Source organism: Cryptomeria japonica, chromosome 8 (genome assembly GCF_030272615.1).
Source record: "Cryptomeria japonica chromosome 8, Sugi_1.0, whole genome shotgun sequence".
Lineage (NCBI taxonomy): Eukaryota > Viridiplantae > Streptophyta > Pinopsida > Cupressales > Cupressaceae > Cryptomeria > Cryptomeria japonica.
In genome coordinates, this window is record NC_081412.1 from 405,822,414 (window position 1) to 405,966,592 (window position 144,179).

The 144,179-nt window shown below is 35.5% G+C and overlaps 1 protein-coding gene and 1 long non-coding RNA gene across 2 annotated transcripts; one reads left to right on the forward strand and one right to left on the reverse strand.

Annotated features, from left to right (window-relative positions):
• Nucleotides 1-16,700: 16,700 nt before the first annotated feature.
• LOC131079471 (high mobility group B protein 9) lies at nt 16,701-66,934 on the forward strand. Its single transcript, XM_058017437.2, has 6 exons — nt 16,701-17,404; nt 32,719-32,797; nt 65,222-65,384; nt 65,482-65,604; nt 65,762-66,168; nt 66,245-66,934. Exons 1-6 carry the CDS (start codon nt 17,154-17,156, stop codon nt 66,419-66,421), a joined length of 1,200 nt encoding a protein of 399 aa, XP_057873420.1. The 5' UTR covers nt 16,701-17,153; the 3' UTR covers nt 66,422-66,934.
• On the reverse strand, nt 63,859-117,229 carry LOC131079472 (uncharacterized). Its single transcript, XR_009113982.2, has 2 exons — nt 116,840-117,229; nt 63,859-64,259 (listed from the first exon to the last, which is right to left on the reverse strand). It is a non-coding gene; the product is annotated as an uncharacterized LOC131079472 (long non-coding RNA).
• Nucleotides 117,230-144,179: the final 26,950 nt, after the last annotated feature.

Here is a 144,179-nt window from a genome sequence, read left to right on the forward strand (position 1 = left end):
TATAGTTGACAGTTTACCAGTGAACTAGCAAATAGGCTCTTAATCGGTAAACAAAGAGAGTTGCATTCATGCAACCGATACAGATGATTTATGAAGAGTTGAATGATGTGGTTTATAGGAGTGATGGAGACAGGTATTTGGAGCTATGTTCATGACAACATTGGCAAATTCAACCGGACAAGCGAGATTTGATGTATAGAGCAGGTATTCTAATGAACACTTAACCGGTAGTGTTAAAGTCACTTAAATCGGTAAAATGACATAGGTTTTGATTTGTTATGTCTGTGGCCGACATAAGTTCGGCGTGCAAAGTTATTTTATTTAGATTCATTGAACCTAGGAAATTGTTCCAAGGTTGTAGCCGACTAAGTTGATGTCTATAAAAAGTGTGATGAGTTATGAGATAGACATAAGATTAAAGGCAAATATTGAGATTATGATTGTGTGGTGATTAGTGAGCTCTCTATTGATGTGTTATTGATGTTTTGAGGATCTGAAGCGGATCTTATCAAAGACAGAGGTGTTATATGAAGATCATTTGAGTTGTTGCTATCCTAACAGTTATAACAGTAAAATCCCCTAACCGGGTAGGTCCTAGCAGGCCTTACATTGTAAATCCCCTAATAGGGTAACTCTATATAAGAGTGTTAAATCCTCTTTCAAGGTTGATCCTAACAAGTCAAAGCTCCTAACAGGGCTCGTCATTTAAATCCCTTAAACGAGTGACTCCTAACCGGGTCTGCTCCTAACGGAGCATGTTTGCAAGACCTTAACTGGTCAAGATTTCTATTCAACAGATAGTGAATCTTGTGGGTATTAACTCCCACTGTGATTTTTCCCTTTTGGGTTTCCACGTATAAATCTCTTGTGTTATGTGGAATTTATTTTATTGGGCATTAGCTTATGTGGTGATATTACTCTTATGCTTGTTAAGTTTTAAGTTGTTTAAGTTGGTGATCAGATTCATATTGTTTTTTCTTGCACTAATTCACCCCCCCCTCTCAATGCCTTATAAGTTTATCACTTTTTATCCACAGACTGATGGATAGATAGAAGTAGTTAACTGAAGTTTGGGAAATTTGTTGAGATGTTTAGTTGGAAATAAAACTGGAAGTTGGAATTTGATCCTTGCACAAGCAGAGTTTGCCTACAACAATTCAGTGAATAGGAGTACCATAAGAACACCTTTTGAGATTATTACCAGAGTGCATCCTAGACGTATATCATAATTGAGAGATATTAGTAGTGAAGATAGAAGAAGTTCAGAAGTAGAAGACTTTGCAGATCACATGGCAACCTTGTATATTCAGGTTAAGCAACATTTGGAAGACATGAACAACAAGTATAAGGAGAAGGCAAATGAGAAGAGGAGACATAAGGAATTTAAAGTTGGCAATGAAGTGATGGTATATCTAAGAAAAGAGAGATTCCCGATTGGAACTTATAACAAATTACAAATGAAGAAGTTTGGACCTTGCAGGATTTTGAGGAATTTAGTTCTGGAAATGCAAATGAAGTGGAGTTACCGGATAGTCTGAGTATTTCACTTGTGTTTAACATTGCAGATCTTAATGAGTATCATGAACTAGACTTCAGTGAGGACAGTATTGCAGGCTTGGAGAAACAGTTGCCCCGGAAGGAACCGAATTAGATTGAAGAAATTTTGGACAATAGGATTGGGCGTAGTACCCGGAGCAATCAGTATAAAGAGTATCTTGTGAAGTGTAAGGACAAACCAGTCAAAGATTCATCTTGGATTTCTCAGGAAAAGGTAGACCGCCTTGGTTTTCCTTTCACCCCAGCAAAGTGAGAGGCTCATTTTTTCAATAACCCTAGATGTTTGATGCAGGAGCATCCCCAGTTCATAACAATCTTGCATCAACCAAAAACATTTTCTTTTTCTTTTTGTTTGTAGTTTCAACTTTTCTTTCGCTGTGTCCCAGTTTTGGCTCATCGGATTCTGTGGAGTTGGATTCTACTTGAAGACTTGATCATCTTTCTTATTTCAAGACAACACCGCATTTGGATCATTTTCTGGAAAGATATCGCTATCGGTTTCCTTAACAATTTCCTGTTACCGGTTGGTAGTTTCTTGTTATTGGTTGCCTGGACCTATTTTGGTGATCTACCAAAACCCCTTTTGAAGCTTGCAGAGCCTTGGGCATTGATTCCGGTGTTCCTTAGCATGTGGCTAACCTTTTCCCGTGATCTACACTTCATCCTTTAGATTTTTCGAAGGAATCTCTTGGCAGAGGTCGACCTTGTTAGTTTTTACATGTTAGGTCTTGTTCTTCATGTTTTGATCCCTTTTGGGTCAACCAGATCCTTTGGATCGTATATATAGTTGTAATTGCACATTAGAATGTAAGGAATCAAATAATCAAGTAGCGAGACTATGCATAGAAGATAGATCTTAAGATTCAAGGTCCCTATTGTGACCTATTAAGTATGTTCTACTAGGCCTATGAGTCGATTATGTTGTAACTCGGTTGTTACCGGTTGGTTGTAAACATGTTTCATGAAATAAATAAATATGTTCAGCATTGTCTCCATCATATCTTTGTGTTTCTATTTTGTTACTCTTGTTGACCGATCCAGATTGATCTCTTTGAGGTCCCTCCTAACCAATGACTGCTTCAACCTTCCAGACTTATGCCTCATGAACACCATGACTTCCGGTAAGTCAAATCTATGTACACCGGATGTGATATCTGAACTGGGTTGCTATCAATGACAACTCCTAAGCACCAATCTTCACCAGAATGATGTCTCTTGCCAACATATTCTATTCTTTCATTATATGAATAAGATATATAATTGCCTACATCTTTACAACTTGCTTCAATCCTATGCTCTTATACCATGTGGAACGAACTAGGAAGAATGAGACAATAGTAGAAAGAAATTTATAGGCAAATTAATTAGATATTAGATTGATCAAAGCACATCAATATATAAGAAACAAGACAATTTAAATTTCTTATATTTGGAGGGAAAAGTAGGTAGGGTAGGTAAAGTAGGTAAACCAAACAACCATTAACTAAGTTGAGATTAACTTTTAGTCAAATATAGTGTAATTAATAATTTACACCAACAAGTATGCAATAATTTTTTTTATAGAGTTTGATTAATGAACTAGTTGGGTTTGTAAGAGTAAGGGTCACCTTTTCATAGATCAATCCCTTGTTTAGATGAAGTTTATAGTCATGGAAATGATTGAAGACAACGCTCTTCAACCATATCAATGTCCTCAAATATTTTAATGTAGTGTGCAATGTTTTTATTCATCTAAAGTAGATTTTTCGTAGAATGCTCCTTGTATGCATATAATTTTTAATAATTTATGGACAACAAATGAATGCACATTGATCACCAAAAAATACCATTACATATCAATAAATTACGTGAAATATGTACCAAGCCCACACATGGCGAGAATGGAAGAGGTAGTAGTCAATGTTTAATTCATTTATTTTAAATAAAATTTTAGGGGTTAACTTAGCAAGGTGTTGGACCGATCTCACACTGTTAGATTGAATTAGATAATTATATGATAATATTGATGAACATATGAATGTTGAGACATGATGGGTAACAAATGCATAAAAAAATAAGCTATGTGAGAATATGTATAGAAATAAATTAAATAAGTTGAATATGTGAATGCATGAAGATGAGGATATGCAGATGATTGAGGACTTTGAGAACAATTTCATGCGATATTACATCATTTGTTGACCTGTGATTGTATTAAGATATTTCATATAAATAAGTTTAAAATAAAATGGGAAGTAGCACGAGTATGTAGATTATACTACATTACAATATTTATGGTTTATAATTATAAGGAAAAACATATAATAAATAAGCCCAAAATAAAATGGGAAGTAGCACGAGTATGCAGATTATACTAGATTGCAATATTTATGTTTTATAATTGTAAGGAAAAATAATTAACCTGCATAAATATCTATGTTAAATTAAGTATAATGAGTATTGAGAATAATGTGAACCTAGATATTAGGAGTTGAGATGGAAACACCACACACACATGTTTATAGACAAACACATGAAGATGATAAGGGTACTTAACTCTAGGTCTTGATGAAGAATATTATGCTTTAGATGATGCTATGTAATTCTTCACCATGATCGATAGTTAGATTTGTATTAGACAAATCACAATAGACTATAAAATTCACATTTGTTTGCTCTAGGTTTATCCTATGATTATGCAAATTATCCTTGAAGTTGTAGCCTTTAAGCTTTTGTATGGGTTCATAATTTTTATTGTAACTTTGAACATGTTACTTTATTTCTTCAGAAATATGTTTCTCACTAGTATTTGAACACGATAATGCCAATAAGCTTTAATACAACTTATTGAATTTTGGGAGGTAACTCACTCCCTTTTGTTTGTCTTATTCAAGCTTTTCATTTGAATAATTTACTATAGGTTGGAACATACGTCAAGTAGAATGCATTTGAATAATTTGCCCCTACCAATGAAAATGTTGATGTAGTTGAAATTGGGGATTTAGCATTCACTAGCCTAACACATGAAAACTAGGAATCATTTCCAAATCTCGCTCAAATTTCATTAGAGAACCAATCAATAGGCCCAACTTCAATCCCTTAAGAGAGTTGGGTGTTGTGGTTGATTGATTCTCTTTTGATTGTTGATTATGATTGATATGAAAAATATAAGGAATGATGCGAGAACTAGGTAAATAACTATGAAATTGACTAAAATTAGCATAAATAGTAGGCTACATACAAAAAATGCAAATTCTAAAGACAAATTTAGAAATGAGATTTAGAATGGAACATATGTCTGTAATTTGAGCCTAAGAATGTCAGTTTTATGTCAATAGGTGCCACTGACCTCAAGACGTCCCATGCAAATTTCGTGAGTAGATTCTAGATAAGTATGCTCTATAGTTCATCATCACAAAAATTTGGCAAAAAAACATCTATCACTAGAGTGGATTGCTAGTGACGGGGTTTTTCTCCTCTTCAAAGTTTGGAATTGTTTGCCTCGATTTGCCCTTTATGAATATATAATTATTTTCCATTAGATTTATCACCTACAAACATAAATGAGAGGAAATGTTTTGGATAGTATAGGGGCATGCCTATGTCAAACCCCAGGTAGGTGTCAACCACCACTACAATAATGATTGATTAGAAAAGAGAGCTTACCCTTGATAGGACAAAGATTAAATTTGAAGTGAAATTATTCAATGAAAATGTTGAATCAAAATTATTATACCTTTGTATTGGTGATACGAGGTCCTTTAGATAAGTCCCCCAAGTGTTGATGCAATAACATGATAAATCATAACAAAATCCACCATGAAAATATGCTCGAAGATAACTTGTTGTAACTTGTTGTTCCTTGTTCTTAAATTTTCTCTCAAGGAAGAATATTTTCTCTTGAATTAGAATGATAACTTATGTGGAGATGTTCAAATGAATTAGATATGATTCCCTTATGTAGGGATCTCAAGGTATTTTCACATTTAGGTCAACTTCCAACAATCATATTAATATTTTGGTACTGAATTACAAATGGCAAGAATCGACACATTGACATGTTTAAATTTGGTCCTGTTTTGGGGGGACTATGGTGTTGGGTGTCATAGTCCACCCAAAAAAAGGCAAACAAAGGTGGTTGAAGAGTGCATAGGCCCAAAACATTAGACTGGGTCACCAAATAAGCATATGATGACAATTTCGATGTGAAAAGGCCAAATTAGGCTCAAAAGATCCAAAGACAGACACACTAAAACAAAGGCCAAAAAGGGAGTGTGAAATTGTAAGGGGTTACAATTTACAACACTACATCAATGTTAAATCACAATGTAATGAGTTTATTCCTAAATAATTCTCTTGCAATCAAAATGAATTGGGATTTGTCCTTTTATACAACATTGAAAAAATTGAAAATTGTGCACTCAAGTTGATGACTAATAATTAGTTAATATTGAGTTAGCACAAGTCTATATTTAAATCTAATTTAAAAAATTTAGGTCTCACACCTTTGAATCAAGTTTAAATACACAACTATGCATTTTACCTTACATAGAGTATATTAATTATTTACCCAACATAGAGTATATTAATTATATATTTTATATCTAGATCCTTGGGATGTGTTGGGTTTAGGTTTAGTCAAGGCTTAGGTGGATTTGCCATCGTTCGTGTAGAAATATATTGTAAGGAAGTTAAGTAGAAGAATAACTTCCTATACTAACCTTGAGAGAGGGGTAATGCAAAACTTTTACAGATCTTTACAATAGTTACATAAACTTAACAAAAATAAACATAATGGCATGCATATCACAACACAATGATTACGTGGGGAAAACCCTTTTGGGAGAAAAACCCCACACTCTAAAAGCCACCCAATATATTACTTAGAAAATAACAATAGAGTACAATATACTTGCAGAGCAAGCTTCTCACAATAGTGTCACCAATGGAGATCCAAAGGTAACTCAACAACTATCAAACTTTGATAATACATCACACTAAATTGCCATAACATAATGCCCTTATAATATAGGTTTGTCTTTTAGGGAAACAAAGCACATAATATTTCCACCGTTATATCTATGACCTAACAATAAATGGTCAAGATTTGCAATGATTGATTATACATAAAATGTGGCCTTATCTACTATCGAGCATTCTAGAAACACTTTCGCAACACACAAAATGTACTAGTAGGAAATATCGAGCATTCCTTATCAAACACTCTGAATGCACTTCAACACCTATGTTTTATTTAGCCATCTAAACACACCAATACAATTTTCAACACTCTAAATGCACCAGTACAATTTTCATTATTAATGCAAGGTTGAGACACCATTTTCTAACAAATCTCCCACTTGTCGAACACCTTGCAGTAGCGACGAGAGGGCTTCCAACATCATTGTTTAATCTGATGGTATGATGAAAGAACAAGTATCCAGTAGATTATTGAGAAGGGGGGTGAATCAGTAAATAGAAAAACTGATACAAACTTCCAATCTCAATCTCAATCACACAAAGTAAACTTATCAGATGAAATACCACTGTAAATACTCATAATAAAATATGGTTGACTATTACAACAATTTAACAGTAAACAACATTAAACTTGTAAACATCCAAATGCTTTATCATATGTCAACATATTCCATTTCTCAATGCTTCTGGTTATCATGCCTTATCAAAATAGTTAAGTAGTTAATCAAATCAACCATAAGATCATAACCATAAAAAATATTAACCACATGACACAAGTATTTTTGATGTGGAAACCCAAATAGGTAAAAACCATGGTGAGATGGGACTCATGAGATACCATCTGAACTCTTCTGAAGTTCGCCCCGTTAGGAGCCAAGCCTGTTAAAGCTTTTATAAAAGTCCTGTTAAGAACTGATCCTGTTAGGAATCACTCGGTTAAGGGATTGACTACAAATGCCTTGTTAGAAGCAAATACCCTGTAAGGAGTAACCTCAGTAGAGGATTTGAAAATCCAATCTAATGGATCACCTTGTTAGAGGATTTAATAAGTAACCAAGCTTGTTAGAGCTTACCCGGTTAGGGGATTTCAATTTTGCTGTAATTGTTACAGAAAAGAAGGATTTTGCTTGATCAAATCCTTTTAAGCTTCTATCTGCCTTTACTCAAACTGCAGACTCATTATTCGGTTTGGCAACCACACACTCAACTGATTTCTGCCAACTCTCACCAACACTAAATAAAACAATTTCATCAACCTTAAATACAAATCAATTAGGTCGGTAACACAACAAAAACCTAATTCTCTCATTGAGATTACAAACAAGTCAGTACAAGTATGATCGTTGGATTTCATAACAATCTCTACACATCAATTAAGAAAACATCAACCGCTCCTTGATTACTATTTCATCGAGCTCAGTAACTCATCACATGCTTTGCATTAGATGCAATACATTTTGCTCATTCCCTAGACAAACAAACGTGCCAAAACATTTTGAACTTGTCCTCATATAATGACCATATGTGTCATCATCATTACTGCTCAACATCAGATCATAAACCAACATAACCAATTCAACAACCTTAATCGGTTAGGTTTTAACATAAACAATTGGTAGGGTTTACCGGTTACATTACATAGATAGGGTTTAACCTTTTACATTGGTTACCGATTCAACTGACAAACTTACATATCGGTTTACAATGTCCTTCACAAAGCTCTTCCTACCAGTTACAAGACAATATCAACAACATCAACAATATCATTACCAGATAATTGACATCAATGACAACATAACATATCATTAATGCAATCTTCATGCAAATGCCAACATAATCATTAGGGCCCAAGAGGCCCATAGAATTCGAACACCATCTAAACTTCTTTGTGCTCACAACCTTAGTTAAAGAATCTGCAACATTCATCAAAGTCTCTACCTTTACTAGCTTCACCTTGTCGTCCTCAACCATATCTCTAATGAAATGATCTTGAACATCAATGTGCTTGGTCTTGGCATGGAACATAGGGTTCTTAGCTAGGCAGATTGTACTCTGATTGTCACAATAAACTATCACTGCACCTTGTTTTATTCCAATATTTGAACACAGTCTCTTGAGCCAAATGGCTTCTTTACAAGTATGAGTAGTTGCCATATACTTTGCTTCGTAGTGAACAAAGCAACCACAACCTGTCACTTACTTATCCAACTAATTGCACTACCAATAAAGTAAATAGATAAGCACTAGTAGATCTTTTGCTATCAACATCACCTACTCAGTTTGAATCCACATAACCATGAATATCAAGGGAAATTTGGTCTCCTATCAATTTGCCATTATAACACAAAGAATACTCCAAGGTACTCTTCAAATGTCTGAAGACTCTTTTAGCTGCATCCTGATGAACTCTATCGGGATTAGACATATATCTGGAAAGAACTTCCATTGCTTGGGCAATGTATGCTCTAGTGCATACCATAGCATAGATCAAACTTCCAACTGCACTCTGGTAAGGCACTTTTCTCATGTCTTCCATCTTCGATGGGGGTGTACAACAATTTGAAATAGATAATTTAGTTCCAACTGTAAAATGAACACATAATAGTCTACAATCCTAAATGTTGAACCTTTGTAAAACTAAATTCACATACTTACTTTGGCCTAGCCTTAGCTTTCCGTTTACTCTATCTCTTCAAATCTTCATCCTAAGAATGTGTTTTGCTGCACCAAGATCTTTCATTTAAAATTTAGCAGCAAGCCGAGACTTTAGTTCTAGAATCATACATTTCCCTTTACCGATGAGTAACATATCATCAACATTTAATGCAATGTACATGAAATTATCACAATTGGATTTATAATAAACACAATGATATGATTTAAACTGCTCAAATCTCAAATTCAACACACATGTATCAAAATTATGGTACCACATCCTAGGACTCTATTTGAGGCCATACAAAGATTTATTCAATTTACAAACCAAAATACTTTTACCTTTTACCACGTAGTGCTCTAGCTATGTCATATGAATATCCTCCTCCAAATCACCATGAAAGAAAGTTGTTTTCACATCCATTTGCTCAACTTCTAAATCATGAGCAAGAACAATAGAAAGCAAAAATCTAATGGATGCCATTTTTGCAACAAGAGAAAACATCTCACCATAATCAATACCCTCAACCTGAGAGTAGCCTTTCACAACCAACCTTGTTTTATACTTCTCAACACCTTTATATGAACTAATTTTTTCTTAAAACCCATTTGCAACCAACATGTTTACACCCTTCACGAAATGGTACAAGATCCCATTTATCATTCTTTTTCAAAACTACCATTTCTTCTTCCATAGTAACATTCCAAGATTCTACATCATTCATATCTAATGCCTCTTCTACGAATCTAGGTTCATTCACATTAGTATTCAAAGAAAAAATACATCTCCAATCATCAGTTGAATACCTTTCAAGTGGTTGTCTATGTCTCGTAGACCTTCGAACAAGCTAAGTTGAAGGTTCTTCCTCCTCTCGTGAAGATTCAGAGCTAAATGAGCTCTTATCAACTTCTTGCCTATCTAGTGGTTTGGATTCAACTCTTTTAGTAGTAGAAGGAAATCGATACACATCTCCCTATTTAGTCAGTTTTGGCTGCAATGTAATAGAAGGAGGCTTAATTTATCTAAAATTAACTCTTCTACTATGTATTACCTTTTATAGAACGGGGTCTCAAAGCTTGTATCCTTTCACACCATAACTACATCTGATGAAAATACATTTTATAGCCTTTTTCTCCAACTTTGTTCACTTCTCCTTTAGCATATGTGCATATGCCTCGCAACTAAAAACCCTAAATTGTCTCAATGAAGGCTTATGACCCCACCATGCCTCCATAGGCATTTTATTAACAAGAGTTGATCTGTAGGAGACTTGTCAATCCGGTAGCAAGAAATTGCAACAACTTCAACCGAAAACTTTTGTTCTAGACCAACACCACTCAACATACTCCCCATCAATGTGATGTTCATGCTTTACGCGACTTCATTTTGCTATGGATAATACAAAGTTGTCTTTTGTCTATATATACCATAGTCTTTACAAAATCTATCAAAATCATTAGAGAAAAATTCATCGCCATTATTAGTCCTCAAACATTTTATTTTCTTTCTAGTCTACAATTCCATCATTGCTTTAAATTATTTAAATTGATTGAAAACTTTAGATTTACTCTTCATAAAATAAACCCATGTCCTTCTACTAAAATCATCAATAAGTGAAACATAATATGTAGATTTTCCAATGGAAGGAACACTTAGAGGATCGAACACATAAGAAAGAATAAGATCCAATACGCCACAAGATTTATGAGAACTTGAGTAAAATTGAACGAGGTTTTATTTTTCATAAATGCGCTCATAGAAATCAAAGTCAAGGTTACAATCATTAAAACCTTCAACAAAGTTCTTATTTTTCGAGGTCCTTAGGCTCTTTTCTCCAATGTGGCCAAGCCTCTAGTATCATAACATAGTCTTCTCTGTAGGTAACTTTGCTTTAGAAGAAAGAGCACTCTTAGGTTCCCAAAAACCATGTCCATTTGCTGAAGGTGAAACCCTTAAATTTTCCGACGAAGTATTTACATTTTTTTTTTCACATAAGTGCTATTACACTCAATAGTGTATGCATCCAGCTTATACAATGTGTCAAATTTGACACCTCTAGCAATCACCATAACACCTTTCACCATTTTACACCTTGCATAAGAAAAGACTACCTGCACACCAACATCTATTGATTTGCTCACAGATAAATTTTTTTGTACTAATCCTTGGATATGCAACATATCACCAATCCTTTTTACTCTACCAGATCAGGAAATTCGATTCTAAGTTTACCACGACCAATAATATGTAAATGAGAATTATCACCCAAGTACACCTTGCCTTTATTAAATTATCCATATTTAAAAAACCAATATCTTTTGGAAGTCATATGAAAAGATCCACTCTCAAGTTGATTAACCATGCATCATTACCTACATGAGTGGCCAAAGCTGCAATGAACGCATCACCGTCTTCCTTCTTGGACTCGAAATCAAAATCAAACTTCCTATTTTTCTTCTTCTTTTCTTCTTTGCAATCCTTACGAATGTGTCCTAATTTACAGCAATTCTGGCAAATGACTTTGGACTTTCTAAAGATTTCAATCTCCCTCTAAACTTGGATTTATCACACATCTCATTCTTCTTTCCTTTTTCTTTAAGTCTTCCACAAACAGTTAGGGCTTCCTTTGAAAAGATGGATACCTTCCTCCACATCTCTTCACTAAACAAGGCACCCACCACATCTTCAAACTTCAAAATAATAGAAGTAGTACCAATAGCCATGATAAAAGAATCACATGAACTAGGCAAAGACCAAGGCAAGATCTGATATTTTTCCTTCTCATCCATCTTGACAACAACAGATGCCAATTGAGCCATCAACATATTGAATGCTTCCAAGTGGTCTGTAATTCATTCACCCTCTTTCATTCTCAAGGAATATAATTTCTTCCTCGAGAAAATATGATTTAATAATGATTTTACTTGATACATCTCACCAAACTTAGTCCATATCTTATTTGTAGAGGTCTCTTCATGGAAATTGACTAGAACAAAGTCCGCTAAGCACAATCTAATTAGATCCTTGACTTTACATTCATAACATCATAATAAGCAACCATAGTAGGATCTGCATGTTTAGAGACATTCACATCAATAACATCCCACATATCTCAATGTATTAGAAGATCCTCCATCTTCAACTTCCACATCTCAAAATTACTTCTAGAGAATTTCTCTACCTCTATTCTCCTTGATGAACTTGCCATCTGAAAATTCCTGCGACAAGATCAAAAAGTATCTTTTGCACAAACTCCCACTTGAATATGGATTAATTCAAAAAACATAACAACCCACAATTGAAACGAAAGGTGATTAGGCTTTGATACCACTTTTAAGGAAGTTAAGTAGTAGAACAATTTCCTGCACTAACCTTGAGAGGAGGGTAATGCAATTTTTTTACAGATCTTTATAATAGTTACAAAAATTTAACAGAAATAAACATAATAGCATGCATACCACAACACAATGATTTATGTGCGAAAAACTCCACACTCCAAAAGCCGCCCAATATATTATTAAAAAATCAACAACAAATTACAATATACTTGCAGAACAAGCCTCTCACAAGAGTATCACCAATGGAGATGCATAGGTAACTCAACAACTATTAGACTCTAATAATACATCACAATACATAGCCGTAATACAATGCCTTTATAATATAGGGCTCACTTGCAGGGCAAACAAAGCACACAAGATTTTCATCATTAAATCTATGACCTAATGATAAATGATTAATATTTATAATGATAAGTTACACATAAAATGTGACCTTATCAACTATCGAGCATTCCACAATCACTTACATAGCACAGTAAATGCACTAGTGGGAAAAATGGAGCATTCCTTATCCAACATTGTAAACATACTTCAACACTTGTGTTTTATTTAGCTATCTAAACGCATCAGTGCAATTTTAAGCACTCTAAACACACCAATGCAATTTTCATTATTATTGCAAGGTTGAGACCACCATTTTCCTATTATATACTATATGCATAGTAGACCATTGTAATAGGTACAACCAACCAAAGTGAGTTAAGAACAAATAGGGAAAAATATTAAGCATGCACTTTCATGTGTAACATACAATATAAAAGCTCAATTTTATTTGAAGGAAGTTAAACAATTGATGAATTTAGAATATCATGAGTCACTTTTTTGTTAAGTAACAAACACATCACTTGCCATCATCACATAGTGAATTATGAAAACAAAATTGACAAAAACACATATTTTCTTTAAAAAGAAAATACAATTTCTTTATAAAAACGCCTCAATGATTACAAGACCACCAATTTTATGCAGAAATTATAAAACCTTTCCTTTATTTAAAACCAACAATTTCATCCAGAACCCATGAATACCACTTTTATCATGTTTTCACATTTGTCAAAATCTAGTTATAATGTCTCGTACCTCTTGCAAAACAACAAATTATAATATACTGTCCCTTTCTCCAAAAGCCGCCCAATATATTATAAAAAATTCAACAACAAATTACAATATACTTGCAGAACAAGCTTCTCACAAGAGTATCACCAATGGAGATGCATAGGTAACTCAACAACTATCAGACTCTAATAATACATCACAATACATAGCCGTTACAATGCCTTTATAATATAGGGTTCACTTGTAGGGCAAACAAAGCACACAAGATTTTTGTCGTTAGATCTATGACCTAATGATAAATGATTACGATTTACAATGATAAGTTACACATAAAATGTGGCCTTACCAACTTTCGAGCATTCCATAAGCACTTACATAGCACACTAAATGCACTAGTAGGAAAAATCGAGCATTCCTTATCCAACATTGTAAATGCACTTCAACACTTGTGTTTTATTTAGCTATCTAAACGCACCAGTGCAATATTAAGCACCAGTGCAATATTAAGCACTCTAAACACACCAATACAATTTTCATTATTATTGCAAGGTTGAGACCACCATTTTCCTATTATATACCATATGCATAGTAGACCATTGTAATAGGTACAACCAACCAAAGTGAGTTAAGAACAAATAGGGAAAAATATTAAGCATGCACTTTCATGTGTAACATACAATAGAAAAGCTAAATTTTATTTGAAAGAAGTTAAACAATTGATGAATTTAGAATATCACGAGTCACTTTTTTGTTAAGTAACAAACACATCACTTGTCATCATCAAATAGTGATTATGAAACCAAAATTGACTAAAACAAATATTTTCTTTAAAAAGAAAATACAAATTCTTTATAAAAGCACTTCAATGATTACAAAACCACCAATTTTATGCGAAAATTATAAAACCTTTCCTTTATGTAAAACCAACAGTTTCATGTAGAACATGTTTTCTCATTTGTCAAACCTAGTTATAGTGTCCCGTACCTCTTGGATATGCACCTTAATGTCCAACCATGTCCTAAAACCTCTTCTTTTGTTGACGGCCCATTGAAAAGGAATAAAGGAAAGGACTTCATAGGAATAGACTTTTGTAATTAAAAATGAAATAATAATAGGGAAAAGTATATTGTCACCATCTAGTAGCGTGGGGCCTTTTCGATAAATCCAATACGTTCATTTTCATAAACTATAATATTCATTTCTGTCATTGAATCACTAATATAAATATAATACTTATTTATTTCGTTGAATCACTGTGAAATATAATGGTGTCGTTGAATGACTATTAAATATTTATTCAAGCGATAAGGTTTGAGTTGGTAATAAATAGTGTGGTCCTAATAATAATGTCGTCCACGAAAAGTTAAAAATTGGTTGTTCAAGAGTAAAGTTTTTTTGGCGAGATGTCAGTACAAATGAAACGATGAGTTTTAAGTTTTTATTTATTTTTAAATAGTTAGGATTATACCTAGAGAAAATTTTAAATAGATGTCTTTTTTTTTTTAATAAATTTTGTAAAGAAAGTGTCGTTACTTTATTCATGTTAGTTTAAGTTTCATAGCCTAAATTAGAGTGTCTTTTCGATTCATTTGTTTTAGTTGTGCAATAGACACATACTTTCTCTTCCCATTCTTTTTTTGGTCTTTTTTATTTACTTGTTACATACTAACTATGATGTGAGTTAGTTGTCAATTGAATTATTAGCATCTTTGCTTGCAAGTGATGTTTACCCCTATAAATAGACTGTTAGGGATGATCATATACGAAGTTAATTTCATCAATATAATAATTTATCTATCTTACAATGTCTTTTCTTACATAAACTTGTATAATTTAAATGCAACAAATATCTATATTTGTGTTTTATTATCTAACATGTATACATGTTGATATCCCACTTGTTTATTCATTTGATTTTTGTTTCATCCAAGCCTTCTTTTTCTTGTTCAAAATTTCTTTGGAGACAACCCTAGGTTATAAATATAGACATCTCTACTTTTATAAGACAAATTAAAATGACACATCTAAGTAAAAAGACGTTCTTTAGAACTAAGTTGCCATAAGTAGGGGACCAAACTGTAAACTCATCTAAATGAAAAATCTTCATTTAACTAAGCTATCACAAGTAAGGCGTTCAACATGTCAAGCCATCTAAATAGAAATCGTCATTTAGCTAAGGTATTATGACCAAGTTATTTAAGTAGAAGTCATCATTTAACTAAGGTATCACTATTAAGTAATCCAACTGTCAAGTCATCTAAACCAAGAATCACTGTTTAACCAAACTACCATAAATAAGGGTTTACTTTTGTCATCTAAATCAAAGGTCACCCTTTAAGTAGGGTACCATGAATACAAAATCGAATCCATCAAGTCACTAAAAAGCTATATTGATCTAATCACACTTTTGAAAAGTCATTCTTTAGTCAACCTATCATGAGTAAGGGATCTAATCCATCAAATAATCTCATAGTTTAACTAAGTTATCACGAGTAAGAAATCAAACATACATAATCCAAAAATAATCATTCGAATAAAGATCCAATTCATCAAATCATCTAAATAAAAAATCATCTTTAAATGAAACTACCCTAAACACAACATAGAGTCTATTAACACCAAAAAAAAAAAACAAAAAAAAAACACCATATTTTTTTTAATTGATGAAAGCTGATCTACAAAATATAACCAAAAACTATGCTTGATTCACTCACACTCGAAGAAAAAATTAAATGAGAAAATTCAAATAAAATTAGGCAGTTTCAAAGTACATAGATGACATTCTAGAGGGCGCATGTAGTGATTTAAGCAAAAGTGCCATAGGTAGTGGGGGGAATATCATAATGGTGTAGTGTGTAGATTTAGAGTGGTCTTTTCACCCAATAAACAACTACACAATTTCCCAAAAATATCACCGCGCCGCGTGCTTAACAAATTTACTAACCAAAGTTAGCGGCGTTTTAGCGTAACTTGCACTGCTCTTTTCTAACCATTAATCTTTCGTTTCAAATAAAGCCAAATATTTGAGATTGCTAAAGATAGCCAATAACTTGTATAAAAAACCCACCTTATTTAGCGGACCAATAATTAGGTTGAGCTCACCTGCTCTGGTAAATTAATAAAATTTGAGTGTAAAGCCAGATACTCCGTCGGACCGGAGAAGAAAAAACCAAAAAAATCCCGGATCTTTTGAAATTACGGGAAAACCAAAGGAAGAGAGAGTTGGTTCATATTTTAGAAACAAAAAAAGAAATGGTTTTGTATGGGGAAGGGTTTGTTAAAGAAAGGGGTAAATCAAAAGCGACATCAATGGCCTGGTTTTTCGCAGATTTAAATGAGAAAGTGAGTTGATGGCTTGCTGATGTGAGTTTGGGTTTTTGCTTTTCCACCATTGCTGTGAGTCTTTTCAAAGGCCGTATGATTTGTAAGGTTTGGGCTTTGAACGGAGAAAATTTGAGTCCGTGAAACATATTCGGTTGGTATTGGACAAAAGGCAGGCTTATAAAATAACAAGAGGACCCACAGTGGGGGCGCCATTGACGACTACAGTGGTGTGCACACAGGCCTCTGATGTGACCGCGACAATGGAAACGATATGCTCCGCCACAGACACGGCAGGTACGTTCACTTTTGCGGAAGCGGCAGGAACAGGAGAAGCCGCTGCTGTCCATGTGACCGCAAACCCGAGTGAGGCGGAGGCGATGCAAATGCAGCTGTGTCGCCATCCCGCTGTTTATCCAGAGGCGCTTGCAAAGCACGCAGAGGTCATTGCAGACAGAGATTTGTTCATGTCCACTCTCAAGAGCTTTCATGCCGCTCTGGGGACCAAATTATCGTGAGTACATAAATATGTCTATCTGCTTTCGCAGAATGTTATTTTCCTTTTGACTTTGAGCCATATTGACTCTGACCATGGTTCTTTTCTTTCCATTCTTTGTGTGAGATTTTCTGGCACTTAATCGCTAATATTAGCAGCTAAATATGCGATGACTTGGATTAGAGACATGGCCGTTAAGGCTTTTGTAGAGGAGGCTCAACCGACCACCTCTATTAGAGAAGTAAGACTGGTGCAATGTGTTCGCAGCTCTCGTATTCTTTTTGAAATTTTCTCTCTCCCCTCATAGACCTTTACATTGAGCGTGGTTTTTGAAGATTAAAAATCACTTTGGCACAAGTGCGCCGTAAAATAGTGGTGCCTCTTAGTGTGGCCGACACTGGAAGTGCCTTTACCGTTGCCTATGGCACATAGGTTAAGTGCTTATTAGATTTTTTTCTCTTTTACCCCACAACGGGCGCCCATTTTTTTAGATCTAAGTAAATTTTAACTTATGCCGTGATTGCCTGTGCGTTGATCAAATATTTGGACTCTTGAGAATTTGTCATGCACTGATTCTACAACATGAATAAACTAGAAGCGAGGGTGACCTGATTTGTGACTGTTGGCTGTATTGAACTTTCGTTGGAGAGTACAGTTCTTGTTATTCATGGTGGTTTTATGAATTTAAATAAAGTCCTATGGACAAAACACACCTTTTCCCAAAGCCTTGCTGGAACGCCTGCTTATAAGGATGACTTTCAGATGATCCTAGTAGTGGAGGGTTTAAAGACTATGGAACTCGTGAGAGGAATTTTAGGATTTTGTTTACCAAATTGCAGATATTTGAACTTCCAATATATATATTTTACACATATCTTCTAGTAGTTATAGGTGCATATTCCAGAAACAGTGTAACGGAGCAGATATTTTAGTTTTCATTGGGGTCACTTTGCCGTGAAGCTTTCTGAAGCTCTTTATGGAGGATATGCAAATAAAATTCTAGTAGGCCACTATGTTACTTTGTAGAAATATAAGAAATTTAGTCAAGATGAAATCTTGACAATTTTAAAAGGTTGGAAATATTTTTGATGTGGTGAGGCACTTGAATGGTCTAAAATATTTTTCAAATATTGTACCATGTGCTGAATAATATGCTTATATAACTGAAAAGGTTTGAAGTAACATTTAACAATTAGCTATCTTCACTCGAGTGGTGAATAAATTAGTGCTTCCATTCAGAAAATGTTTTTTGGAAAAATGAAAAGGAAACACAATGTTCTTGTCTATTTAGAAACAATAATCTACTTGTTCTATACAATTAATGCACGTGATTAAACACACTCTAATCCGACTAAATACAGTTTGTAATTTTGAAAGGATCAAAGGTTATTTGTGGGTTTGATGATATGACATCGGCATCCATTTGGGTAAGCCCATTTTATACCAACATCAAATTCTGTTCATTAAACTTGAGTGGCATCTTGACCATGCTTTTTTTTTCTGCATACGCAGGTGTTATCTTATTTTTAACATGGGATCAGATATTTGAAGCATTCGTTACATGTTTTATGAGTCTATATGGGCCAGTGTTCAATGTGCCACTCATAAACTGGTGTGGGGAATGGTAAATTAGTGTTTTTCTAATTTTTAATGTGCACTGCTGAATTTGCATTTTCAGTTCTTTTTTATTATGTTAAACCATTGTGGGATGGTTAGATTAGTCAGTCTGTAATTTGTACATAGCCTCCATCAATATGTGCTTTCACCTATTTTAAACCAACAAAATCATGGGATGGTGGTGAATTATAACAACTGAAAAACTGATCCTTTTTAACCAGAACAATTGCAACATTGACACAGATTTGATTAGTGCTCATGCATATAGGAATTTTGTAAATTTACAGATTAAAACTGATGCAGAGGTGTCCAAGTTTTAAAATGCTTGAAGGCTTTTGACAGTGGTTCTGCAGTTGTGTCCTGCCCTATTACAAATGAGTGCATTAAAGGAAAATGGAAGATGTGTGGCTATCAGAAGCAATCCAGTTTAATCTCTCAAAATAAAATTGTAACCATATTAAGTAGCAACGTTTACCAATTGATTTGATGGAAACAGGTAGGCCTGTTCTTGGATTTGGCTTTTGATCTTCTGCCAAACTTTTTGAAATCTATGGTTCAACCCTGGAAAATTGGTTTTTAACTTTTTATTCTTATGTCCATTTCTCGCATACTAAAATTTTGAGAATAAAAAATTCTACATTTCTGGCTTGGGAAAGACAAAAATGTATTGACTGCATTTAGCCTACACCTTGTGACCTATAATTTTTATCCATATAAATTTTAGAGGCCTGAATAATTCTTATCTCTTGGAGTTACTTATTCCTTTGGTATACCACCTTCTTATGCTTATTTTATTTTTATTTTCTTTCCAGTTTCCCTTAGTCATATTATTAGAATGTGAACTCCATCTTCTTGGGGCTCATGGATCTTATTTAGTAATATTGTTTCTGGATGAATGCTTTTGACTTGAAGTTGTAAACCGGTGTGGTCACATGGGGGACCTCTTCCTTGTTAGAAACATTGAACAACACCCTAGTGGTGTTCGAATCTTGATGGCAAGGACAACTACACCACAACTTAACCATCACACAATTTTAACAATTAATAATTATGAATATATTTGAACTTCCAATATATATATTGTTTTTATTTATTGATTATGAATTAATAATTTTAACAATTGTTACGGTTTTGGAGTATTTTTATAATGTTGATAGCTTTGATTAACTGAATTATATTTTTGGATTTGTTGTACCCAATCTACAAGTTGATTGTGTTACATAATTGTTTTCAGTATTTAATAATTAATTCATACGCGTTTTGAAGTTGAAGTTAGGAGTACTCATTTCTAGTCTTGTGGCAAGGTCATCATGTCAAAGTCCAAAAATTTCGTATTGTCAAACCTTGTAGTTTGTCAATTTTAATTTTATTATTAATTAATAACTTTAGCAGTTTTTGACATCTTCTGTTCATAGTTTAGAGTTTGCTATTGTTAGGTTGTCTATCGAGTCTTGTGAAAGAGATGGGCACCGGAAGATAAATTGTAATATTTCAACCATTAGCTGAACTGTAGTCACATGTTAGAATTAGCGGATGTCATAATTTTATTAAAGCTTGCACATCACACAAGTAGCCATAGTTAGAGATGAAATCTAGTCAATTTATTCTGTTTATTTTCATGCATAGTCTTGTAAACATTGTAAATAAGCGCTGTTTGCACTTAGATTTATTAATGTTAGTTCACATGCTTGCATATTGTTGAAATTGCTACTGAATGTTATTTTCAATCTATAATTTGTTATTTATTCAATGGGATTTAGTACACCTTTGCTTCTAAATTACTATTGAATGTTTTATCTTACATGTTAATGTACCTTTGAGTTAAATATCACTTAATAGTTACTAAAAGCTTTGTATTGTATTAATTGTAGAGTTGGCCTCTTGTAGCTTTGAATGCAATGACTGTTTAGATTATGAAGTTTCGTATCGTTTAATCCCTATGTGTACATGCATTGTGTAGTCTTTGTTTTTAATTGAATAGAGTAAGCGTGTAGTCATAGTATTTGTTTTAAGCCAAAAAGCATGAAAATTCTTTGCATGGTGTTGAAAGAGAGTCTTAGACTTTTACCGTAGGCAAAACCAAAATGATATACATCTACATTTTATCTATCATGAACATGAGCTAGCCCAAAATTCATTGTGAAGATTGTAAATTGTAAGTACATATTGTCCAATTTTAGACTACTTTTTAATTTATAGGGAGCTTCCTTTCTAATTCAAAGAGTGGTTTTATCACACATCTATTTTGTTTTGTGTTGCATTGTGAAATAAAATGACAAGAAGGTTCAAAAGCTACTTTAACAAATGGTCATCATTCATTAGCTCTTGTGTTTGGGGAGCTGCTTATACTTTCTAGGGCATGGTTTACTAGTTCAAGATTCTTTTGAAGATGATTGTGATGCTTAGATTATGCACATTTAGTTAAAACTTCAGTTGATGAGTATACGTACAACTATGTGGCAAGAGGATTTGTTCTTTGATTGGCTAATTTGATGAGGAAATTCTTACCTCTTTGGGAAGGGGGGTTGGTAGTTTGGGTGAATTGGCCTTCTTTCATAGTGTTTCCTATGTGATGGTACCAACTTTTCTTTCTTGTGGGAGGTGTGTTCTTATGGTTGGTGTATTTGATGCAAAATTTGATGATTGTGAACTTTTATGGAAGGCTCAAGAGAGGCTTACCTTCAATTTTATGTAGAGAAGTGGACAATTTCCCAATCTTAATCTTGTTGGGTTGTATGGAGTTTCTTATTGTGGTATATTTTTGGAATAGGCCCTTCTTATTTGGGTTGATGTACCTTGTATATTTATGTTGAGACTAGTGCCTTATTGAGGTGGGCTATCCTCACGCCGTGTTTGAATTGTGTATATTTAGAGGCAATTCCCCTCATCATTTAATCTAATTAATTTCGACTTAGTTTCTCATATTATAATGTGGTTTACACCTTTTGGTGGCTTTCAACACCTCTACATGTTAACATTCACTCATTTTGTTTTTTGGAGTTTATGTTTTGTTTGATATGGTTTTGTGTGTATAATTTGACACGTGGCTTATGATCTTGTTGATCAACATTTTATAATCTTCGTTTTCGGTTTCTTTGGTAGTTGCAGTGGTTTTACAACATAAATGGGAGTAGGGAAATAGTTCGTTTTGTAGTTTTTGTAGTCATTGAGAAATTTTAGTTTGAGAATGTTATGTATCGTTCTTTATTAACATGTAATGATACCTCTTTACTAATTATATTTAAACGTACATGACATATCATGTGGCCCCCTTGGTAATGTATATTTTATCATTCCCTGTCATTCATTATCATATATATTATTACATTTATTATTATCTTTGTTTTGCTTGTCCTTTGTTTTTCTTTCAACCAGTTTAGAGGATGTCACCTAAAAATTATGAACATCCCCATCTTTATTGGAAACCCCAAATCAATCTTGGTCATGTTATAGTCACTTGCTTTGGCCTGACTAGGTTCCTTCGGACTTGAAGGATGTGCTATCTCCACAAATAGATTTCTTGTGGCACTGTCCTCCTTCAGCTTAGAGGTGATTTTTAATTTCTTGGGCTTTGGAGTTCTCTTCAACAACTATCCAACCATGTCTATGCTTGGCACGCTGACTTGTTTAGTTTCCCTCTTTTTAGAAAGAGCGTTCTCTAACCAAGAGGGAGAAAAGGAAGGATAAATTTCAGCTCTTGCATCTAATTGAGAGTTTGGAGAAAATTGTAGAGATCTTCTGAAAGGTGGAGTCTTGGTAACACTTGGCACAAAGGGAAAAGGAGAAACAGGGTTTACCTTTGACAAAGACTTCTCTAGAATCTTTGTTGTGTAGAACTAGGATGAATAGATTCATTTGGATTGATTCGCAACAATCATCAACAATTTCCTTATTTTCAACTTCTTGTCCCTTTCCCTTTGGTGGACTTGTTGTGACGTTTTCTCACATCGCCCCATTGCAAATGGGGACCCCCACTTTTTTCTGCTTTGTAGGATAGTGGTAGAGTCTTTAGCTATTAGCCTTTGTGTTGAGGAGGTGTAGTTTCTCAGGTGTCTAGGAGGAAATCAAGTCAGGTCTCTCTCTCTTGATTAAGTGAAGTTAGTTAGCTGTCAAAGCTTAGGAAATGAATGATTATATGATGATCATTCCATTTGATCATCATCATTGGCTTGTGAGATGTGAGATGAGGTGTCTTGGGCAAAATTTGATGAAGTATAGGAAAATTTCCTTTGCTAGTGGAAAAGTTCGAAGTCACTTCCTTTGCTCTTCAATGGCATTGATAGTGACTTCCTTTGCTCTTCCAAGGCATTGACATTGACTTCCTTTGCTCTTCAATGGCACCGAAGTCACTTCCTTTTCTCTTTCAAGGCATTGACAGTCACTTCTTTTGACCTCATTAAAGCCCCAATCAACATAGAAAACCTTTTGATCAAGGATGAGCATTTGATGTCTTGTAGCATCACTTCTCTTGCATTTGAGTGACTAGGGTTAATGTATAGCTATCAATCCAATTGATCAAAGCCTATGGTGGCAAAAGATTGAATGGAAGGTGTCAAGTAAGGTCAATTTGAACAAGATAGGCGAGGAGGTTTGAAAGGTGAATCCCTTGGATGAAATTTCACTAAGTATTAAAATTTTTCTTTGCCATCCAAGAGGTCTGATCGCACTTTATGGAGAAGCAAGTCGCATGGGCAAAATTTGGCTAAAGTATTGAAAATTTCCTTTGCCCTCTTGGAATAGCGACCTCACTTTCTTTGCCCTCTTAGAGGCCCGAAATGACTTACTTTGCCTTCCAAGAAGTCCGAAAATGTCTTTGCTCTTCATGAATTACGATTTAGTGCCTTTGTCAAGCAATGATTTTGATCTTTCAACCAACGACATGGCCTAGAAAACATTTTTCTCAAAATCCAAGAGGTCTGATATAGATGCAAGGACTTCGTTTGGAGGTGAGTTGATGAACTTAGACATATGGAGAACAAAAACTTTAAGAAATTTTTGTGCCTCACCTTGAATGCAACCTCACCTTTGCTCATTAACATGGCATAAATTAGTGAAAGGACTGAATTAATGAAGAAGTTGACGGGAACAAGCTGGAGATGGCGATTTTAAATGACTTCCATTGCTCCCTTAAAACTCCGACCACACTTCCTTTGCCACCCTAAAACCCCGACCCGACTTCCTTTGACCCTCCAAAAACCCGATCTCATTTCCTTTGCCCATGCAAAAGTCCGGCATCACTTCCTTTGCCCATGCGAAACCCCGACCTGCCTTCCTTTTCTCATCAAAAGGTCCAATTTCCACTCTATGATCTCACCAAGCAGCAGGAGGAATAAGTATTATTAGTGCCAATAGTTCAAATTTAATAGAAAGTGTTAAAATCACCAAGTCGGCCCTATAAGAAATAATTTTTTTTTGTGCAAAACTCTATCAAGTCGGCTTAAATGATGAAAGGACACACCCCATGCTTGATGTCTATACATATCAATTCAAAATATTCATTTGAATCACCATTTTAAAGCGAATTACTTCCCTAAAGGAGCAGAGCAATGATTTGAACTCCACAAGTGCAGCGAATTTGATCAAGAATAAGAGAGATTCATCCATTAATCTTCAGCATCAGCGAACCTTGTCTACAATCAGCATCAGCAAGGAAAGCTTTCCGGACAGCGAGTTCAACCTCAACATCAGCAATCAGGTCTTGGAGGATGATAGCACAATAAAATCAGGGGTGATGTGTAGGCGATCAGACCTAAAAGAGAGTAAACTCAGGCCTGAGGATGTGAATTGTAGCAAACATAACCAACATCATGCATTTTAGTCTTTAAGTGATCATTTCCAGATTTTAGGAGGATCTTGAGAAGTTAACCTCACAATTTAAATGGTGTAATTTCGAATGCCTTTCATTCCACAATCGTTAGAGATTGATTTTTGTTTTCTTCTCTCATAGGTGTGATTGCAAGGGAATACAAAGGAAGCATAAGGATGAAGGAGAAACAACAAAGACATGTTCTACACGCTCAAGGCAAGGAATTTTCTACATTCCAAGGCAAGTCAACACTATCACAACTTCAAGGAAGGCAAATTCAGGACATTCAAGAAGGAGGATGCAAGAAGTTTCAAAGGATAACAAGAGGAATCTAAGCTCAAAACAAAGGATTTCACAACCACTCCAAGGTATTCAAGTCAAAGACAAGGAATTTCAAGATCAAACATCATCAAAGAGGTGAAGAGGAACCAAGGATTCCACAACATGAGGTCGAAGATCATGAATAAGGAAAGATCAAATATCATCATCACATTGAGCTAATGGAATAATGTTGAGTATCAAGAGATATTGCTCAATACTCATTCATGATAATGAATTAAGTCTACAAGTGCAAGTTGAGGTGGCATCCTAGTCACCATTCCATCAATCAAAAGGTTCCACATCAGCATGTCCAGATGCGATGCACTTGATTCACCTATGGGGACACAAACTCCAATGTACCTACCCCCATTTTCTATTGGTTCATATTCAGTATTGAACCTAAATGTAAATTTCTCATTGGCTAGAGGGAGTTGTTGTAACAAACCCTAATTAGGGTTTCCATCTTGTAATCTCGGGCCTCGGCCATTGATTGTGAATCAATATGAGCCATTCATTGTAAAGGGAGCACTATAAAAGGCTTCTCTCCCATTTGTAAAGGTTAATAGGAGGTTAATAGTCTAGAAATTGTTAATAGTTCAACCATAGTGAATAGTTGATAGATGTTAGATAGCAAGTAGATAGAATAGATTAGGAGAAGACGAAATTGTTGCTAAGGCTTGTAAATGGATATACTCTTTTCATTGAAGATACGGTGAAATGTATTATTTCAACAAGCTACATGGTTTCTACTTCTCATTTGCTTTCATGTTGATTAGTTGAATGATAAAATGTTGTGTATGATCCATGGTGAAACTCATAATCCATATCACTAGCAGTTTGCTGATTGCCTTGTGTGGTCAACTGGAATACTTGAATGAGCTTAAGTTCAATTGTTATTCAATCATTGATTTGCATTCAATTAGTGGTGTCTATGCTTGATAATGATTTGAAAATCATCTAATTTCCGTAGAAGATCACATTAAGCTTTGTGGAGTTGTTGCTTTGCATGTCAAAGCAAGGCTTAGTAGAGTTTCACTAAAAGTCATCCATCATCCTTACATTCTTAGGAATAGCTTAGTACCTCTCAACCCTCAACTTTTGCATTTTCTTTATCAAACCATTGGAAGTAGTAATAAGAAGAAGAGTTTTTATTGCATATCATCCGAAAACATTCCTTGAAAGTCCATTTCTTAAGAAGTACGTAAGGCCCCTTGAATTAACAACAATCGCATCAACCATTGAGCTTATCCATGAGTCATGATTTGATAGTAGAAACCTTGGAGTTGTCTCATTTGATCGCGAAGCATAGCATTTGAGAGACTTTATTCAAGAGAGGATAAAATACTTTTGGCATTTTATTTTGTGTTTGATTGTGCCTAAAAAACACATCAACATGACCATCACCACAAGTTTTCTTTGGTTCTTTTCTCTTCTCGGAAGGCTTTTCATCATCTCCACCTCCTCTTGGTGCAACTACTTGTCGTGTAGAAGACAACACTGTACTTGACGAAGCCCCTGTTTGATTGGGATTACTCTGTTTTGCCACATTTTGCCCTCCTTTTGGCCATACCTTTGAAGTTTCAACATTCTTCTTGGCAAGCCATTCTCGAGTCCTTCTTAAGACTACAACAACCTTCATCTCAATATCAATCGGCTCTCTAAGATCCTAATCTATAGGAACAATAGGTTGCGTTTGGATGTGGTTGGTATAAATTGGATCTATCACATCTGACTCATCCTCAATAACAGAAATATCTCGATTCAATTTGAAATCAACAATTTGCGTAAGTGTGAGTCTCATCCAACTTATTCTTTTCACTTGATAATCATCCACACAGTCAGCCCAAAAATCTTCAAGTTGTGGGATGTGATGGAAGGTGGGGCCTAATTGCAAAATGTTCTTCACAAAATTCTTACTATCAAAAGGAAACCTCATCTCATAAGTTTGGATAGTAAATTTAACTACATCTCCCTCTCTAGGTTGAGGGCATTAGACTGGGACTTACATGAGTAGAATCCAAGACCAAATGGGAACTAGATACTTGCTTTTTTTTTTCTCTCCGCACACCTCTTGTTGACCTTTGGAGCAACAACACACTTAACTCCTATGGGCTAGGTGCTGTGAACCCTTTCTTTGTAATGGTCAAGGCTTGGTCAAGGCTGTGATCAAATTTTTTCAATATGGGCTTTTTGCCATGTTGAACAAAAGGTTGTTGTAGTACCAAGAATTCAAACAAGTTGTGTTTGCTTCATCATGTTTCTTCTTGTTCCAATCTGCACCTTCAAGTGGAGGCTGCAAATCTGGTGTATTTTGTGAAACAAAAATTGCTTGCGACTCCATTTGGTTGAAGTTTGGTGGAGTGGATGTGCTGCAAGTTTGTGGACCATGAAAAGAGTCAACAATTATGGTATTTGTTTTTAGTTCTAATTCTTGCACCATGCTGGAATTCATCATTTTTCTTGTGTTTGAGTGCCTTTATCTTTTCTAATTTGTTTTGGTTTGTCAAAGCAAGGGCCACATCTATTACCCATACAACCATCAATGCAACGATTAGACACAATTTGATGTCTTGACCAACAATCCATGTAGGGTGGTATTTGAGACAATTGATGCCTCTCATTTTCAACCACAATAGTTGCAAATGACTAATTCCATGGTCGGTCTTGGTATGCTATGCTTCCAAGCCGCATCATCGTTTCCAATGCTTCAGCTTTCACTTCCGATTCTTGATGCCATTGGATGCAAAGTGCAAACCTTGACATTAAAACCTAGGATACCAGGTACGCCCAGAAACGGTCTCGTACTTATAGTGGGTGCATCTCAATGTGGGTACACCCAAGGGTATTCTCACATACGACAAATTGCTAAGTTTTAAAATTTACAACGATCACCTTCTATGGATTGGCATGATTGGAATTTTTACATAGGAGATCAAGGGGGGTAGATATAGTTATAATATTGAAGGAGCTATCATGTTTGGAAGAAGCATATAGATGTCTTAATATCTTTGGTTTTGTATATATAGGACGCCCTGGGTTCCTAGCTTCATTTTAATAGCTTTGGTTGTGTATACACGCACCCACACCGTACCCAAACATATCACGCCCAAGGAAAAAAATTCCATACTGGTGTACTTGTACCCCGTACTCCTATCAGTATTGGCAACTTAGATAAAAAAAAATAAAAATACACAACATAGCCTTGAAAAAATTAATAAAACACAATTCAGAAATGCAAAACTAAGTTAGTGGAGGTTAATTTGAATGCAAGTAAAACATGAATGTACATGTAAAAGACAACATTTCCAAGTGCGTGGAAAAAATAAAAAAATGTAAAACAAGTTTGAAAAAACTCAAAAAAAGAAAAAATAGGGAAAAAATTATACTTGAAAAAAAAAATCATTGTAAATCTCTGAACTGTCATTTCCAGAACTGCCTAAAATAGCCATAGGAAGAACTCAACAGCAAGTGATTGTTGTGTGAGTGAGAATTGAGGGTATGGACAACTTAAAGAAAGAAAAGGATTTTTTTTTTTTTTTTTGTGCATTCCGACATGTAGGCTGCATTGTAGAGGTGGGGCAGAATTGCAGATTTGCAGTCAGCAAGAACTCATAGAGATATGCTGTGAGTAAGTGGACAAATTACTCCATCCACTCTATAGCTCATGAGTGTCACAGGTTAAGAATGTTTCTGGTCCATGCTGTGAATTATGTTGATCAATATGGTGCCCTAGTGTTATAATTTTTGCAGAACCAAGTGCAAGAGATGAATAATGTGATAATTTATAGATAGTTGATCCTGAAATTAATGACAAAGGCTTCTTGCAATTTTGTGGAAAAGCTTACTGAATTTGTTTAATAGTTTCGTTATAAATTCTTTTGACTTGGAGAGTTCTCGAGAAAAACTCAGCAAAATTCTACATCTTAGAACACACTTAAATTTTTGAAAAAAAACATAAATTTTATGCAAAAAATAGCTACAAAATGTATCAAATGAGTTTTGTGGGGGTTTGGAGGTGGGACCCCTCATGAGGGTCTAGGGGGAGTGCCCCCCATGGGGGTTTAGGGGCAGTGTCCCTCACCAAGGTCTAGTAGTAGTGCCGTGGGGTTGAGGGCTAGCGTCCCCTTGCAGGTTTTGAGGGCAGCATCCCTGGTTCGTTTCTTGTTGCGATATGAGGCAGGGTTAAGTTGTGGAGCCACTGCCACTAAGCCTAAATGAAGACCTTAAAAACCACACAAATCTTCATGGTGCACACAATTTTCATAATTTTTAGAAGGCAAAAAGCAATTCTTATAAAGTCAAAATAATAGAGTTTTTGTAGTGTCTAACCTACCTTTTTTCTCTAAATTTTGACATGTTGTTGATGCCGCAAGTTTAAAGGAAGAACTTGCCGATTTTTTGGCGAGTCTCGGTGAGTAGTAGCCAAAAACTCGGTCAGTGAATAAATCTCACCAAAACTTGCGGAGCATAAAAAAAGGCAAGTGCTGGACAACTGGCTGAGTATGTAAACTGTGTGTCATATGGCTGCTTATAATGGAAATAATAGTGGTGTAAAGGTGAAGATGAAGATGCATGCATGAAGCATTTGCAGGAGATAGAGAGGATGTGGTTGTGGTTGCAAATTTTAAATGTGGAAGAAATTACTCAGAAATTAGTAGAAGTAATTCGGAATTCAAATTTTACTAGATAATCCAATTGAAATTATATAGCTGCTGTGATGAAATTAACCATGTAGACGCAGAGTGTGGATTCAAAACACATTGAAGAAAGACAGAGGGAGGGACACACACAATGGAGAATAGTAGAGGACATGGCAGATTTCATCATCATGAAGGCGCTTTTATGCAGCAATGAAACCTAAGATAGCAGAGTGTCATTTTATGTCTGCACCTGAAGACTCAGCAGCTCCATGATTGATTTAAGTTCACAATTTCAGGAGCAGTACAGAATATGAATGTAGGAGAAGTTATTTTCTATGCTTGTGATCTATTTGTAATCTGTATCAAGCAATAGCTCTTGGAAACACTTGTATTCATGACAATTCAGAATGTTTGTATGTAGCTGGGTTAATAAATCAAAGTTTTCTATAGCCTACTTAGATAGCAAATGAGAAATGCTGCTTCTTCTGGTTTGTGCCTAAACTTTAGGGTCCCAGTGGCCTTAAAGGGCTGTAACGGCTGTTTAGTATATATATTTATCTCCAAATTTTGTTTCTTTTCTATAGGTCATCTTTCTATAAGTGATTTTTCATTAATATAATTTGTGAGACATGTTGTTTTGGTAGAGGTTTATTCTTTTGATTCTCATTTCAAGTTTTGTTATGGATTGCTCAATTTAAATTTGTTCTGTTTGTTAGTTTGGAGTGCGTCCCCTTTGGTAGACTCTAGTAGATGTCTTTTTGTTGTACTTTTTGTTCTATTGAGTTGTATGTTGTTTATGGGTTGATTTAATTAAGAATTCTTTTGCATGCCTGATGGTAGAGTGTGTGGAGGAGGATTGTATATTTGTCGTTTCTGATTGTGGTTGATTTTAGGAGGGATGGGAAAAAGGGGTCACCTTTTCATGATAAGGTGTTTTGCTGATTAGTAGTGCCTTTATTTTGTTGGCTGTGACAGTTCTAGTTTGTAGTGCCATACGATCCTTACTTTTTTTTTGAAGTGTTGCTTTTTGATGCTAATCGTGTTTGCTAAGTTAGATAAAGGCTTTATATATGGATACAATACTTTTCACATGCTTGTGAAGGGACTGAGATATATGATATCAAATTGACAAAATAGAAAAGATTTACCAAAATGGCCAATCTGGTATTTTTAAAATTTAAATATCAATATGTCAGATTTTGGGATGGAGGGATTTTAATGTACTTCACAATTTTAGATTATTACTTATGAAAAATTACTTTTCACCTTTGCTGATGTTTTCGCATTTGTTAAGGAAGGGTTGACACAAGTCACGCAACTTTTCTATTAATTCCTCAAGGAATTGCAGATATCTAGGAGAGGATTCCTTTGATAAATGATTATGAAAATACTGTCTTATTAAATACTCGTGGTCATGATTTTCCTAAATTTCCATATGTCAAGTAGACATCTTAATGGTATTTTGAAAATTGGACAATTTGCAATGGCACTTTGTTTTTTAGATACAGTAAAATTACTTTAATCTTTTCATAGTTTAATTGAACGTGGCTGTAGCATATATATCCACAAAGCTTTCAGGATGTCCTTTCTAATTGTTTAACTTACATTACTGTATATTGCCTTGAGTGCCATATTATTATATCATTTTGTATATCATATGTAGTTTCATGCTAATTTATGCTGGAAGGAGATTCAGTTTTCACTCTAGGTGAATTATTTTTCTCTCATCAGCCTCCTAATCCAATTTTTAGTTTTGTCGTGATATTAAGATTATTTTGTTTATCTTTGTCTGCAATTGAGAATCCTAAGTCACAAGTTATTGGCAAGCCTGCATTTTTGTGCAAGTAGATTAAGTGGAAGAGTTTCTAGCTGATCTAGCTTTTGACAATTGTCAAACCCAAAGAGTCGTTCAAGCTGATCTAGCTCAACGATTCTGAAATTTCAAGAGAAGTATTAGTTAATCAGGGACTCTCTATCAGGCTAGCTGATCTTGAGGGGATTAGTTAGGAATATGACAGCTGATTAATCTTGTGATGATATAATGTGCATAATCTCAGTTACTTATTTCTATAGTGTGAGGATAGAAATTCTGTGATATAATGTCAATGATATTAATAATACAAGCTGCTGGTTCATCTCATGGCCATATATTATCAACTATTGCCCTCGCTTGTTGATATTGATACCAGTGACACAATGGCTCAAAAAGAGAAAATGACGAGGAATGGAAAGTATATTCTCCTTTGATTATGTTATTTGATCAGTTTAAAGCAATCGATACAGACAATTACATTATACAACTGTCCCAATTGATCGAATCCATTCTCATTTCATATATAATGACTCAATTTATGTTTAGAAAAATGGGACAAGGCTTAATGTCCACCTTGAGTAACAGGGCACATTTATGATTTAACATCTCAACATAAGATATCGTTACCATCTTACTGAGATGATACTGGTAATTTAATACTAACCTATGGAAGCCGGCTGTGTATGGTTCACATTTGTATGGAGGGTTTTATGACTGTTTTTTTTGACTTAGATTGTTGATTGATTGATCTAAATTCATGGGTTATTGGTGTGATGATTTCTAAATTGTCACGTTATAAGGTTATAAACTACTGCACAAAGCTAGCAACTGGTTCCTTTAATCCAAAATTTTAATTTTATTTGTAGAAAATAGCATATGAATGCAAAATCATCTGCTTTTATAAGTTCAAATATCAGGTAACAGGTTGCTGATGTGGTGCTTACAGATCTCATTTGTGTTATAAACACCCTATAACTTTGATTGCCATTTCTTTCAAAATGTTGAAACTTGTTAGTCTATTGTTTTTGTCTATCATTGTCAGCTCTCTAGTTCACACATTTTTTTTCATTACACTATTTATTAGTTGATTCTTGGGTTTGGCATGGTAAAATAGATTTTGTTTCTGAATATGTAGAATTCCAAAGATTGGAGGCAAGGATTTGGATCTTCATTTTTTGTACAAAGAAGTAACTTCTCGTGGGGGCCTGCAAATTGTAAGTTTGATATTTTCTTCATTCAAATTCGAAATATTTTCTTTTCTATTATTGGATTTTGAATATTGCCATGCAACATTGATTTAATCTTTTTTGAAAAGCTTCTTAGAAAACTGAATTTTCTTTTTTTTTGATTTTTTATGTTCTCATTGCTTTGATGTGGACATTTAATATATCAATTGTCAATTTCAAGATTTTACATTGTTATATTTAGGAAGGAACACTTGGTTTGGAAAATCTACTATATGTTTGTTGGTAGTTTAGCTATTTTACTTTGATTCATTACATGTTTGTATTTATCCAGGACATTAATGTTGTAGGCACTCATACTTTTTGAATTGATGAGTCTGGGATGCATATTAGAGGGAGAGAGAGAGTAACAGTCTTTTCATAATAATGTGGCTTGGTGACAACCTACAATACAGCATGTCCATGACAATCTTTTTGAGCTAACATTTTATCATCATAACTTGCACACGATAAAAATAGGGGTGAAACTTATTCAATAACATGCTAAAGCTATACACTCAGTCAATTTACTTGGATTACCTAGTTGCTAATACAAGTTGTTTTTTCATTCATGTCAAAATCATCCCATACAAAACATTTGTACCAAGGAACAACCAACAAAATTTTGGGAAACACATTAATACGATTTACTTGATTCATTATTTCTAAGGAAAGTGCCCCCAACATTTTTTGAGGTGTCCTTGTTTCAGGAATGTTTTGGGGATAGGTGATGCCTAGTGGATGTCCTTGGGCCACCCTAATAAAGAAAACTGATCTCACATACCAACAAACCCCACATCCCAACTCGTCTAAATGAGGAGGAAATAAAATGAAACTTAGTTTGTTTTTGTATCATCATATTGTAGTTGAAAATGAATGCAGCCTTTGAGAATTTTGTTGTAACTTGTATACCATTTTTAAGATTACATGCGCATTGACAATGAATTATGAAAGCAATTAAGTTTTTACATTTGCTAATTTATTATACTGTAATTTATATGAATGCTTTATCAATGTTATCATATGAATATTTGAAATCCCCCTATATATTTTAAATTTTTCCTTTTTTAATATTTAGCGCCCCCCTTTGCTGTTTCATGCCATCCCAAAAAATGGCCTGAAAAAAACACATCCTTGTCTTGGAAACTTGGGATAACATGGATGCAAATTTATTTGAAAATTGATTTTATTGGAGTAACTATTTTTTGATATCTTATTTGGAAATGAAGTCATGGTGGAAGGTGCTCAAGTAAGTGTTAAACTGCATGTAATTTTGACTTTCATCATTCATGTCATGTGATCAAGTCCAAGTCCACTTTGAATAATGTGTTATATTATTTGATAATTTGTTATGGATTCAATTGTGAAGTTTTGAGTCAATTGTCTTTCACCCATATTTCATGAGTGGTAGTTACCAACAAACCATCACTCATTACCATGAATGCTCTAGTCATCGCTTCTCATATGGGTGAGCACATGCATTTTCTACTATCTTCCATTCTTTATTAGGTCTGATCATGAGTAGGACAAATGTCTTGACTTGAGCAATTATTCATCAACACTTCTTCATGTTGATTAGTGGCAACTTTGTGGGAGCCACTTTGGTGTCAAGTACATTTTGTTGTCTAGTTTGACGATGACACTCTAAGGTCTAGCCCCACAGATGTCATGCTGCTTGTACATATAGAGTTGCTCTTTTAGAACGTTACAAACATCAAGTGGTGCCATGTCACAAGGCACCTCATTTTTGAAGGGTTTGATAGAAGAGGACAAATGATATTTTTGACCAACACAAATGTGACCATCTTGATTCACCCAATTGATGGTATATGGATGTAATTGAGGCACCTCATTTTGAAGGGTTTGATAGTAAAGGACAAATGGTGTTTTCAATTAACACAAACGTGTCTCTTGACTCACACATTCGATGGTATAAGGATGCAGGTAAGGTGTTGTTTTGCAAGTTCAATCTCTTGATTGTCTTGACAATGATTGAGAGTTCTTTTGACTTCTACCATCCATCATGAAATGTAAATTTCCTCCTCATTTTTCCACATTTGAATGAAATAGGTGTTTTTTATCTATATCCTTTGGTAGCAAGGCCTTTATAAATGTGATGGTGATATTTGGTTCCACATCAATGATGTACTCTACTTAACTTTGCTTGAGCAGACTTATAGGTAACGATATATAATCTAATTCTTGCTCTTGTGATTCTACCAAGAGGGACTTGTTGGTGTGATAGTGCTTCTAATCATGCTATATGTTCCTACAAGTTTTGCACCATGTGTGTGTCTCTTGGAGGCATCTTTGCTTTGTTTCTTGACTACCAACTTGTTATTGTCTCCCTTTGGTTTGGTAGTTGTGAAAGAGCCTTTTTTATTGCTAAGCTTGAATCTCATTGACCTTTACTGCATAAAGGTATGCAGTGCCCAAGGTTTTAATGTTTTGAAATGCCATTTATGTTTCTAATGAAGGCCATTGTTTTACTTGAGGACCTGATGCTTCTTAGATACTTTCTTGTCGAGTTTTTTGGACAACACATAAAACGTGCTGGTTGAATCTTGTAGTGATTGTTCCTTCATTTGGTGCAATAGTCACCACTAGATATATTTTCCTTAACAAAATTTGAAGGAATTTTTTTTTTTAATGTTTTTCACTAAATCACCCTAAGTAGGATTAACTTTCATCATTTCATCAAAGTGGAGTTTCCTTGATTCCTCCTTGGTTAGTGTGCTAGCCTCCTAATGCTTTTAATTATGAGGTTTGGCTTTGAGGTGGGCAATTGTGATTTGCCTTAAATTTAAAGAATTATTTAAAGAGAATTTTTGAATTGGGTAATCCATTCATCATTAATATGTCTATCATGGCTTGTGAGGTGCTTGAGGGTTTTTATAACACTCGTGTAGATTGACTCATCATCTTTGCCCATTGTCTTTTTAGCACACCTTGATTATCTTTGCCAATTGTCTTTTTAGATTCAACAACTTGTTCTTTTTGTATATATATGCAATCACTTGGCCTTTTGGGGAGGTTGGCTGGTGGATCTCGTCTTAAAACTAAGCTCTTGATTTTTGACCACTTTTGATGGTACATATATGAGTGGATAGGCTTTGATATCATAGCTTTGAATTAAGATGTTAATATGGGGGACAATACACTAGTTGCTTAACTATATATAATTTAGATAGCAATTTGACAATCACTAGATAAAACAAATTGACAGTTTGAATACTTGAACAAACACGAGTTTTACTGTCTAGTTAAGTTGTGAGTATATACAAAATGGGCAAACAATGTAGGAGAAATGTATGCTTTCTACTTTGCTTATATGGTACAAATCTATCTATTATATGACTTTTTGTTTAAAAAGCTAATAAAAAATAGTTAATTAGGGTTCTTAGTGAAAACAAAAGAGTCACCAAACTTGGTTGTGAATTGTGTCCCTATAAGTTAAAAACAATAAGAGAAGAGAGCTTATAAAAAAGCTCAAAATGTTTGTTGGAGATACTTATTTTGGTATCCACATTTGTTGGGGGCATAACACAATTTCAAAACTGTCATTTACGTGAGATTTATGTGAATCAATTTTTTGGAATGGTTATAACTTCTAGTGGATGGTGAATTACATTTAAACAACATTATCATAGGCCAGTTAACCCAATAGTTCTTACCAAGAGCTTAAATAGGGCAGTGTATATTGGTGCAAAAAGTGTATTCAATTCAATGTTTTCTTGGGGTAAGATGATGTGGAACAAGCTTTCTTAGGAAATAGAAACATGCAAAGCTTCATTTGTGAAAGGTGGACCAAGAAGTTTTCAAATCAGACTTGATACATTAAGGTGCAAATGTATCATTATGAAGAATAAAGTTCAGTTCCTTGATGAGTTGGTGAAGAGCAAAACTACTTCACCATTTTTGTTCAATAGAGTTGAGAAGTAAAGATGTGATTATAAACAATTGGAAGAATAGCATTTAATTACTTGAATAGGAAACACTGAATTTTGATTAATAAAGAAGGAAAATGTTGAAGGGCTCTTTTATAGCTAGAGAAGATTCAATTGTACATGTTGATGGATGTCATTCCCCGCCTGGGTCTAGGGACGACCTAGGGTTCAAGGGGATCTTTAATTAATTTAAATTAAAACATTTTCTGGCCAACCCTCCTGCTTCTAGTGCCCATGTGGGCAAGGAAAAACAAAATAACTAATAAAAATGATAATAATAATAAGTTGGCCGATCTAGTTGGAAGGGTTGCCTCTTTTGGTGAAAAGGCACTCTTGAAGAGTATAAAAGAAAGGCTATTATAATTCATTTGGGCATGAATTCAATGGAAAAACAACTCCTATTTAAGAGCAGATTCGCAGCAGACTTATAAGCAGATTTGAAAGAAGATATATGAGCAGATCATGGGAATTGAGATACAGCAGTCCATTCAAAAGAAACACCATCGGTCAGACTCAGAAGAACAGACCTTAGTCAGAATTATGTTAGCATCACAGGCAGATTGTTCAATAAGCAACCACAGTAAGCTTAGGCAATCAGAAATCTGGATTCTGATTCTTATATCAGAAGCATAGTTAATCACATGTTATAAAAGAGCCAATTCAGGCACAGCGCTTTTATATTTGGAAGTTCAAAAACATATAATTGTATCGATCGTTAAGGTAGTGAAACACTGTAATCACAGTAAATTTTGCATACATACATATATCAACAGACCACATGTTCATTGGACTTAATATTTGATTTCTCTTGGAAACAATACAGTGAAGTTTACAACAGATTCAAAGATTATATTTTTGCCTAGTAAAGAATCCAACATTCATATAAGACCCACTGATTAAATCTTGGCTGAAGTCATTATACACTTCCAATCAAGTCCATATGAAGCATAAGCGTAATTGTCTCATCAAACTGTAAAGATAGGGGAAATCTTACAAGGGACATTACAATGGATGTATTCAAAATGAGGTCATTGTCTCTATAAATGTTGGAAATAGCTATAACTAAATTAGTTGACTTGGTTAAGCAAGAGTAGGTTCAAGCAAGGAATCTTATGGAGATAGGGGGAGATGGTTAGAAGGTTCAATTGTTTGATGATTTGAAGCTCACAATGGGCCAATACATTTTGCACTGATATTTTTTCACTATTCCTATGGATGGATTGCATATGGTGCTTGTTTAGGCTCAGCTAGAAGTTTGGGAATTATTAGGATTAATGTGTAAAATGGGCTCATCAATGTTTTGGTAAAAGAAGAATAATTTAAAGAAGTATTTAACATTGTAAGGTATTAGTTATTACTCATCAAATTAATCATTAGCATAAGAAGCATGAAGAAGAGGAAACTTAAAAAGAACACAAGAAAGAATAGGATGATGAATTTGAAGATCATCAAACAGTGCAATAATAAGAAGAGAGTGTTAAAATAGATCTGAACAAGCACAAAGAAGAATTCAAATAAAAATAACAAGGAAGCATCAAAAGATGAAAATGCGGAAGAAAAACAAGAGTACAAGGACTTGGGACATTGTAAATGAAGATCACATCATTCTCTTAATAAGAGCTAGAAGAGTCAAAGGTGAAAGGAACGACAAAGAAAAAGTGAAGAAGGTTACAATATAGACACTTAATTCACTATGAGAAGCAACAATTGTGGAGGCATACCCTAGAGTATTAGAAGAGCAATGTCCATGGCTATACATGTACACAATGAAAAATAATATCAATGTGGTCAACATACTAAGAGAAATAATAACTAAAACTATTTCTATCATGAATGGGATAGCAACCATATTCAAGTTTGTAATTTAGAGAAGTACATTACTGGCATGGGTTCATAAGTTCTATAACCTATCAATATTTTATATGGATGGATAGATTATAGAGCACAACTTCAAGTGAATAGAAAATTAGGGATGGCTTTTTAATTGGTCTATACCTACGTTTCAATGGGGAAACATGTTGAGCTGGGTGGATGTCTTACATCTAGGGCTATGGTAATCTGATGCAAATGGGGTTATGGAATTGCAAGTGTATGGCATGCATAATTCATTTTCAGATAGGATAAAGCCTATATAATTGCTTATCAATTGCCCCAAGTGTAAAAGGTCTACCCTACCACTCTACTAGTGAATAAGTAGTTATATATATAGAGAGAAAGTATATCTATCTTTGTTAACCATAATGGGTCTTGAACTACGATTCACTTCTTTTTAGAAGAAATTAAAATAAAATAATGATTGGAGATATCTTTTAGTGATCCTATGTTAAGGAATTATTAATGTATAAAGTTGAAACCTATCTTACAACTATATCTACTTTTACTTTTAGTATATTGAAAATTGGAACAAATTAGCTCACCATAAATGATGCTGCATTTCTGATTATAACTGTAACAAATATCTGTAATAGTTTGATTTTTAACATAATATTTAGTAGCGTTTATATCTTGCTTAAAATTCAAACAATTGGGATGTAAAATTTTTGTCTAACCATCAGAACTATCCATATGTGCTCTTCAAGGATCTCTAACAACCACCCTTCATGAGAAGGCATGGTCTGTACCATCTGAATATTAGGTTAAAATTAATTTTTTTAAACAATGCAAATTTAGCTTGTTTGACATTTTTGATATATTTTAGATTACTAGCCCTGACCATCTACACAAGAAATTATCTTGTTGGATCATATTTCAAAATAAATACTATTTAATTTTGCTTTTTAATTGAAAAATTAAAGTATATTACTTGTTTAAAAATATGGATTCTTTATTTGTGAAATATGTGAGAACATGTTACCGAAAACTCATAAAAGGGTTGAAATTAAATATTATTAATAATGACAATGATGACTTTAAACATCCTTTAAACATTAATGGTCTATATCTCCATTGAATATGAATGATCCAAATATATGTTGTGTTCTATGTTTAACTTCCCACACTGATAATTTCACTATTTGGTAGATTATATGCTATTTTGTTGTTAGCTCCTTTCACGTTCCTTTAAATTATTGCTGTTTTAGTAGCCCTTCTCATTCTGCGTATTTATCACCTAATCCTTTTCTTGTCTACGAATATCTAACTTAAGAGGGCAACACGAATTAAGAAATGGGGCCATTCTTATTCTCCATATATCATCCGATACTTCTTGTGTATGGAATATCTAAAATAAAAACACAATGGAGGAAATAAGATAATATCATACATAATATAAGAGTGAAATTAGATAATTCTTTATAGCATCATTTTTATAAATAAATTTGACTGATTCTTGAAGTCAGTGGAAAAACATATCTAAAACTTGACAAATGAAAAAGTAATTAAAAGTAGTGAATTTTAGTATAAGTTAGTCTATTGCTTTTTGTATCAAATCAACTTCTAATATATACAAAACTAATCAATTAGATGTACCATACACAATGCACATGCATACACCAAGAAGTACAAGAGTGATACCATATGGTGAAAATGCAAGAAAGATAATTAGAGTACAATGGCCTGATTAATTGTTTAGAGTTATGGTGTTACCAGCTAAAACCAATTGTATAGTGTTGTTAATTGGACTTTTTAGTATATTGGACTTTTTAGTATAATGCTCTAGATTGATTGCAATAATGTAATATGTATAAGATCTTGATTCTACAAGGTGAAAGGGATAAAGTATGAGAGTAATGGCCATTTGCAGAGGGAGAAGCAAGTTTTGCTTTGAAGAATTGAAGTTTAAGAAGAATTGAAGTTTAATACTTGGAAGTTGGAATTATAGATGCTTTCCCATATTGAAATTGGAAAAGCCATTGCAATCTTGTGTGAATGGTTGTAATTTGTGCAATACTTTCAAAGATGCCAACAATTTGAAATTGTCAAAGTATTTTTATTGTAGGAGTATGCAATTAAAACTTGAAGTATTAAGTAAGAATTAAAAGAACATTAAATTTAATTTTCCAAACTTAACCACAAACCTTGTGGAGTTAATTTGGTACTAATGAAATTTATTCATTTATATAATACATTTTATTGGTGAGGAAGTTGCTAATTTGATGAATGAGTTAGTTAATGGAAAAGATATGAGAGGGTAATTATGGATTTTTAAAATTTAAAATGGATAATTTGTTCACATTAATTAATTTATAAAATAAGTCTTTACGTAAACTATTAATAATAAAGGATAATGATAATAATTAATAATGAATAATTAATATTAATGGATAATTAATGATATTGGATAATTAATGTGATAATAATGATAATATTTGAAGTAACATTGTTTCAAAGAAAAAGAAAGTAGCTAAGAAAAGAAGAATAAAATGAGATGAAGAAAGTGATGATAAGCCTTACTTGGGTAGAAGAAGCAGTTGGGAAATTAGTTAGTGGAATGATTGGTGCCTCCTTAAGAGGTATCTATGTATAAATTTCATGGGTGAACTCTTGAAAGAAGAGATGTGAGGAAAATGTCAGATGGAATTTGGAAATTGATGGACGAAAAAGTAGAAGATAAAGATGGAGGAAAATTAAAAAATGGATGCAAGAAACATGATTATGGATGACATAATGATGGATTTAGGATGGTTAATTATGCTGACTTTGAGTTTAACAACTTTATTTGATAGAGCAATGGATATTATGCACCAAAGTATTTAAGACCAAGGTGGTGCTATATTCAATGCATGGACTGTCTCAAAAATCAAAGGTCACTTTGCAAGCATATGCCATTGGACATCATGTTATGGAAGACCATGATGATGTTGTGGTGATATTCTGCAAGGACTAGGACAAATGTAGATTGATAAAAAATACACAAGCAAGCATGCACGACAATACAAAGACAGACATGATCTTGCCCCTAGTCAAGCTGAAAACTGATTGGTTGATTGATAGATGATGATGATGATGATAATGACGACGACGACGATGTGAGAAGGATACATTTTGAAAACAATTTGAGGATTGTGTTGTTAACTATGAGATCATGAGGATTGGGAATGACACATCCTGATAACAATAATGTGGCTCAAATGGATCAAGGTTTGTTTAAGGCTGGGAACTAAATCAAGGGATGTTTTAGATGATGCAATATATTGCATAGCAAGATTGTATATATTGGTATTATTGCATTGGATAGATTTCTTTTGAGATTGGTTGGCTTGTGGAGGGGTGTTTGGATAAGTGGATTTTTTTAGGTACAGGCCAGGTTTTAATAGCCCTTGCCTTGGCAGGTACTTACTACTTCTGCACTCTCTTTGGAAGAAGTTTTCTAATATTTCCTGTATTCATCCAATCAAATCATTTTGCTTTTTGTTTTCTCTGAAATTTAAATTTTCTTGATATTTAAAGTTTGATTAAAACATAACAATAAGATGATTTTTCTGGATTATAATAAAGTTTTTAAATTTCAACTACTAACTAGGACGAGATTTGTGGTGATAGTAGGTGTAGTACAAATGGAGGGATATTTAAATAAATTTAAAAAATTTCAAATTTCAAACTCCTCACAAAGTCGATCATTACAAGGAGAGTAGGTGTCATACCAAGGGAGGATATCTGGATAACCTATGTGATTGTGTAATGTCTATATTGAATAAAACCGATATCTTCTTGTGGAAATATCTCATTTTTCGATGGAAGATGTCAAATCTAACGTCGGTCTTGCAGTGCTAGCCACCCATACAGTAACATTTAGCTTGATTGGTATGCTAGCCACATCTGTGCATATACTAAGAACTCCATCTAACTAGCGGGGTAAGCTGACAAAGCCACCTCTCAATCCATTCCAGAGTAAGCTGATCCGTATTATATGAACTCCATTTACCTAAATTAATGCTTATTTTACAAATTTTTGAACATAATTTAAAGAAAACTACCAATGAAAATAAATATAGGACATAGCTGAGCCACCTTTGCAAATATTGAAGTGACTGACTACAATTTACTGCAATTTGCACATAGATCTTTATTTACAATTTCTTATGAATGATCACTTATACCATCTCTAATTTTTCATTATGTTTGACAATTTTAAGCAACATTTGCAAGAAATTACCCTCTAAAATAGGCCTTCGACAATGTAGAGCCCATTTTCTTACCAGCTTAACATATAAGACCATATTCAAAAATCGTCAACAAAGATGTTACATGTTTCTACTAAATTGACAAATGCTATGCACATATGATCTCAATGTCTTATGATCTCTATGCTCAATGAAGTTTTTACTCGAACTTTGCACAAGAATTACAATCTTTAACCATAAACTTAGAAAATGAGGTTATAGTTTTGTTGACATCTAAAAATGACTGCATTTCTCATCATGACATCCCTAGCATTATTCTTCTATCCATATTAATTAAATAATTTTTAATCATTTAATTCAGCTATTTTAAATTTGTGATGTCTCCATTTAGGATTTACCTCCATGTAGTCCCGAGGCAACAATTTTAATTTAAAATGAGAGTTTTTATATATTAATAAACATAATTTTATCAGAAGGGAATACATTTCATTATAATATTGACTTAATATTTAAAGAATAGTTAAGAGGATAGGACTTATCTTAATAGATTCCTCCAGCTTGCGCTGATCATAAATATGGTAATATCTCTCGTCAAAATCTGATCATACATGTGGCTGTCTTCACCAACCTTTGCTCTATAGTATTGTATCGTATATTCTTCCCTTCACAACATTAACATTCTTCATATATTCTGATATAAATCTGAATTACATTTCATATCTGCAAAATCTTCACTGATATAAAATTTCCTTTCTATATCTGCAAGATCTTCTTAATATATACATATCTTCTACATTAACATCCTCCTTTTTATCTGTACGAACTTCTTGTTTTATAAGTAAATCCGATATAGCATTATTTTTCATGCAGCATCTACTTCTCTTCTATTATATTATATATTTAATTCTTTGCATACTTCCTGCTTTTCTTCCCCTTCATAAACAATAATTTAATTCCCCCCTTATATATCCTTCATATAAACTTTCATAGAAAGGTCGTGACATTTCAATGTAACGTGCCTTTTCCTTAATACTTTTAATTAATCTTATATATCTCTATTCAACTCACGTATGTGTATTTCTTTTCCTTAATAAACCGTAAGTGATTACTTTGGTTCTTTGTCCTCCTTATAATCACTGCATCTACATTAATCCTTCTAGTCGTTGATCTAAAGTTAGTTGTTGTGTATCATCACATCAGAGTACGTGTTACTTGTAAACTTGGCTTCTTAGGCAATTTTGCCTCTCTTGAATATAACCTTGTAAGTATGCACTAGCTTAATGCCTTTCTTGAATATAACCTTGTAAGTATGCACTAGCTTAATGCCTTTCCTGATTCATGCATTATATGGTGGGTAATAGACCACCTTATTTGGCTGGTCGAGAGCTTCACAGAGCACCTTCTGATCTGTGTCCAATATTAGATTAATAAATTATATATGCCAATCCGATTCTGAATGATACTTAATGATTTGATGGTCTGATGTGTCCAATACTAGCTTAATGCCTTTCTTGAATATAACCTTGTAAGTATGCACTAGCTTAATGCCTTTCCTGATTCATGCATTATATGGTGGGTAATAGACCACCTTATTTGGCTGGTCGAGAGCTTCACAGAGCACCTTCTGATCTGTGTCCAATATTAGATTAATAAATTATATATGCCAATCCGATTCTGAATGATACTTAATGATTTGATGGTCTGATGTGTTTAAGGGCCCCCCCCTCTTAATCATTTGCGCACAAGGGTCAACCTTACATTAGCATCAAATATGATAAATAGGTAAGGAGTAAGATATCATTCCCGTCGGAGTGTCTCTTCAATGTGTTTGATATAGATTAATGAATATAGCGGCTTCTTCACGAATGACTGATCAGATCAAGGCGTTTGGATTGATATTTATGATATGGTGTGGGTCATCGTTATTGTCTTACGTGGAGGCTTATGATCTCTTTGTTTCTGTTATTCATATAATCTTTCGATGGTCAATCTCCTCCGATGATCGATTACATGCTTTTTATGTCTGATGACTATCGGTGAAACCTCCTTTGTCAGCTATTGCTTGTAGATAGAATAACAGTGATAGTTATCATCTTTCATTAAACCGATGCTCTTCATACTGCCATTGGATGATAAATCGTTGTCAAACATAATCTTCTTGAATTTGGCGCTCATTAGCGGAATTGGTTCCAATAACCGATGGCTACTTGGTATTTACGATGGTATGAACAAAGCATTTCATGTTTTTTATTATGTGAATTTGGACCCGCTATAGACACGTATATTTCATCATCGAGTGATTATATCAGACTCGTCCTTATAGGGATCACTTGAAATATGTTCTTTTCGATCAACCTATAGAATAAAGTGTCCCTTAAGCCATCGTATAGCATCCAGACATAGGAAATAATATTTCCCATGCGATCTTCGTTTAGCTTGCCCCTTTGAATAGTCGATGTCTTGTAGATTATAATCACCACTCACGCGATGATTTTCGTAGACATGAAAATAGGACAACTTCAGAAAATATAAAGTTTATCATTGACCAATATAATTTCGAGCATAAGTCTTAGCCGCTTCCTAAATCTCTTCCTTCGGGTAATGAATATATCTCAGTCCCCTTAATAACTGCTGCTCATTCAGTCACAACTAAATTGTATTTCTCCCCTCGTCACTTCTGCTTTATATTCATCATTAATAGTCTTTGTATTTCTGCCCTCTTCTTTTCTGCTTTATATTCATCATTAATAGTCTTGATCATTTTTATTACATTTTCATCACATCATTTGGTTTCAATTGCACCAACTTCATTATAAAGACAATGCAAGGAGCTTTCTCAATATCAACAATATTTGATGAGTTTCAATTTGGGGACATTACAAAATTCATTATCCTTTTCCTCTTTTAATTAAATAATTTTAATTCATTATTCTTTTCTTTCTATTATTTTAATTATTGAATTTATTTATCATTTTGCCTCCAATATGAATTAAATACTTTTATTATTTAATTACTTCATATTTTGGTCTTCTATAATTAAATATTTTTCAAAATTATTTAATTATCTAACACTTGCCTTTCAAAATAAAATAAATTCAAATAATTTATTTAATTTTCCCATTTCAATAAATAATTTATATTTTATTTATTTTATCTTATGCATTTACCCCTCATCTTATCCTTCCACCTAATCAATCTTTCTACATTATAGGTCACCCTCGCTTAATTTTTCTCAACCATTGATCTTGCCATTTAATATCTACCATTGATCAAATGTTATGTGAGGCATATGAATAAGGCCTTCACTCATTAATTTCTTCCTAGATAGCATGATTATCAAGAGCACATATAGCTCTTTTGAGTACCTACACTTGTCAATTATCAAGCATCCATTATTACTATCAAGAGCTAGCACCATCATTTTTTAGTATCAAGCCTTCATACTAGCATGAAGATATCAAAGTTTTTGGAACCGTTTGCTATTGTGCCAAAAGCTCGAACTATTAATGCTCGATAGAAACACTAGTTTAACTTGACCTATGGGAGTCGGTTAAGCCATGTCATGAGTCCCCAAGGAGGTGTTGACCACCAAGTCGACAATCTACCCCTCAACATTGACTGAGCTTTTAGCATCCACTGAACGAAGACTCGAACCCGTGACTCAAGGCTCTGACACCAATTGTTGGAATTGTTTGCCGTTGCACCTAAAGCTCGAACTATCAACGCTCGATACGAACACCAGATTTAACCCGACCCACGGGAGGGGTTAAGCCATGTCACAAGTCCCCAAGGAGGTGCTGACCACCGAGTCAACAAAAGTTATGCATCAAAATCTGAGAGCAAATCTACATCAAACAAAAAAGTCTTAAGTAACAATGGAGTCTCCTAAGGACTTTGTGATGGTATTATTGTTTATCATTTGATTTTATGCATAGATCTTATATTTCATTTCGTGTTTGTGTGGATTATGAGTTTGGATCTTGAATTGCATTGTTTCCATTATTTTGGTTCACATTTTTACATCATTCACATATTACATATTTCAGCTTACTTTATTAGCAATATGAACATTTAAACAAAGATTCTTCATATCTTACTAGCAACAAAGATCAAACATTGCATAAGGTTTTAATGCAAAAAAAATTGAGTGGTGTCGCAATAAAAAAAACCAAAATGCCAAGTTATTTTCAATGCAGATGTATGCACAGTTGTGCCCCTAGTCTTGTGCAAACCAACAACTACCCAACATAAGGGAGACACCACACTAGCTTGTCACAAATGCTCTAGGAGGACCGAAAGATCTCTTGAAGCATAACAACTTTTCGGGACTAACCAACTTCAAAGCTGCCTTGCACACATATGTCGCATTTGTGCCAATCTATAGCGTAGTCAGAGGCAATCATTGTTAATGGCATATTAGAACAGTCAATTGCCCTAAGAATATTGATGAGTGGATGATGTCCAATGTTTGTTCATTCACATTCCATTCACATATGATAATATCACAACCATGTGAGACCCACGATGCCTTCATTTCCTTCATTAGTTTTGTCTTCTTTGGTGCCACATATGAAGGCCCTACTTATGCAACCTTTGACACAACCTCCTTAACATAAGGAGAGAGTGAGCAAGATGGAATAGAATGCCATTGGCAAAGAAATTTTGCCAAGGGCATCTTTATTTAATCTTAGATTGTGCATTGAACATATTTTCCAATAGATTTTTTAGTTGTGTTGACGACCTTATGTTTACCCTTGGGCTATATTGCACTTATTGCAAATTTGGTAATGTGCGTATGTTGAATGCTAGTAATTCTAGAAGAAGGTGTCACCATCAAATAGTTTTATTATGTGAGTGTTATGTTGAAGTGAGTCCTTATTGCATATACCTGCCCTTTTATTAGTGATGTGTAGGAGGTGATTCACTTGTGTATTGCTGCCTTCGTATTCTAGGCTGCAAAAAATGCTATTTCCATAGGTCAAGTCGCCTTTGATCTAACCCACTTAAATTGCCACTTTTTGAATCCTCCAACACTTACCTCGTCATTGTTGCTTAAGCTAAAAAGAATTGTATTGGCATTGCTAAAACAAAGTAAAACTAACTGGCAGCTACATTAAATAATGATTTGAGATACAAGGATTTTTCTTTTTGCTTTTCTTACTTAATGTAACTTTTGATTAGCTTGTTGCAACTAAATTTAAAGACCATCACTAGGTATACAAACACAAGTATTTATCTTGATTTAGGCTGCGTGAGGTGCATATTAAGAGGATATATTATAGTTGCTATCCTTCTTTGAGTTATCAAAGACTCTGAGTACATTATTATATTAGACCAAGTTAGGTAAAATTTAAAAAGAATTGCTAATTGTGCACACAAGGATTTTCGTCCACATTTTTTATTTCAAGAATGTAAGACACAAAAGTGGAGGAAATATTGAAGTTGCAATCTTTCTGTCTTAACTAAGACGTCAAAAATGTTAATTGACTAGCCCAATGCAACTAAAAATGGCAATCAAATTCAGTATTAATGGAAATTTAAGAAAATACTTACATGAATGATTTTCATTTAGTTTAAACTTTGTAGTAGCCACTTGAAAATGGGAATATGAATGATCAAAGGGAATTGGGAAATGCAACACACCTAAAGGAGTTGGTGGTGGACCTCTTTCTTTCCTCTTCTTCTATTCCATCTGTCTTTGTTTTCATGTTTTTTTTTCTCTTTTTCTTTTCTTCTCTATTTATCTTCTCTTTCGGTGTTTGCAAAAGAGTATGGGAGAGGGTTCTTATAGATTTTTAAGGCTGGGGGGAATTGGTGGACACCCCTTTTAGGTTGAGGTCTAGGGCTTTGACAGTTTTTTAAAAGTTTGTTTAAATTGTTTTTCACAATTGCAAGCGTTTTCTTGTGGTCTTTCAAATGGTTGAGGGATGTCTCAATGTTTCTCAATGTTTTGTGATGACAAGATGCCCCCTCCAAAGGGGAATATTTGTGCTATCATCCCAAGTATTGCTCGCTGCGGTGGCTTGGGCATTGAGGACAGAGGATGTTTTTGTCCCTATCGTATTGGAGCCTGGATGTCTCTATTCTAGAGAACACTCTAAAAACCTTGGGATGTGTGTTGGAGCCTAGGGGTACTTTTGCTAGACTATCCGTAGACTCATTGCTTTTTTACCCTAATCTGCTAGGAAAAACAACTATATCATTGTAAAGATAAGAGTAGTTAAATTGGTCATAATCACACTATCAAATGACATATAAATCATCATATTTATTGCCATAGTTGGACTACTCGCGACTCGGCTTGACTTGCCAAGCCCCTCGGGAAAAAAACTCGGCAAAAACTCGGCAACTTAAAAACACGCTTAAATTTAATAAAAAGGTGCATTTTTTTTGCAAAATTTAATGAGAAGATGCATCCAATGAGTCAATAAATGATAACACAAAAGAAACAAGCTGATTCTAGATATATTTAAATGCAAAGTGTCTACAAAATCGCATCCTCATGAGGAATGCTGATGGCTGGAATCCTGGAAGCAAAATAGTAAATAGTTTTTGTAAAACCAAAAGTAAATACATCAATACAAATTACAATTACAACTTCCTCTTCCTAGCTCTAGCAAAAACTAGGGGAGAGGTAGAACTAGAGGGTCTAGTCCTAGAAGTTTGCAGTGGGCGTGACTATGCCTCCTCGCTCAGTATGGCTGACTCATCCTCTATCCTGGATGAAGCTATGTGGCACTGGCAATGACTCCTCATCCTCATCCTCTTCCTCCTCAATGTCATCCAGCTTGAGACCAAATCCACCCCCCTCCTCCTCCATAGCCTACCTCTCCAAATCAATGATGTCATCCTCGGAAAACAATGGAGGCTGCTCTTGTGATGTCCAATCACTGTAAGGATCTATATCATCCAAGTCAAGTGGACCACCTGCTACTTCCTCTACCTTCCTTAGGCGCAATCGAAGATTATATTGGACAAAGACAAGGTCATTGAGGCATTTTTGAGCTAACTTGTTCCTCTTCTTCGTGTCGATGGCTTCAAACAAGCTCTAATTGCGCTCACAGCTGGATGAACTACAAGGTTGACATAAGATTCTGAGGGCAATTTTATTGAGATTTGGGGTATTTCCACCCCAACTATGCCACCAAGCATCTGCAAATTAAAATTAGGTTGAGAGTAGCACCCCTCGTCGGGGTCTGAGGGTGAGAAAAAGAGGGGTAGAGGGATAGGTCTAGATCTTGGGGGAGAGAGGAGAGTGAGATGGAGTGTGGTAGAGAGGGGGATAGAGGAAGAGTGATAGGGAGATAGATAGGTCTAAAATTCGAGGTAGATAAAGTGAGTGAGATAGGGAGAGTGAGAGAATGTTGATAGGAGCATAATGATTACTGAAATTTGACACTGTCTGAAAAATTAAAAGATCTTCTAAAACCTAGAATTTGCATTATAACTCCTAGAGATCTGAAACCACTCTCAAACATCCTGCCAATATATACATGAAATATAACATTTAAGTATAAGTGGATGAAATATAACTTAAAGTATAAGAAAGGAAAAAGACATAGTGAAATGCCACTTATACTTAAATGTTATATTTCATGTATATATTTTGATGAAGAGAATGAAACTGACCTGAAAAAACAAAAATAGAAATTTTTTTTGACATGTTTGCGCCTCTTTTTTTAGTCTAGCTGAGTTTTTAATAGAAACTCGTCGAGTTTTTGCTGCGAGTTAAAGTGGTAAAAACTCGCAGAGCTCAAAAACTTGGTGAGTACTCTGCGAGTTTTCCATCTATGTTTATTGCTAGTATTATGAACTGATATGTACGATTTAATATTAAGTTTGGGATGGGCTTAAACTTTAGAGGAAACTTTTGATACCTTTTAGTATGAACGCAATCAAATATTAGTGGTTGGAATCACTCATAATCAGAGGACAAAGAGGACAAACTGGTTTAATCTTGTTGTAAACCAAATGTTAATATAAATGTTTATGAACTACACAAAGTGTTTGGAAAGAAAAATTGGCTTTCATAGAAGTTGTCTATAATAATAGTTAATAATCAAGGATAAACTTAAACCTAGATGATTCAATGCATTGAATAAATATATAAGATCTTCAGACATCCTTGAGAAAATGTAGCGAAATGCATGAACAATTGAGAAAATGGGGAGAGTTTAGAAAATGCTCAAAAAATTTCAAGGCTACATGATGTTTAGTATAGGGGTACTGTAGGGTTCTTCTCGTGGTCTGTTGGTTAAGTGGTGGTGTTGTTGTTGTGATTACTAAGGTTCAAACCTCAGCTGGGCCATTGTGATAGTAGACTTTTACCTTTGCTGATCCAATGTGCTTGTAGGTTTGAGCCTCAACTTTGTTTAATGGGGATGAGGTCCCTTGTTTGTGACTTCATTGGTTCATAGCTCTAGGTGAAAAGTGTTTCATTTGGTATCAGAGGGCATGTCGTGCCAGCATCACTGTTCACGTTAAAATGTTTGCCTCACACAAGTATAGGGGCACTATAGTTGAAAGAATTCTAATGTGTATACTTGGGACACAACCTTCTGAATAGCTGGTTGGATAGATAAAGAAGTGCAAAGATAATGTGGGTGTTTGCAAGGCTAGACATGATGTTGAAGATTAGAAACTGTGGGAAAGATCTACTGATGTCCAGGTTGGTTAGGCAAGTGTAAGAGTGAAAGAACAAAACTAAGGAAATCATACCGAGGAATGAGCTGGATCAGTAAGCCAACAAGTGAGTTGAATATGCAACGAAACACACTTGCAGATGACATGCCACAATATTGCAGAGTGCAACGTAGATGGTATGCAAACTATTGAACGCTTTGAAATAGCTTTTTCAAGACTGAATCAAAGTTAAATTAGTTGAGCAGAAAATTTATCCTTAGACATTTTTTTCGAGAACATAAATGCTAAATTGACGAATTGCAGACCATTGTTACAAAAATCATAAATTTTGTTTTTGAACTAGATTAGAAATTGGCAAGAAAAATAAATTTTTAAATTAAAAAACCATAATTTTTTTTTGTCGAACTTGTGGTCGAGCTTTTGAGTTGAGAAACCATGATTAAATTGGCAGTCACAAATTGCATTTTCTGGCAATTATTGGCAATTTATTAACTGCATATTGCAGGTTTTTCAAAAACCCTAATCATAGTCCCATTTTTTTTCTTTTTATGAAAATTCTATTCTTTACTCTAACCTGGTTTTGTCACAATCAAATCAATTTTTAGGAAAAAAAAATTATCTTTTGGTTTGTCAATTTATTCTTGAGGTCAAATTTTGCTAATATGTTACAGTCAAACAAACTAAATGAAAACTTAAACAAGCTTCACAAGACTGAAAATTGACTTAGAAGATGAGCAATTTGATTTTGGGGTAAACCAAACTGCAACATTTATCAATATACCTTTTGAAAAAACATTTCAGGACTGATCAAGAATGAAATCGTCTTCAAATTTCTGAAAATATTTAGTTAAACTCGAAGATGGTTTTTTTTGTGTTTGCCACACAAAAACTTTTTTATTTGCATAATATTATAAAATAGAAACATACATAACAGATTTGATAGAGTAAAACACTGAGCTGAAAATAGAAATTATAAAATTAATGTTAAGCGACAACGAAAGACTGAGATTAAGGGGTAGAAAAGTATATCTGAAATGTAGGAGCTGAAAATAGAAATTATAAAATTAATATTAAGCGGTAACTCCTCAACAGCCCTAGGATCAGCTGCTAGACCAAAATATCTTCCACGAGAGAAATTGGAGAATAGCTTCCTTCATTATGCAAAATTGATTGATTGAATGTAAAATATACAATGAGAGGCCTTGCCAATAAGGGCAAAGGGTAGAAAAGTATGTCTGAAATGTAGGAGTTATCGGCAACTCCTCAACAGCCATAGGATCAGCTGCTAGACCAAAATATCTTCCACGAGAGAAATTGGAGAATAGCTTCCTTCATTATGCAAAATTGATTGATTGAATGTAAAATATACAATGAGAGAGGTTGAGACATAGGATTAGACAAGATTATGACATGTGTCTTAATCCTATGTTATGAGACAACTAAAGTGCCAAATATTAAATGACCTAGGCAACTAGAATTAAATAAAGGTCATAAAAATAAGATATGATAAGATCGTATTTAGACAACTAAGAATTCTAAAATGACACTTAGCACCTAAGTAAACTTAAGTCATGTGAATAGCTCCTGTACTAGGAGCTAGCCAGGTACAACACCATACTAGATACTAAACCTTATTCACTCCAACACCCCCCTTAAGTGTAACTTATTGAGTAGATTATTATCCAAAGATGCAAGATTATTATGAGTCTTAGCTATTAAACCATGTTAGGCACCCATTTACATGCAAATCTCACAAATAGAGAAAAAGAGAAAACTCAATGCGACAAAACTACTCTCCAAAAGAGAGAAAACAAATAGAAAAGAATGATGTATGAAGGACTCAATGACATACCCCAAGGACTACATCCATCATGAAAATACAATCAATGAACCTCCCCACAAGAGGGAAAGAGAGAGACTATATAGTTCCCCCACAATGTATAATATCTAAGTTATTGGCTTGGGTTTAGGTTTATATTTGGGTTTAAGAACTCGGTTCACTGGTTTGACAAAATTTTGAAAAAAGGTTTGGGTTCGTTAGTTAAAAAACAATATAACAATCATATATATAATTTAGTATATATATATTAAATATAAATGTACATATATTATATATAAATGTACATAATACTGTATTAATAATAATATGTATATTTGTATTTAATAGTGTATAAATAAATAATAAATATACATTTTATGTTAAATATACTTTTTTCTTTTGATAAATCACAGCAGAAGTGGTATTTTTAGCTTTTCCTTGGAGTAAGAGCCAGTCAAGTAGACTTGAACCCAAGACCTCCCATGTAGGAGGCTCGCAACTAACTGTTGCGTTGTGGGGTCATTCCCAAATGTACCTTTTATAATAAATATACATTCATTGAACATTTCATAATATTGAATTAATATAAAGAAATATTTGTTGAGTTTCAATCTCCTTGCATGTTTGATGTTGAAGACCTGAAGACAAGAACCACCGATGCTGAAGACATGCCAGTCAAGTAGACTTGAACCCAAGACCTCCCATGTAGGAGGCTCGCAACTAACTGTTGCGTTGTGGGGTCATTCCCAAATGTACCTTTTATAATAAATATACATTCATTGAACATTTCATAATATTGAATTAATATAAAGAAATATTTGTTGAGTTTCAATCTCCTTGCATGTTTGATGTTGAAGACCCGAAGACAAGAACCACCGATGCTGAAGACATGAAATGTCATGTAGCAGAAGCAGGCAATGGAGCTAGAGTTGGAGGCAGACCTTGAGCGAACCTAAAGCTGTACTGAATATGAACTTTTACTTGAATCGTATTTACGCAATATGAGGGCCTATATAGTCGAGCTCGGTAACTTAGTATAATGTCTTGTAGAAATGGTGAATGCTTGAAGACAAACAAAATTCGGTGACTACAAACAACATTTCTCCCCTTGGGAAGAAGATAAACCAAGTACAAATGTAGGAATTCTTACCATTCTATATAGGAATTTGTAGGAAATAGAATCCAAATGTATGAAGACGTCTTCAAAATTTTCTCATGTGTTTCCAAGTCCTTAGAAGATAATGATGCCACAAACCAATCAGGTACGTGCCCAATTACAACAAAATGTGACAAACAATGAACAAATGGAAATTGATTTTTAACTAGGTCCAAAGACAAATTTGAAGTGACAACAGTTGTGCCATGGCTATCATCAAATAAGAAATATAATTCCTCGAATTGGTCCTCTAGATCTGAAATGTGAGACTCCACAAACAAAGAAGCAATGTCTGATGAATAGGAATCCCAATTTCGAAATTTTCTCATGTGTTTCCAAGTCCTTGGAAGATAGTGATGCCACAAACCAATTGGGTACGTGCCCAATTACAACAAAATGTGACAAACAATGAACAAATGGAAACTGATTTTGAACTAGGTCCAAAGACAAATGTGAAGTGACAATAGTTGTACCATGGCTATTATCAAATAAGAAATATAATTCCTCGAATTGGTCCTCTAGATCTGAAATGTGAGATTCCACAAACAAAGAAGCAATGTCTGATGAGTAGGAATCCCAATTCGAAATTTTCTCATGTGTTTCCAAGTCCTTGGAAGATAATGATGCCACAAACCAATCAGGTACGTGCCCAATTACAACAAAATGTGACAAACAACGAACAAATGGAAACTGATTTTGAACTAGGTCCAAAGACAAATTTGAAGTGACAACAATTGTGCCATGGCTATCACCAAATAAGAAATCTAATTGCTCGAATTGGTCCTCTAGATCTGAAATGTGAGACTCTACAAACAAAGAAGCAATGTTTGATGAATAGGAATCCCAATTAGGAAGACAATGTGATACTTGTTCTAATGACTCGCTAGAATTAATCAACGAATCAACAACAAAAGATGGATATCCTACTTAATAGGAATGATGAGTCTCAATCAAAGAAGGTACAACAACTGTCTCTACAAGTGGAGGAGCAACTTGAGATTTTGAAGTGGAATCATATGGTGGATCAAATGCACTTTCAAGCAAGAGTTGAATTGGCATAATGTGAGACATGAGGACACCATTCATGCCCACGTTGACCTTTATACATGATTAACAACTCAAAATTTCCAAAATATTGCAAAAATAGGAATGCTCAACTCAAATAGAAACCATCAATATGATGTATGCTGAAAATGAAGTGATTAGATCAAAGTAACACCTCCCCAAACGTTAAAATGTTTGAGTAATCCTTCGGGATGCAAATATAGCAAAAATTGAATAACAAATACTTGGGATAGAATATGGAAAAAGTGCATGGATGATCAAGGTCATTATTGATTGGTGGGCCTAAAAAATGTCATAGACTTTAGGAGTTTCTTGGGTCTACCCAAAATCTATTGGACGTTTGTGCTTATGATCTCTCACATTTTGTGTTGTTTGAATCAGGCAATAAAGGAGGAATCGATGTGAATCTTACATGGACATAGGAACAAAAATGGACATTTGTACAACTAAATTAGAGGCATTGTTTCGCATTAATCCTTTGCCATATAGTACTTTGAAACTGTGACAAATGTCTTAGAGTAAGCACCTAGTCTTGTCCCCATTTGCATGACCACACAATTGCCTATAACAATGAAACTTTGTTTGACTCAATGCACATGTATATTGCATAGAACATCTATGTGGTGGTGTGGGTCTATAAGTGATCAATGCATTATATATTGGGTGAGGAGACAATAACTGATATAGATCATAAGCCTTGGTAGTTCATGTGGACCCAAGGTAAGTTGCAAAACAATCATCAACAAAAATTGGCCATATGCCTCCAATTGTTCCATCTCAACATCCTACAAGAAAGGGAGTATGAATTGGTTTGTGGATTGCTTTAGTAGACCTTCAATTGTAGCTCTAACAACTATGCATTTAATCCTTGAAAACATGTGACACAAAATAGTGTTAGTTGTACATTAGAGCTTCTTATGTCTTTATCATGTACAAGAAATTGATAATTGGGTGATAGGTTCTTGATTATTACTTAGAGAATGGGCTTTTGTGCACCTTGGGGCATGTGTGTTCCTATTGAGGAGCAACTGTGCAAAAGTACTAATGACCAAAACTATCTCATGATGATGCAATGTACATTAGGCTTTCTATTACTAATGACATCACAATGTCGATAGATTGAAAGCAAGGGTTGTATACATCTTTTTTGTTTTGTGACAAGCCTTGCAATTTGTTTCATTGAATTTAATGTCAAATTTTCTCATTTGTAGGCATATTCATGACAGTGTATGTTGTTGTTGACATATTCTTGACCATGCTAGTTTTGATGTCTTGCAAGAAAGGGATCTCTAAAAAAGATACTACCAAGCTCTTCTTAAGAATGTGTGGATCCATTTTGGCTTAACACATACCATTTTGTGTTACCATAGAACATATTTTGGGCTACTTATGGTTCATGATGGGCACACAGTCAACAAAGTCCACAAGGTTCTATCCTCAATTAAATGGACATATGGAGGCGATCAATCACATGATATTCCTAGGATGAATCACTTGAAGCATCCTCATACATAGGATGGGAGGTTATGCTATGTACAATGCAAGTACAACCATTATTTTTTATTGCTCCACTTGCCACAACTCATTTTGGGTTTGCCTTAGGTTTCAACCATTGGCACCCGTTTGGTGTAGCACAACCTTTCGTGTTGTAAGAGGCATCATTCCATACATAAATGAATTGGATAAGGCAATTAAATTTGTTGAGGGGATTTGACATATTTGATTGTAGGTTCATGAGATCTTTTAGCAAACCATAAAAAAGTACAAGCAACAACATGATTAGCACTTTGTCCCATATTAGTTTTATGTGGGACACAAAGTTTGGTTGCATCTCTAGAAAGATAGTTTTCAAGGCTTAAGCTTACATTTTTGCAATATGGGCGATATTCTGTGCCACTCTTGTGAGTGATAATGCACTTGAGCTCAACTTGGCACACTACCTTAGATTGTATCATGTTTAGTGCAAAATTGGTTAACCCATATTTTCTATCAATCTTGGATATGTAAGACATTTAAAATCTGTTAATGAGCACAATATTGAACTTTGACATCATTGCTTCAGTGACTACTAATCAAATCATTGATTTGTGTCATACAAAGCTTATGCATTAAGCAAACTTGGAGCTAAAATGTAGGCAGTGTTGGAAATCACCAATCACTAGGTACCCTTTTATAGTCAAGTTTCACATGGGTCTGTCCTTATTATTCATTTGCTTCTAATTTCAAATTTGCTTGATACTAAAATTTTGTATTAGACAAATGAGAATGTACACGATGGTTTGCATATTTTGTCAAGTCTCCCTCATCTCTTTCAATCCTAATCTTGAGCCCTAGCCCAATTATGCTAGATTGTGTACATGGGGCAAACATGTAATGGTGGTACTAGATTGTGTACATGGGGCAAACATGTAATAGTGGTGCTGACTTAGTAGATATTGTGGACAAATTGGCTGGGGTTTGGTTAGTAGATGATAACCAAAATGTCATAGTTTATACCGTTGACCTCAGTATATATTTTTTGAATATTATATACAAACCCTGCACTTGAATACAATGTATTGCAGCTTGAGATGAATGTAATTTAGTCTGTATCTATTGTTGGATAACCTGAGCAGGTTAGAATCACCATTGAGTGTTAAGAACTATATAACTTGTTTCCAAATCCAGTATGGTATATAGTGGAAACATAATAACTGTGTCTAGTTCAACCATTAGATTAGTTATCTGAAGTCTGTGCAGATGAAGAAGCGTGAAGAGCTCATGGTTCAAGAGGGATTCACAATGGTCCATAGGAGGAAAAACATGTTTCCTTGTATCACATCATGTAATGATTTTGAGGGGAGACATATAACAGCTACTACATGTTGATACATACAAAAAAGCTTGGTTGTAAATCCAATATGGTGCCTAGTTGTAATATAGCCGTTGACTACAGGTTTGTGTTTTAATGTTTCTTCTGAGAAAACTCAAACCTCACCAATATGTGAGGTGAAAGCTTTGTGTGAATTGTAAGGTGAAGCTCCTTGAGATCTGAACTGACCTTAGACACAACATAATAGACAAATTATACAGTTATTCACATTATACAATGTTTCTTTAGGTGTTTTTGGCATAAATGAAATAATTACTTGCCTAACCCTTTGCCTTAGGTACAAGCAAAAGATTGGTAACAACTCTTGTCTCAGAAGTGAGACTTTATGGATTTTGAATGAAAAATTAACAAATGACACATTCCTACTAGTGAAAACAAAGATCAGCAATATGATACAAGGTTTCAAAGGATTAATAACTTCAACATAGGATAACACATGATTATAATAACTAAATAACTATGTTGCATGCTAAATTACAACTTAGATGAACGAATAACCTCAATATAAAACTTGATGCAATTACCTATTTTCAACTTAGTTCTGTCACTTATTGCTGCCACTTGGAAGTCTAATCTGTCTCCTATGCATGCCATCCTGATACTTATATCAGTTAAATTTACTTCTGAGCACCCTTTCAAGCTGTTCATGTCACTTATCAGCATCTTCTTAAGCACCCAGGAACTTCTTTTGACTGGTTCTGTCACTTGGAATTGGGGTTATATATTGTCTTAGGTGCACTTTTATGCTCCCTGTGTCAGTTAAGACACATTTAGGCAGCTACTTGAGTCATCTTTGCCGCTTAAGAGGTCATTTTATCACCCTAGATGTGCACTTTAGTCTGTATTGTCACTAAAGAATTCTCAAGCTCTTCTAAGTTCTCATCTCTTTCATGCTTGACACTCAAACTGAATCATCCCACCCCTCTCTGGATATGTAATTTTCTAATTTTTCTCTTTTTTTGTTTTTTCTAATTTATGATATTTTCATGTTTTTGAGATATAATGAAACAAATTGCAGGAATTTAAAGAGGAATGCTAGAAAACCTTTCTAAACACTAATAATTTAATTCACTTCCCAAAAACTCAATAACTTTATTACTGATTAAATAAAGAACAGTACATACTCTAATCAAACACCATCCAGATAACATGTAAGCAGATTACATAGTACAGCCAGGATGGAATGAAGGTACAGCAGCTAGTTGGTATGGTACGGCCAGGCTAGGACTGCAAACAAGAGATTAATCTGCCCTAAAAATTCCACTGATTATAATCACCCTTAAACAATTGACAAACCATTCAAAATCAGATCTGAAAAAACTCACAAAACCCTACGCTGGGACCAAAAATAGTACAGCCAGCCTTGAGAAAGGTACGGCTGGTCTAGTGAATGGTATGGCCCTCCAAAATGATCTTCAATCTCTTCCAATCTGTGAGCAATCGACTTCCAGATGTCCTATCAACTTTCCAAATTGGTTTCAATGATGCACAAATATAATCTTAGAGTGAGATTCTAAAAGAGTGACATTGGGTGATTTTCCACACCTGTAGACACTGATCCCTTTGAGAGTTTTCATTCTCAGAAAGCCTGAAACTTCATTAGCAAACCCTTGCTCTCTAGGAACTTCATTATTTTCTCCAAACATGAATGAATTAATGAGCTCTCAAGAGTCCTTTTATAACCTTCTCAAAACCCCTCGACTTGGAACCATTTAATGTAGTTGGTGCCCCCATAAAGGCTTAATAATATAATCATTAAAATAACTTATGCAATTAATACTCCTTATATAAAGTCATTAATTTAATTAATATTATTAAAGCCGAAACTTAAATAAATCAATATTATTCATTAACTTCAATAAATGTCAATATTGCAACATTTAATTAATTCTGCCAACTACCTAGTAATAGCTTTGGTACCTTCCAACCGTCTAGATGACTCTCTATAAATAGTATGGGGCCAAACGATTAAGAGACTTGATAAAAATAGTAAGTATGTACAAACGGAGCCTGAGAGACCTCTGGAAGGCAACCCACCAAAAAAATGAATCTCTGAGATGGAGTACTGAAATAAACAACCCAAGGATCAGCCGAAAAGCCCTGAATCACCCACAAAGGGCCCCCTAATTGCCACATTAGCCTATGGGGGCCACTGATAATAGGCTAACCTTTGAAAGTAATTGATGCTTAGGAAGGTGCAAAAATGGGGACATTACACAAACTGTTAACATCTTCCTTCAGGTGCGCTTTTCAGAAATTTATGTCATTACAAGGTGTTCTTCACTCCTAAAAGCACTCTTTTCAGCTGCTCATGTTACTTCGAGGATGGCATAGGTGCTCCTCCTCTACCCGTTCATGACTTAAATCAGTCATTACTTTTGAAGTACCTATTTCTGCTATCACTATCATTTAACAGTCAATCTTTCTTTTGCAAGCATGCCTATCATTCGTTGTAAGTCAAGTCAGGTTGTGCATATTCTCAAGTGCTCATGTCCTGTGAACAGAAAACTGTAACTTTTCATTCACTTGGAAGGATTTCCAACTCAGAGGACATTTCTGGATCATGATCTCGCATGGACTGATTTCAACAAGCATAAGGCCTTCAACATGACTCAATTAGTCTTTGTTTTCCTCATGAGACAAGCAGCAAATTGTGTATTCAAATCTTCATGAAATAATAAATCTTGCTTGAAACAGGACCAGTGGCAAGGGCACAAGATGATAGTTAGCTTTAGTCAAAAAAATTGATAGATGGACCTGACAAAATAGACACAAAAATAATTTATCATTTAAAGTTTTGCAGGGGTGCAACACAGCAGCTTCAACCATGTGTCTAGTTATCTGCATTTTGTGGTGCTCATGTAGCCAGTTGAGTTCAAGTAAACCAAGCAGCTCATAACATGATATAATTAGTCCTAGTGGGAAAGAAACTGTGTCTTATTTCATGTATAACATTGTGATCGTTTGGAGGGAACAGATAAAAAAGTTGCTGAATGTTGTACTAGGGCGGCATTAAGGTTCTACATATTGACATGCAAATGTGGTAATGTAATACAACTGTTTTGCATTAGATCACGAGGCAACATGAAGGATTGTGGAATAGGGTTATAGTTGACTGACAATTTCACTGAAAGATGGGTCGTTGTGTTGGTTGTACAGGGAATAAGGCAAAGAATACATAAATGTACAAAAAGTTGAAAGAAATTGATAGATAAATAAAGGGTCTGAAAGTACAAATCAAAGAAAAAAATGCCAAAGTGTCTTGCATTGGAAAAAGGAGCTATGAACTAGAATAAGAACATGAGGTGGAGTTGAAAGAGTGGTGATCAAAGTCTATGGCCTTTGAATTGGAATTGGAATGCCTAAACCCAAGCAAACAGAATTTGACAAGCAGAAGACATATTTGGAGTAGAAGGTGGCAAAGGAAGAAAGTTAGACTATGGAGATAAAGAATTGCAGTTGAGGCAGTAAGGATTTTCAGTGCACTTGGAGTTCTTTAGGTGAAAGTGAATACATCTTTAGATTCCTCACTGCTGCCTTATGCTCTGCCCTAAGCCTCTTCTTGTGTCTGCTTCTTCCTATCTTATTGGATTTGTCCAATTCCAGAGATGCACCACTGAACTGGACAGGTTACAGGCCCCTGGTGTGGTTACCATTGGTTATGTCCAATGTCCATACCTGGGACTGTGGTTTCTTCTTGAGTATCTATGAAGTATACTTGGGACAAACCTACTGTCATGGGAATGAATACTAGGAGTATCCAGGGCCAGACCATTTATTTTTAAAATGGATTTTTAGTACCAATTAATTGCATTTAAGCTCTCAGTTTTTCTCTCATAAATGCTTTTTTAGAATCACAGTTGATCTATGTAAATTTTCTTCTCACAAATGTCCATTAGACAGTTTTGTCCAGGCATGAGCTTGTTTTGAACTAATGAATTTTGAATATGCATGACACATTTTTCCTCCATACACTCTGAATTTGTAACCTAGACTTGCCGTGCTTGAATTGATCTTTCACAGTTTGCACGTTAGGCTACAGATTCTACAATTCATTCAATAATAATGCCATTTGATATGCACAGGCAGAGGACATAAATATTTGTCAATGCACTCAAATGACAACTATATTTAGGCCTCTATGCAGAAAATACAGCAGCAGGCAAAACAGATAGTGCTCTACATATGGTTTTTACTCTTTAGCTTTTTCTTGATACTTTTGTTATGGGTGGATCACAAATCTATCTACATTTTGGGAAATATTTTGTAATCTCTGGATACAGAGCAGTCTTTGTTCATTAAATGCTATATTTAGCCACTGATGGTTTATTGTAAACTCTGAAGTCTGCAATTTTCCAACAGTATTTCCCATATATATATATATTTGGTAATTTAATGAATTAATAATTTATATAAATGGATATAGAATATTTTTCTTGTTTAACTAAATATTTATATGTTTAAATTTTAAGTGTATATATGGCCAAACTCAGCTGCAGTATAGCCATAAAGGAGCGATATCCTAAATAATGCACTGGGCACAAGTTAATTAAAAGGTTGAGTTGTGAGGGTAGTCGGTAACTTTGCCAATAGGCGGTTTTGTCCAGGGACGAATTAGCCATTTGCTTGTCTAATTGATATGACAGTTGAAATATGGAATTAATTCGTTTCAATTGATGTGTAAAGAGCATAGGCAGCTTGCGCAGACAAAATAGTCTATTAGATGACTTGGTTGACAATAGGGTGGTCTAAAACCTGGTTAAGGTTAAGAGACATGTAATGCCCTTTCATTATACTCGAATAAATACCAAACATAGGTGCAATTTAAAACAATCACATTAATTATATAGCTATATATTTCCGTGTGGATACAACTATTTTTACACATTTGATAGGATTATATATATTTTGCACCTACGTATTTTATTTGGGTGCTATGTTTATAAATATTAAATTTATACACCATTTATTTGAAATAGACATTAATAGATATATTTTATACTTTTCTTTGAAAGGAGTAAGCATATATCTATACATTTTCGTTTGGATGCAACTCTTTTTACACATTTAATAGAATGAATTTTCATCTGGGTGTATAGGCATAAAGGTAAGTGCTTTAAAAAAAATTACAATTTATTTATAGCTTCCAAGGTTGATGGGTATGTGATAAACTTATGTGTATTCATGTTCTTTTTCCATTTAGGGTATAGCATAATAATGCAACATGTTCGTTAGGTAATTTGTAATGAGAGCAAATTTAGATTTAAATTTAATTTTGATTATCTTGGCATGAGTATGTGTAAACACATGTTTAATTTAACATTGGTCATGTGCAAATGCAGTGTAATTCTGAAGTTGAACATGTATAAATGTAGATTTAATCGAGTACAACATTCCACAATTAAATACTTGATAAATTAGGATTTCACATCTATAGTACAACATTACTTCTTAGCAAAGTTAATTTATAGTCCAAACTACCAATTAATGAATTCAATAATATGGTAATTAATTAAACTCATTATTATTAATATTCCACTTATCTGAACATGTCGATTACCCCTTTCACATAGTAAGTTTTTTAAGAACTAAACAACATACATAACATGAGTCACCGTTTGCACAGCCATCATACAAGTACATGATATATGAGATAGCCATAGGAAAGAAAACCAATCAGAATTCCAGCCATAGCATATATGTAAGACTGCATATCCAGGGATTTATGTAGAGCAGATTTGTACATGAATCTTTTCCATGCCCTCGTGGAAGTCACTCAAGGGTAGGATTTACCATCAAGCCATGTTGGCATCATCTGTCCACATGGACAGGCCAACCCTCCTCACTCAAAGGACCCATTCAATTTCTACCTCCTTTGCCACACAAAGTCTGCATAAGAACATCAACTCAACTAAGGTCAAAAGAACTCCAATCACATCACAAGCCATAAAAATGACTGCAAAAAATATAAAATGATCGTATTTATACAATTTTGTTTTAGCTTAAGAGTCTCATTCACACAGCCAACAAACAACCTTTACCAAGGTTCTCTCATGGCAACACCTCCCTAGAGTTTTCAACAAGGATAATTAAATTGAATAACAACACTAGATGATTTTCCGTTTATAAAACTAGAATTAATAGCTAACATTCATCAATGAATCACCTGAATTATGTCATGGACAATTCAAGAGAAGCTTCAAGGTCAAGGTAATATGCACACAAATAAGGAATAAGTTTGTCATTATTGGCTAAATAACTATAGCATGTAACATAGAAGCAAGACTCTCATAGGTCCTTGGGGGATTTTAACACCTTGCTTTTCACCTCTAACATTGGTTGAACCAGGCACTTGCATACTCCTGGTCCTAGCTCCTTTTCCCTCAATTGCAAAAAATGCCTCGTTGGGGGAAATTGGAGATTTCACAAGGGTTTACGGCCTGCTCAGTGAGAACATGTGTCATTCCTTTTGTCTTTGGGGAAGAAGCTTGGGGTTCAAGTTGAGGTTCCCACATAACCACAATGGCTTTTAAGATTCCAGCCTTATGTGCTACGGATGAGTTGTCTTCTTAGACTCTAAACATAAATGTTCATATTCAAAATCGGTGGATCCCACTTAATAACAACTTAAAAACTTAATTATATGGGTAATGGTCATTATACATGATTTAATATCTTCTTGCAGTCAAATAAATGGAAGTTAGATACATTAGCTATTATTCAAATTTTTATTGATGTGTTTCCAATTACTTAATGTTCAACCATTAGTATCACTCAATTTTGCATGAATTTATGCATATAAGCATTTTACTATGGATGATTGAGTCACTAATCTCATTTCCTTGCTGCAGGTTATCAAAGAAAGGAAATGGAAGGAGATAGCCCTGGCACTTAACTTTCCTCCAACAACAACAAGTGCTTCATTTGTATTACGCAAGTTTTACAGCAATTCTCTTCATCACTACGAACAAGTATATCTATTTGGAGTTCATGGATCTGTCGTTCAACCTCCAGGTATAAATTGCAGTCTGTATCATGTTTTTGTAATTGTCTGGTCATCCAGTCATATTTTCTTAATAATGAAATCATTTTTGGTTTGCTTCATAATCAGCCGCCCCAGCAATCTCAAGTCCAGCTCATCATTTCTCAGAGATCGAGCATATGCATTCGGCTTCAGAGGTTCCTGAACCAGATATTAGGAGGCAGAAGATTGATTCGGCTCAGGCACTTGGAGGTACTTATGAACTTCTCTGTCTCTTTTCTTTTTTGATTTGGAAAATATCATTTTAATTCTGGTTGATTTTTTAATTAGCATTTTGAATTTTCTTTGCATCTAGGTTTTATTATTGATCTCATTTCTAAGCTAGCTCGCTAATATGGCATTGCTGCAGTGGACCCTGCATCATCAATCGGAAGCATTGTGAATGGGTCTATTGATAGTAAATTTGAGTACGGCTATCTTGTCACTGTAATGGTTGGTACAAGGAAGATGAAGGGTGTTTTATACCATGTTCCTCCGACTGGTGCCAAACCACAAGGTGCATCAGTTTCAACCTTTATGAATAGTCTTGGGTCTGAACTTAAGGCTTCTGATGTGGAGGATCAAATTGGTCATCGTCGAAGGAGAAAAGAACTGTCCAGAAAGGATCCGAATGCACCAAGGCAAAACCGAAGTGGTTATACATTTTTCTTTGCTGAGCAGCGAGCCAAGCTGAAGTCTTCTGTACCTGATAAGAACAGAGAAATCAGCAAGAAGATTGGTGATTTGTGGAATAGGCTTCCGGAGGAGGAGAAATCTGTAAGTAAATATGTTCATCTTGATAAGTGCTCATATTATATTCAGGAGCTAATAAACCAAAGGTTTTCTATGGCAGCCATATCAAGAAAGAGGCTTAAAAGATAAGGAGCGTTATATACGAGAGATGCAGGAATATAAGGAAAGGTGTAGATCTCAACAAGAGCATTCGGATGGAGCAAATGTTTCTCAGAGTGGTTTTCAGAATGCGAGCAATGAAAGTCACTCAAACAATGATGTATGCAATACAGTTTAGATTTTAACAGAAATTTAAATTGAGCTTCAGGAGGTACAAAATTTGAATTTGTATTTCATAATTGCCAAAGCACCTATCTTTTGTTTCCGAAACAGGAGGGAGTTCAGAGCTCCAATCTTCTAAAGAATGAGAGTGAACTTCTCTAGAAAGAGACAAGGTATCACCTCCTCTTTAAGGCTAGCAACTTTAATGTTGTTAAAAGGATCCAGTTTTGCAGTACCAAAGCCCAATTTACCTCTAGTTATATGGATCAAATTGATAATCCTGTCAAACCTTTTGTCGAATGTAATGTTATCTATTCATGGATTTAGAATACGTTGTTTCAAAGAAGCAGCATGATTTTTGAAGAAAAATGGGGAATGGTCTCAGGTTGCTTGGATCAGGTAGATGTGTAAATACAAAGACTGCGCAGAGATAGTGTTTTTGTGATGTTAATTTGGATATTTACTTTGTATATTTGAACTGGTTATGTTTTCCAAGATCTGAATGGCTACTATATCTTATTGTCTTAAATTTATGATGTTATAAATGGATATAGTTTCTTCCACCATTTCATATGAGAAAATTCTTTAGTTAGGTGATATGGTATTTCACTCCAAAATCTTAAGCAGGTTTTCTTCTGCTAATATATAAGTGCAAGGAGAAGACAATTTAACCCAAAATCTATCAAGATATCAATCCAGCATTTGAAAAAGGTAAACCTAAACAATTAATCTTGCTGGCCAGTTTCTTTTCCTTGTCAAACCCAACTGGCATGTTCTGTATTATAAAGCAAATAAAGTTTTCCTAACAATTAATCTTGATGTCAGAATTGTATTTGCTCAGATTGCAATAAATTATTGGTTCTTGCTGAAAATGATCTAGTCTCATAAGGAATTCTTCATTCCTTTAGCTCTTTTGGAGATGGTTTTGACTCGTCCAGTTTTCTTTATGAAACTCTGAAATAAGGTAAACCTAAACAATTAATCTTGCTGCCCAGTTTCTTTTCCTTCTTAAATGTAACTGGCATGTTCTGTATTATAAAGCAAATAAAGTTTTCCTAACAATTAATCTTGATGTCAGAATTGCATTTGCTCAGAATGCAATAAATTATTGGTTCTTGCTGAAAATGATCTAGTCTCATAAGAATTTTTCATTCCTTTAGCTCCTTTGGAGATGGTTTTGAGTCGTTTAGTTTTCTTTATGAAACTCTAAAATATCTGCCATGATGTTCAAATTAAGGCTTGGATGGCCGTGCAGATTGAAATCACATAACAGATGAATTTTCAAGCGACTTTTGGTATGGAAGAGTTGAAAAATCATCCTTACTTAACAGGGACATGCATGTGATATTGTCAGAGTAGGTAAGAGAAACTATGTTCCGTTCTTGTATTCAAGTTATACTTGACAGACAGGTGAGTGAATGATCAGTCCAATGTGACAAGAATATCCAAATAAAACTGTTATATTAGATGATAGTTCTGTAACATGTTAAGTCACTATTAAATTTACTGTATGCATTTTAGCTTCTTTGACATGCAGGGTGATTAAATTTACATCTTGGTAAGATGATTATTGGGAAGCTAAAGTCTACACTCCGGTAGGGATTGAGGAAGTATCTATGGAAGTGCTTAATTATCTACACGATCCATTTTTATTGAACCCAAGGTTTTCAAGGTTGCCCTAGCAAAGAGTTTACATCAAAATGTTAAATGTATGGAGCAGCTAGGTAAAACATGAGAGAAGCAGCAACAATGTCAATAACAGTTGGATTAATTTTGAAGTATTACCATTTAATGCTTACCCTATTGAAACTAAACATACTGCATTGCTGCCATGATCAACTTATATTAATCAAATGTTAGGTTACAATTTTCATCAGAAGTGAAACATCCATGGTTTTTGCATCAGGATATTTTAGTTTTATTCTACTACTATTTTAGCAAGGCCTAAAAATAGTTGATTCAATAATGTTCAACATATTTAATTCTCTGTGCCCCATAGGAAAACAATTTCTTACTCGATGTAATGAGATGAGAATTGCAAGGAAAGGAAATGATACCATGTAGGCCTGGTTTAGATGTGTAATATGTCTGCAGTTATTTACTGGTGATGGATGTACCTGGGCTTTAAGAGGTCATCAAAACCTCTTTACACTTAATAAAAAACCAATAATAAATAAACACATGGAAGTAAGTATTAATGAACATGAAATAATAATAATTAAAGGAAAACAATTTCTTATTCATTGTAGTGAGATGTGAGGTTGCTAGGAAAGGAAACGATATTGTCTGGGACGGTTTTTGTACAAGGCTACAGACCCTTTAAAAACCTGGTTTGGATGTGTAATGTTTTAATGTTGGTCTGCAGTCATTTATTGATGATAGATGTAATTGTGTTTTAAGAGGCCATCAAAACCTCTTTACACAAATAAAAGATCTAATAATGAATAACACATGGAAGTAGATAGTAATGAATATGCAATAATAATAAGTAAATGATGAATGTATGTGGATCAATGTAAGTAGCAGTAAATAAAGATGGATAGGAATTGGGTCATCAATCAAACTTAAATGGATCAGTATGTCAATTGTCAATATGCTCTTGCACTAGAAACATTTACTATCAAAACCTAAAACGGTTTAGTATGGATTAGTCAAATAATGTAAAACTAAAACCATTTTAGTGCATACCAAGAAAGATTAAAATAAAGCATAAGCATCATGAATCAGAGGACAAACTCCCTCATGACGCTCCCATTGCTCGTAACTCTTTCTTGTCCTCCTCGTCTCCACGAACCTCAAGTGCACAACAGTTGACAAATGAAGAGTGGGAGAGATAGGTGAAGTTGAATGTGGATTGCTCTCACAATCGCATAACATAAGATAGATGGATATTGATGTGGATATGGATCAAAAAGGGAATTATGATGGTGCTTTGATAAGTGGATATATGCACTCAAGAGGGTAACATAATGGATGCAATGATCATGGATATGCAACTAAAAGGGCAGCATAAATTTATGTTGAAAGGTGGATGATTTGATAAGGCGGAAGGGTTCAATTTATAGATTTTGGGGCTTGACCATGAACGGTCAAGATCAAAAGTTGATCAATGATTGAGATTGAAGTAGAGAGCAAGGTGTTTGTGAGCACATCTTGGGAAGAACAAATGTCATAGGGAAAAGAGAAAAGTGTGCTCACACATGTGAACAAACTTTGGGAAACCAACTTGTCCTAGGGGAAAGGGGAAGGTGTGCTCACACGTGTGAGCAACTTTGGGAAGTTCATGAAGTTGACAAGTGGAATTTTGTGGCAAAGGTGTAAGGGCTAGAAAAGGGGGTTTATCACATACGGGCCAAAAGAGGAAAGTGTAGGGTGGCTCCATGGGGAAGAGCAATTCTCACACGTGAGCACCCCTTGGTCGAAGATGATGTGGATGGGCAAGATGACTTGGGTAGGTGTGTAATATTTTAAATTTGAATAAATACTAATAGGAGTTCAGATTTGGGTTAATTAGTTTAATGGGGGATTAAGATGTGGGTTTGTAAGAATCACTAAATTAGCCTAATTAATTATAAATTAATTTAGCTAATTAGTATTATGAATAAAGTTGGAATATTTCTTAAAGGTGAGTTTGATTTATTGAAATAAATCAAACTTTAGGATAAATGAAACATGTATAATTAAATAATAAATTAATTATACATGTGGAAGGGGAAAATCAATTAAATGTAATTTAATTAAATTAGTGTAATATGATTAATTAAATTTTTATCGGGATAAAAGGAAAATTAATTAAATATTAATTTAATCAATTTTATGTGTCTACAGTTGGTTTGCAGTTATTTATTGATGATAGATGTAATTGTACTTTAAGAGGCCATCAAAACCTCTTTACACTTAATAAAAAATCAATAATGAATAAATACATGGAAGAAAATAGTAATGAATATGCAATAATAATAAGTAAATGATGAATGTATGGGAACCAATGTAAGTAGTAGTAAATAAAGATGGATAGGAATTGGGTCATCAATCAAACTTAATGGATCAGTATGTCAATCGTCAAAACTAAATGAGAGAGAACACATATGATAATTTCACCATCACACCTACTAAAAATGCTCCCCACGAAGTATGCCTCATTTTAAAAACTTTTGAGCCTAAACTTGTGAGATAAATATCTGTATTTGTTGCCAACTTTGTACAATTTCAGTTGTTTAGCCACAATGGTATTAAGAACAATATTTTCTCTATCTAGAAGTCACTAATGTTTAAAAGATATGTTATTGATTTAACTAGGTAATTTAAAAGGCAAACCATTAATAAATTAATTTTTTGGGCTAAACTTGTAGCTCAATAATGGCAAAGTATATGTTTAGAGCTACACGTGTTAAGAGTAATTCTAATTTAAATTAATTCCAATCCTAGCAAGAAGATGGAGGTTAGAAAAATGAAGAGAGAAAATCTTAGACTATTAATGATATTGTTGGAAATAACTACAATGATTGTTTGATAATTAAAGTTACAATAAAATAAACTAGAAAATGTTAAATGCTTTTAAGCATGCAAAAATTAAGACACCGCTTTCTTGAAATATAACATACTATTAAATAATGTCAAATTTGTAAAATAGAAGATAAATGAGCATGTAATGGGGGTATGTTTTTAACTAGAAAGGGGGAAAGGAAACACAACAATGAAATAAAATAACTTGAAAGGGGAGATGGCATAAAGTAACAACTGATAGGTCATTATCTCTCGAAGTAGTAATTACACATCTATGATAAACAATGATTCATTTTCAAATTAATTAGCACACATACCAACTATCTTAAAATGAATCCAAAGCTTAAGAAACACAATAATAACCAATACAAGAATATTAAACATTCAAAATAATTTACTCACACATGAAATGATAACAAAAAATAATAACACAGACTTCCAAGATTCTTTTATTCAAAATGTTTGGTAGCTGTAAAGTTCACAAACTTATAATCATTCCAATATTATAAAACTATCATCCAATAATTCACTATGTTTGTCATGTCCCCTTTCTAAAATTAACATTTACAATTTATAGAAAGTGCAATTATTTAAAAATAGTAAGTCAAGACTTGTAGATAAACCGGGAAAGTCAAATTGTCAAGATGAATTTGTCAAATTATAATTAATAAATATAATTTGAAATATTGCTAATTCGAAAAGTTGGGATGCGTTTAGGAAATAGTAACTTTGGCATGTGAGTTGGAAATAGAAGTTGTGAAATAAAGAGAGAAGATTGATAGTTTTGGAATAGAATGTTGGGATGTGGTTGAAAAAATGGCACGTGGACATTCCTATTTTTAATTTCAAACATCTTTCCCTCCTAGGCCTTGGATTTGGGCGCCCAAAAGTGATTTTGAAAAGGTTTCCATTTAATTGGTTGGAGTTGGCAACACTGATTCATTTTCTCTCATTTTTGCTAACAAGCTTATGTTATTTTCTTTAAAGGTTAATAAACCAATGAAGAATAATCTCCAAGTCTACTAAACCATGGAGGTTAGAGACTCAAGGGCAGTGTATCTAAGGTTTCCAAGAGAAATCTCACTCAAGGGTTGCATGCGCACTTCATGCTTTGTAGTTGCAGATTTTTGTATTAAGTTTGCAAGATTTGCAAGTGAACATTGTAGAAGTTAATTTCAATTTGTATGGTTGATAATAGTAGCATATGTTGCTAGTTATTTTCTATTGTATGATATTTTGGAACACTTTATTCCAATAATATTTCAGTTTGGTGTGTTTCAGTAAGCTTTGTAGTGTATCTGATTTGCTGGTTTTACTTCATTTTGTAAATATGAAATAAAATATGTTCTTAAAGTCTTATTTAAATATTTAATAAGGGTTATTACAATGGTATTAGAGTCAATATATTTCCAACTTGTAGGGTTTGATTGTTTGTTATTTCCAAGTGACAAAAAAATCAGAAAAAGAATCTATGGCTAACAAAGAAAGAGGGAAGCACAAGGAAGATCCAAGAGAAAATTTAATCACAATTGTTAATAAATTGGCTCTCATTATGGATAACATGTGGCAAGAAAAAAATAAGAAGAGTGTGAAAGAAAAAAATATTGCTCCTACTACTTCATCTCTAGTTACACAATGGTATGACAAATACAATATGAAATCCAAGTTTTCAAATCATTTATTCCATTTGAAGAACAATTAAAAGAGGCTAGAGAAATCATACAACATGAACCAAAGAATGAACAATCAAATTTGGTGACATAAGACATCATTGACAAAGCAAAAAAGGGATACAACAAACAAGAAAAGGAAGAAGCATGCAAGAATGAGAAGGTGGAACCAAAAAGGGTGATGGATACATTGTTGCAATTTCAAGATAAGGAAGACGAATCAAAATTATCACTTGAATCTTTTAATGAAGAGTACACATTAGAATTGGAACAACTCACTGAGCTAGAACAAGAGGAACTTGAAAAGCATGGTGAAGTTAAAAATTCTTTGGTGTTTAAAAATGTTTTATTGACTCTTGATGATTGCACATGCCAAGGAAATATCAATGAATTTAAAGAGGAAAGGACATCACTTGTTAGTTGTAAATAAGACAATTCAAAGAAATATGCACCAATCTTCTTAAGCTCCAATTGGTGAGTCATCTTTTGATTTGTGCGATAGCTTTGCAAATGGGTATGATTCCATGAGAGATGATTATGTAAGTGTGGCTACAGTTCCAAATTCGTTGGGGGTAAACATTTTGATTAATTCTATGGTTATAGATCAAGAAATAAAGATGATATTAGAAGCAAACATTTACTGCATTATTTTGATATGGTGCCATTCCAATATGTTTGGTATGATAAGAAGTTTTCTAAAAATGATGAAATGATGAAGGGTACCAAATGGAAAGGTGTTACTTCCTCTCAAGTTCATATTTCCTCATACGAGATGTTGTGGGATCAACATGTTGGCATGATTGGCATAACTGATGCAGATGAAGAATGATGATTGAACCGGTAAAGGACTGTTTGTGATGACATTGTGCTGAAGAGATTGAGATTGCATGATTGGATGACTTTGATCAGTTATTTGTATTGTCATTGATGGCAACTGATGTTTACTATGTTGTATTTTGTCATCTAAGTCTTTATGGTCTACTGGTAAAGAAACAAAAAAATGGGAATTAGGACCTTAACCGGTAAACGAGGAAATGTTTTGATTAGATTTGGCGATTGGTGATGATTGAAGTGTTGTGGTTTGGAATGTGAGTTTGTATCATTGTAATATGTATTTGATTGGAATCGCATCATGTTTTGGTTATTGGAAATCATGTTTATGATTTCTGTTGTATTTTTGCTAGGGTTTAAGAAGCGTTTAAGGACCAACAAAGAATTCTTATAACTGGTAATGATTTTTGGTTTGGCGATGATCTACATCAAGTTCAAATATTGGTGATGATGTGGATGAAACCACGTGAAGTGTTTGAATGATGTTTTGGTGCGTTTGAAGAAGTGAATTTCTTGGGAATATGCAAAGTGCTTAGCGAAGTGTTCTAAGGGTTTGACTTTGTATCAGATTGAGATGCGGTGATCATTCAACGGTCGTAATCGATTGTAATTGATCCATATGATGTTCAATGATGCTCTGTAATGAGTTGTAAAGATATGTGATGATCTATGTTGTAAGTCTCAGGATTTTGTAACCAAGTTGTAAAGGTTATTTAGGTCGGTACAGTTGATGTTTGTTGTGTCGGTGGTTTTTGAGAAGAGTGTGAAGCCGAACCAGAGTGTGAGAGATCTGCTAGAGTGTAGCATATTTAGAGTAGAATTGGATCTGATCAAGCAAGCCATTAAGTGCTATACCTAGATCATTCATTGTTGTTATCCTAACAGTTACAACAACAAAATCCCTTAACCGGGTAGGTCCTAACATGCCTTACATTGTAAATCCCTTAACCGGGTAGCTCAACAATCTGAGTGTTAAATCCTTTTGAGAGGTTGATCCTAACATGTTAAAGCTCCTAACAGGGCTCATCATCTAAATCCCTTAACCGGGTGACTCCTAACAGGGTCTTCTCCTAACAGGGCTCATCATCTAAATCCCTTAACTGGGTGACTCCTAACAGGGTCTGCTCCTAGCAGGGCATTATTGTAAGCTTCTAACTGGGCGCACTCCGAAAGAGTGCACAATTTTTGTGGGTGCCAATTCCCACCGTGGTTTTTCCCTATTTGGGTTTCGACGTGAAAAACATGGTGTTCATATGGTGAATGTTTTTATGTGCTGTTATGTTTTACTTTCAGTTTATGCATGTTGATGAACACTTAATGAGTAGTTTAGATAAACCGGTTTAACAGTTGGTTATTAGTGATTACCGGTAATGGTAAAGAGTTTATTATTGGTTTATGATTGGTTTGGTGAAGTTTTATAAGTTCAAGTTTTCAGTTTGAAATTGTTGTTAATATTGATTCACTCCCCCCTCTCAGTATCAACCAAATTCTCTAAGATTAACATGCATATGATACAAGACGGTGTGGGACCAACATGCAGATGATGAGGAGATATGAACTTTCCTCTAATCATGCAAAGGTTGAGCTATTAATAAATTTTCAAAATAACATTATGAATGCAGATGCAATTCAAGGAGCTATCTTTACTTGTAAGGATGGATGTGTTGATAACATCTCAACAGGGCCACTTATGGAAAAAACAAATAAGCATGCCAATTGTAGTCTCAGAGTGACATAATGGAAGCATGGTGGTGTCTCCACAACTATGAATTTCACCAAGGAGAATGAATTTTTAATGGAAAGCACAAGGTATGGAAAAGATTCTTAATTTTCAAATTTGTTGCCTCTTCCTATGCCAATACAAAAATTATGTCAACAAGGGAAGTTTACTAAAAACAAAAAAGAGGATAGAAGATGAATAAAAAGGAAAAATTAGAAATGTAATTTTGTGAACTCCAATGATGTTGTAGGAGTCCGATATTTGCAATTTATGGATTACTCTTTGCAACTCAATCCCATGGTTGCAGATAAAGGTATGATTCTTGGTATTCTCCATCATTATATAGAAAAATTCATAGATGAAGGACAAGCTCTTTGGGTAGTAAGTTGTTCAATGAAGGAGAGCATGCAAATCATTATTTCTTCCAATAAGAAACCTAGGCTTATTTTTTGATAAATGGAAGGCCTTCAGATCAACATGGAATGGTACTTTTAGAATCAAGCCTCGTACTAGTTTTCTTCCATTGGATATATGGAGGATTTTACAAGAAGGTTGCAAAGCTATTGCACTCAGATCATATCATTGGTATTTCAGTCATGAAAGAGAATAGAATGCAAGAAATAATTGATAAGGTAACCAACTCATATCTTATTTACATTTCATATTTCTCATATCCACTTGTGGACGGATATGATATTTCAAGAGGAAGTGATTGGGCTTCATTAATGTGAAGGTATGGGTTTATCCAAAGTGAGAACAAGAAGTTGATGGTTATGGTGAATAGGTTCTCTATTGATAGTAAAAGATTACAGTTTTCTATGGGTTGCATTGAATAGCCACCTTATGTGATCATACGGAAGAAATCCAAGATGAATACATTAAAAAGCATGCACATAAACGAGGATGTACACTAGTTACTTACAATGAATTTCAGCTTGTCAAATTAGTAACTTGTATAGGGCAATTCATATAGAAGAAACAAATGCATAAAGAGAACAGGGTGAAGAATCATATGGTTCAATGGTTGCATCCTATGATTCAAATGCAAGGATTAGAAGAATGTCACTCATTGTGTTTCCATGATAAAGAAGCCAATCAAAATTCGGGTAAGCAATTTCATGTGATCTTAGTTTCAATGTATCTTTTGGAGAATGGATGCCATTAGAATGGGAAAATCATTCCATAAAAATGAATCCATGAACAAATGTTTGCATGGAGAGTTGATTTCATATCCTTTAGAAAAGTCGTGTGTGCTATAAGAAAGCATGAGAGAGCTACACACAAAGTTTTGAAAAAAAATAATGATGTAATCCTTTCATTTCATAAGATCATGCTTGCAAATTTAGTATGTTGGATTTGGTTTTTATTGTAGATTGTTTATTTCCGCCCCTCCATTATGTCTTTATCATTTAAAATCAGTCCATGCTACTGAAATTGATTTCTTACAAGCTGAGTAGAAGGATGGGTTGATTGATGAGTATATCTATATAATGCATTTCAATAGTGTAGAGATGAATGAGAGATTTGATTTTAGAAATTGTGTTGGCTATTATAAAGGATACCATGAATATTATCATTTTCCAACATGTTTGAAAAACCATGATTTTATCATTACCTTGAGCTTCAAGAGACTTTTGAACAACTTTTCTAATGATAGTGCATTACTAGCTACATACCCAAGATTATTCACAAGGTTAATTTTTAGGACACAATCAATGGTTATTTCAACAGGGTGTATCTTCACCATTTAAAGGTAAAAAGATATATTTTCTTAAAAAATATATGTTTCCCATTATGGAGGATGCATGGACCACTATGAAAGTCCTATACACTATAAAAATACAAAATATACCATGATAAGAGGTCACAAGAGTTTTGGGTTTAACTTGGCTTCTAATAGTGTGCATACACTTAGGGAAGGATACACTAAAAGAAAGCAGTTATTGATTGGGGAAGTTGCAAGGCATGACACAAACACACAAGTAATATGGATTACAAGGTTGCACATTGAATTTTGTTGTCATGATATTACATAGAATAGGTACACTTTCCAAATATTTTTTTAGGATGCATAAGAGGAAGAAGTAGCACCACACAAGTACAACCATGTGTGTGTGATAAAAATTGTAACTGCACTTTCCAAATATTTTTTTAGGATGCTTAAGAGGAAGAAGCAACATCACACAAGTACAACCATGTGTGTGTGATAAAAATTGTAACTGCACTTTCCAAATATTTTTTTAGGATGCTTGAGAGGAAGAAGCAACATCATTCAAGTAAAACCATGTGTGTGTGAGATCAAAATTGTAATTGAACCTTTTAAAGAAATTGTTATAGAAAAGTAAAAGAATACCCCTAAAAATTTAGGGGATGTCTAACATTATAAAGCTTACAAAGATTTGAATAATAATGAGACTGACTAAAATTTAGTTTTGGTTGTATAAGTTCCACATAGGTGCCATCTTCTTGAATGAAGATTGGGACGTTGGAATAAGAGTTTTGGCTTTATATACTTGGAGTGCTTTGATGACTGGTACCAATTCGTTATATCTTGGAATGACAACATTGTCAGTTTTTAAGGTCCATAATACTTACATGCCACCAACATTCTCCAACCTATTCTCATAGGTTGCAAGATGATTTGTGTGTTGAGTCAAGGATGAATTGATCACTTATCTTTTTCATTTTCACAAAGAATGTTTGTCCATCAAATATCTCCTTGATCTTTGTTTTGAAGTTGTTTTTGTTATCTTGGACATCCATATTCTATGAGTTCATTTGATCTTCTATGTTAATGGATAGGAAGTTCACTGGAATGCCCACTTTAACAACTTTGTTTTCTCTTGAATGTTTTGTTTGAGTTATCTTCCACTTTATGTTTTTTTTTCAAATGATACATCTACAATTATTAGTGTTGGTTAGGATCTATGCAACAACCAACCTATCAATTTAAGGTCTATCATTTCTTTTAGAATTTCATCCACCTTTAACCAATTTATTTTATCCTTTTTGTAGGATGCAATATCATCATCAATCTCCTTTCTAATGTCCACATTACCATATATTCTCTTAAATTTATTCAATGAACTCAAACACTTTGCAAATTATTTTATTGAACCAATCTTTAGTTGTCTGTCCATAGAACTTAGATTGTACACTTTCAATTACTTCTTTTGTACAAACTAAACAAAGATAAAAATTTGCATCAATCTAGCCAATAGGTTGAGCTGAGGTATCCACAATATCTTTAAAACAAGATGACAAATGTTTTACCTATTGTTTAGTTCATCCTTGGATTTCTTGTCCTTCTCAGGTCTCTCGATCAACCTAGTAGTAGACACTTGAAAATTATTAACATCACCTTCTCATACTTTGATGCTTCTAGATTGATTCTTTTGACATTGAAATCCCTAATTGTCATCTCAGAGGCTTCTTTTTTTCGTTGAGGGATAGGAAATATCCATGAATAAATTCCCAAAAGAAGTATTTGGCATCATTCTTGAAATAGTCTTCAATTTCTTGGGCTAAGGTATTCTTTGGAGTTTATTGAAAACATCCTTTTTCAGGAACTTGAAGTTCTACTACCTTCCTTTTTCTAGATAAGGTCTACAACAACTATGAGGTAGGTGTGCTAGGAAGAGGAGTGGTTGGATTTCTAGTTGTATGAGGGGAAAAACATTGTAATACTTTATTAAGAGGAGTATCAAAAGTTGACATGTTGACAGAGGAAGGAGTTGGATTGTCGAAGTGAAGAGGATCTTGAGATGTGTGATCGGACAAGGGATTTTGAGCGGAATGTGAAGGTGAAGAAGAATCACTTACCTAGGAAGGAGATCAAGATATTTGGACTATATCCTCTTCACTAGCCTTCTCTAGGACAGTCTCTAATGTCTTATTTTCTTTATCTTTCCCTTTTATGCTTGTTGAATTATCCCCATATCTTCACCTGATCTTTTCTAGGTGTTTCTTCATCACAATCCCCACCTCCAGTAGGTTGTAGATTGGCTACATAGGGTCTTGTGCGAGAAAGAGAAGGGTGAAATTGGCTTGTCTCTCCTTGTTATGTATTTTTTTTGTCCCCAATGCCTTCTTTGCTTCTTTCTTTATTATCCTTTCTTTTGTTCTTTTAAGAACAACTGCAATTTTGACTTCCATGTTTCTAATCTCCATATTACTCCAATTAATAGATGATATGGGCATCATTTGTATATGATCAAAATATATCAGGTCTACCAAATCAAATTCATCATCTTTTAGGCCTTGGATATTCCAATTTAAATTAAACATCACGACCTTTCTCAACAACAACCTCATCCAATCTCTTTTTGTTACCTTAAGCTCATTACTTTAATCAACCCAATAATCTTCCAACTTAGGTACGAGATGAAATACTTGTTGAACCCATGACATGACTGAGAAGGGAGGGGTGAATTAGTCTAGATCTAAAAAATGATCAATCAAATTATAAACAACATTTAACCATTCTCAACACTAGATTTACATGGAACATCCAACAGGGAAAAACGACGGTGAGAATTATGCTCACAATATAGAGAAAAAATGCTTACAATATTTTAGGTTCACTATCAAGGAGCATCATGCACTTGATGGACTTGCAAGACTAAGGCACACTACCTTAGGGAAAGATACATGGACTTGCACAACTGAGGCACACTACTTCAGAGCAAGATATAAAGAGTTGCCAAGACACCCACTATCTTTTAGCAACAAAAGGAATAACAAAACTGATATGAGAAGAATCTCTTGATCATGAAATTATCCTTAAACCTCTATGCCAAGCGACCAATATCATGGCAAACACATGGCATACTGAATTTATCACCTTCAAAGCTCTTCACAAACATACTTTCGCACATCCACAATATCAAATCTGCCTACACATCATTCACACACTTCACCTTAATTTATGCTCTATCCCATACATAACTCATCTATTCACACTTCTTAAACACAAGTTAAATCAATAAAAACCTAATTGAAGGTCAACCACAAAGAAGGTAAACAATATTGCACAAAATTGGCCACTCAGACCAAAAATACCCAAAGCGATCCCCTGCAAGACAAAGAGGGGACCCAAATCCATCACAATACATCCTTCCAAGTCAGATCAAACGAACCATACACGCTATCATATCTGCCAAAGTCAACACCAACTGTAATGTGTAGATAAACAATAAAACTTAGCAACCAACCGACCAAAAAAAAACATCTTCCAATACAAAATACCTAACACGGATCTCCACACACCACGGTGAGACGCATAACAAATTTCTAACTCCCCCTCCAATGCATATTCATACCAAAAAGATATGATCCAATCAATATAATCCAATCGACACACTAAAAAACATATCACAATTGAATATACTAAACACAAAGCAACATAACTCACTTGTGGAACAAAATCACCAATAGAAAATTAAACTGAAGTACTACATGAACCAGATAAGTATAATCACCAAACTGCAACAGAAGATTCTACAAATCCAGAAGCCACCAACATTTATCGGACCAATTTGACAGACACCTTCATTGTTAGAAAATAGAAACAATAAACTTCTACAATCCACGTACGAGAAAAACATAACCTTCACCATGCAAAAACATTCTACCACTGGAGCATTAAGTACTCTTTTTTGCTTATTAAACTTGCCACAACTGTAACTTTCTAGATAAACTCCACCAACACAAATTGAATAGGAACACCAAACAAAGAAACATGGAGCAAACTCAACAACAACACTGGACATAGAAACCTACAACAATACAAGATCATATCCGAACTAGACACTCTACCTGGAACACCAAGTTGGACATCAATGACAACATAACTCAGATTTCAAACAATCTCCCTCTTTGTCATTGATGGCAACACTTGAAAAATAAACATAATAACGCCAACAATTCTCTCCTAACATCAAGAGCTCTCTCCCCTATTGACATCAAAGACAAAGGGCACAACATAACATATCGATCCTTGCATCATTCCTTTTGACACTAATCTCCAACAACCCAAAAAGAAACCACATACTCTATTGCTCCCCATAGAGCGACAACAACCTCAATCCAGGAGACAAAGAATAAGCTTTGGATCTTCCCTTGGAGAGATGCACCTCATCAATGCATCTAGTTAGAGAAAGGAGGGGCAATGACCCCTAGTTTTAGCCTGAGATACTCAAAGGTATCCTTCGCCAACACTTTAGTAAAAATGTCTGCCCTCTGTTCTTTTGTAGAAATATCTTTCAATTTGACTTCCTTTTTTGCAACCTTCTCTCTTAAGAAATGATATTGGATTGAGATATGTTTAGTTCTTTCCTTTGAACCCTACTATTCTAAGGGAGACCGATTGGAGCCCCTACAATTCTTATGGCATCCGCCTTAGCGGTTATGCCCTACTCCCCAACCCCGAAGCTGTCCATGGAACTCATTCTCGATCCTGCTTTGCATGGCTACCCCCCTACAATTCTATGGGCCCAAACTCCACCACATTAGCCACCAGAAGCCTTGGATTTGGCGGCTTCTGAACAGAGGTGCACTTTATTCAGGCTTCCAGACCTTTGTGGTTAGCAGGATCAAGACTCCCCCTCGCGCCGGGGTTGTGGTTGAGAACCTCTGTCTCGAGAAGCGCTGATTTCTGAGTTGACGCCCATAGAATAGTAGGGGCGACTACTTATCGAGAAGAGTTGAACCCCTCCGTCTTACTCCAACCTGGTCCAACGCCCCACCCTTCTATTGATGGTGGGGTATGCTGGGTGTTGGTAGTGAAAGAATGAGCTTTCCCCCATGGACACCATTTATGCCGGAAGAGCATGTTTTTCGTTGCTGGGTGAACCGGCCCTAATGAACTTACAAACAACTGCCCTTTAGAATAGTAGGGATCTGACTCAATCAAAGCTGGTGAAGATTCAGACCCATTATTCTGGCTCAATCATTATCCAATCCTCATATCTGAGTAGAGTATTCCACTCTGCTATCTTTGTTGAGTAGAGCCCTACTATTCTAATGGGCCCCTCTACTGAGTAGCTGAGTATTCCAGATAATACATCCGGCTCAATCAATCAATGCTTATACCATAACAAATTGGGCAAATCCGCCTGGGGGCCCTGCTGCCCATTTCATCTTCATTGTGGTGGTCCTATTTGAGAAAGCAGTATCTGCGAACTATTCAATCAATTTCCATATAAAGCCTTCTTCAATCTACAAACCATAACCAATTTTTTTGACAACTTGAACCCATCTGACTGTTCAACATATACCTCTTCTTCAAGTTCTCCATTTATTAAAGATGACTTAACATCCATTTGATACACCTTAAAGTTCTTATAAGCAGAAAAGGCAAGAAACATTCTTATAGCTTCCATCAGGTAGCTACTGGAGAAAAAGTTTCCTCAAAATCAATACCTTCAACTTGTGAATAACCTTTAAATATCAAACTTGACTTGTTCCTTGTGACTTGTCCTTGTTGATTTAGCTTATTCTGGAACACCCACTTAGTTCCTATCACATTTTTGTTCACTATTTTGGGTACCAGTTCCCATGATAGATTTTTTGTATCTAGTTCAACTCTTCTTCCATTGCCTTCATCCAACTATCTTCTTTTCTTGCTTCCCCATAAGACTTTGGTTCCACATGTGAAATAAAATAAAAATTTGCTTGCTCATTGACTTCCACAACTCTTCTTCTAGTTTGAACAACTTTATTTTTGTCTTCAATAATCCGATCTTCTGAATGGTTCTTTCACACATATTTCACTGGAGTCTTGGACACTGGCTCGAGTTCTTCTTTTTCTTCATTTGTCTCTTTTCCATTATCGTCTTCCAAAAAGGTCTTCTCTTCTATAACAACTGGCATAATCTCAAATTTAGTCTCTAGTTTACGTTCATAAATAGTTTGACCCCATTCTTCACATACTTTAACATTTGTACTTTCTACTATCTTGTTTAATCTCTTGTTATAACATCGATGGGCCTTGTTGTTTGTATCACATCCAATAAATATCCTTTCATCCACTCTGGTATCAAACTTTCTTAGATCATCCTCATCTCTCCTGATGTAGCACTTCCAAAAATTCCGAAATACTTCACAATAGGAGGTTTTCCATTCCAAAGTTCATAAGGTGTCTTGGTATGATTTACTCTTATTTGTACCTAGTTAAGAATATAGACAAGAATATGGATAGCTCTTTCTAATACACATTAGCCAAGTTAGCATCTTTCAATATAGTTCTAGCCATCTCAATAACAATCCTATTCTTTCTTTCTACAACTCCATTCTACTAAGGGTCCTTGGGGCAAAAAATGCCTTCTAATTCTATGTTTTTCACAAAAGCTATCAAATTCATCTGAAGTAAACTTTTCTCCTTTATCAAATCTCAAACACTTGATTTTCAATCATTGAGTTGAATACTTTAAACTTTTCAAAGGCTTTAGATTTTTTCTTTCAGGAATGTAACCCATGTAATCCTAGAGTAAACATCAATAAGTAACATAAAGTATCTTTCTCCATTAAGTCATTTTGTCCTTGTAGGTTTGCAAAGATCTGTGTGAATCAACTCCAAATGTTTAGTAGTAGAATATTCCTTGTTCTTGAATCTCCTCTTCGTCTGTTTTCCTACTTGACATTCCTTGCACACAACATAAATAGGTTTGATAATTCTTGGTAAATATTTCATTAGCTTTAGTAGTACTAATCTTCACAATTTTATCAAAATTGACATGTCCCATCCTTTTTTGCCACAACCAACATTCACTGCTCTGTGCCAGCAAACATCTGCTCCCACTCTTATCCTTTATATATTAGACATTTCCACTTGTTCTAACACCTTCTGCAACCAATATTCCAGATTTTCTTTTTCTAATTACACATTCAGACTTACTAAATAAGACTTCATAACTTTTATTGCACATTCGACTAACACTCAATAAATTATGTCCTTGACCTTTAACATAATAAACATCATCAATTTTATGCTTACCAACAATTGTCATGCTTCCTATCCCACAAATAGGTGCAACTTCCTCTCTTGCAAATTTAATTGATCCTCCATCATATTTCTCAGTATTAATGAACTTCTCTTTGAAGCAGTCACCGGCTAGGAGGGACCTCAAAGAGATAAGTCTAGACCCGTCAACAAGAGTAAACACAACGGAAACACATGGACATGATGGAGGCAATGCAAAACAGATTGAATTATATCATGAAAACTGATTACAACCAACTGGTAACAACCGGGTTACAGAAACCGGCTCACAGGCCTGCTAGAACATGCTAAAAATACAGAACATATCACAACCGGGACCTCAAATCTTAAGATCTATCTTCTATGCTCAGTCTAACTTTTTGATTTCATTCTAATGCTCTATTACAATGATTTATACGATCCAAGGGGACCTGGTAGATCACCAATGCAAATAGGTCCAGGCAACCGGTAACAAAAAAATTATCTTAAAAACCGGTAGCGATAACTTGCCAAAAAATGATCCAAATGCTCCACGGTTTGGGAATAAGGAAGAGGATCAGGTCTTCAAGCAAAATCCAACTCCACAGGTTCCGGTGAGCCAAATCTGAGACACACAAAGAAATGTTGAAACTCTAAACCGAAAGCAAAACAAAAAAGAAAATATTTTTGGTTGATGCAAGATTTTTATTAACCAGGGATGCTCTTGCATCACTCTTTATCACCAATCATATGATTTGAGCAACATCTAGAGTCAATGATCCAAGCTTTTGGTTCTACTTTGGCATGTAATACAATCTTTTTACTTACTAAATTTTTGTTGTTCTTCACTCCTTTTGGTCTTCCACAGATTTCCTTATTCTTTTCTTCTATAGCCAAAAAGAAAGATTCTTTGTTTGAGTCATCACCATCTTCATCCTCAGATGAATGTGTCTCCATAAAGCATAAACTCCTTTTTCCTTTATCTCTATCATCTTTCCTTTTCTTTATGTCAAATCTTTTGTCTACTCTTCTTCTCATCATCATCAGATCTCTTGTAATCTTCCTTATACATACATTTAGAAGCATAATGGCCAATTCTACCACAATCAAAGCATTTTAGGAGTAACTTACCTTTGTACTTTCCAGTTCCTCTTTTTAATCTTCTTATAAAGTTTGCATCGATCTCATCGATATTTTACTTGCTTTCGATTCATCTTCAACTATCTTTGAAACATTGAATGCAACCTCTTTTCTTTCCCTTTTGATATCTTCCATCTATGATATTTCATAGGCAGATAATGATCCAAGTAGTTGATCAATTGTATACTTATCTAAGTCATGACATTCTTCAATATCACACTTCTTAGGCTTGTAGGGTTTAGGCAGAGTCAACAAGATCTTTCTCACAACATCATATTCCTCTATCTTTCCACCCACACTTCTAATAACATTCGCAATCTCATTTACCTTGTGTATGTAATTTTGAACACCTTCATCATCGGCCATCTTTAGACATTCATATTTCTGTTTTAGACTCATTAACTTAGCCTACTTTGTCTTAAGATCTCCTTCATATGATTGACTTAGCTTGTTCCAGATTTATTTGGCTTCTTTTAATCAACCAACCTTACCAAATACTGCATCACTTAAGCAACTAATAATTACAATTACAACCTTTGCATAATTCTCATGATTCTTAAGTTCATCTGGAGTTCAAGGGCCATTTGGTGAAGGCATATAATTGGATTTGACAATTTCTCATATTCCACTTGGCAAAGTTTCCAAATAAGATTCTATCCACTCCTTCCAATAAGAAACGTTTGTGTTGTCAAACCTCAATGGTTTGAAGTTATGTTCTTGGGCCATTCCAAATCTACCTCAAGTGGTTAAGCTCTTCTAAGAGGAACCTTGCTCTGATACCAATTATTGAACCCACAACATGACTAAGAGGGGAAGAGTGAATCAATATGGATCTTCTAAAAACCAATCAATCAAATTATAAACAACATTTAACCATTCTATACCAATATTAAAAAGCATCTACCATCAAAACATGAACACTAGATTTACGTGGAAAATCCAACAAGGAAAAACCACGATGAGAATTATACTCACAATATAGATAAAATTGATTGCAATGTTTTAGGCCTACTACCAAGGAGCTTCATGCACCCATTAGACTTACAAGACTAAGGCACTACCTTAGCACAAGATACATGGACTTGCACAACTGAGGCACACTGCTTCAGAGCAAGATATAAAGAGTTGCCAAGAGACCCACTGTCTTTCAACAATAAAAAGAATAACATAATTGATATGAGAAGAATATTCTAATCATGAAATTGTCCTTGAACCTCTGTGTCAAGCGACTGATATCATGACAAACACATCTGACATCCACCACGATCTCAAAACAATGTCATGTTGAATATATCGCTTTCGAAGCTCTTCACAAAATACCTTTCACACATCCACAATAAAAAATTTACTTGCACATCATTCACACTCACTTCACATCAATTCACACTCTATCCCATACACAACTCATATTTCTACACGTCTTGAATCCAAGTTAGATTATCAAAAGCCTAGTTGAGGTTCGACCACAAACATAGTAAACAACATTGCACAAAATTAGCTACTCGAACCAAAAATACCCAAAGCGGTCCACTCTAGGAGAAAGAGGGGACCTGAATGCATCACAATACATCCTTCCAGGTTGGATCCAATGAACGACACACGATAATCCTCCAAAGTCGGCACTAAACGTAACATGTAGGTAATCAATAAAACTCAACAACCAGTTGGCCAAAAAAAATGTCTTCCAATGCAAAATACCTAACTTGGATCTCCAGACACCACAGTGAGACCCATAACAATGTTTTAACTCACCCTCAAATGCATATCTGGACCAAAAAGATATGATCCAATCAACATAATCCAATTGGCACATTGAAAAACATATCACAACAAAATATACCAAGCATAACTCACTTGCGAAACATAAACACCACCAAAGAATTAAACTGAAAAACTGCACGAAACAAATAAGCATATCCACCAAACTGCAACACAAGATTCTACAAATCTGGAGGCCACCAAGCATTTTTTGGACCAATTTGACAAACACCCTCATTGTTAGAAAGCAACAACAAAAAACTTTACAATCCGCAAACTAGAAAAATATAATCTTCACCATGCAAAAATATTCTACCACTGGGGCATTAAGTAGTCTTTCCTGCATATTAAACTTGCCACAACTATTACTTTCCAAATAAACTCCACCAACACAAATTCAACATATAAACTCCATGAACACAAATTCAACAACAACACCAGACAAAGAAACATGTATCAAACTCAACAACAACACCACAAACTCAACACCATTACCAGACAGAGAAACCTGCAATAGTACAAGATAATATCCGAACTAGACACTCCATTTAGAACACCAAGTTTTGCACCAACGACAATATAACTCAAAATTCCAACAGTACGAACCCAAGTTGCAAATTATTTCTTACAAAATCTTTATTGTCAAATGGAAAATGAAATTCAAAGAATTGTAGTTTGTACTTTACCATGACCCTTTCAATATTTAGGGCATTTAAAGAACATTTACGTCGGTAGAAAGATAGTCCACTAGGAAAAGAAATCCATACCTTCTTTCTCTCCCTGCATATTTAATTAAGTTCACCAATCTGCTTGCAAACTTCAATCAAGATAAATTTATCACTAATATACATCGCCAATTTGCACAAAAACCCATCATATCCATCAATCCTAATACAAGTGAATCCTTGAAATTGAATAAAGAAACTCCCATATATCAATTAATTGGGTAGCTTCTGAGGATATTCTAATGCTCATGTTTCCTTGAAGCTCTCGTACCACCAACATTGCAAATGCACCATTCACCCTTATGAATTTTTTTATAGCATTTCTCCAATCAAAGTTGGGAATAATATGCATAAATTACGGTTTCCTTGAATCAAATCTCCCACTATATGCAACCTTGGCCAAACCTCATACAATATCATAAAATAAATATGATGACATGACCCTGGGGTGTAGACCGGTTGGTCGAGGCATTGAAAGACACGAACGATTGGCGTGTGTTCGAACCTAGTCTCGACCAAAAGAGCCACTTTATCCAGCCATGTCCAGGGTGGGTCCCCTACGGGATTTCACGTGGCCTAGAGGATTAGTCTCGCTCTCGAAGTCGCGGGGACACCTCTGAGTTAACAAAAATAAAATAAAATATGATGACATATTTAGGTTACTAAGATTTGTCTTTCTTTGGGGTTGCTAACCATTGCTTCATAATTGTATTTTGACAATGACCTTTCATCTCTGAGTTCTACTAGTATGCTACCTTGACATTTACGTTTGCAAATGGGTCTCTTTGGTGCATTCTGAGCAATGAGTGGAAATAATCTCTATCTAGATTAGCAATGATCATGTTATCATCAATTCTCACCTCACTAGTCTAAGGGTTATAATTATTGATGCACTTAAGTACCAAGTTTGAATACTAACCTACTACGAGAAAACCAATAGCCATCAATAATCCACTTGCTACCAATCTTTGTTTAAAAAAGGGTCTATTTTCTTTATTTTTATTTCCTAGAAATCTTTGAAATCTATGTGACCTTGCTTTATATCATTATTTTTTGGTAACGAGCTCTCTAAGAAAGAGAGGTGTTCATATCCCAAGTATTTATATTTCACCTTGGCTGGGGGTTGAGGATTTCTTTAAATACACAACCAATTAAATCTGGGGGAATCTTGATTTCTAATATGCAACTTTGTATTTCACGATTACTCATGATATTGCTTTATTCAATGCAAAATTGCTCCTCACAATCTATTGGGTAAAGTAATTGTGTACTGTTTATTTTTGGCTTAAACTATCATGATCTGTAAAGGCATGAAATTTTCCTTGGATTCCCTCTCAAGCATGCACTATGATTATGCTCTTCAGTCTTGTCAATTCTGCAAAGACTTGTTCGTGAAAGTGCTTGTTTTGGGAATCAAACTCCACTTTATAGACTGCTATTTAATGTTCTTGGGCCTCAAGAATGTGTTAATGGCATCTTGAACATTAGCTTGTGTGAGATTTCACTTCTTGATTGCACGTTTTCATTTGAAATTCGACCATTAAAGGTTTGAATAGTTTTCAAAATCTCATGGACTGCTGACACTTGTTTCAAAATGTTCTCCAAAACCTATCAATATTAGTTTCCATCACCACCTACCAATAAGAGTTTCTTTTGAAGCTTGTTTTCACTAAAATGTTATAAATTATTTGTCAATTGACAACTAGGTTGTGATAACTCATTCATCTCTTGCCATAGGTTTTAAACCACCTATTTTCTTTGAAGGAATTCATAAACACTCTGCTATTTAAGATAACCTAGTATCCAATTCATAAAGACTCTCTCTCTCTCTCTCTCTCTCTCTCTCTCTCTCTCTCTCTCTCTCTCTCTCTCTCTCTCTCTCTCTCTATATATATATATATATATATATATATATATATAGACACACACGCGCGCGCATATGCATATGCATATATGTATATGTATATCTATGTATATATATGTATACATACATGTATATGTATATACATATAGACACATATACATATATATGTATATATGTGTGTGTGTGTGTGTGTGTGTGTGTGTGTGTGTGTGTGTGTTTGTGTGTGTGTGTATTTATACACATTTATATATGTATGTACATGTGTGTGTGTGTGTGTTCTTGACATCGAGCCCATGGCTATATTCATAAGAGAAAACATAATAGTTAGTTAGATAACAATAGTTTATTGTTGATTTTGTGGAATCAACCCACATAAAATAACTTTATTAATTATATTACACCAATGACATTATTTCTTCTTTAAAAATAAACAAAATAATGTTAGAAACACTATGACCTATATTTAAAGGCAATGAGGATCAATTGGAGATTTTTACAAAGAATCAACAACCATTCTTCATTCCCAATTTTGTTTGATTCATTGTCTCAGAATAATTGTAAGTCATCTTACATGAATTACAAGACAACTATAAGTTGCTTAAGCAAAATGCCTCTTCTTGTGAATGTTGCCTTGTTGAGATTTTTATAAGCAAACGGGCTTTACAAGCCTTTGTTAAGGAACATCTTGAAGCAGTCACCGGTTAGGAGGGACCTCAAAGAGATCAATCCGGACCGGTCAGCAAGAGTAAACACAACGAAAACACAAAGATATGATGTAGGCAATGCATAACAGATTGAATTAAGACATGAAAACTGATTACAACCAATCGGTAACAACCGGGTTACAAAAACCGGCTCACAGGCCTGCTAAAACATGCTCAAAGTACAAAATAGGTCACAACCGAGACCTTCAATCTTAAGATCTATCTTCTATGCTCAGTCTAATTGCTTGATTGTCCCATCGTTTTTATTCTAATGCTCAATACAATGATTTATATGATCTAAGGGATCCGATTGGCCCAAAAAAGGATCAAACCCCAAAGAACAAGACCTAACGTGTAAAATCAATAAGGTCGGCCTCCGCCAAGAGATTCCTCCGGAAAATCCAAAGGATGAAGTGTAGATCGTGGGAGAAGGTCGGCCACACGCCAAAAAACATCAAAATCAATGCTTAGGGCTCTGCAAGCTATGTAAGGGATCTAGTAGATCACAAATGCAAATAGGTCCAGGCAACCGATAACACAAAATTGTCATGAAAACCAATAGCGATAACTTGACGGAAAAAAAGATCCAAATGCTTTGCGGTTTGGGAATAAGGATGATCAAGTCTTCAAGTAGAATCCAACTCCATAGGATCTGGTGAGCCAAATCCGGGACACAAAAAGAAATGTTGAAACTACAAACAAAAAGGAAAATATTTTTTTGGTTGATGCAAGATTGCTATGAACCGGGGATGCTCCTGCATCAAACATCCAGGGTTATTGAAAAAGTGAGTCTCTCACTTTGCTGGGATCAGAAGAAAACCAAGGCGGTCTACCTTTGCCTGAGAAATCCAAGATGAATCTTCAACTAGTTCGTCCTTCCACTTCACAAGATACTCCTTATACTGACTGCTTCGGGTACTTCGCCCAATCCTACTTTCCAAAATTTATTCAATCTGATCCGGTTCCTTCCGGGGTAATTGTTTCTCCAAGTCTGCAATATTGTCCTCATTGAATTCTGGTTCTTGATACTCATGAAGATCTGCAATGTTAAACACAGGTGAAATACTCAGACTATCCGGTAACTCCACTTCATATGCATTCCCAGAATTGAACTTCCTCAAAATCTTGCAAGGTCCAAACTTTTTCATCTGCAATTTGTTATAAGTTCCAACCGGGAATCTTTCTTTTCTCAGATATACCATCACTTTATCACCAACTTCAAATTCCTTATGTCTCCTCTTCTCATCTCCCTTCTCTTTATATTTGTTGTTCATGTCCTCCAAATGTTGCTTAACCTGAATATGCAAGGCTGCCATGTGATCTGCAAAGTCTTCTACTTCTGAAACTTCTCCGGTCTTCACTGCTAATATCTTTTAATTCTGATATACCTCTAGGATGCACTCCGATAACAATCTCAAAATGTGTTCTTCTGGTACTCCTATTTACTGAATTGTTGTAGGCAAACTCTGCTTGTGCAAATATCAAATCCCAACTTCCAGTCTTATCTCCAACTAAAAATCTCAACAAATTTCCCAAGCTCCGGTTAACTACTACTGTCTGTCTATCAATCTGTGGATGAAAAGTAGAACTGAACTTCAAATTTGTCTTCATCTTCTTCCAAAGTGTTCTCCAAAAATAGCCAACAAACTTAGTGTCTCTGTCTGAAACTATGCCCTTAGGTAATCCATGCAATCTCACTACCTCCTTGAAAAATAGGTCTGCTACATGTAATGCATCTGATGTCTTCTTACAAGGTACGAAATGAGCCATCTTCAAGAATCTATCCACTACCACAAATATAGAATCATTCCCTCTCGGTGTTTTAGGCAATTCAAGTATAAAATCCATGCTTATATCCTCCCAAGGTCTTACCAATACTGTCAAAGGTTTATACAATCCCACATCCTGACTACTACCCTTTGCAACTTGACAAACTCTACAACTTTGCACATATTTCTTAACATCCTTATGAATCCGGGGCCAAAAGTACTGCTCACTCACTAATGCTACTGTTTTGTCAATACCAAAATGTCCAGCTAATTCTCCACTGTGTTTCTCCTATATCAGATTCTCCCTCATAGAACTCTTAGGTATGCACAACTGAACTCTTCTGAATAACATCCATCCTAAATGAAGTAATCCAACCACTTGCTTCTATCTATCATAATCGGTTCTCTACATGCTCTCCAAGGTTTTGCAAAATCCAGGTCATCATCATACAAGGTCTTCAATTCTTCAAATTCTAATACTGTCACTCTCATCTCTATCAGCAAATTCCTTCTCCTACTCAATGCATCAAGAACTTTGTAAGATTTTCCACTTCTATGCTTCAACACAAAGGTGTAACTCTGCAAAAACTCTACCCATCTCATATGTCTCTGATTCAACTTACTCCGACTGTTCAAATACTGCAAGGCTTGATGATTTGTATACAACACAAACTCCTTAGGCAACAGGTAATGTCTCCACTTTTTCAAGGCTTGAACTATGGCATAAAACTCCTGATCATATACTGAATATCTCCTCCCGACATCATTCAATTTCTCACTGAAATAAGCTACTGCCCCCCCTTCCTGACTCAAGACTGCTCCTATTGTTGTTCCACTTGCATCACAATCCACTTGAAATACTTTATTGAAATCCGGTAAAGCTAACACAGGTTGCTCAGTCACTTTTTGCTTTAATAGTTCAAAACTTTTGTTTGCTCCGGTGGTCCACTTGAATTCCTTCAGATCTTCCCTCATGGTCTCAGTCATAGGGTTACAAACTGAACTTAAATTTCTGGTGAACTACCGGTAAAACTTAGCCAATCCATGAAATGATCTTACCTCTCCAATGCTTTCCGATGTAGGCCACTCTACAATTGCTTTTACTTTCTCAGGGTCCATCTTCAAACCATCCTCAGATATCACAAATCCCAAAAAGACTAACTCATCCTTCATGAAAGTACACTTCTTAATATTTATCAGCAACTTTTCTTCTCCCAACCTCTACAAAACTTGTCTCAAATGCAACAAATGCTCCTCTTTTGTCTTACTGAAAATCAGGGTGTCATCCAAATATACAATAACAAACTTACCCAAGAATTTCTTCAATACCTCATTCATCAGCCTCATGAAAGTACTCGGTGCATTAGTCAACCCAAAAGGCATCACCAATTATTCATACAATCCTTCATTTGTCTTGAATGTTGTCTTCCACTTGTCTCCTTCCCTGATCCTGATACGATGATATCCACTCTTCAAATCTATCTTTGTAAAATATTTGGCTCCACTCAAACAGTCCATTATGTCATCCATCCTAGGCAAAGGAAATCGGTATTTCACTGTGATCTTCTTTATTGATCTGGAATCAGAACACATTCTCCACTCTCCATTCTTCTTAGGTGCTAAAACTGCACAAGGGCTCAAACTTTCTCTGATCAAACCTTTTTTCAACAGCTCCTGCACTTGTCTATTTAGCTCTTCATTCTCTGCCGCTGTCATTCGGTGTGCAACTTTGTTAAGCAAACTAGCTCTGGGAACCAGGTCTATGCAATGACTGATACTTCTCATGGGTGGCAATCCATCGGGTACATTATCTGAAATGGTGTCTTCATATTCTGTTAGCAAATATTTTATCTCCTCCGGTTGTTCCTCTCCATGTTCCGGATTCTCAATCTTCTTAGGAATTAAGGCAAAACACACATTCTCATGTCTCAATCCATCTAGGAATTTCCTTCCATCTACCAAACAGATTCTAGCATTCGTACAAACTTCATTCTTCAAAGGTTCTTCCAAGGGCAACAAGGTTTGCTTCATCCCATTGGCTAGAATAGTGTATGTATTCTTCCTTTGATCATGTACTGCCTGTCTATCAAACTGCCAAGGTCTACCCAACAAAAGATGACAAATATCCATAGGCATAATATCACACAAGACTTCATCATGGTAATTCCCAATTTTCAATTTCACAAAACATTGCTCACTTACTAACAACTTATGTTCATCCTGAATCCATGCTATCTTATAAGGTTTAGGGTGTTTCAATCTCTCCAAATTCAACTACCACTATCAATAACAACTTTACAACACTTACCAGATACCTTATATCTGGTCTTGAACAAATTCTTCCTCTACAAGGGCTCTTCATCTCTCCCGGTATGACACAAAGCTATCCTCATCATCAACAATTCTCCATCTTTCGGTTTATTGTCTAATCCGGTGGGGTTTTCTTATACCACTGTTGCTCTTCCGATATTTTCTGTCTTCTTACACTTGAAAGCACGATGTCCTTCTCCTCCACATTTAAAGCAAGTTTATCGAAATGTTCTCTTATCTGGTCTTCCAAAATTCTCATTCCGGTAGCCATCCGGTTCTCTCCTCCGGTAGAAATTTCTATCATCTTTCCGGTATGAATTACCTTCTTTGTTCACTTCCTTGTCCTTGTTCTGATCTGTACAGGTTCCTCTACCTCTGATATATCCTCTTCCTCCTTGAAATCTTCCTCCGGTAAACCTTCCACCTCTACCTCTCTGCTTCTGCTCATGTCTTTTGTTTAGCTTCTCTTCTGCCTTTAGGGCATACTGGTAAGCCTCTTCAACACTCTCCAATTTGATCAAACTAAGTTCATCTTGTATAAACACCCGCAATCCATTCAAATATCTTGCAACTTGCTCAACTTCATCATCATGTCCGGATTTGATGTTCAACTTGTAAAATGCTTCAGTGCATTCCTTCACACTAGATTCCTTCTGTCTCAAATTCTGCAACTTTCGAAACAAATTCACTTGATAATCAACTGGCATAAATTTTGATTTCAACTTAGCAATCATCCGATCCCATGTCTTGATCTTTTGTTTACCTCTTTTTTATCTATCAACTTGCAAATGCTCCCACCAAAGAGATGCACGACCTTTCAATCGGGTATAGTCATATTTCACCTTTCTTTCTTCTGCAATGTTTTCAAAATCAAAATATTTCTCCATCTTCGAGATCCAGTCCATCAATTCATCCGAATCCAACTTCCCATCATATTCCGGTGAGGTAAAATGAGGTTTAGTATTCTCTCTACTCAAAACCGTCAAAAACTTTTCCTCATCTTGATCAACCACCGATGGGTTTACTTGTTCTGCCAGGGCTTCTTCTCCTGCATCTTCACTTACATCTTCAATGTGTCGACCTCTTCTTTGGGCTGTCTCCACGACTTCCAATCGGGCTACTATCCCTCGCAACATTTCCATCACAACAGGGTCTGCATTTTGACATTCTCCACCATTCCTAGTTCCTCTTTACGCCATCGTTTACGCCAGTCCTCTGCAGTTGTAGGTCGGATCCACAATCCGCCACCCTGCAACAAAAATATCAGGACACACAACCTCCAGAACAAAAACTTCGCTTTGATACCACTTGAAACAGTCACCGGTTAGGACGAACCTCAAAGAGATCAATCCGGACGGATCAGCAAGAGTAAACACAACAGAAACACAAAGATATGATGGAGGCAATCCAAAACAGATTGAATTATGACATGAAAACTGATTACAACCAACTGGTAACAACTGGGTTACAGAAACCGGCTCACAGGCATGCTAAAACATGCTCAAAGTACATAATAGGTCACAACCGAGACCTTCAATTTTAAGATCTATCTTCTATGCTCAGTCTAACTGCTTGATTGTCCCATCGTTTTTATTTTAATGCTCAATACAATGATTTACACGATCGAAGGGATCCGGTCGGCCCAAAAAGGGATCAAAACACGAAGAACAAGACTCAATGTGTAAAATCAACAAGGTTGGCCTCCGCCAAGAGATTCCTCCAGAAAATCCAAAGGATGAAGTGTAGATCGTGGGAAAAGGTTCGCCACACTCCAAGAAACATCAGAATCAACGCTCAGGGCTCCGTAAGCTATGAAAGGGATCCAATAGATCACAAATGCAAATAGGTCCAGGCAACTGGTAACAGGAAATTGTCAACCAGTAACAAGAAACTGTCATGGAAACCAATAGCGATAACTGGCCGAAAAAAGATCCAAATGCTTTGCGGTTTGGGAATAAGGAAGATGATCAAGTCTTCAAATAGAATCCAACTCCACAAGATCCGATGAACCAAATCCGAGACACATAGAAAGAAATGTTGAAACTGCAAACATAAAGCAAAACAGAAAGGAAAATATTTTTTTGGTTGATGCAAGATTGCTATGAACCGGGGATGCTCCTGCATCACATCTACTATGATAATCTTTTGTCCTAAATGTTGATATAGATGAAATTACAACCACTCGACTAGTCACACATGATAAAGTCCAATACAAATTTTTTATTTCCCGTTATCTTCTCCTCAAAAACTATTTAATTCTTTTATATTTTTAAATCATATCATAGCAACATTTCTACGTTTTAAAGCAAAATAGAAGCAAACTAGTGGAAAAGGACCAAGAAAAGAATATAAAGAGGTATAAAAGCATGCTAATATCAATTTTGGACTCATCAATTATCGTATTTCAAAGGGTTTTGATGCAAACGATAGATAATGTAAAGCTCTCTAGTAAGTGTATGTTAATTTTGATTTCAATGTCATTGAATCCTAATGAAATTCAATATCACAGTTCAATGTTTAGGGAGGTTCAATTTGGCGTTGCATTCAACCAGGATTTGTAGGTTTAGTTGGGGTGTTTATCATGGTTTTGGGGAGAGTGTAAAGTAAGGGGAGTTTTGTTTGCTAAGTGTTTTCATGCCAAACTATTTGAAACAGAGTGAAATGGATGATGAGAAAGCAAATAAAAATAAAAGAAGAATGGGGAATTTACCATTGGAATGACATGATCAATCAATTAAGCCACAATTTTTTTAGATAATATCATATGGGTTGTATAAGGAGTCCCAACCTAAGAAATAAGAAAAAGATAAAATACTATATAAAATATAAACAAAGAGAGTTTGACTAAAAAGCTCACATACAGGTTAGTAGGCCAAGAAAACAACATACTTAAACTGAAAGCCAAACAAGACTAATGTAAAACCAAATAAGAGAGCTCGCTAAGCTCTAGCCTAGTCAAGCAAGTTTAGATACTCCTCAACAACCAACACCAACATGAAATTTGACATCATCATCCCTAACAAATATTGGTTATTCCAACCCTTGGCAACAACTATAATGGAATTAGGGTTGATTTCATCATGATAAGAAGGAATATCTAAACCCTTAAACTATATCCTATTAATGATCTTAGTCCTTTTAGTAGTTCTTTGCACCTTCTCAACAATCAAGGAAGGGTGTAAACGTTGCTAACTTTTAGTGTACTCTTGTTGTGAGAGACCTGCAAGTACTTAACAAGGGTACGCAAATCTTGGCAAGAGGTAGTTAGAGTATCAATATCCATGCTTACCTCATACAAATTGATTTTCATCATTGGAAATTCCATTCCATTTATGGTAGTCCCTTGCATTTTTAGACTAGACCTATTAGTTGAATCCTCAATTTCTTTATCTCCTCCTTATCAACCACATTCACATGTTTGGTCACAAGGAGTAGAAGCTCCAACCAACCTCTTACCTCATCTAAAGAAAACACTAGAGCCAACTTAAATAAGAAAAATCTACAATAGTCATCACCAATAAACCCTCTTAACCAAGCATAGAAAAATAAAATTTGGACAATGGAAGACTTTTCTAATCTTGTAGTCTGAAACACAATTGTGTTGCAAAGGGTCCTTGCTAGCTCCTATAAATTTTTAATGAGCTAGTAAACCTAAAGAAAACACCGCATAATAGATGACACACAATCCCACCTTAGAAACCCACAACTTAACAAACATGCCTCCACAAACTTGAAGCCGTTGAGGAAACCCTACAAAACTATTGTACGAAGAAAAGAGGTGAGCCATGATAATAATCTAAACATGCATCAAAATGACCAAAAATTATGATTCCACCAAAGCATATCCTAGTACACAAGCCCAATAAATACAACCAATAAAGGGCAGTACGAATAATGAGTAATGGGAGTTATAATGGTTTCTCATTATTTACAATTTCTTCTATCCCATGCTAATTGACCACCTTGGATCTTAAAAGAGATCTGAAATGAATAAAATCAATTCCTTCATTAGCAAATTCCTATTTGCCACACCATTACATTCATGATAGTAATAAGAGAAGGAAAAAATGGATTTGACATGCTTGTGGTGGTAAATCAATTTATCTAGCAACTCATTCAGTTTCCAATTTAGATAACACCCTTTTTGTAAGTTTAAATATTCAATTTAGAATATAAAATCATTAATATAGATTTAAACAACACAATATGCTAAAATGTAAAATATAATTTTTTTTAATAATGCAATAGAATGAAAATCTACATAAAACATAATGTTGAAATCTAAGTTTAGACACACAAATCTCTTAAATGATTTAAAATATATTTGAATACATTCAATTTCTAAGGTTAAATAACTTATTCATGTATAACTATTAGGGTTAATGCAATTGCTCTTGAACTAGTAAAAGTATCCTAACTACAAACTCAAAGGATTTATTTATACAATTTATAAGTGTAGCTAGTGCATTAATATAAATCACATACTAAAATTAGCATATGGTGGACTTCAAATTTGTCATATTGGTTATGCACATGATTCCAAGCCTTAACAAGAAAACATCTTCTTTATTTGGTTTACTCAGTGCTTGCCTTACAAATGATTTTCTTATTTAAGTAGTCTTATTGATCCATTATCATCAATAATTTTTCAAAATAAGAGGTTTCAAAGATCTTTTTTTTTTTTTGGAATCTCCCTAGCTATAAATTTGCTATACAACAATCACCATTTTGTCTTCAACACAATGTTCTCTAAAAGAGACCACTTATACCAAAAAGCCTAACATAAGATTAATTCTAACTTAATTCAACTTGGAGTAAACATTAGCTTCATAGATAGCAAGATATGTCTCAGAATTAAAGCTACAAAAATAGACAATAGTCAAATACTTCGATTAACAAAACAATAAAAAAATTGCCAATTGATTAATCGTTGAATGTCGAGGATGGATATTACATACGATCCAAAAATGCCTGGAAGTTTGTGATCTTGATTATATTGCTTTCAATTTTTAAGTGCAAGCAATGTATCATCAGTATTGTAATTAGGCTCGAGTTGATTCCAGCTCCTCAATGTAGACTACTCAGGTACGAAATCTTTTGTCAGCCTCCTTGGTGCTATAGCCTTCCCTAAGCTCGATAATGGCGATAGCGATTCCTTCCTACACTGCCTATCTTCTACTATCATTGGCCCGTCTTAGGAATTAAACACATAATTGCCTTGTCATGAGAGAAAAGGCAAAGCCTAATAGTATCATTTCTTTAGTAGGGCCTTCATTTCGCTGCCTCCTCCTGTGTTTGACAATCTAGTATCCCCAAACTCGCACTATCCTTGTGTTGCCACAAAGTTCTTCAGACACACAATCGAACATGATTATGTTAGCAATTGATGATCAAGGAAGTGGCTCAAAAAGACAACTATCAAAAGTGGGGGCTTCGTTCCAACTTGATTATCGATTCTGGGTTGACATCTAGAGGTTGTGTGTACCAAGGCAGATAATTCGTCTTCCAAGCATGCCAGAAAGAGACATAACGTTCCCCTAAATATGAGGTTGTGTCGTGTTACAAACCACCACTGCCAGGTCAGCCTAGCCCAAAAATGGCAAATAAAAATTATTTAATTTAATTAAACTAAAACAACCGTCGACTAATCCAATATAGAAATTTTAGCATAATTTCATTTTATTAAATATATCAAAATGGAAAATGCAAAGGGTGTTAAGAAAACATCATTGAGGCTTCAATCCCCTCTTCATTTCATCCACATGACAATCCTCCCGTCCTCTATTTGCTTGACCTCAAGAAATTGTAGGTTAGAATGCTCAAAAATCTCTATTGCGTCCCATGTTGCATCCTCCGGTGGTAACCCCTTCCACTTCACCAAATATTCGGGAATTATTTTGTTCCTTAACGTTTTTTCTCTCACATTTAGCAATGTATTTGGTTCAAGAAAGAGCTTGTCCTCGTAATCAATAGGAGCTAGTTCCACCGAGGGTGTGATTTGTTGGCCAAGAGCTTTCTTGAGACATGAAACATGGAAGGTGTTATGAATTATGTTGTTAGGAGTTAGTTCCAACCCATAAGCTACCTATCCCACCTTCCTTATCACCAGATAAGTTCCATAAAAACATGCCTTTAACTTCTTTGCCCCATTGCTTTTGATTGATGACTATCGATAGAATTGCAATCGTAGAAACACCAAGTCACCTACCTCAAAAGTCCATTCGGTGTGATGCCTATCAACATACACTTTTTGTTGATTATGGGCTCGTCACAAGTTCTCCTTGAGGGCTTCCATAATATCTTTGCTTTGTTGCACTATATCTTTATCACTAGGATCTCTACTATCAGTCAAGATCAGGTCCATGAATGAAATAACATCATAGCCATACAGTGCTTTGAAAGGAGACATCTCGATCAACATGTGATGGGTTGTATTGTAACAATACTCACCCAAATGCAACCATTTTATTGATGTTATTTGTTGGCTTGTTACATAGTTCGTAAATAGACCTCAATCCACTAGGTCACTATCTCTGTTTGTCCATCCATTTGTGGATGATAACTGGTACTAGGTGTTAAATTTGTCCATGTTAAGCGTAATAAATCTTGCAAAAACATACTTAGAAACCTACTGTCCCTACCACTGACAATTGTTTTTGGCAACCCATTGAGTTTAAAAATCTTCTTAAAGGATGGATCTGCCACTTGAGGTGCTTTAAAGTTTAATGATATAGTGCATGAAAGTGCATATACTTTGTGAGTCTATCGACTACTACATACAAACAATCCTTTCCTTCAACCTTTGATAATCCAGTGATGATATCCATAAATATATTCTCCCATTTTTTATTTGGAATCCGCAAAGGTTGTAATAATCCTACTGCAAACACATGATCTACCTTATTCTGATTACATTCTTTGCATTCTCTTACATGCTACATTACATCTTGTTTAAGCCCTTTCCAAGAAAAATGTTCCCTCATTTGTTTATGTCTTATAAAAGCTTGGATGGCCAACAAGCAGGGTTTTGTGGCAAGCTTTTAAAATATTTTCTTTCATTTTCAATTAAGTGTGATGTATACCCATCCCTTGTAAAGAATCAATTCATTTGTTGTTTTAAACCCATCATCTTGCAACTTGCCCTCCAAAATATCATTAGCAAATCACTTTGTTGCATACTCAGCTATAATCAATGATCTCCAATTAGTTAGATATATAAAAAATGGAATGCAAATGAGGTTTCCTGGACAATGCATCAACCACTACATTATTATTCTCTTTCACATACTCAATGTCAAAGTCATAGGCCTAAATTTTGCTCACCCATTTTTGTTGCCTATCAAATCCCTTTGGTTAAGAAAGTACTTCAAACTATTGTGATCAGTCTTAACCAAAAACATTACAAACTAAATATTGTCTAAACTTAATCAAAGCATGCATTATGGCCAACATTTCTTTGTCATAAATCGAGAACTTATGCTCAACTTGCTTAAGCTTCCAACTCTCAATATCTATGGGGTGTTTATTTTACATTAAGACAACCCCTATCACTTCACCGAATGCATCACATTCCAAAACAAAAGGTAATGATAAATCTAAAATTGCTACGATGGGCCACAAACTCATTACCTTCTTGAGCTTATCAAAAGCTTGTTGAGTTGATGGAGTTCATTAAAATGCACCCTTCTTAGTTGGATTCGTTAAGCGTGCAACAAGTTGTGAAAATCCACTCACAAACCTCTTATAGTAGCTGGATAGCCCAACAAATACCCTTAACTGTGTTAAACTGCTTGGTCTTAGCCACTCTTGGATAGCCTGGATCTTCTCCTCATCTACACTTACTCCATATCCACTGATTTTGAAACCCAAGTATAATATTTCTTGCAACCCAAATTCAAATTTAGATTCTTTAGCATAAAAGGACTATTGTTCTAAGATATTCAATACCTTATCCAAGTGTTTTAAATGCTCTTCCCAAGTTTTGTTGCAAACTAAGATATCATTGAAAAAGACTAACACAAACTTTCTCAATTGAAGAACAAGTACCTAATTCATACACAATTGGAAAGTTGTTGGAGAGTTTGTTAATCCAAAGGAAATCACCAAGAATTCATAGTGCCCATAATGACACCAAAATGTTGTCTTATGTACATCCTCATCCCAGACCTTGATTTGATGGTATCCTAAATGCAAATCAATCTTCAAAAAATACTTAGCTCCATGTAGCTCATCTTTCAATTCATCAATTCATGGTACTGGTTAATGATTCTTAATGGTCCTCTTATTAAGAGCTTTGTAGTCTATACAAATCCTCATAGTTCTATATTTCTTCTTAACCAACACTACAAAAGATGTAAATGAGATAGAACTAGGCCTTATATGCCCCATATCTAGCAATTCTTTGATTGCCTTCTCAATCTCTTCCTTATAAACTTTCAGATGGTGATAAGGAGTGATCATTACTACTTCTGCTCCCTCTTCAAGTTCAATAATGTGCTAAAAACCCCTATTAGGAGGCAAACTTGGAGGTATGTCTTTGAAGGTCTTGTTATGTTTGTCTAAGATGGATTGAATCTGCACATTAGTGATACCCTCTTTCTTGGCAGCACTTGTATTAGTGATGAGACATTTCACTGCCCACGTTACTTGATTCTTATGAAAAACCGTTCCATCCTCTTGGCTAATATTTCCATTGTTCCTTTATTGGTCAATCCATGTAGCACTACCCTTTTTCCTTTGTTTTGGAAAGAGAACTCCATATTTCGGTGGCTAGTCTCATACTTGTCAATTATATACAACCATTGACATCCAAATACTATCTCCATGTCCATGTCAATACATAGAAGTCATCCTTGAATTTATATTCCCCCATAGCCAACTCAATTTGGGGTACATTTTGAGTGCAACAAAGAGTAGTTCCACTAGCTACTTTTACTTCAAACTCTTTAATTGGGACTGTGTTTGGGCCAAGTCTTCTTACCACTTCTTCATTAACATAATTATAGGTGGCTCCACTGTCAATAAGGATGATTACTCGCTGCCCTTTCAACGCCCCCTTTATGCAAAATGCACTATAACATGGTTCTCTTGTGAGTGCAACAAGTGTGCCTCCTGTAATGTGCTTTAACTTTTTTTGTTTCACTTTCAAGATCTGTTCAAAAATCACCTCAATATAATGCACTTACCCTTTTCCTAAACATCAATGTCCAGGCTACAATGGTTCCTTGCAAGTGAAACACAAATTACTTCTCCTTAGTTCATTCCTACTGATATCTGTTTGCTTGGGCTTTGATATATGTATTCTAGGAGGTAATGAACTCCTTGGAAAAGGTTTTTTGTTATGCAATGGTAGGGTTGTTCTCTTACTACTAAAGTTTCCCCTTGCCACTAAATCTTCTAAATTAACGGTTGTTGTGCTAGCCTCTTGGAAGGTTGTAGGGTTTAGGACTTTGAGTAACCCTTTGAAAGGTTTAGCTAGACCTTCTACAAAGAGCACTATCAGTCTTCTATCTGTCACATCGGACACCATTACAACTAGTTTTTGAAAATCTGAAACATAATCCTCCACCTTGCCTTCTTGCTTTAGTTGGGCCAAATTCCTAAAATGCGCTTTTGGGTTTGTCCTATCAAACCTTTCAATCAAACTTTGATTAAAATTTTCTATGGTAGTTATTGCATCATGCCCTTGAGTCACAATCCCATGATACCACCATTCATGGGCCACTCCTTCCAAATGCAAAGTAGTGAACTTGAGGGTTTCTGCCTAGAGCATGGGGTTTAAAGAGAAGTATCCAACTTTTGTAACCAAGACCTTGCTGAAGTATCACTTGTCCCATCAAAATTAGAAATTGGGATCTTCCCTAATCGGTATTGAATGTCCTTTCTTTCTTCATACCCTTTACTCCTATGCCCCCCTTTTGATTTCAGGCTACAATACCTTGCAAAGGTCATATCACTCCTATGCCCCCCTTTTGATTTCAGGCTACAATACCTTGCAAAGGTCATATTCAACGTGGAGACGATCCATTCCACTAACCTGATCTAATTGCTCTTCATTAACCTCCTCATTTGTCAAAAAATTTGTCCTAAACGATTTGGTGTTGACTGAGACTCTGCCACCATCTCCAACAATCTTTTCTCCCATAAAATTGCTACCTTCTCCTTTGTTGTTGGCAAACTTATCACTAGTTGGTTGTTGCTTGAGATCCCTCAGTAACTAGGCTACTTCCCTCAAAGTCTCAAACACGTTGACATGAAGTTTTTCAGACCTTCTGAAGAAAGCCTTGGCCTCATCATTTGGATCTCCCATTTGAGATTCCCTCTTTTTCCCTCGTTACTTATATCTCTATTCTCTGTCACTCATTCATCAACCCCCACAAGCTAGCATGGTTTAATGCTCAGAGACCACTTATACCAAATAGACTGAAACGAGATCAATTTGAACTTAATTCAACTTGGAGTAAACATTAGCTAGATGTTAGCTTCATAGATAGTAGGATGTCTCAGAATTAAAACTATGAAAATAGACAACAATCGAATACTCTGATTAACAGAATAGTAAATAGATTGCCAATTGATTAATCATTGAATTTCAAGGATGGCTATTACATACAATCAAAAAATACATGGAGGTTTGCGATCTAGATTGTATTGCTTTGCGTTTTCAGGCGCAAGCAATATATTATCAATTTTGTGATTAGGCTCGAGTTGATTCTAGCTCCTAAGTGTACATTGCTCAGGTACAAAATCTTTCGTGAACCCTCCTTGGTTCTATAGCCTTTCCTAAGCCCGATAATGATGATAGCGATTCCTTCCTACCTCACCTATCTTCTACTATCATTGGCCTGTCTTAGGAATTAAACACAAACTTGCCTTGTATTGAGACAAAAGGCAATGTCTGATGATATCGTTGCTTCAATAGGGCCTTCAATTCACTGCCTCCTTTTGTCTTCCACAATCCGGTATCCCCAAAATCGCACTCTCCCTGTGTTGCCACGAACTGCTTCAGACCCACAATCAAACAAGATTATGTTAGAAATTGATGGTTAAGTGGCTCAAAAAGACAATTATCAGAATTAGTGGCTTCGTCCCAACCTGATTATCAGTCCTGGGTTGATGTCCAGAGCCTACGTGCACCAAGGGAGATAAATCATCTTCCAAGCATGCCAAAAAGAAGCATAGCGCTCCCTTGAATAGGAGGCTATGTCATGTTACAAACCAACATTGCCAGGTCGACACAACCCAAAAAACACAATAAAAATTATTTAATTTAATTAAACTAAAACAACCAAGTCGGCTAACTTGATATAGGAATTTTAGCATAATTTCATTTATACTAAAATGCCAATTTATTAAATATATTGAAATGGCAGATGTAAAGGGTGTTAAGAAAACATCACTGGGGCTTAAAGCCCCTCTTCATTTCGGGCACATGACATTCTCTATAGTAAGCTCTTGTTCGCAATGGGTAGTCTAGGATCAAAGTTGATTAGCATCCAATAATGAATGGAATTTCCTTTTTGAAAGCACATACTGTATATTTGAAACTATCTGAAAGGGCTTTATGCTTACTAAGCATAGGATCCAGGCCCAATATTTTGTAGCACATTTGTACTTTAAGCATCATATCAACGACATGCACAATCTCACCTTGATTATGTGCCTTGTACTTTTGAAATTCTTTAGATTCACTTTATAATGGAAGGTTGAGTTGGGAAAAAAAAATTAGCATAACTTTTGAACATACTAACCTTATAAATAAGTTTAATAGTTAGAATATCTTTTAAGTATTATTGAAGTTAGAAGCCTTTATATATTGTGGAAATGTCACATAAGCAATATTTTTTTTATCAATGTAAGGACCAAATCTAAGGTAGTTTTTTACTAAAAACATTTCTCCAAAAGCCCAATATCTGTTGTAATAAATTTGACATTGATATGGTCTTGACCAAATTCTAACAACATTACTTTTCTAAAAGATCACTAATTGATATCTATTGTGGGTGCAAGATTTTACAATAACTTTAAAGTATTCATAGTTTTATTAAGAAAGTGTTAACAATAAGGAGACACTACACCTTCTTTATAAATCTAACAATGTAGGCTAAATGAACCACATTATAGGGGACTCGATGGGGAATTAATCTTATAACAATTAAAAAAAATATAACAACAATCCACTAGATAAGGAGTCAATTCAAGAATATAATAAATATAGAATAATGAAAGAAAGAATAAGCAAGAGAAGGGGAGAATTAAGGATGCCTATTATATGATAGTGAAGAGTTTACTTTTCATTATGTCTCATAAATTATCCAAAGGAAACCTATTTTTCTTAAGTTCACCATGTCTTATTGATTCCTTCCTTATAAGAGAAACTATCATTTAAAGTGTGAGAAACTTTGTTGCTGCCAGTTGCTTCTTGAAAGTAGATTCATCAATTTTCTTCTATCTTAAGAGTGCATAATTTTTTCATCCTTGCCTTTTTTCATTCTTTCTCAAAGTCAAGTTAGTTTTCCATGGAGATGGAAGGTCCATTTAAAACGACATTGAATTCTACAATCATAATATGTTTGGTCAACACATGTAATCATGTGATTAATTTGTTTGGCTAGTGCATTTAAATCTTTGTGATACCTTCTAACTTCTAATTTATTTAGAACTTTAAAAATTAAGCATACACTCACATTTGTTTGTTATGCTACAACAATTAGCGATTTTGTCTAAAAGGAGAAATCATGATTCTTTTAGTTGTCTTAACTCAATAAATTTTAATCCAATCTCATTGCTAGATTCTATGATACCTTGGTTGATGTATTTGAAGAACCCAAAAAAACATCCATTGCTTTTAGTAAGTGATTCCAATATGATTCGTATACCTCTTTATTTATGTCCATTGAGGCATTTGTATTCTTCACTTATGCTAACTTATCTTATGATTCTTTGAACTATTTTTCTAGTTCTCTCTGAGGATCCTTAACACTCTTGACCTTTTCTTTCAAAATTGTCCATGTTAGGCTCTTTGTCAACTAGCTACTTATTGAGGATTTGTTTCTCTTATTCAACTTTTAGGTTCACTACAACATTATTCACTATGTCCTCTAACTTATTGCCCCTATGCATTGATGTATAATCTTGCAAAAACTCTTCTCCAAACCACCTGCAACAAACTACAATACTTATGCAAATATGATTCCTAAATCAGAAAGATAAATTTGTATCAACACCAAATTGATTCAATGAAACCAGTGAATTTATTTTTGCAAAATGAAGTAAATTTAGATGACAAAAAGACTAGCCTATTGGCTTCCCATATCAACATTTAATTCAAATCTAACAACAATACCAAACTCCCACCCTTCAAATCCCAAAAACAAATAGTTTCCAACCTCTCTCCCCTTTTCCAAAATCTGGAAACTCTCTTATCTAAAACCCCTTGAAAAATAGAGAGCCCACACAACTAGAACTACCCCTATCAAATTTCTAAGCTGCTTCTCTAAATGCTCCGTAGCCTCTCCAACATCACCCACACCAAAAACAGAAAAAAAAATTAAAATCCCAGCGATCATTTTCTTACGTTACTTTTCACCCCAACTCAAATAAGCCAGAATTAGGTCCTCATGGGAGGACTCCACTACTCTGCCCAACAACAGGAGAAATTAATTTTGGAAGAGATTCTCTCCAACGTGGAGGATACTCTACATCAGACACCCATGGTAGAAAGAAAAGTGACCCTATCACTTCTCAAGAGGAAAACCATGGCCCTTAACTTCAACTTCCGATAGCCAAGATGAGTCTTCAATAGGTCTTCCAAGCCGTTTTACCAAATATTCACAATATTGCTTGTTCTTTGTGCTCTTACTCACCCTACTATCCAAAATTGTCTCAATTTCACACCTCTCTAAAGTGGGTTCTTGAATGCTCAACTATGCCTCTATGATGTCTCTTTGAAATTCGCCTTCATAATACTTTGTTAAATCTGAAATATTAAAAATAATAGATATATTGAATCATTTAGGCTGCATAACCTGAATCATGTTTACTTACAATCTTACACGGACCAAATTTCCTCATTTTGAGCTTATTGTAAGTACCCACTAGAAATCTGTGCTTCCTTAAATGAACCATAACATCATCTCCAACCTGAAATTCCTTATGTCTGCTCTTCAAATCAGTTTTAGACTTATACTGAAAATTCATTTTATCAATATGCTTTCTTACCTCATCATGTAGGCTCTTCATATGTTCAGCAAAGTCTTCCGTTTCTGCACTATTTCTGTCACTTCTCTCCAACTTTTTTAGATCTCAAACAACATTTGGATTGCTGCCATAAACAATCTGAAATGGTGACCATCATGTACTTCTATTGATGGAGTTGTTGTATGCAAATTCAGCTTGCGGTAGGATCAACTCACACCCCTTTGGCTTGCCACTAACTAGACTTCTTAGCAGATTACCCAAGCTTTTGTTTACAACTTTAGTTTGTCCATTTGTCTGTGGATGGTACACTAAACTAAACTTCAGATCAGTCTTCATCTTCTACCATAATGTTCTCCTAAAGTAGCCAACAAACTTTTTGTCTCTGTCTGAAATTACATGCTCTTCGGTAGACCATGAAGCCTTACAATTTCCCTGAAAAATAACTCTCCAAACATGAACAACATCATTGGTCTCTTTTTGCATAGAATAAAATGAGCCATTTTGGAAAATCTATCAACCACCACAAATATATAATCATAACCCCTTTGTGTTCTTGGCAAACCAAGAACAAAATCCATACTTATTTCTTCCCATGGCCTCTCAAGTACAAGTAATGGCTGATATAAACCAGTGTTTTGGCTAGCTCCTTTTGCCATTTGACATATCCTACATCCTTGAACATACTTTCACACATCTTGTTGCATTTGAGGCCAATAATACTTCTCACCCACAAGTGCTATGGTTATGTCAAAACCAAAATGTCCTGCAAGACCTCCACTGTGTTTTTTCTTGATTAAGTTCAATCTCATAGAACTTTTTGGAATACATAACTGGTTACCTTTAAACAACATACCATCTTGATTAAATAATCCAACCACCTTGTCCTATTTGCTGCAATAGTATCCTTACAAGCCTTCCATACTTCACTGAAATCTAGATCTTCATTGTATAGCTCCTTGAGCTCATCAAAACCAAAAACTTCTACCTGCATTTCAATCAACAAATTTTGCTTCCTACTAAATGCATTTGCAACCTTGCTAGATTTCTCACTTCTATGTTTTAAAACAAATGTATAGCTCTGTAAAAACTTTACCCATTTCATATGCCTCCGATTGAATGTAACTTGACTACTTAAATATTGTAGTGCTTGATGATCAATGTACAAAACAAACATCTTGGTAAAAGATAATGCCTCCATTTCTTAAGTACTCGAACTATGGCATAAAATTCTTAATCATAAATAGAATACTTCTTTGCATCATTCAATTTCTCACTAAAATAGGCAATGGGTTTACCTTGGCTTAAAACAACCCCAATAGCATTTCTGCTTGCATCACAATCTACTTGGAAAACCTTGTTGAAATTTGGGAGTGCTAACACTGATTGCTCTGTTAGCTTTGCCTTCAACAACTCAAAACTCTTTGTTGCCCTCGTTGTCCACCTGAACTCCTTCTTATCTCTCCTCATTGTTTTAGTTAGTGGCGAACATATACTACTGAAACCTCTAATAAACTTTTTGTAAAAACTAGCTAGACCATGAAATGATCTCACCCCCATTGCACTTTTCGGTGTTGGTCATTCTAGGATAGCCTTCGCCTTGTTAGGATCCATTATGATACCATCACCTGATACAAGAAAACCCAAGTACACCAACTCTCTCTTTCCAAAGCTACATTTCTTGAGGTTAATCAACAACCTTTCTTCTCTAAGCCTTTCAAATACTAATCAAATATGCATCAAGCGTTCATCCATAGTCTTTCTAAATATCAAAATATCATCAAGGTAAACTATAACAAACTTGCCCAAGAATTCTTTCAATACCTAATTCATTAACCTCATAATTGTGCTGGGTGCATTGGTTAGTCCAAAAGGCATGACCAATCATTCAAACAAACCTTCTTTCGTCTTGAATGCAGTTTTCCACTCATCTCCTTCTCTGATCCGAATATGATGGTACCCACTTTTTAAGTCAATCTTAGTGAAGTACTAAGCTCCATTTAAGCAATCCATAATATCATCCATCCTTCAGATTGGACATCTGTACTTGATTGTAATCTTATTGATGGATTTGGAATCGGTGCACATCCTCCATTCTCCATTCTTATTCAATGATAACACCGCAGACACTGCACAAGGACTCACGCTCTCACAGATCAAGCCCTTCTCCAATAACTTTGCTACTTGCCTATTGAGCTCTTCTATCTATGTAGGAGTCATTCTGTGGGCTGCCTTGTTTGGCAAACTGACTTCTGGAACCAAGTCAATCTAACGGTTGATCTTCCTCATCGGTGGGAATCCCTCAAGCACATTATCTAAGACAATGTCTCCAAACTCTTGCAACAAATCTGCAATCTCTCTTGAAACATCTCCCACATTTTCAATGTTAGTTTTCAAAATCAAAACAAAACACACCTTTTCATGTCTCATACCTTCAAAAAATTTCCTGGAATCAGCCAAACACACTCTTGCATTACTACAAACTTGAACTGAATCTTCTTTTAAAGGCTTCAACAAATGTCTTTTTCCATCCTTAGTTATTCTGTAAACATTATTATACCCATCATGCAAAGCTTTTCTATCATATTGCCAAGGTCTTCCTAACAAGATATGACATACATCCATTGGAATTATATCACATAATATCTCATCAAAATAACCACCTATTTTAAATTTTACCATACATTGCTCATTTACCAACAATTTCTTGTCATTTTGCACCCATGCTATTCGATATGGATTTGGATGCTTCTTCTTTTCTAGCCTCAGTTTCTTCACCATCTCTTCTGGCACCAGGTTGTCAGTGCTCCCACTGTCAATAATGACATTACAAACTTTACCCTCGCACTTGCATCTTGTCTTGAACAACTTCTTCCTCCATGCCAGTTCATTGTCTTCACTTATAAATGCCCTTCTAGTCATCAAGATTTCTCATCCTTCGGCTTCTTCTGACTGGGATGAATGCTCTTCTTCTTCATTTATGTTTGCTACCCTATTATGAATTTCAGACCTTCTTCTTGGTTTCTCCTCTTCATGAGGACACTCATAGGACTTATAACCTTCTTTACCGCATTTGTAGCAGCTTCCTCTGAAGGTTCCTCTTCCAAATCTTCCTTGGCCTCTTGATCTTTGATCCCTTGATCCATACATGTCTTCATATTTCTGATTTTTGTTGCTGCCCCCTTCATCAGATTTCTGATTTTTCTAAGGGTTATTGTCACTTTTGAATGTTCTTCCATCAGTCTTTCCTCCTTAGCTTCTATCCTTCTGTTTATTTTCAAATCTTTTGTTTATTTTCTCCTCAACTTTAAGGGCAAACTGGAATGCATCTTCCATGTTGGAAATTCTTATCAAGGATATTTCTTCTTGGATGCTTGGTTTCAGTCCAGTGATATAGTGGGCTAACTTCTCCTTATTGGCTTCTGAATGGCCTGATCTGATCAAAATCTTGTGAAATTCTTCGGTGTATTGTTTAACAGTCTTGATTCCTTGTTTCAAGCCCTGCATTTTCTTCAATAAATCCAGCTCATAATCAACTGGAATGAACTGTCTCTTTAGCTTTTCTACCATTTGGTCCCATTTTGTGATCTTTTATTTGCCCTTTCTCCCTCTTTCTAGTTGCACTTCTTTCCACCATTTCGAAGCATGGCCTTTCAATCTGGTTTTGGCTAACCTTACTCTTTCAGGATCATCTACCTCCTCATACTCAATATACTCTTCCATTTCATTAATCCAATCTATTAGCTCCTTCGGATTCTGGATCCCATTAAAAGTAGGAACATCAACCTTGTGTCTTTTCCCCATTTTTGTAATTGCTCTAACCAAGGGATCATTAGCAGCTGCTCTTTCTACTTCATCTTCAGCATGTTCTTCACCTTCTTCTGTATTTGTTACAGTTTCATCCTCTTCACTCTTGGGTTGTCTTCTACGAGCAAACCCTCTTCTTATTTCTTCTCTTATGGCTTCAACTTGCCTACTCGGGGCTCTAAAATCATCCATACGGACAAAATCTGGAGGGTTTCTTCCTCCATTTCTAACTCCATGTCTACCCCAACCACACTGGGCGCCTCTTGCATACATCTTTCACAATACTTACAATCTTGATCTTGGTGCAAGCTTCCTCCCTCCAGCGAATCTGTCTACATGCCCAGAATCTTTTGGCTCTGATACCACTGGTGTTAAGGCCTGCAAAAACTCTTCTCCAAACCACCTGCAACAAACTACAATACTTATGCAAATATGATTCCTAAATCAGAAAGATAAATTTGTATCAACACCAAACTGATTCAACGAAACCAATGAGTTTATTTTTGCAATATGAAGTAAATTTAGATGACAAAAAGACTAGCCTATTGGCTTCCCATATCAACATTGAAATCAAATCTCTCTTAGACCTGCAACAACAATACCAAACACCCACCCTTCAAATCCCAAAAACAAATAGTCCCCAACCTCTCTCCCCTTTTCCAAAATTTGGAAACTCTCTTCTCTAAAACCCCCTCAAAAAATAGAGAACCCACACAACTAGAACTAAACCTATAAAATTCCTAAGTTGCTGCTCTAAATGCTTCGTGGCCTCTCCAGCAACACCCACACCAAAAACAAAAAAAAACTAAAAGCCGAGCAATCATTTTCTTACGTTACTTTTCACCCCAGCTCAAATAAGCCAAAATTAGGTCCTCACGGGAGGACTCCACTACTTTGCCCAGCAATAGGAAAAAATTAATTTTGGAAGAGATTCTCTTTCACGTGGAGGATGCCCTGCATCATGCATTGTTTGATTGTGGTTTAAAAATTAGGCTACTAGATGGTCCATCTCTTGGGGCACTCTGGTTCATTGGTCGAAATAATTTGAAATTCATGATCGGTATAAGTTTTATAGTTGGAGGGTAACTTTTGTTCCTCTTATCTTGAGATTATTGGAATCATCACCCTACGTGCCTTTGGTATCTCTATGTATAAAAGCAGGGTATCAACCTTGGCTTGGTCATTTGTGTGACTCATTTAGTTGCTCTATTGCCTCTATTATTTTGATAATACTTTTTGTTTTTTTTCTTCCATTTCATTAAGGTAGGAGGCCATATTTGTTTGTTGGCCTACTAAGTTGAGACATTTGTTATGTAGTATCAAAACTTTAGGGAAGCATAGGGGAAGGGAGAATAAATTAAGCAATGGTTGTCATGGGTGATTGGTGGAAGTAGATGACTGACCATGAATAACCATTTGCAAATTAGTTGAAGTAGACTTTATGCATTGAACAAGTGGAGGAGATGACCAATACAGAGGATGATTGTGAAGCTTTTGACAAAGTGGAGTTAAGAGTGATAACTTGGGAACTAGTGGAAGTAGAAGTTACACATTGTGCAAGTGGAAGAGATGGCCCATGTAGAGGATGATGTTGAAGCTTGTGAAAGGAGGAGTTAAGAGTGAAAACTTAAGAATTATTGGAGAAAGAGGTTGGGAACTTAAATGAGTTAAAATTTGAGATGTGGGAATTGAAACAATGAAACTGGGAAAAAAAAGAGATGGGAAGGGGGCTATTAAAAAGGGAAGAGGCAAATGCCACATAGAACAATGTTATCCTAAGAAAGAGAAATGAAGACAAGGTAAAGGAAATCAAATTGGTAATGGGTTGGAAGTGAATTTAAGTATTTTTCAAGGACATCCTGAAACAACTTATGATAGAAGTGAAGGATAATATATTATGTACAAATGATAGGAAATGAATTAGAAGAAAAAGTCAAGTGAGACTTATATGGGAGTAGGGAAGGAAGTGATGAAGGGAATAAACACTATGTTAGATGACTCCCCATCTTGGCACTTTTGGTATGTGAAACACAATGAGGTCCTATTTGATTTACCTTTACCTTTCTCTTATGAGGGTCATTGACACCTCTTCCTTGTCTAGCATAGTCTCCTATTGATTTAATATCAACTTGCCACTAATTTGCACAGCTTTGGGCATCTGATGAAGTGTTTGGACTTGCTCAAAACCTTTAGCTTGAGTTATCTTGCCTTAACCAACTGTGGAGCCTCTTGTCTTGCTTGTGAAGCGCTTCCAATAGGTTGGTCTTGAATCTCATCCATATGAATGGCGATCGGATGCTGGGTTGAAGAATTATCTGCTTGAATTGTACCAACTTGACTTTGGCCTTGCAGCAATCGTTTTTACCTTGATATGTGTATTAATATTTCTTTCAACTCTTTTAGATTTTATCTCTGAGTCAGTTCTAAAAAAGATTGTAATCAATTCCAATTTAACCTTTTTTAGGTTACATTGAGCCAATTATTTTTTTCAATTCCTTGGTTGTTGGCTCCTAATCACCACTGCTATGGTCTATTTTTCTAGAAATTTTATCCCCTTTGCCCAATAGCTGCTCTTACAGGAACTTTTGAGGCCCTTGGGGTATTAGTTGTAGTTACTACACGGGATTCTTATTCTTCTTTTCCAGATGATACTCCCTGTGCTTGATTGACGTGATATGCTGTGTCAAACATTATACTCTTCAAGATTACTATATAAAAGGGTTCTCTTTATCAATATCTGCAATCTCTTCTTGAGCTCCCTGTTTTAAGAAATTGTACTTTCAATTTCAAGTTAGCTGGAATGCATATAGTTGGCCCTTGTTTTGAGCTTCTTGGTCTACTTCGCAAAGACCTCTAGGTCATAATTCCTAGTGTCACAGTTAATGTTAAGGCCAGTATCCTTGAATTAGCTTATCAAAAAATCACATGCTTTTATCTGTAGCACTGTAATCAGATTGGAGGAAAACAATATATATTCTAGAAATCTCTATATTTCTCACTAGCACTAATGATCTGGTCAACCAGATCAAGCTGCCACGAGAACTCCATAGCAAAAACTCTTTCAGATACATGTTTTAAAGCACAAAACTAGTCTGTTGAAGCCACACAATTTGATCATGGATTTGTTCGGCATTAGGTGCCAATTTCCAAATTTTTGTTCTTCTTAAATTTGCTGTGCACATTCGTTGGAACCTAGGGATTTCTTCACTCTCTAAGTCTACGAGCACTCAGATAAAAAAATATCAACAAATGAATTACAAAACAGACTTTGTATTGGTTAGAGTTACCATATTTGAGTCTATAGGTTTAAGTCAGTAAGATCTCCCTATTTTGATGCAAAACTACCAAGATTAGACAAGTAGAATAACTAAGTCTCTCAAAAAAAATCCAGAGTTGTTGGTGGAGCTACAGAGGATTCAATAAATACTGGCCAAATGATAAGCCTTACTAGCTTATGATGATACATGCCACATATATAGTGAAATAATTGACGAATCTGTCATTGAACCAAAATCATTCCTTTAGGGTAATATGGATATTGTACAATTTTCTATTAACACACTAAATTATTTCTACGAGATATCTTGTGTGGAAGTAGGTCAGCATTTTTATTGGCAAATAGGGGGTTTTCAAGTTCATGCACAGGTACTTATAACTTCCTGGATTGTAATTACTGTCTTATTAGGTTCAGCTACTCTGGCTGTTCGAGACCTAGAAATCAATCCAAATGGAGCACAAAATTTTGTGGAATATATTCTCAAATTTGTTTGGAACTTGACTAGAACTCAGATTGACAAAGAAGAATGTGGTCCCTGGGTTTCTTTTGGATCATACTAAGCATAAGGGTAGTTTTTTGCTTAGTTTTTTCATTGAATTCTGTTATTAACTGAAACCTTGGGCTTGGTCCAGGTGCAAACTTGATATCCTAGAACAAAAAAAATGTCATAACCTTCGTATTAGCCCTTACGTTATAATGGGCAGGCAAAGCCATATTAATCCCTCCAAGGGCCTGGCGAACATATACTGGATGTTTCATGGAGAGATGGATACATTGATAAACCCTCCAATGTCTTCAATCTTCCTCTCATTCAGGATGTAGAAGTTTGCAGACCCAAGTCATTAGGGTATGGGTAGGTGAAGTAAATGAAATATTGGCTAAGGTCGCTAGGCCATCCATGCCAAACAAATTGTTCTAGCTTGGTGTTGGTCTATAAGCATGCAGTGCTTTTTAGGGTACCCGATTGCTTTCTTGAAGCATTTTTCAGAGATATCAGCACCCAAATTGGAGGCAACTGGGGTTATTGGGCCTTTGAGGAAGAAAGAAGTTTGGTCCGTCCAACTCCTTGATGTTTAAGCAGGGCAGGTTGGGAGTTGCAGAGGATTTTTCAAACAAGCCTTTCCAAATTCAGGTAGGATTTACCATACTCTACACTACCACAAGGTAAATCACTGATATGAGAATAAGATAGAGGTACCTGTTGAGAACCCCAAGAAAGGAATTTTGTTGAGGTTGATGATCCTCTCCCACTTTGTTGAGACTTCTGTGTTCTTTTGACAGCAAAAGAAGACCTTTCCTTTGGCGCCAATTTTAATAGTGCCCAAAAGGCTAAGTACCATTCCTCTATATATAGGTAAAGGTGATTTCTAAAAGGGGAATTTTTTTATGAATTCACCATGAATGGAATGTACAGCTTCGCTTTTTGAAATTACCTTTTATGCGTAACTTTATGATCATTTCAAAACATGAATCATTTCGTAATGAATCTGGACTACAAGATGAAGTGGAAGAGTGGATTCTAAAGCTGTAATCATGACACGCAGCTCCTTCAACATTGTTAGTCATCATATTTGTGATTAGTCGTCTTGATCTGCTGATCAAAATATTTTCCCTTCAATGCACAAGGGTCGTCGTCATCAAGGACTAGGGAATTTCCTCTTAGTTCTACTACTTTCTCTTTGAAACCAATGAGCCACAAGGCCTTAGCAATTCTGATTCAATGAATAGGGGGAGTTTCAAATTAAGGTTCTACGTACAACTTTTATTTATTTATAAATATTCAATTTTTATTTATTTATTTAGAAATTTTTTGTATTATTAAAGATTTGAATTTAACACTATCTAGGTGTCTATAATATGGACTTTGTCATAAGTCAAGTGTCTTTTGACAGGTTTTCATATTTTTATCCCATTGAAGTAGCTAGAACTTCAAATTTTGAAGGATTTTTTATACACTTAATAAGTTCTTCAAAGGTAAATTTAAGACTTTTGATACATTGAGGCATAATTTAAATTTTTTTTACGTTTTATTAATTTTTTTTTGTTATTTAAAATTTTAAAATGTATTAATTAAATTGAATTAAGTGTAGGAGCTATAAATCTTATAATTTAATAATCAATGTATTTCTTTGTAAGTCAATTTAATGGTGAGATGAATATTGGGTAGGTTTTAGAGATGCATTAAAAGGTTAGTGGAAATTTGTTCTAAAAATAAGGATCATGAAGAAAAATGCTAGAGAGAAGAGCATTGTTGGAGGTGATGATGTCGAGGAACCCTTGCTCTTGGATGAAACCTTGTCTAATCTTTAACACTTGGTAGTTCATCTTAATATTGATCCCCTACCCTTGTTATCTTAGACAAATGCATATAGTTTTGTCACCCTACTCCCCTAGTTGCTATTTGCTAACCTTGATGGATGCTTCTACTACACTTTCAACGTTCACGCCTTTACAAGTCTCTCCAACAATAGTAGAAACTTAATGTATTTCTCTAGTAGCTAGCAACCCATCAAACTTCTCCAATGGTGGCCTCAAGGGGAACACACAACTTTCCAAGCCCCAAATAAAGTAATTTTTTATTGAAAATCTTGATCTATCATTCTGCTTTTCTTTAAGGTTGTACCATTAGAACAAGATTTATTCAAATGGACATGTACAAAATGAGAAAATAAGGGGTAAGTGATGGATTCCTTTAGAGGGTTGGGGTTGGGGATAGATTTTTGAACTACAGTTGTGGATTGTGCAACTCTACAATATATGGGTCTCGGATCCTTTGAGGGAAAACTAGCTATGTCAGGGCTTGGGACTATGGCTTTCACCTAGATGATTGAATTCTCAGTTATTAACTTATCCTTTCATCCCTTCCTCTAAGACAATACATGATAGTTAGGAAAGGTCACATGGTGTAAAAATTGTACATACAAGGGAGCTAGTTTATTATTCTAGCATAGGCTTTACATTGAAATAGATCTTACCTAGCCTCTATTGAATTCCATCAAACTTTTTGGTCTTGACTTTAAATTCAACTACAAAGTCAATTAGATTAACAAACCAAAGCATTCTTCTACTACTACCATGAATGACATCTCATCTACAAATAACATTTCTTCCTCTCCTAATGCATCCCACTCACTTCCCTCCACTTTTGTTGAAACCTCTCTAGAACTAGTTATTGGCAATAGCCCCACCACTCTAGCCCATTTAAATCTTCTCATACCTAGGTTATTTCCCCCTTAATGGTCAACCCCTCTACCTTGCAACAACCCCCATTTCCCTTGTCAATAGTCTTATAAAAACTTGACCCTTTGATGTAGGAAGATACATGCACAAAAAATGAAAGAGGCCCTTCCTCCCTTTGTGATTAAAAACTTTAATTATGTTTCTTCCTCTCAATAATCAAACACCTTGAGATCTTATTATTGTTCTACGTATGCAAATGGTAATTCCAAGAGATCCTCATGGAGACTCAAGCTCTCACCTTAGAGAATATTCATTATGCTTTAGGCCAAAAAGGATGCCCTTGTTGACTCTTCCCAATGAAGTGAAATATGTGGTCTTGAAATGATGAGAATGATGGTCCCTTCACACAAGTATTAAGTAAAATAGTCCAATCTACCAACTACACATGTTCTCATGCTACAAGAAATTATCTATTGGCACTCAAATGTAGCATTTTAAATTAGCACCATAAATATAAATTATCTATATAGATGACTTGCACATGATCCTTTATAAATGTGCAAATATAGATTGTAAGGAAAATGAAAGAAGTCGTGTAAGCTTTTTAGCCAAAGAGTGGAAGTGTTTTTCCTAAGATTCAAAGCTTGTCACAATTGGAGTGAAAATTCGAAGCACTTACACATAAATTCTTAAAAAGCTCAATTGTATAAAATATAGTATTTTTAGTCTAGATTTCAAATATATAATTTATTCTCATAACCATATGACAAAAAAACTATATAGAGAGAGGATATACTAAATTCACTTTTTATAAGTCACCTTTTTAGTGCCATAACATGCATGTGTATGTAAAACATAATTGGATCGAAATAAAAGTATTTTCCTAATTCGTTTTGGGGAAGTTTGTGTATTATGTGAAGTTTGATGAGGATATTTTTCTATCATTTTTTTTTTGAATAAAGGGGTAAAAACTTTATTGAAGAACAAAATAAAGAATTACAACAGAGAACCAGAGTCTCAGAGCCCCAAGAGGGGAACACAAACCCAATCCAAGAGAGAACCATAGTCTTAAGACCCCAGGGGGGACCACAAGCCCAACCCAAAATCAACCGGCTTCGTAACTATCCATATCCTCAACAAATATCTTATGCAGGTCCTGATAGTAATCCGGGGAGAGTTGCTCCCAACCTTCAACTTTCCAATCATCATCATGTTCCGAGGCCCACTTAGCCAAACAATCAACTTCTCTATTCCATTCACGAGGAATGTGGATGAAAGACACCTTCTCCATCATAGAACAATTTCAAGAATATGGTGAACGATCCTTGCCAACTACCAATGCACCCACTCACCTTCTGCTCAATCAACAAGTTAACAATAATTTGTGAATCTGATTCGCAGATAACCTTCCGCCACCCCAACTCCAAGGCCCGCTCCAGGGAGTAGAAAATTGCTAATCCCTCCATAAAGTTATTAGACTGCCACCCTTTATGCGCCGAGAAGAAGAAGACCACCTCACCCCTATTATCCCTACCAACACCACCAATCCCAGTAGGGTCTGGATTACCCCTAGAGGAGCCATCAGTGTTAATCTTGATGGAGTCATCCTGAGGGGGCATCCACCTTCCCATCCTTTGAACCTTTTTCATCGCACATCTACTTCTCGTGACACATGCCAAGGTGGGTGTCATCTCATGCAGACCCAACCTACTCACAATATCAGCCTCTACTCTATCCAGAGGAAAATTCACCGCACATTTAGCTTCCACTGTCTTCCGAATCATATCAATGACTCTATTCCACACTTGCTGAACTAACAATCTGGCCTCCCTAAAGATCCTCCTATTACTCTCCAACCAGATTTGCCACATAATGAAAATGGGCCCGATATGCCAGACAGTTTGGAGAAAAGAGGACAAGATAGGAGGCCTGCCCAACCTGCTCCAAAACTCCACCAAAGAATCCACGTGAACACAAGGATGCTTCCACACCCCCCACTAGTAATGCCAAATTAGCAGCGAGAAAGGGCATTTGAAGAACAGGTGTGAGGAATCCTCCTCCCCATTACCACACTAAGCACAGATGGAAGGCCCAAGGAATCCCCTCTTACGAATGTTGTCCCAAGTAAGACATCTATTCAAAGCCAAAGTCCATGCGAAAAAGTTACACTTCAGCTAAGAAAAATTATTCCACACCTGTTTCCACCAAGGCACCTCCCTCCCCTCTAATCTTCGGGACAACAACTCCTGGTAACCACTAGCAACAGTGAAAACGCCCTTAGGATTTAGGGACCAAGCAAGTCTATCCCTACCCTTAAGGGAGCTACAGTGTCTACTGGCCAAAATGCCATACAACTCAACACAGTCTTCATCCATACCAGCAATCGACCATTCATTAGGAGCCTTCCATCACTCCAACTCCAAATGCCCACACCTATAAACAACCTTAAAGTCGCTCACCCTAGACCATCCTGCCTCCAGGAACCTCTGGCAAAGGTTCCCAAGATTGGGAAACTGATCAACGATGGGGGGATACCCATCCCAATAATCAAACCATAAAAGCACCTCTTCCCCCCTTTTACATATCCAAAAAGGACCTGCCTTTATAAGAGAAGCCCCTTTCTTGAGAGTACTCCAAATCTAAGAACCTTTTCCCTCAAGCAGATACCTTGGGATTTCCTCCTTCGGGATCCTCTGCATGTATTTGCAGGCCAAAATCCTAGCCCAGCCTCGATCCTGCTCAACACACCATCTCCAGTACAATTTAGCCGCCAAAGCCTCCCCAAATAAAACAGACTGCCTTAAACCGAGCCCACCCGACTACTTCGGGCTACACACCAAGTCCTAGTTGACAAGACACCATTTGTGAGAGGACAAGCAACCTACCCATAAGAATTGCCTTGCCAGAGAATCCAAACCCTTCAGGAACCACTTAGGAGCCACTTGGAGCATACACCGATAAATCGGAAGAGCCTGAACCATCGACTAGATCAGTTGAACCCTCCTCGAAAAGGATAACCATTTGTGTGTCCAATGTTCAACCTTCATGTGAAATTTGTCCAAGATACCCTGCCACGAATCCCTATGAGGGTTACCAGTAGAGATAGGAATACCCAGGTAAGTCAAGGGAAGAGACTAACTTGGAATCTCAGGATATGAGCGATCCTCCTCTGAATAGTTCTTGGTGAGTTGAAGAAGAGAATGGAAGATTTATCCTCATTGATCAATTGACGCGAGGCGACAAGATAAACATCCAAAACTTTGTGCAAATTTGAGGCTTCTCTAATTGGGGCTAGTCCCATCAGGGTCGTGTCATCAACAAATTGCGAATGGGATTGAGGATGCAGGTCATTTCCCCAATTCCAACCTTGAATGATACCCAAACCCATATTATGCTTAATCAACCTCCCCAAACCCTCAGCCAGGAGAATGAATAAGTATGGGGAGAGGGGTTCCCCTTGGCGAAGACCCCTAGAAGCACCAAACAACTATGTATGATCTCCATTGATTAGCACAGAGAAGGAGGTAGACATAACACAACTCATTACCCATTGAATCCATTCAGCAGCAAAGCCAAAGGCCCTAAGGATCTTCTGTAGAAAGGACCAATGGACTCTATAATAAACCTTAGCCATATCCAACTTAATAAACATAGCTTTTTCCTTGGAAGCTGCCATAGAATGAATGGCCTCATTAGCAATCACCACACCATCCAGGTTTTGGCGGCCTTCCACAAACCCACTTTGCTCCTCAGAGATGACATCCCCGAGCCAGTTCTTCAACCTCTCCGCTATCAACTTAGAAATGATCTTATAGATCACATTACAAAGAGAGATAGGACGGAACTGGCCTAACCGGTCAGCCCCTTCACACTTGGGGATTAGTGCAATGAAAGTCGCATTCAAAGCACAAAGCATCTGCTTATTCCTTTGAGATTCTTGGACCACCTCCAATAAGTCCAATTTGATAATATCCTAGAAATCTTGAAAGAAATCAATTGGGAACCCATCTGGACCAGGGGCTTTTCCTTTCCTCGTGACAAAAACAATCCTCTCAAGTTCTTCCAACAAAATAGGACCCATAAGTTGCTCGTTCATCTCCCTAGTAACTATAGAAGGAATACAAGCAAGAACCTGATTCTCCTCTTCCGATTCCCCCCAAGAATCCTCGCTAAAGAGGGACTGAAAATACTGTAAAGCCTCCCTAGAGATCTTCTGCAAAGATAAACACTATTCACCTCTATCATTGACTAGAACAAGAATAGAATTGCCATGTCTTCTTGCTTTCATTGAATTGAAGAAGAACACAATATTCTTGTCCCCCGCTTGAAGCCAATCAATACGAGCTCTTTGTTTTCAATAGATTTCCTCCCTAAGCTCCCATTCCTCTAAATCCTTGACAACCCCGTCCTCCTCCCTAGGAAAGGCTTCAGACAAACCATGCTCTCTTATTTCCCTGGTAATGTTATTCAACACTAATTGAGCAACTTTCTTAGCATGAAAATATTCCCGAAACACTGGCGGTTCCATCGTTTAAGCTGAACCTTAACAAATTGTAGCTGCTTGGCAAAAGTGTGCATATCAGTGCCAAAGGCTAGCCTCTCTATCCTCCACCACCTTGCAACTTGATCCTGCAAAGAAGGATCTTGCAACCACATAAGTTGGAATTTGAAAGAAGGAGAGCAAGCAACCCGAGCCGAAGAAGACACCAACTTTATGGGCCAGTGGTCCGACCCTCTCCAATCAAGAATCTTCGAACATGTGGACCATCCCTCACCAACCCAAAAACTAGAAACCAGAAAGCGATCCAACCTCTCCACAATCCAATACTCCCCTACCCTCCTGTTGTTCCAAGTGAACAAACCATTACCAGGATTAATGTCAACAAGATGCAATGAAGATATATTGTCCCGAAGAAGGAAAGAAGAAGGTTCCAATCACATAACACCACCCTTCTTCTCACACAACTCTAAAATGGCATTAAAATCTCTTGCCATAATCCAGTGATGAAAAGGGAATAGCCCTCATATAAAAGAAATGTGAGACCATAAATTCCGCTTACCCTGAAGATCAGAGGGGGCATAAATGTTAGTAAACAAGACATATTCCCCAGTCTCAAGACTAGAGGGCACCTCAGACAAAGAAGATCTGGAAGCAACCCACAAAATAGGATGAATCCTCAAGGGGTTCCAAAGGTAGGCCACCCCTTGAGAGGAGTCAGTTGCCCCAACACACTGACACTCACCTCGCCCCCACAGCTTCGACACCACACCCATCATACTTTCCATAGAAAGTTTAGTTTCCTGCAGGAACAAGACATCAGGAGACTGACTCCTAATCAATTCTCGAACAACTTTTTGTATAGGGCTGTTGTTCAAGCCCCTTACATTCCATGATAACACGATCATTTCGGAAGATTGGAAAAGTGAGAATCTAGAGTTTTTATTGACCTCGACTCAACCAAATTCTCCCCCATCAATTTGATCTTATCCAAATCCTTCTTTCTGCCAACCTTCAAATTCTTCTCCAAAGGACCTTTCTTAATATCTTTCTGATGAAGACCTAGGTGTACGGAGGTCTTATTACTCTTAACCCCAACATGTTCCAATTTCTCAGCTGCCAAAGAACCCTCCCCCCACCCAAATTTAGCTCCATACCAGAAGTGGTTCCCAATTGGACCACTACTGGGTGATCGATCTCCATTTGTTGGCTTCAAACCACTTGTAGAGCCTGTGTAGTCCCCGATTACGCTTCTCGGAACCACCCCTAAAGCACCTTGATCCAAAGAGATCAACCCTAGATTCACTTCTTGTTGGCTAAGGTCATCCAAGGCTTCAAATCTGTTAAAGGTATCCTCCTCCTGTCTCTCCTGCAAGGACCTCTTTTGTCCTCTATTCCTGTTCTTTGTCTTAACTGAGACAAAACCATCAACACCCACTACCTCATTCGACATAGCAGCCTTTCCTTTATCAGCCCCATCTAGGTTACGGGTCGGCTGCTGAGGTTGGTGGACCACTGGTTTATATCTGGGGCACTTGCGCTGAAGATGACCATACTCATGACACAGACGACATTGAAATGGTAAAGTCTCATAATCCAACCGCTAAACCCAAGAATAAGAGCCCACACACATATCTATAGCATCTGGAAAAGGTTTACTGAGGTCAATTTCAACACAAATACGAGCAAAAGTCATTACCTTTCTCCCCAGAGTTTGCATTGAAGATCCCACTGGCTTCCCAAGCAGTGAGGAAAGCATCCACAACACATCCTCTTGGTAGCATTCCATTAGAAAATGCGGTAAACGAACCCACACTAGAACCCTATTCGAGAGCTCCTCTGAAGGGTTAAACCCGCATGCCAAGGTTTGATGAACAACCCCACCTAGTTGTAAAAATACGGGCCTCCTTCAAAAACCCTATTGCGATCCTCCATGTAGTTGAAAGTAACCATGAAGTAGTTGTTTGCCAGCAACATAATGTCCATTTCCCTTTCCAGTGCCCAAGTCCTTTGCGCTCAATTTTCCAAAAATTGCAGAGAAACCATCATCCCCAAAAATTTGCAATATAGCGAGTGTTTTGAAAAGTATTCAACATCTTCAGCAATCATCTCCGGAGGAATAACCAACCTCGACCTCTCACTGCATCTCTCTAGACAACCATTAATCTTCATAATCCGAGAGCCACCAACATTACCAGACCCCGAGTTTGAGGAAAAAAAGGTTATTATTAAAAGTCTTCATACTTTGGGATGGGGATTTTGATCCCACCACAACACGAAAATCCATGGCGGGAAGTGCCTTCAAGGCCTCACCACCAATACTCGACATTGGGCCTCACACAAAAAATAAAAAAACCCACCCAACCCAAAGGGGGCAAGCAAGAAGACTGACAACCAAGGCCCCACCCCTCCCAAACACCCCCGAAACATAGTGCCAACCGCAGCCCCCTACCCCACTGGCCAACCACGGACCTGTAGAAGAACCCGACCCCCAGCCGTGCGCAACACAACCCCCACTCGCAGCCCATCGATAAACCCCCAACACCACCCCTCCCTACATAGCCTCCATTGCCCTCCCCACGATGCACCAATAGACTATCGGCCACCCACGAACTAGGGCATATGTCCCCTAGCTCGACAACTAGCAAGCTCCCGCACGCACGACATCCTCCTCCCCCTTCCATCCTTTTTCTATTATTTCTCAAATATACTTTTTAAATTAATTTTTTATTGGGTCTAATTGCTATTTTGAAAACCCCTTATGTACATAATACATATTTTGAGCTAAACTAATTATAAAATGATTTTTTATTGTGTAAAAAAGATGTCTATATTGATGACTTATAATTTAAAAAAAACTTAAAAAATAAAGTTATTAAAAATATTAATAACTAACATTTCAAGTTTATTGATCAATTTCCTTAGACATTAGTTAATAAATGTAAACAAAGTCCAACCATAGTCTAATATTACATAATTGAAAACTAGACATCATCATCTATAATGGGTTTTAATTTCATCAAAAAAAAATTAGAAAAAAGAAGTCATGAACCATATTGCTAAAGTCAATTTTTCTCTTTGATGTTTTTTTGGCATTGAATTTGCAGGTCCAAGGACAAGGGTTGGATTTCCAAGTCTAAAACAAAAGAAAAATCCTAGGTTTCTAAATTCAAATTTTATGAAACATGTACTTCTTCAAAACACATACATGTTTTAAAAAGAAGCAAAAATATAATGCAAATTCAAATTAAAATAAGTATCCATTTTATAAAATCAAAACGAGTACCCATTTCATTTATGTACATTTAGGTTCGAGAGCCCAATCATAAATGAGTACCCATTTTTTACAAAAATGGATACTTGTTCATATCCAATAAAAGTGGATCCATAAGCTTGCACTTACCTTGTATATAGGGAGAATAATTTATGTTAAGACACATGGAACTTGTTGGATTCAATGCTAGTTACACATGATTCCATACATAGTCTAAGTGGTGTCAAGGAACAAGTGAGAATACATACCCCTAATATAGAATTAGATACATATATGTTGGTGTATAAAAGTTGAAACCCTAATTTTATAATAATATACATTGTAGATGCTATATTAAGTGTTATCTTTTAGAATGAATATGATTCTTTAGTATGCTTGAGTAGAATTTGTACTAAGTATCATATAGAGAAAAAAAAAGGTTGCTTGGAATCAACATGCTATGGGGGAGACATAGATATATGCTAGTGTATATGTAATCCAAGTGCTTAGGCATTGGCCTATTGCACATAAGTACATTATAGCTAACATATTTGTTAAGTTTTTGGGACTTTCTCAAAATTGTGCATTACTTAGTAACCATAGTTTATCAAATCATACTTATATATATCAATCAATGACGAACATAGAAGATGAAAGGGTTTGTAGATATGAGTGAAAATCATATATTGGCATGGGAATACTTTAAATATTTCAATACAAGACATCCATTGATTTCCTTTGTCATTTCAATATAGTTGATTGTATGTCAAATCCTATACCATTTCAATTAGATGTAACATTGATTACTAGTTTCACCATACTAGAATTGATGCCACTTTGTATAGATAGCCAATGGGAAGTCTTTTGTATATTTACACACTTCCACCTTGACATCACCCTTTTTATTGGGATTGTATCTTATTTTTCCCATTATCCTCATGGGAGTAATTGGAAGGAATCCTTGAGGTATATTGGTGGTGCTACACATTTTAGAATTTTTAGCACACTAAGAGCTTTATATATAATAGGCTTCACCAAATTAGATTGGGCAAGTGATGTTGACTTAGAAGTCCACTCCTGGGTTTATATTGTGACTTGATTTCGGCCTAGTTGCATGGTCTTGCAAGAAGAATTTTTTTATTTAATTTTCATCTAATGAGATTGATTATTGAGTTGTAGTTCTTACTAGCTAGGAGGTTTTGTGGCTGAGATAAATTATGACAGAGTTTGGTCTACCACCTAATATTCTTACACTTATTTGGTGTGATAACTAAAGTTTCATTAACATTGAAAATAACCCAATTGAGCAATAAGGATGAAGCAAATTGGTATTCAAATGCATTTCATTCAAAAAATTATCCATGATGATCATATCTCCTTAGAGTGTTTTCTAATTGAGGAGAAAGTTGTATACATCTTCACTAAACCTTTGGTGTTGCCTTGTTATCTTTAGTTGTGATTGATGCTTGGGGTGAAGAAAATTTTCCTCGAGGAGTCTACTTGAGTGCTCCTTCCTACACATTTTTACATCTTTTTTTGGAGAGGAACTTTTCCCCTCTAGGTTTTTTCATTTTTTCTAGTGGTGAGAAATCACTTTTCATTTGTACATGGGTACCTCATAAAGCCTAGTTGTCACACTCATTTTTGTTTGTTTTATCCATTAGTTTAGATTCCCCCTAAGCACTTAAAGGGGGTTGTAGAGTAAAACAAGTGATTTCCTAATTAATTATCAAGTTCCTTTTTACATGAGCATACTTAAAATTACTTAGGTCATGTGCTTTTTTGTCTCAAATTTTAGGATTAGGACACATGTCATAATCTAATTTAATCCTCACCTAGGATTTCACTTAAAAATTATTTATCCTTAATCAATGGTAATTGATTACATATTGTAACATTATTCATATGCTTTTTTGCATCAATAGAACGTTGAAGCTTTTATTACAAATCTATTGCTTTTTCTTTCTTTTGTGATAGGTGTTTGATTGCAAGTGTTTTTTGGAACTATAGGGATGAGGAGTTAACTCTGGTGTGATTAAGGGAATGACCCAATGAAAATAATTAAGGGTAATAATTTTAAGTCAATTTAAGGGGGTGGGTTAAGGGGATTGGATTTCCTTCACATTTAGAAAAAAACTTTACTAACAGGACTAACCACATACAAGTGGAGACTTGTTTGAATTTACATTTGAAGGATTTTAAGTAAAATATACTTAAATACTTATACTTATACTTTGGATCTCTTTAATTCCTAGCTACAATGAGATACATTAGTAGAGTAGATATATGAAATAAAGAAAAGGGGTAGTAAAAATTAAAGATTAAGAATTTTAACAAAATACTAACAAATTATTTAAAACAATTCACTATACCATTTATTTCATCTCTATTTTATAACGTGTCTATAATTAACTCACACTCATCCATAGAAAGTGTCTACAACTCATTTATAAAATGTTTCACTTGATATCTCACCAATAATGCATTTGTTGCACAATCTTTTCATTTGTCTCATAATTTTTAAATGTATTTAATATATTATTCCTTTTCAAGTACTTTAATAGGTGAACAACCATACAACCTATTAGAAACTCATATATAAACACATATGACCGTTTAATCAATTTTGTTTTGTTTCAACATATTGTGTCAATTGATATTTTATTTCAACTTCATTGCCCTCAAATGCAACAACAACATATACTTTCCTATAAAAAAATATAACAATTACAAGATATGAAGTGATAATTCAATGAAATACATGCATAAAATTACTCACTAAATGCAATACATCAAATTAATTAACCTTATTGTATAAGGTTTGAAGCATGATCACAATCATTTGAAGCAAATATTTGGTCATCCTCTACAATTTGAGTTTCATGTTGTAGCATCGTAAATTGTACACCCTTAATTGGGTGGTGCAATTTCACGCTTAGGTCAACACCCGCCTTAGTGTGTTGCATTTTGCATTTTAAATTCCCTTTAAGAATTTAATTAATTAATTTAATTTAATCTAAAGTCCTCTTTTATCACTCCACACATCATAAAATTGGGCCCTTAACCCTAAGTGTGCCCCTTTTTATTTTATCCTTTCAATTAAATAATTCATCGAAACTCTAATTAGGTATTGTTTCAACCTTCAAGGCCCAATTTTGCATATCTAAACACCTTGAATTGTCGCATTGAGCTGGGGATCACCTTATAATCATGATATTTTGCGTCCTTGAAAAATTCAGAAAAAAAGTTGGTTGGACCAGGATGATCCTGGTCTCGAATTTTTCTCCTCAAATTTCAGGATCATGTTTTGGTGGCATTATAATGTTTAAATCCAGCTTTGTGCAAAATTCTATCAATTGTAGGTCGGCCTAAAGGTGATTTAACTTATGAAATCCATATATAAGGCATTCTTCTTAACTCATTCTCATCTAAGCAATCAATCCCTCCAAGCAATCAAACATTCTTGCATCTGTGAAGCCTTATCAAGCATTTCTAGAGATCTTCAAGGCTGCATTTCCTTCATTCATCAATTATGGAGTAACATTACATCATTCATATGCAAGAATGTGTGTGATTAGGGTTTTGTCATGTGCATGTCATTTCATACAACATATGTGATTACATTCAAGAAGCAAAGCATCATTATCAGTCATTACATATATGAGGTATATCCTTCCATTATTTATTTTCATATTTACAATATTTCAATCAAGGTTAATTCCTAAATTGGGGTTTGACTTTGGCAAATCCCTATTCCCAACCTATTTCCCTTTCTTTTTGTGTGTAGGAAACAAGTATGAAGCTGCAATCTTCAAAATCAATATTATTTGTAGAGATGAATCAATCTCCTTTGGTGTGCAAAAAGTTCAGAGGACCAGAGGGATGAGCATTTTGGTTCTAACATTTTTGGAGCTTTTTCAGGGATCAGATCTGAATCTACTTATAATCCTCAGATCCAGGTGTGCGTCTCAGTTATGCATTTGTAGCTCGTTGTTTCCATGTTTTATCTTCATTTTCAACACTTTACCCTAATTGCAACAATTCAACTCACAAAAGAGGGCAAACAAATCCATCCCTTGAATCCAATTAGTATTTTCAATCCTTATCTTTGCTAGTTGGTTATGGCATAAAAGGATGTGTCATGTGAACTTTGATTGCATGGCTAAGATAAGTTCTACTCAAGCAGTGAGAGATCTTCCTAAGATTGTAAAGCCTTCTAATCTGGTATGTAAGGAATGCTAGTTAGGAAAGTAGAAAGGAGTTTCTTTCAAAAGAAAATAGTATACTTCTAATAGGATATTGGATCTTGTGCATACTAATTTGTGTGGTCCTTCTAGAGTGAGAAGCTTGCAGGGTGACAAGTATTTCATGTTATTGATTGATGACTATTCAAGGATGATGTGGGTTAATTTCTTAAGGGAGAAGTCTGAAGCCTTGGAGAAGTTCAATATTTTCAAAGCTATGGTTGAGACAGAGATTGGACTAAAGCTGAAGTGTTTGAGATCTGACAGAGGTGGTGAATTTACTTCTAGTGAGTTCAATTCCTTTTGTGAAGAGCATGGGGTGAAGAGACAATTATATGCTCTGCGGAACCCTCAACAGAATGGTGTTGTAGAGAGAAAGAATAGAACAATTCAGGAAGCTTCTAGAACCATGATGACTGAAGGAAATGTTCCACATATCTATTGGAGAGAAGTTGTGAGTACCGCGATATATAATTTTAACTGGGTGCATAGCAAAGGTGATACCGGTAAGACTCCTTATGAGTTATGGTTTGGTCATACTCCTATAGTTAGATATTCCAAAAAAATTGGTAGTAAATACTATATTAGAAGATATGAAGATCTAGGGAAGTTTGATGCTAGAAGTAATGAAGGAATCTTTCTTGGTTATTCTACTAAGAGTAAGGCCTACTAATGTTATAACAAGAGATTGAGGAAGATAGTTGAAAGTTCTAATGTGAAGGTTGATGAAGGAAATAAGAGACAAATTAGATCTTACAGATATGATTCAGATGATCGAGATGTCAGTGCAAATAAAGGAAAGAAAGTGCAAACCCATAATCAAGTTCAGATTTCTCCGGAAAAGCCTGATAATGAAGGCAGAGAGATAAATGCTAGTGTAGAAGAAAGAGCTCAAGAGTCTGAAAAATAGGAAAATCCTAAGACTCTCAGGTATGTAAGGTTAAATCATTCAGAGAACTAAATAATAAGTGATAATAATAGAGGTGTGATTACTAGGAGAATAATTGTTGAAGAGTATTGCTTGATTTCTAAGATTGAACCTAAGGATGTTAATGAAGCTTGTAAAGATGAAAATTGGGTTAAAGCAATGGAAGAAGAATTGAATCAGACTAAGAAAAATAATACATGGATTATTGTTCCCAGACCTAAGGATAAAAATGTAATTGGAACTAAATGGGTGTTTTGAAATAAGTCAAATGAGCAAGGTGTGAAGTTGTTATGAATAAAACAAGACTTGTTTATAAGGGTTACTCTCATATGGAAGGTATTGATTTTGAGGAGACTTTTTCTCTGGTACCTAGAATTGAAGTTGTTAGATTATTTCTTGCTTATGCTACTTACAAAGATTTCAAAGTGTATTAGATGGATGCCAAGTCAACCTTTTTTAATGGTGAGCTAGAAGAAGAATTTTATATTGAGCAACCAGATGGTTTTTAGTTGACAGATCACAAAGATATGGTTTGCAGGTTGAAGAAAGCACTGCATGGATTGAAGCAAGCCCCAAGAGCTTGGTATGCTAGATTGGATAAGTATTTGATGAAGCTTGAATTCAATAAAGGTACTGCAGATAGTAACCTGTACTTCAATAATGATAACATCTTGATTGTTGAAGTTTTTGTTGATGATTATTTTTGGTGGAAATGATGGTTTATACAAGAAGTTTGCTAATGATATGCAAAATGAGTTTGAGATGTCTATGATTGGTGAGATGAAATTATTTTTGGCATTGAAAATTACTTAGTTGGATAAAGGTATTTTCATATCACATTCTAAGTATGTGAAGGAATTGTTGAAGAAGTTTGGTTTAGATGATGCAAAGCCAGTTGGTACACCTATGGTGACTGGATGTGAGTTGACAAAGGATGATGATTCTCCGAAAGAAAATCAAACTAGATATAGATCTATGATTGGTGGTTTATTGTATTTGACTTAAACTAGACCAAATATTATGAATGTTGTTTATCTTGTTGCTGTTAGGTCCCGGAGACAACTGAGAGGGGGGGGTGAATCAGTTGTCTACTAATTTCAAACCAAAAACAACTTAACCATCTTAATGCTTAATACTGGTAAACCAGTTAAGTATGCCAGTAGGCAGTGTTAATAGTTAATAGCTATACCGGTAAATATTAATGCATGAAACATAAACACAAAGTCATCCACAACACATGACACCAATATTTGTACGTGGAAACCCTGTAAGGGGAAAAACCATGGTGGGAAACCTTACCCACAATCAGATGATACTACTGCAGATAGTAAGTGTACATAAATGGGGTCTGCACATGCAGAAAGGCCAATAGCCTAGAGCTCACTGCTCAATCACAAAATGGGAGTCACACTGACTACAGTTGGATGGTTAAATCCAATAAGAATGTACTACACAAAATAACATCTTCATATGCTGGATTCAGTACCAGTGTAATGCTGATATGCTTTCACAAAAACTTAACTTCACCTTCAAATGGTGTCTTCATGTATAGCTCTGCTTAATCTCACATACACCTTCACACAATTCTTTTTCGCATTCCACATTCGATCTTACAAATAAGATCTTACATTTATACCATAACCTAAGACGAATTTTAGTAGGTCGGCTCTACAAGATATTACAATAAAAACATTTTACAAATAATATAGTATCTGATGCAATAACTGATTGAACATGTTGGCTTAATACATTTACAACAATAATTAATCATTTCCTTAGCGTGCCATGTTGATCTGGAAAAGATAAACCTACCGGTGTAACCCTAGACCTATTTGCTGGTAAAAGCAAATATGCAAATATGAATATACCAATGAACAAAACTCCAAGACAAGATGTCCAAATGATGTCTTCAACATTACCAAGTGTCTTCCACATAATTCCAAGTGCTGGTGATCATTATATCCTGCTGGTGAACCATATACCAGTAACTGTGCAATAGTTACTTGCTTGCCAATGAATGTTGCTGGATCTTCAAAGTGCTAGTGTTTTAGTAGGTGTTGACATCAATGACAAAACCATACCAAAATACCAACAATCTCCCCCTTTGGCATTGATGGCAACACAAGATGGAAAAAACAACAAAGTGCCAAAACAGAAATGCCAAATACCAATAACCAACAATCTCTAAAAAGATCATAACCAGAATATAGAGAGTAATAGTCTCTCCCAAACAACAATCTCTCCCCCTAGGAGCAACATCTGCTATCCAAAGTTTCCATACCAATCTCTCCAAAAGATAATGCGTTTTTCCATAGATATCTCTCCCCCTTTGACATCAAATGCCAAAGTTACAATAATACCAAGTTCATATACAAAATACCAACTACTCCCCCTGAGAAGTAGCTTCCTCATCAAAGACCAGAGTAAAAGTTTTGTCTTTTAATTTTGCCGGTTGATGACAATCATCAACTGTCTAAGTCTCTACCGGTGGTGGTATGACTCCAAGCTGATCTTTGAGATATTCAAAAGTCTCCTTAGGCAAAGGTTTTGTGAAAATATTCGCAAGCTGTTCTTTAGTGTTCACATAAACTAGTTTTATCTCCTTTTCTTCAACTTTTGCCCTTAGAAAATTCAGTTTGATAGAAACATGTTTTGTTTTAGAATGTAGTACTAGATTCTTAGATATATCAATTGCTGCAGTGTTATCACAATATATGGTAATAGGTTCCTTGCATTTTACCTTTATGTCTTTCAACATTTTCTTAAGTCATAGTACCCATGTACAGTTAGTTGCTGCTGCAACATATTCTGATTCTACTGTTGATAAAGATGTACAACTCTGTTTCTTATTCAACCAAGAAACTAATCTCTTTCCAAGAAAGAATGCTCCGCCAGTGGTGCTTTTTCTATCATCCACATCTCCTGTCCAATTTGCATCTGTGTATGCACATAATTCAAAGTTTTCATCTTTAGGATATCATAATCCAAGATTTATAGTGCCTTGTAAGTACCAGAAAATCCTTTTTACTGCTGATTCATGATTTTCTCTAGGATTACTTTGAAATCTAGAAACAATACATACTGCATTCATAATATTAGGTCTGGTTTGTGTCAAATACAGTAAACCTCCTATCATAGATTTGTATCTAGTTGGATTAACAGGTGTAGATTCATCCCTTTGAGATAATTTTTCATTTGTAGTCATGGGTGTGCTTACCGGTTTAGAGTTCTCCATCCCAAATTTCTTTAGTAACTCTTTTAAGTATTTGGATTGACTCAAGAATATACCTTTATTAGTTTGTGAAATCTGCAATCCTAAAAAGAATTTTATTTCTTCAATCATAGACATTTCAAATTCTTGTTGCATTTTAGTAGAAAATTCCTTACATAAACCATCTTCTCCTCCAAAGATTATATCATCAACAAATACTTCTATAATCAAGATGTCATCATTAGTTATTTTGTAATATAAATTGTTGTCTGCATTTCCTTTAGTAAAACCAATCTTTAAAAGATACTTATCCAATCTTGCATACCGAGAACTTGGGGCTTGTTTAAGTCCATACAGAGCTTTCCTTAACCTGCAAACCATATCATTGTCATCTGTCAAAGAAAATCCATTAGGTTGTTCAATGTATACTTCCTCTTCAAGATCTCCATTCAAAAATGCACATTTAATATCCATTTGATAAACTTTGTAGTTCTTGTGTGCTGCAAAAGCCAAGAATAATCCGACTGCCTCAATTCTAGGTACCGGTACAAAGGTTTCTTTGTAATCAACTCCTTCTTTCTGAGAATATCCCTTACATACTAGTCTTTTCTGACAACCTTACCATCTTCATTAAGTTTGTTTCTGAATACCCATTTGGTTCCAATTACATTTTTATCTTTAGGGCGGGGAACTAATGTCCAAGTGTTATTTTCTCAATTTGTTCTAATTCTTCTTCCATAGCTTTAGACCAAAATTTATCTTCACATGCCTCATTAATAGATGATGGTTCTATTTGAGAAATAAGACATACCTCTTCATTTGCCAATCTTCCTCTTATCATAACTCCTTTAAATTTATTTCCAATTATCTGATCTTCAGAATGATTCAATCTTACATACCGGTGTCTTTGTTTGCTGTTGTTTTTCAATTATTGTGGAATCCTCAGATGGTACCGGGGTAACTGGATCTTCATTTTGTACTGGTGGATTTGGTGTAGGTTCATTTGTCACAATTTCTATTGCCGGTTCAGAGTCTATATACCTTGAAGTTCCTCTGAATTGTTCATCAATTTTTATATTTGTACTCTCAACAATTTTCTGCAATCTCTTGTTAAAACATCTATATGCCTTGCTCTTAGATGAATAACCAAGAAATATTCCTTCATCACTTCTAGGATCAAATTTGCCAATATACTCATCTCTTCTAATATAACATTTACTTCCAAAAATTCTGAAATATTTAAAGTAGGAGTATTACCAAACCATAGTTCATGAGGGGTCTTACCGGTTTCACCTTTGATGTGAACTTTGTTGAATGTATAGACCGTTGTGTTGACTGCTTCTCTCCAATACACATATGGTAAATTTACTTTTGATAACATACTTCTTGCTGCATCCAAGATAGTTCTATTTTTCCTTTCAACAACTCCATTCTACTGTGGTGTTCGAGGTGCTGATAATTGTCTTCTGATTCCATTCACTTCACAGAATGTATTAATGTCCTTAGATGTGAATTCTCCTCCTTGATTTGATCTTAAACATTTGATTTTCTTACCGGTTTCATTTTCAACCATTGCTTTGAATAGTTTGAACTTTCCAAGTGCTTCTGATTTTTCTTTGAGAAAAGTAACCCAACACATTCTAGAATGCTCATCAATGATTAGCATGAAATATCTATCACCTTGTAAGCTTTTAGTTCTAGCTGGACCACATAAATCAGTGTGAATCAAATCAAGAACATTATTGGATTTTTTTGGAATACTTTTGAAACTAGCTCTAACTTGTTTTCCAAATTGACATTCCTTACATATTGTATTCTGAGGTTTGACAATTTTAGGTAGATCTCTAACTACCTTAGTAGTATTGATCTTTACCATGCAATCAAAGTTTACATGACAGAGTCTCTTATGCCATAACCAACTTTCATCTATATGTGCAATCAAGCATGTCTTTTCACTGTTATTCAAATGAAAGATATTACCTCTAGTTTGATTACCGATTGCAATTTCCAAACCAGTTCTATTCATGATTTTGCATTTTCCATTTTTAAATTGTAATTGAAATCCTCTCTCAACTAATTGACCAACACTTAAAATATTATGCTTCAATCTTTCAACATAGTAGACATTGTCAGTGTTATGCTTACCATCAAGAGATATTGTACTTGTATGCGGGAAAAGCGGGTCGATAGAACTCAATGTGTGAAAAATGGAGCTCTATGGAGCTTTGCTGACACACTCACAGGACTTCTTGGTGCAAGCTATGGAGCAATGAAGTATCACTTAGCTTCCGAAGGTGGGTCCCATGGTTCTCTATCTTACACGGTCCCTCAAACCAATGTTTTTTCTCTCAGATCACTGAGAAAAATGGTTTAGGGATGGCAAGTGCAAGAACGAGGGATGCTTTTGTTGGTTTTAATATGAGATGCATCCTAAACTATGCATGAATCTAGAAATGCAATAAACTAACTATAAGATGATAAGGTTAGTAGCAATACTATCCTAGCATACTATATTAGTAAATGATTTAAGCTAATGATAATGGAAAGTATTCTAAACATGCATATTTAGACTAATTCCTAGTTAAAAGAGAGGCTAAAATGATGAGAATATAATGGTATGAAAGCTTGAATGTATTTGAGCATAAGTATGATACTACAAACTTGGATTCTCAAAATGGAGGAATGAGAGCTCTATTTATAGCAAAAATAGGGCAATGGATGGCCAAGATTGAAAGAGTTAATCAAGGGTTGAGTTTGAAAGTTGGGAATCCATGTTTGCAATTTGCACCAATAAAATGATGACAAATGTCAACATAGGGTTGGGTTGAGAGAAGGGGTTGGAGACATTAAATGCTTGAGAAGACCTCATGGTCATCTAGAGATAAGGGTTAAGCTTAAGTTAGGCTTATCCATTGGATTAAGAGTTAATCCAAGGATAAACTCTTGTGCAAATGATTAAGAGATAATCATGGTCAAAGCATTAAAGGCTTGATGAGACCCTTGGGTTGGATGAAGGTTAAGTTAGGAAAAAAGTCTCTAACCATGTAAGAGGGTTGAATTAACCATTAATGGTTTGGGAGACTTTGGAAAATTAAGTGGTTGAAGACTTGAAGCCTTTAATGGTTATCAAAGACTTTAAGGTTTTGAGAAGTGACCTCCCCTTGCTTAGGGATGTGACAAAGTTTAGAAGATGGGTTAGGTTAATTTAGAAGCGATTAGAAGAGTCTAGAAGAAATTAGGAAGGGGTTTAGGAAGGCAAGTGGGAGATGTAGAAAAATGCAAGTGGATGGAGGGATAATAGGATTTAATTGAAATAAAGTTAATTTAATTCAATTTGGTTTCAATTTGGGGGGATTAAATAAATTAGATTTATTCAATTTAAGATAACTATTTGATTAAATTTGAATTTAATTAAAAGTGGATAGGGGGGATTTACTTGAATAAAATGATTTATTCATTAAATGGGTATAGTGAATTTAATTGAGTAATTTACTTAATTAAATAGAGGAAGCGGGTAATTTAATTAAATTGGATTTAATTAAATAGAGAAATGAACATAAAATATTCATTTAGGAATATGGTCATTTTTATACGTCTACATTTTGCCCCTCTTTGAAGTGACGTGTGTGCACATGTTATTTCAAAGAAAATGATGCGTTATCGTGATTTATGATCAAATGAAATATTTGTATCGCTTTTATGATTTGTAAGTCGTGCCCCATATTTGATTTGATGCATGATGCCCCCTCGGGAGATGAATCAATATTTTGAAATTTTTGATTTTATTTGGTGATTCGTGTTTAATGTGTATGATTTTGTCTATGTGAAATGTTGAAATTGATTCATCTCCCGATAATTTACAGATTTTAGGGTATAAGGGAGACCACGAGCAAATGACATGCCCGATTCCCTAACCCTAATTTCATTTTCCTCCTATAAAAGGGGAAAAGTGCTTTGATTTGATTCATTTGTGCATTGTTGACTTTGGAGAAGGAGAATTTGGAGAGAAGTCAAAATGCCTATTTCGTATTCCAGGCATCATTTTGAGCATGTTTGGAGGTACCGGAGACCTGCCGCATATGGATCACCAGTAAGTCAACACTTTTGACCCTTTTTTGATTTTTGATTTGGTCATTTTTGGTCATTTTTTTATTTTTGAAATTCGGTTTTAGCGTTTTAGCGCTTCAAAGTCGCAAATTAGCGCATACGAAAATTTAGGTAGCGCATGAAGCTTAATTTTAGGGCTGCATTCGAAACAAAATAGCATAGTGCATAGAAAGTCTAGGGTAGCGCATGGAGTGAAAATAACACATGCCGAACGTAGGGTAGCGCGTCAGGTCAACACGGTAGCGCGTAGGGTAGACCTAGCGCATAGGGGTCACATGGGTTCACATGGGTAAGGGGTTTTAGCGCGTAGGGTAGACCTAGCGCATAGGGTCAAATAGGTAGCGTTAGCGAGGTATAGGTTAGTGCGTAGATAGTGTTTAGCGCATAGGGCAGGTTGGGTGGCGCATGGGGGCAAAAGATTAGCGCGTAGAGGAAATCTAGCGCATACGGTAAATAGAGTAGTGCGTGGGAAAAACAGCCTAGCGCATGGGTAGATTTAGCGCAACAAGAATCTGTTTTAGCGCATCAGGAAAATTTTTATGCGACAGAGGAAAGTGTGAAATTGTTGTGTCTTGTTGTCATGATTTTTATGGATTGGTCCAATATGATTGTTGATATAACTTGTTTTGATTTGTGATATTTCAAGTTATGCATAGATATTTATGTGTGGGTTTGATCAAAGCATGAATTGTTTTTGCACTCTGTTTCAAGTTCAATGTGTGAAGCCTGATTTGTGTTACAATCTGATATGGGTTGGAAACTTGAGTTGTTTTACAAGCTGATATGGGTGGGAAACTTGAGTTGTTTTACAAGTTTATGTGTTTTGGAGACTTGAGTTGTGTTACAAGTTTTGATATGGTTTTTGATAACTTGAGTTGTGTTACAAGTTGATATGAAATGATAGGATTTTGAACTTGATGTAGATGAGCAAATTGTTTCATGTTGTTGATGTGAGTTTGATTTTGATATCTTTGTTTTGATGTGGAAATTGATATTGGACTTGTTTTGCTGGTTGACAGGAGCGATTGGGCGTGGTGCAGTCGCGTGAGCGATTTCCTAGGCCTTGGACTTTGATACCACGGTTGACACAAGCCGACCTAGATATGATTGAGAGATGTGGGTTGACGTCCCTGTTGGATATGCCTCGGTTCACTGTGAATCAGGGGCTACTTACAACGCTCACAGAGAGGTGGCACAGCGACACAAACACCTTTCACTTTGCCATAGGTGAGATGACAGTCACACCAGAGGACTGTTACATGATCCTGCACATACCAGTAGTAGGTGCACTAATACCATATGAGCAGTCGGAGGAGGGTGGCACAGAAGCACTTCACCGCAGTTTTCATGATGAGACAGTCTGCGGATATGAGATCCCGTGGCAGGAGTTCCTAGACCTGGATTATGCACCACTTCCATTAGTACTGGCAGGGTTTATTGGTAGATTCCTTTGTCCTGATCGTAGGTCAAAGGGATTCTCTGTGGGATGGGGGCTAGTGTTAGAGGACATGGTTACCTAGGGTCGCAGGTTCACGTGGGGATCGGCTATGCTAGCCCATCTGTATAGGAATCTGCACGAGGTGGTATACCTAGGTTACGGTAGTTTGTCAGCTGGCGTGACGCTCTTACAGGTATGGTGCTGGGAGCACATTCTGACTGCTAGGCCATTAGCAGATAGAGATAGGCCCGTTCGACGTGCCTATGCTTATGGATACAAGGGTCTAGCTGTCCAGTGGAAGCTAGGCAAACTAGAGCATTGGAGGAGAGTTTTGGATGACATCGATACGGTCACATGGAGACCGTATACAGGGTGCGAGATGTGGGCGGAGGACGGGCTGGAGATGCCCTATGTGTTTATGATGAGATACCTGATTGGGAGGACCCCATTTGTTATTGAGAGGTTTGTGGTGACCAGAGTTTTGAGACAGTTTGGTCGATAGTAGGGTATACCTTAGGGGGCTTGCTTATATGCACGGCGGATGCAGGACGTATCCGATTGGGGCCCGACCATTAATAGTGCGGTGGTGGTGGAGGAGTTTGTTAGTTTGGCGGGCCAGATATGGGATTATGCCCCAGAGATTTTGGATGCGGGCATGATCAATGAGTTTGCGAGATTGTTTGTTGCGCGGGCAGTGGCCAGGATATCGGATCCTAAGGAGATGTGGCCGGCATTCGATGATGATGATGAGGAGGGAGAGGGAGATGATGAGGATGATGGAGATGGTGGAGGAGGATGACGAGGGAGAGGAGTTAGAGGGAGGGGGGGAGATAGAGGGAGGAGAGGAGATAGAGGTGTGGAGAGAGCAGTCAGACAGGCGGTGATAGAGAGGGGGAGAGGCGGATTGGCTATTGGAGTCGGTGGAGAGGGGAGGGTGGGGGAGGTTCTAGCTGCAGTGGGGGTAGTGATGAGGTGATTCGACCAGGGCAGAGGAGGAGGATGGATGTGCTCCCACCTCCAGCACCGAGGACAGGCAGAGCTAGAGGGGATGCCCCTACATAGGTACCGCTATGGGTGCAGGTCCCTACTTATGTTGAGGATGCATAGATTCGGACCATGCAGGTGACTGTACAGTAGCTACAGGCACAGGTTTTGACATATCAGCGACAGATTGTGTAGTTGACCACTGAGCGGGACACAGAGATAGAGCAGAGGGGGCGAGCGGAGGAGCTTGCAGCCAGTGTGCAAAGAGCAGCGGTGGGTGGTCCGATGAGAGACACCCTGAGAGAGCTATCATTGAGAGCTTAGGAGGCAGAGTACTATCGTTGGCATTATGAGGCTGCGGTACCTAGGGATCGTTGAGTACAGAGCTTCACATAGTCAAGATCTAGTCGATCTCGAGATACTGGGTCGCGGTCCGAGAGCCGAGGTGTGATCGGGCCATCGAGACAGGATCCCCCTGGAGATCCAGGGGTGGGGACATGTGGAGCCAGACCATCTCTGTCAGGGGATAGCCATACTTGAGAGATGTGGTCTCTGTTGTATTTGTGATCACTGTATTCTTTGTACTGGACACCGAGATGATAGATTTTGTACATTTTGATCATTTTTGGAGATATATATATATATATATATATGGCATCATTATCTTTGATCATGTGGTGTGTTTATATGGATGGATGTGCTTATGTGTTCTTTTTGTTATGTGATGATGATGCAATGCTTAAATATATGATATAATGTATGATGCAGGATGTATGCTTTTAATATGTTTGTGAGATGTATCTTGAAAATGAGATATATGATTTTATATGGTGTGAAATGTATCTTTGAGATGTATGATAATGATATGTAACTAAGTAAAAAATGATATGCAACTAATTGGAAAATGATATGCAACTATATTAAAATGATATGCAACTAATTGTAAATGATGTGCAACTAATTGTGAAATGATATGCAACTATATTTTTGGAGCATCCTCATTCTGCATTTGTCATCCCGATACAACCATATGTTGTTTGCTTTCTTTGTAGGTATCATCATTGAGCATTGATTTGTTTAGGATATGTTGAAAATTTATACAAGCATAATGGTATAATTAAACCATGATGACTTGAGAAAAATTTACATGATGTTTTGATTTTGCAAGATAGCACAAGCGTCAAGGTATAATTGAACCAGGACGACCTGAGTGCAGATTGCGTAAATAGACAAGATTAAATCATTTGTATGCATGAAGTGGAATCAGACCATCAGTGATATTTGATGTATCATGTCTCGAGGCAAGTTATTCACACAGTACGAGTGATCGCCTCCCAGACAGAAAACTAAGAAAATATTGGAAGTTCCCCATGATCTCTAGCTTTGAAGCATTTAGTGAGAAAAGGAAGAGAATCCAATAATTTAAAAAGTTCAAAATGCAAAACTAATCAAGATTTTTATGCTATAATGCAACATTTAGTACTTTAGAAAATCATCCATCCTTGGTATTTCTGTGAATTTTTTTGTTTTGTTTTGTGATGAAGCGTAGTTTTGGTTGTTGGATGTCATGCTTCTGAGTTTTGTAAATAGTTTTGATGTCTTGAAAGTGTGCAAGTTTTTGGAAGATTTTAATGCCTCTAGCTGAGTGTGCCTCTTGATGTGAATATGTACAGTGATTTCCAAGCCATGGTGGAATGTGGTAAGAGGATATATATGGATAAACCAGGATAGTGACTATGCTAAGTATGTCCTGAATGGATATGTGCTAAGTGTCGGGCGATGACCGATAGTGTTTTTAAGGATACGGATAAAATGGTATGGAGATATATAGAAGAGTCGTTCTTTCACAAGAGCGTCTGTTTACTAGGTTTTCACCATTTGTTTTTATTGTACTTTGTTTTTTTGCTTTTTCTAGATTTTTATTTTTATTTTTATTTTTTTTTGCTTGTTTGTGATTTTTCCGTGTACTAGGCTACTTAAGTGTAGTACTTCTTCAGATGGATGCTGTTAGTTGGTTCGTTGAGCACATCTCCTTCTGAAGTTGTTAGCTGATAGGCACCTGATCCATAGACGGATATGATGACATAGGGACCGAACCAGTTAGGTTCAAATTTCCCTTTCTTTTCTCGATCTGACTGATTTCTTGGATTTTCTTTGAGGAGTAGGTCACCAACTTTGAAGTTGTGAGGGATGACCTTGTGATTGTAGCTCCTGCACATGCGTTGTTGATATGCTTTGAGATGAGTGTAAGCATGTTGACATCTTTCATCTAATAGTTCAAGTTCTTGCAGTCGGTTAGCTCGATACTCTTCATCTGGGATTAAACCTTTCAAAGAGACTCTGAGAGATGAGATTTCTACTTCCAAGGGTAAAATGGCTTCTGATCCATATACCAATGAGTATGGTGTTGCTCCTGTAGGTGTGCAGATGCTAGTTCTGTATGCCCAAAGTGCTGGATTGAGTTGGACGTGCCAATCTTTGCCGACATCATTCACTATTTTCTTTAGGATCTTTAGTATTGTCTTATTAGATGCTTCTGCTTGACCATTTCCCTGTGGGTAGTATGGTGTAGAGAACCGATGTTGGATTTTGAATTTTTCACATAGTTCTTGTACATATTGGTTTTTAAAAGGTCGTCCATTATCTGTGATGATTGAACTTGGAATACCATATTTGCAAATCAGATAATTGAGGA

Coding starts and splice junctions, on each gene's coding strand:
- LOC131079471 (XM_058017437.2), top strand. CDS start 17,154: ATGGAAACGATATGCTCCGCCACAGACACGGCAGGTACGTTCACTTTT. Junction 65,605..65,761: donor TTCGGCTCAGGCACTTGGAG/GTACTTATGAAC, acceptor GCATTGCTGCAG/TGGACCCTGCATCATCAATC. Junction 66,169..66,244: donor TTCCGGAGGAGGAGAAATCT/GTAAGTAAATAT, acceptor TTTCTATGGCAG/CCATATCAAGAAAGAGGCTT.